Here is a 144179-nt window from a genome sequence, read left to right as displayed (position 1 = left end):
TAATTAATTCGACATCTACTCTATGCCGCCAAGGCATACATCCCTTTATGCTGGAAATCCACACAACCTCCATCCATAGGCCTGTGGTTCAAAAAAGTGGAAGAAATAAACAAAATGGAGGATCTTATCCTCACGGCCTACCATCAACGCGAACGTTACACTAAGATGTGGACAATCTGGTACATGTTTGTCTTCTCAGATGAGGGACGGGCCCTCTTTGAAAGCGACACAGCGGATTAGAACAACCCTAGTAGAGCCATGGTAAATGTCGGTGACCTACTGGCGCTATCCACCAACCATTCCTGCTTTTACTGCAATGGCATTCATTGCCCCCCCTCCTACCCCTGTCCCCCCACTACCCTCCATTCCCTTTCTCTCCATCCACCACCCCCCCTCTCCCCTATTTCTCCCCCCCCCCTTTTTTTTCTTTCCTTCCTCTTCTTTTGCCTTTTTTCTCTTCTCTGTTCCTATTTTTATTGTGTTGTTTCTATAGATCTATATCTTACTACCGGCTTATAATATTTGAAAAAGTTGGGGCAGAGTCCACAAAACCATCCATTGCAACACATTGAATCCCGGTGAAGTAGATATTTAACGATCCAGGTGTAGAGGTTTACGACCACGATCCCTCCAACGGGATGATGCTATCTGTGAAGATCAATAGACGTGATTGACATGCTATGCTTAATTGTAATTGGAAACTCTGTTTATGACACAATATGTTGATTAAGCTCATCCTATACCACTGTACCACCTCTTTTATGTAACTGAGGATGCTGTGTTTCGTATTTCTTTGCCTCTTTAAATAAATAGAAGACTTGAAAAAAAATGCTTTTAAGGGCAGAGGAGACATCTGAGGTCTAATAGACCCCTGATCTCTCCATAAAGAGTACCTGTCACTGCCTACTGCTGTCACAAGGGATGTTTACATTCCTTGTGAGAGCAATAAAAGTGATAAAATGTAAAGAAACAGTTTAAAAAAATAAAATAAAATTAGTAAATATACTAAAAAAAGTTTTAAAGTGCCCCTGTGCTTGCGAACGCATTTGTAGGTCACGCATGTATATGACCTTTTTACAAATGGAGCATGCACAATTTTAATGACATGTTAGGTATCTATTTACTCAGTGTAACATCATCTTTTATATTTTACCAAAAAGTGGGTTACATATTTTATTTTTTTGTATTGAAAATCATTAAAGTGGGTTTTTTGCGTTTGAAAAACTGCTGCACAAATACCATGTGACATAAAAAACAACCGCCATTTTATTCTCTAAGGCATCTGCTAAAAAAAATATATAATGTTCTGAGTAACTTTACCAGAAGATCTTTACCATCTCCCTGCCTGCACACAGAGCGATAATGTAAATGGGCACATCCTGTGCACACACACCTATCGACTTGCAGCTGCCACTGAAGTGTATGCCTGAAGGCAGGAAGTGGCTGCAAAGAGACTGCAAAAGGTCAGCAGCACCAAGATGCAAAGAAAAGAATAAAAAAACACGTGAAACCTGTATTTTCTAAAAGAAAAAAGGCGCGGCGATTTTTTATAATGCACAGCGATTTAACAAAGCCAATGTAATTTAGCTAAGGGTTACATCTACTTTAAAACTAGCTTCGCATTTATGCGATGCGTCACATCGCATGTGATTCGCACAGGAATCGCACCATATTTCTGCGAAAATCGCATGCCAGCCTGTGCGGTGCTGTTTAGAGCTCATTCTTTTATATGGCTCAATCGCGCCACATCTACACGAAAAAGGTTCAGGCACCTTTTTTTTTTGCCACACTGGAATCGGTTAGTGTGGGTGTTCATACCCATGCAAACCATTTCTAGCAAACGCACCGCGACCTGCTTTTGAGGTGTCAATTCTTAATTGACACTCGCAGCAGATCGCAATTGAACACAGTGCGATTGCGGTGCGATGCGGCAAACGCAGCGATTCCTGCGTGTTTCCCGCATCACATCAGTGTGAACCGGCTCTCCAGGCCATCTCCACAAAAGAAAAAAGCTCCCTTGCAGCGGGTTGCCCCTACACTACAAGGGTTACATGCTCCTCTAGGTCGAGGGGGGGGGGGGGGGGGACACAGAAAAAGTACTTTTAGTTATCCGATCCTCTGCACCCCTGGCAGCAGTGCCGGGATAAGGTCATCCGGTGCCCCAGGCAAAGATGCCTAAATGTGCCCCCACCCCATTCATGATGTGCAAGCTTAGGGGGTTCTACGCCTAACAGTCACTTGCTTGTCAAAATCACTTTTAATAATGGGCACATGCTTGTGCTGTCTCTTTAAATTTAAAAAGTTTGCTACTTACAACAATTTGTGAGGGTTGGTTCATTCCAGGTGCAGTAGGACTATAGGACAGCCCACACCGCCTCCCGACTCTCTCCTTGCCACTCCCAGCACTGGGCTGACAGGAGTAGTGATGTCGCTGTCACTACTCTGGTCAGCCTTGTAAGAGAAAGAAGGCGCCCCCATGCCTACAGTAATCCATTGCGCCCAAGGCAGCTGACCCTCCTGCCCACCCCTTGTCCTGGCCCTGCCTGGCACCCTCCTCTACTTCCCTCTGCTCCGGCACTGCACTGTCCCTTGGCATCTTCACTTTAATTGCAGGGCATTGTACTTGATAATGTCAGAGAACCTGCGACCGCCGGAGCTTGGTAACCTTTTTTTAAAGATCTTTTTTTAACCTGCTTCTACGACCTGCCTAGATGGCAGGGTGTCTGGCAGTTAGATGCACGGCCCCAGCACCTCACCTTAAAAAACGAAGGCAGTTTGCCTATCCACGCATGCGCAGTGTGCTCTCTCTCACAAAACCAGCTGAGCTCAGCACTCTACGATTGAGAGAGAACTGCGTATGCGTGGTTCGGCAAATCGGATACTCATAGCTGAAGGCTCACTTGTGAGGTGTTGGGGCCACACATCCAGCGGTCAGATGTCCTGCCATCTGGAGGGGGGGGGGGGGGGGGGGGGAGCCCATTGTAAAAGCAGCTTAAAATGTAAGGATGGGAGGAGAGTACACTTAAAGTATAACTAAAGGCAAAACTTTTTTTTTTAGTATTGAATAGAGTGGAGAGGGAGTAGGACTGTCAGTTTTATTGCTGTCTGTGTCCCTGTAAAGGAGATCCCCCCTCTCTATTTGTCCTGTTTACCATTATCATCGAAAGTGAAAGTAAAAGAAAATCCCAAATTTTGGATTGTCCCCAGAAGAGTAATAGAGGTGAAATCTTCCAATGGGGACCCTAGTTCTGGTGACTGGGGGGTCCCCAAGGAATTCCCTTAATTTGTAGTTTTCCTCTCACTTCCTGTTTGGCTATGGGACAGGAAGTGAAGGAAATCTCCCCAATGGGTCAAAGATGGCGAAAAAAATCTGCCAGGGGTTCCAACCCTCCCTTACTTTATCCAAAATAAAAAAAGTTTTGCCTATAGTTCTAATTTAAAACTGTCATGCACAGAAAATTTTGATTTAAAAAATGTCATTAAAGGTGAAAAAAACCCTTTAAGGACCTGCGGTGCCGCTCTCCTAGCACCCCTTTGATCAAACAACCACTGAACCTGAACTCTGCCATGTTTTATCCCATCCCCCTTCCAGCCTATGCAATGGTACAAAATAAAATAAAAGAGGAAACACATGTATTCACAAAGAAATCAACAAATCCAATGCAGGGCTCTGGGCTCTGCATTGGACTTTATGACTTCAAAGGACCTGCCCCCACCAGAGCCTAGGGGAGAAGCGGCATGCTAGGACCTGGAAGATCAGGTAAGTAAAACTGCTTTTTGCGTTAGTCCTAAACGGGCATCTAATCCTTTCTGCATTAGGCACCCCCACCTTGCCAGGGAGCATTTGTCCCTCCTGGAGTTCAGCTTTATGGACCTGTTGTGCCGCTCTCCTAGGCTCCTTATTGATCAGAAGACCATTGAACCTGTACACAGCCATGGTGTATCTCATCCCTTCCAGCCTAGGCAAGGATACAAAATAACGGATACAAAAAACACATACACTAATCAATAAATCCAATGCAGGGCTCTGGGTTCTGCATTGGACCTGATGATGTCAAAGAACCTGCCATCACCAGAAAATTATGGAGCAAAGGATGCCAGGACTGGTCTTACAACCTGGAAGATTGAGTAAATAATACGGCTTTTATTGACCCCTAGACCTACATGGACATTTAACTCTTTCCGCAAGGGGAACCCCCACACATACACACATCTGCAAATCCAATGCAGGGTTTTGAGCTCTGCATTGGACCTGATGATTTCAAATGTCTTGTGCCTGCCAGAGCCTAGGAGAGAGTCTTACTACCTGGAGGATCCATCAGGAATGAGCATTTAACCCTTTCCGCATCAGGCACCCCCCACTGGCAACCTGTAGGATTAGGTAAGTAAAACTGCCTTTTCTGCCCCCCCAACACCTACCTTAACATTCATTTAACCCTTTCTGTACGGGGCACCCCCCACTGGCCAGGGAAGGTTTTTTCCTTTCTTTGGATTTCAGCCTTAAGTACCTGCCATGCCCCTCTCCTAGGCTCCCTAGTAATCCGGTACCCACTGAACCTGAACGGAACCATAACCAGTCTTACATCCTGGAGGATCCAGTAAGTAAAACTGCTTTTTCTGCCCCCCAAGACCTTAACCCTTTCAACACAGGAAACCCTCACTGGCCAGGGAGCATGTATCTACTCCTTGGATTTTAGCCTCAAGTACACGCCATGCCGCTCTCCTAGGCTCCCTATTGATCCGCCACCAACTGAACCTGTACGCAGCCATGACCGGTCTAACAACTGAAGGATCAGGTAGGTAAAACTGCTTTTTATGCCCCACAAGACCTAAACATGCATTTACTCCTTTCCACATGGGGAACTCCGACTGAACAGGGAGGGTTTTTTCTTCCCTGGAGCTCCGCTTTAAGTACCCACTATGCTGCTCCTTTTTGATCAGGCATCCATTCAACCTGTATGGAGTCAGCACCGGTCTTACAACCTGGAGGATCAGGTAACTAAAACGGCTTTTTCTGCCCTCCAAGACCTAAATGGGAAACTAACCATTTTCACACTGGAAACTCCCACTGGCCAGCGAACATTTTTCCTTTCCTTGGAGTTCAGCTTTAAATACCCGCCATGCTGCTCTCCTAGGCTCCCTATTGATCCGGCAACCACTGAACCTGTACGCATCCATGATGTATCTCCCCCCTCACCCCCCTTCCTTGCAGCCTAGGCAAAGACACAAAATAACAGCAGAGAGGAAACACATGTATCCAGACAGCTCAACAAATCCATAAGCGCTCCCAGAGCCCCCCACACCAAAACTGAGGACCAGGAAGGAGAAGACATCTAGACACGGCTCCAGATAAAGACCAGCACAGCAGCTGGGGACTGTCAGGCCTTTTGTATTGATCAGTGGATGGAGGTAGGGGAAAGGAGGAGGAGGGGATGGAGGAAGATGTGGGGATGTGGGGGGGTTCTTCCAGGTCCAATCTATCCTTCCAGGTCTGGTTGGAGAGGACCCTTCATGGTTGGTAAAGACCCTCAATGCTTGGAGAAGACCCTCCATGGTTGTAGAGGACCCTGCATTGTTGGAGAGGACACCCCCTGATTGGAGAAGACCCTGCATGGTTGGAGAGGACCCCCTTGGTTGGAGAGGACCCTGCATAGTTGGAAAGGTCCCCCCCGGTTGGATAAAACCCTGCATAGTTGGAGAGGACCTCCCCCCCCAGGTTGGAGAGGACCCCCCTGGTTGGAGAAGACCCTTCATGGTTGGAGAAGACCCCCCTGGTTGGAGAGGATATCCATGGTTGGAGAAGACCCTGCATGGTTGGAGAGGACCCCCCCTGGTTGGAGAAGACCCCCCTGGTTGATGAGGACCCCCCTGGTTGGAGAGGATCTCCATGGTTGGAGATGACCCTGCATGGTTAGAGAGGACCCCCCCTGGTTGGAGAAGACCCCCCTGGTTGATGAGGACCCCCCTGGTTGGAGAAGACCCTGCATGGTTGGAGAAGACCCCCCTGGTTGGAGAGGATCTCCATGGTTGGAGAAGACCCTGCATGGTTGGAGAAGACCCCCCTGGTTGGAGAGGATCTCCATGGTTGGAGAAGACCCCCCTGGTTGGAGAGGACCCCCCTGGTTGGAGAGGATCATCATGGTGAGGGTTGGGGGGGGAAGCCAGGCTTACTTGAGTACAGACTGCTCCTTCTCCTCTTCCTTCTTCTGCCGGTCCATGACGGCCAGGATGGTCCTCCTCTCGTCCTCGGTCAGGTGGCTGAGGTCCGGCATCTCCGGTAAGAGCGGCTGTGCGGGAGGCGGAGGGCCGCCCCTGGGCCCGACAGGAGCAGACATGTTGGTGGATGAGCGAGGAGGACTGAACGTCAGGCGGCTGAGGACATAAATCACACCGATCCTTCCTCCGATCACCGGGCGGGCGGGGAGGGATGTCACTCCATGGAACAATCGCAGGCGATCGGAGACAGAATGCTACAAATAATAACACACCGATCCGTCCAATGGGGGCCGCCTGCTCCTGGGGGGGACATTCCACATCTCTGCTATTGGGGGAGCACAACACCCCCCAACCACCCCCCCAAAAAAAAAACAAAAAAAAACTCCCCACTGTCCCCCCTCCCCCCTACACCCCACAAGGTGTCCCTGATGGTGAATGGAGGGGCCCGGAGAGAGGCGATGGGTGACAGGCAGCAGCAGCAGCTGGAGAGAGATGGGGGAGGAGGAGGAGGAGGAGGAGGATGGCAGGGCAGGCTGCTGAGCATGCGTTGGTCCCAGCTAGGTGGAAGAGGAGGAGGTGGATGGATAGAGATCTTCTTCCGGAGGCTCCATCAGCACCAGATGGCTCCTACTAGACATGGGCACCCAGGGGGGCCACAGCCTCCGATCACCCAAGGGGGGGGGGCACAGCATTTCATTGCCCTCCAGGGGGCCACAGCCTCCGATCTCCCCCCCCCCGGGGGGCCACAGCCTCTCATCACCCTCCGGGGGGCCACAGCCTCTCATCACCCTTCGGGGGGCCACAGCCTCTCATCACCCTTCGGGGGGCCACAGCCTCTCATCACCCTTCAGGGGGGCCACAGCCTCTCATCACCCTTCGGGGGGCACAGCTTCTCATCACCCTCCGGGGGGGGCCACAGCATCCCATCGCCCTCCGAGGGGACACAGCCTCTCATCAACCTTAAGGGGGGGCAAAGCTTCTCATCGCCCTCCGGGGGGGCACAGCCTCCGATCACCTCTCCAAGGGGGGTTACAGCCTCCGATCTCCCCCCCGGGAGGCCACAGCCTCTCATCGCCCTCCGGGGGGACACAGCATCTCATCACCCTTAAGGGGGGCCACAGCCTCTCATCGCCCTCCGGGGGGGCCACAGCCTCTCATCGCCCTCCGGGCGAACACAGCATCTCATCACCCTTAAGGGGGGCCACAGCCTCTCATCGCCCTCCGGGGGGGCACAGCCTCCGATCACCCCACCCGTCGGGGCCACAGCCTCTCATCACCCTCCGGGGGGCCACAGTCTCCCATCGCCCTCCGAGGGGACACAGCCTCTCATCACCCTTAAGGGGGGCCAAAGCCTCTCATCGCCCTTCCAGAGGGGCACAGCCTCTGATCACCTCCCCGGGGGGCCACTGCCTCTCATCACCCTTCCGGGGGGCCACAGCCTCTCATTGCCCTTCGGGGGGGCCACAGCCTCCGATCACCTCCCCAGGGGGGGTTACAGCCTCCAACCACCCCTCCAGGGGGCACAGCCTCTTATCACCCTCCGGGGGGGGCCACAGCCTCTGATCGCCCTCCGGGGGCACAGCCTCCGATCACCCCCCCCAGGGGGGCACAGCCTCCGACCACCTCCCCGGGGACAGTTGCAGCCTCCAATCACCCCCCCCTCGGGGGGGCACAGCCTCTCATCACCCTCCGGGGGCCACAGCTTCTCATCACCCTTAAGGGGGGCCAAAGCCTCCCATCGCCCTCCGAGGGGACACAGCCTCTCATCACCCTTAAGGGGGGCCAAAGCCTCTCATCGCCCTTCCAGAGGGGCACAGCCTCTCATCGCCCTCCGGGGGGGGGGGCACAGCCTCTGATCACCTCCCCGGGGGGCCACAGCCTCTCATCACCCTCCGGGGGCCACAGCCTCTCATTGCCCTTCGGGGGGCCACAGCTTCCGATCACCTCCCCAGGGGGGGTTACAGCCTCCGACCACCCCTCCAGGGGGCACAGCCTCTTATCACCCTCCGGGGGGGCCACAGCCTCTGATCGCCCTCCGGGGGCACAGCCTCCGATCACCCCCCCCCAGGGGGGCACAGCCTCCGACCACCTCCCCGGGGACAGTTGCAGCCTCCAATCACCCCCCCCTCGGGGGGGGCACAGCCTCTCATCACCCTCCGGGGGCCACAGCTTCTCATCACCCTTAAGGGGGGCCAAAGCCTCCCATCGCCCTCCGAGGGGACACAGCCTCTCATCACCCTTAAGGGGGGCCAAAGCCTCTCATCGCCCTTCCAGAGGGGCACAGCCTCTCATCGCCCTCCGGGGGGGGGGGGGCACAGCCTCTGATCACCTCCCCGGGGGGCCACAGCCTCTCATCACCCTCCGGGGGCCACAGCCTCTCATTGCCCTTCGGGGGGCCACAGCTTCCGATCACCTCCCCAGGGGGGGGTTACAGCCTCCGATCACCCCTCCGGGGGCACAGCCTCTCATCACCCTCCGGGGGGGGCCACAGCCTCTGATCGCCCTCCGTGGGTGCAGCCTCCGACCACCTCCCCGGGGGCGGTTACAGCCTCCAGTCACCCCCCCGGGGGGGGGCACAGCCTCCAGTCACCCCCCCGGGGTGCCACAGCCTTTCATTGCCCTCTGGGGGGCCACAGCCTCTCATCGCCCTCCAGGGGGGGGCACGGCCTCTGATCACCCCCCGAGGGGCCACAGCCTCTCATCACCCTCCGTGGGGGCCACAGCCTCTCATCACCCTCTGGGGGGCCACAGCCTTTCATTGCCCTTTGGGGGGGCACAGCCTCCGATCACCCATCCGGGGGGGCACAGCCTTTCATCACCCTCCAGGGGGCCCTGACTGCGTGCAGCCAAAGGTGGTGCTGGCTTCGTTCGCGCTACGGCGTGTAGCTGCAAAAATGCTCAACGTTAAGGCGCCGTTTACATTGGCAGAAACGTTCAACGTTCCAAGCGAGTTCACTTTTCGAAGGAATCCTAATGTCTAGTACATGTGATGAGAAAATCAGAGGGGGAAAAATAACGCTTTTGGATCGATCGTACGATAATCTGATCGTTAGTGCACAGCTTTTGAGAGCCCATCACGCCACACAAATCTATCCAAAGAAACAAGCATGAAAAATTTTCTTGTACAATACCAGAACTAGCGATTTTAGTGTAATTAGTATAGTATTTGTATGAAAAAAAATCATTTTTATTTACCAAAAACCTGTTAGCAGAATACACATTGGCCTAAATTTATGAAGAAATTAGATTTTTTACATTTTTTATTGGATATGTTTTATAGCAGAAAGTATAGCGCAAAAAATAAAAATGACAGAGCAGATCAAATACCACCAAAACAAAGCTGTATTTGTGGGGAAAAAATGACATCAATTTTATTTGGGTACAGCATCGCACGACCGCGCAATTGTCAGTAAGACCCCTTTCAAACTGAGGCGGTTTTCTGGCGTTTTAGCGCCTGAAAACCGCCTCCCATTCTTTACAGTGTGACTTTTCTCACTGGGGCGGTGCTCTTGTGGAACGTTAGGAAAAGTCCTGCAAGCCGCATCTTTTGGGCGGTTTGGGAGCGCTGTATTTAGCGTTCCCAAAACACCCCTGCACATTGAAATTAATGGGCAGCACTTTGGAAGTGCGCAACAACACAGGCGCTTTTAACCCCTTCTTTGTGGTTAAAAACGCCCCGCTAGCGGCTGAAAAGCACCACTTAAACAGCGCTTAAGCGCTGTTAAAACGAGCGGCGCCTTAGCGCTAACGCAGCCGTGGCCCCAGTGTGAAAGGTCTTAAAATAACGCAGAGCTGTATCGCCTAGTCATAAAGGGGGGTAAATCTTCCAGCGCTAAATTGGTTAATATCATGAATTTTAATGAATATGAATTCATTGTTGGCCATTATCGGCACCTTTAGCGCAAGAAAAGCTCAAGAAAACTGCATCCCTTTTAAATATCCCTATGTATGTCTTTACACTGGCCTGTTGCGCTTCCGTTGTGTCTTGCTTGCTACACTTTTGGTCAGTTAAAAAAAAACCCGCACCAAAAATGCACCTCCTCATTGAAACACATTAAAAACGCATAAGAACATAGAATTAATGCTCAAGTGCCAAACCCACCTAGCATTGAGGCGCGTTCAGATACGTTTACACGCAGAAAAAACACTTGACGCTTGTAGACGCGTGAAATCCCTTTGGAAGTGTTCAGGCGCATCAAGCGCTTGGGCGTTAATTCTTTTCATCGGGCAGAATAATCATTTATTCTGGCTATTCAAGTACTAAACGCGCCTAGTGTTAATCGCATTTAGATGCGCTTACACATGTCAAGCATTTCTTCTGCCAAAACGCAGCTGCCCATAGACGTACTCGCTGGCAGTGGTGGGTTTTTTTTCTGCCTCTAAATGCCTATGTGTGCATGGACACAGCAGCTAACATGGAGGGGTGTTAAGGCTCTATTCTCATTAACGTGTCTCCAAAGTCGCACGATTTCCAGTGTTGCTGCGACTCTGATCTGACTTTTCATTCTCTGGACCAAAGTCACATCAAAACTCTCACCAAAGTAGCGCAGGCACCTTTTCTAAGTCGCACCAATCTGAATGGGTGCCATTGAAAAGAATGGGCTACGACTTGTCATGCGACTTTAATGTCCATAGTCGCATGACAAGTTGAACATGTGTGAATGGAGCCTTAGTGGTAGTAAAAAAAAACCCCACTAGATGCACCTAACAGTCCGGTTAAAAACGTCCAGTGATGCCTAAACGCAGCCAGCATAGGTTTGTTTTTGCATGCAGCAAAATGCAGGACAAACAAGCTAAAATGGGCTGCAAACACTCAAAGCAATTGAATGAGCTGCTCTATGCCATTACCTGAAAAACACACATTAACACAACAAGCAGGTGTTAGGCTAGGTTCACATCTATGCATGTGCCGTTGATGCGTTTTTGATGTGTTTGGGAAGTGTTGATGTTGCTAAGAGGAGGTATTTGTTGTCATGCAGGAAAATGCAGCAAAATGCAGGGGTCAGTAGGATGTAGGACAGTGTACAGGGGGGATCAGGAGGGTATACACTGGAGGGATCAGTTAATTGACAATATACAGTAATGTCTCCACCCAAAAAAACAACCTTTCTTGATGTGTTTCACCACTTCTATCTTGCTCACAAGGATAGGGGAAGTCCATGCATTTTTTATGCAATTCCATTGACGTTCATGGACCCAAAAAGGCACCATGTAAAAAAAAGTCCCTGCACCTTTCCAAAAAAACACGTTGCAGGAACCTGTGTAGATGTGAATGGGACCCATAGGAAATTTGGTTAAGTGGATTGTAGTGTGTTTCTGTAGATTTGCAAACACACTAATAAAAGGCATAGATGTGAAGCTAGCCTTAGGGCAGGGCCGGAGCAAGGATTTTTGTCTACTTAGGTGAAGGTGCATTTTTCCGACCCCCTCCTCCCGCCTCGTGTTTCGTCATCTGCTTTCCTCAGCACTGATCCCAGAGAATGACTGCTCCAGTACAGGAAGTGATGTCATACACGTCACTTCCTAGTCTGTGTACGGGGGGGAGGCTGAGTGGATAGAGATCCGCTGAGCTCTCGCCGCCCTTCCCAGGGACACACCTACCATGATAGCCCTGGGTCTGCAGGTGGGACAGCAGAGTCCAGTGAACATGGCTGGGGTGGGGCGGAGGTGGCACATGGCGGTGGAAGTGATAGGCGCAGTGGCGGTCGGTGGTTTTATTTTGAGGAGGCGGCAAACAGCCACCCCACTTGGCCCCTGGCAACCCCACCCACTCTAGGTTAGTCAGACGCATGGACTGCGCCCCTAATGGACAATGGAAATCACGTTATTCTCGGTGGTGCCCGTTCACTTCGATGCAGTGAAAGGTTCAGCTGCTTCTTTTGGTGCAGTGCAGTGCGTTCTGGCCCATAAAGTTCAATGGGAGCGCATGGAAAACGCATGTATTTACATTTTTAGGGTGTTTTAGGCAGAGATTTGTATATAAAATCCAGGCCTCTCCTCTTACAAAAAAGCACATGAAGCATGGCATCAGAAATGCATGTAAAAAAGTGCAAAAGCATGATACAAAAACATGCTGAAAAATGCATGATTATTCAGCAGCACTAGTGAAAAAAGTGCATACTTCCATATTAATGTGTATAGACACTTGTATAATTTGGACGCTGCCTTCTATTCTTAAATAAAAATATTGAAAAAAAAACACAGTAAAATGTGCAGAAAAAACACTCAATAAAGCTCCATGAGCTACTATACCACATTTGTCATATGTAGGGCAGTCCATTGAAATCAATGGGCTGCTCTAAGCGCGTCACAAGAAAAACATACAAAAGAAGCACAAAAATGTGCACGTTTCAAATGTGCTGGGTGTGAATGCAGCTTTTCACATTGTAGTGTTTCATCAACAAGAACGAAAAGTGCATGCCACAATCGCAGTGCTGTTTATTGTTATCCACTTCCCCTCTTGAGCAATTTGTTTTTATTTTTCGGACTCATGTTAAAATCTGCATTTTTCGCTATAAAATGACTTAAAGTGATGGCAAAGGTCATTTTTTTTTTTAATAACAAACATATCATACTTACCTCCACTGTGCAGCTCATTTTGCACGGAGTGGCCCCGAACCTGCTCTTCTGGGGTCCTCCAGCGGCTCTCACGGCTCCTCCCCACATCTGACAACCCCCTCGGAGAAGCGCTTCCCTGAGGGGGTCACCTTGCGGGCGCGCTCCCGAGTCCAGCATTCGGCGTCCATAGAGGCCGAATACAGGACTCGGCCCCGCCCCCCGGCACTTGCGTCATTGGATTTGATTGACAGCAGCGGAAGCCAATGGCTGCGCTGCTATCTATCCAATCAAGAGCTGAGAACTGGCAGAGAGACAGCACGTCCCTGCTGATCAAGCTCAATGGCTCGGGTAAGTAAAACAGGGGGGGGCTGGGGGGCCGGTCACTGACAGGTGTTTTTTCACCTTAATGCAATTGTTTATGTCACACAATATTTGCTCAACTATTTATCGTCTTAAGGACCGCCCCACGCAGATATACTGCTTCAGGGCGGCCTTCCTGTACGTGATTTCGTGCACAGGGTCTGGGGCGTGTGATTGGACACAGCCGGAGCCAATCAGCCGGTCCAGCGGATGCGATGTCCGCTGGGGACCCACCGATCGTTCTGAAGAAAGGCAGAACGGTGGTCTGCCTATGTAAACAAGGCAGATGGCCGTCCTGTGAGAGGGGAAAATGGAGATCTTGTGTTTCTGCTAAGCACCCCCCCCCCCCACAGTTAAAGGGCACCACCTAGGGACAAACTTCACCCTTTGATCGCCCCTGATGTTAACCCCTTCCCTGCCAGTGTCTTTAGTGCAATTGTCAGCTAAATAACGCAGTGCCGTATCGTAAAAAATGGCCTGGTCATGAAGGGGGGTAAACCTTCCAGGGCTGAAGTGGTTAACAAACACATAAATAATGAAAAAAAGATGAATTTTAGTAATAACAAACACAATATAATGCCCAATGTTTTGGTAAAATATAAAAGATGGGGTTGTGTTGAGCAATTAGATACCAAACAAGTCAAGTCTTCAAATTGTGCAGTATCACAAAAAATATGGTACCTAAAATTGTCCATAGGTCACGTTTTAAAAGCCTCATTAGTTAATCGTGAATGATGGCCCTGGATTTATTGCTCTTACTCTGACATTCGCAGAGATTCCTCACAAGTGCTGCGATGAGGTTACATTTAAAGTGGAACGTTAGGCCAAAATTAAAAAGGGGCGAACAGGCAGGGGTTTTAATGCAGAAGAAACGTGCCTGGGGATCTCATCTGATAGGCCAGCAAACAGCGTGTAAATACCTTTTTTTGATCTCCTTTGGTGCAAACACCCAGCTCCTCTGTGTCAGTGAGCAACTTGACAATAGAGCTAAAATCACAGACCCGTGATGTCACCCGCTGGGTTCCATTACTCCTTGTTGTTGGACTCTCTCCCATTAGCTGCAGCAGCTGATCAACAGCAATGTAGAGCCTGAGCTTAGCAATCATGTGACTGCCCCAAAGGAGATTTAAAAAAAATATTATTTACACTGAACTACTTTACAAACAGTGTGCAGCATGTGTTTGAGCAGGGTTTTGTCAACATTTTAAAACTTTCAGCTTCAGACTCACACATATTTATTTCTTATTAGACTGTTTATGACTTGACCATTTATGACAGGGCCTCATTAGTCCTTTGAAGACTCTGTCGTGAGATTTAGGATGCATTCCTTCTAATTCTGTCTGCTATTCATCAAATGTGTCGTAGGCTGGCTTAAAGTGACACTAAAGGTTTGTTTTTAGAAAAATAAATAAATAACAAACATGTCATACTTAATTCCACTGTGCAGCTTGTTTTGCACAGAGTGGCCCCGAACCTGGTCTTCTGGGGTCCCTCGGCGGCTCTCTGGGCTCCTCCCCACATCAGATAACCCCCTTGGAGAATCGCTCTCCGGGGGGTTACACATGGTGTTTAGTATTACTCCCCCATCTTGGGGTTTGTCAGACCTGTGACTGGACATTGAAGAGGCAACTGTTCAAATCTCTGTGCAATGTGTTAAAGCCTAATAGTCTACAACAGTAATCTCCAAACTTTTTAAACAAAGGGCCAGTTTATTGTCCTCCAGACTTTAGGGGGTCCAGACTGTGGCCAGTGAGAGTAGAAATTTTTCTTGGCATCAGTGGGAGTAAACATCACCACATTTAGTATAAGGGGGAGGAATAGTGCCCCATCTTTTGTATCATTGGTAAGAATAGTGCCCTGTTGTTGGTGTAAGTAGGAAAAATGGCACCCCATTATTGATGTCAGTTAGCAAAATAGTGTCTAGTATCAATGGAAGGAATAGTGCCCCAAGGGCCAGATAAAGGCTAGCAACGGGCTGCATCCGGCTCCCGGACCACAGTTTGGAGACCACTGGTCTACAGCACTGGCCCTTTTGACTACCGTAATCCCGAATGCTGATGTGAAAGGGATTACAGGAGGTTAGTACAAAGTAGTAAAGTAAAAAATCCCCCAAAATAACCTTTTTTTTTTTTTTTCCTTAGCACTGGCCACCTTTACTCAATATAAAGTGTATGTATGGTTGTTCTATTTTGGTGGCACTGCTCAAAATACAGTATGTTGTATGTATGGTTGTTTCTTTTTTGCTACCTTTGCTAAATATGTAATGTATGTATAGTTGTTTCTTCTGGTTCGATATTACTTACCAATTCTCCTGATCCTGAGTATATACTGATTTTTTTATTCTTATGTTTTGCCAACACTTTTTAGTTCTGCTGAGAAACTGCCCTATTACCTTGAATGTAAGAAAGATCACATGACACCTTGTAAAATGTTAAAAGGCAGAAAGCCTAGGTTTCTGTTCTTTCGTTACTATAATTTTAATTACAAATCAGCAACTTGAACTCTGTAGACCTATTTGGGTTAATTGCATTCACATTACATATGTTAAATTTGCATCACGGTGTACGTCACCAGCAGCTGAAAAATAGCAAATGCCAGCTATGAGTTTTGCAGTAGCTTAAAGGGAAAATAAAAGGTCAGAAGGCAGCGACATGATTGTCCTCGGTGTTAAAGAAAATCACACAGGATGAGCTAACGAATTCTAAACTCAAATGTAAATCATACATAGAATATATCATGTATATCATGCTAAAAGTTAAATCTGAAGGTGCCCTTACTCTACTTATCTATCTCTTCTCCATTTTACATTTTCCTGTTCTAGGTTCGAATTTCTAGTGTTTTATATACTTGTGTTGTTGTTAAAGCCCCTGTACATTCTTACAATAAATTAGATGCTATAAGGAGTATACAAACCAATAGCATTAGTACTACTAATAATAACTAAATAATGTGATCCATCTTCATATTCTTCATATTCTTTGGTCAAGTCTTTAAAAATGCAAGATCTCAAAGGAGATTCTGGCTCTGGGACTTTGGCACCAGTAAAAAATAGTCCTTAGGACAGAGGATTGCTGGTCAGGGGAGGTAAGTAATCAAGGAAGGGTAAGTTTACATAAAGGAAAATTAGAATGAGAGTTAGGGCTACAGAGAGTGTTAGTGTTATGGTTACAGTGGGAATTAATGTGATGCTAGAGTTACAGAGAGGATAAGTGTCAAGTTTAGTGTTGGGGTTACATAAAGGTTAGTGAGAGGGTTGGGGCCACAGGAAGTTTTTGTATTAGGGTTATAGAGTGACTTATGCCGCGTACACACAATTGGAAATGTCGCCAGCAAAACACCGATGAGAGCTTTTGGTCAGAAAAGCCAGAAAAAGATTGAGAGCATGTTCTCTATTTTTTGGTTGGGAAAAGTTCCTATCCGAAAATGCGATTGTCTGTATGCAATTTGGACGCGCAAAAAATCACGCATGCTCGGAAACAATTTGACGCATGCTCGGAAGCATTGAACTTCATTTTCCCGTCTCGTCGTAGTGTTGTACGTCACCGCTTTCTTGACGGTCGAAAGTTCAGAGAACTTTTGTGTGACCGTGTGTATGCAAGGCAAGCTTGAGCGGAATTCCGTCGGAAAACCATCCAGGATTTTTCCAACGGAAATTCTGCTCGTGTGTACGGTGCGTTAGTGTCATAGTTAAAGTGTTTTTTTATCCCAGCAATTCATATTCCTGATATGTGGCTGCTGTTCCATGTACTTGTATGAAAAAGTATCCTGTTCTCTTTGTATTGCTTCCTTTATCTGAAATCCTTGGTGTTCCTGCCGATTCCTCTGCTTTCCTATTAAAAACTGACCACACTAAGCAGGAGAGCACACCGTTGTCAGTTCTCTAGCTATGCCTGCTCTCCTCTAATGATCAGACTTTTCCTGACATGCCCCCTCTGCACAGCCATTCACAACCCCCCCCCCCTTTCCCTGTGGAAACAACTAGTTAACAACACCTTACCCCTATACAAAGACAGTTATGCTAATAGAGGATGCCCTCAAAAATACGACAAGGTCTGGTCCAAATGGCTGGCGGACCCTTCCACAGCTTCAGAAGCACACTAGATTTAACCCAGTACCCAGGACACTCCTTGCCAAATGCTAGCCATACACTGCTGTAAATTTGATGTCTTATCTTGGTGTGCACATTCTAGCCCTAAACTGTCCTACAACCCCAGGAGCCAGCCTGTTGCGATTATTATGGTGACCCATGATACCTGCTATGTTACATGTAACCGATTACTAAATGACATATTTCTTGTAAGGGCAACATCTGATACCCTTCATAACCAATGTATGTTGTTTTGTATTTGATGTTCTGAAAACCAATAAACAGTTTAAAAAAAAAAAATAATAATAATAATAATATTCCGTCTTGTATAGCGCATGTCCTTGACATATCGGTGAACCAGAACAAGAATCTGTGAATGAAATAATGTGCGTTTGTGAATTATGCTTGTTCCTGCACACCATCATGAAATTTATGGCTGAAAACAAGCAAATTGTGATGTGTGTGTGTATAAATATCTATATATACAGTTGCAATAAAAAGTATGTGAACCCTTTTGGAATGATATGGATTTCTGCACAAATTGCTCATAAAATGTGATCTGATCTTCATCTAAGTCACAACAATAGACAATCACAGTCTGCTTAAACTAATAACACACAAAAAATTAAATGTTACCATGTTTTTATTAAACACACCATGTAAACATTCACAGTGCGGCTGGAAAAATTATGTGAACCCTTGAATTTAATAACTGGTTGAACCTCCTTTAGCAGCAAAAACTTCAACCAGACGTTCCCTGTAGTTGCAAGTCAGACGTGCACAACGGTCAGGAGTAATTCTTGACATTTCTCTTTACAGAACTGTTTCAGTTCAGCAATATTCTTGGGATGTCTGGTGTGAATCCCTTTCTTAAGGTCATGCCACAGCATCTCAGTCGGGTTGAGGTCAGGGCTCTGACCGTGCCACTCCAGAAGGCATATTTTCTTTTGTTTAAGCCATTCTGTTGTTGTTTTACTTCTATGCTTTGGGTCGGCGTCCTGTTGCAACACCCATCTTCAGTTGAGCTTCAGCTGGTGGACAGGTGGCCTTAAGTTCTCCTGCAAAATGTTTTGATAAACTTGGGAATTAATTTTTCCTTTGATGATAGCAATCCGTCCAGGCCCCAATGCAACAAAGCAGCCCCAAACCATGATGCCCCCACCACCATACTTCACAGTTGGGATGAGGTTTTGATGTTGGTGCGCTGTGCCTCTTTTTCTCCACATATAGTGTTGTGTGTTTCTTCCAAACAACTCAACTTTGGTTTCATCTGTCCACAGAATATTTTGCCAGTACTGCTGTGGAACATCCAGGTGCTCTTGTGCAAACTATAAATGTGCAGCAATGTTTTTTTTGGACAGCAGTGGCTTCCTCTGTGGTATCCTCCCATGAAATCCATTCTTGTTTAGTGTTTTACGTATCGTAGATTCGCTAACAGAGACTTTTGTAAGTCTTTAGTTGACACTCTAGGATTCTTCTTCACCTCATTGAGCAGTCTGCGCTGTGCTCTTGCAGTCATCTTTACAGGACGCCCACTCCTAGGGAGAGTAGCAGCAGTGCTGAACTTTCTCCATTTATAAACAATTTGTCTTACCATGGACTGATGAACAGCAAGGCTTTTGGAGATACTTTTATAACCCTTTCCAGCTTTATGCAAGTCAACCATTCTTAATCGTAGGTCTTCTGAGAGCTCTTTTGTGCCAGGCATCATTCACATCAGGCAATGCTTCTTGTGAAAAGCAAACCCAGAACTGGTGAGTGTTTTTTACAGGGCAGGGCAGCTGTAACCAACACCTCCAATCTCATCTCATTGATTGGACTCCAGTTGGCTGACACCTCACTCCAATTAGCTCTTAGAGATCTCATTAGTCTAGGGGTTCACATACTTTTTCCACCTGCACTGTGAATGTTTACATGGTGTGTTCAATAAAAACATGGTAACATTTAATTCTTTGTGTGTTATTAGTTTAAGCAGACTGTAATTGTCTATTGTTGTGACTTAGATGAAGATCAGATCACATTTTATGACCAATTTGTGCAGAAATACATATCATTCCAAAAGGGTTCACATACTTTATATTATATATATATATATATATATATATATATATATATATATATATATATATATATATATATATAGTATCTCACAAAAGTGAGTACACCCCCCACATTTTTGTAAATATTTTATTATATCTTTTCATGTGACAACACTGAAGAAATTACACTTTGCTACAATGTAAAGCAGTGAGTGTACAGCTTGTATAACAGTGTAAATTTGCTGTCCCCTCAAAATAACTCAACACACAGCCATTAATGTCTAAACCGCTGGCAGCAAAAGTGAGTACACCCCTAAGTCTAAATGTCCAAATTGGGCCCAATTAGCCATTTTCCCTCCCAGTGTCATGTGACTCATTAGTGTTACAAGATTGCAGGTGAATGAGGAGCAGATGTGTTAAATTTGGTGTTATCGCTCTCACTCTCTCATACTGGTCACTGGAAGTTCAACATGGCACCTCATGGCAAGAACTCTCTGAGGATCTGAAAAAAATAATTGTTGCCGTACATAAAGATGGTCTAGGCTATAAGAAGATTGCCAAGACCCTGAAACTGTGCTGCAGCACAGTGGTCAAGACCATACAGCAGTTTAACAGGATAGGTTTCACTCAGAACAGGCCTTGTCATGGTCGACCAAAGAAGTTGAGTGCAAGTACTCAGCGTCATATCCAGAGGTTGTCTTTGAGAAATAGACGTATGAGTGCTGCCAGAATTGCTGCAGAGGTTGAAGGGGTGGGGGGTCAGCCTGTCAGTGTGCAGACCATACGCCGCACACTGCATCAAATTGGTCTGCATGGCTGTTGTCCCAGAAGGAAGCCTCTTCTAAAGATGTTGCACAAGAAAGCATGCAGTTTGCTGAGGACAAGCAGACTAAGGACATGGATTACTAGAACTATGTCTTGTGGTCTGATGAGACCAAGATAAACTTATCTGGTTCAGATGGTGTCAAGCGTGTGTGGCGACAACCAGGTCAGGAGTACAAAGATGTCTGGTGGTGGCACTGTCGGACCTTTGGCTTGCAGTACTGAGGTCCACCAGCGGGTGTCTCCTGGCAGTCTTGAACTGTCAGGAAAGGTTTCACCTGCTGGTGGCACTATCTGATCCTTGGGCCGCAGTACTCGTGTCCACCAGCGGGTGTTTCTCGGCAGTGTGGAGCCGACATTATCTCCTGCGATCAGGCGTCACCTGAGACTGATTGCAGGAGATGTGTATTGATATCCGGCAAACACACACACACTTGCCTTGGTATCGCCCTTGCGCCCTGACCTGAACCTGTGATCCCTGACCCTGTTACCTGAACCCTATCCCTCCTGTGACCCTGTTATCTTTACCTTTGCATTGCAGCCTGATCTGTCCATCCTCTCCCTGTCCTGTTTGCTCCCTGTCCCCATCTGCTGATCTCCCATTGATGACCTTGGCCTGGCTACGTTTACGATTCTGGTATTCCCTATTTATTTTTTATACCTGTCTGACTGTTGTTTTTTGTGGGTCTCTGTCTGGTAGTTGGTTTGTTGTACACTGTGTTGTATTGGAGGTGTGTGTGTATTTATATTTCACTTATGCCCCATGCACACGATCAGAAATTCTGCCAGCAAAAGTCAGATGTGAGCTTTTGGTCAGAAACCGTGTGTATGCTCCATTGGACTTTTGATGGCATAATTCCAGCCAGCAAAAGATTGAGAGCAGGTTGTCTATTTTTCGGTCGGAAAAAGTTCCTATCCGAAAATGCGTTAGTCCATATGCAATTCGGACGCGCAAAAAATCACGCATGCTCGGAAACAATTCGATGCATGCTCTGAATCATTGAACTTCAGTTTCTCGGCTCGTCATAGTGTTGTACATCACCGTGTTCTTGACGTTCGAAAGTTCAGAGAACTTTTGTGCGATCGTGTGTATGCAAGGCAAGCTTGAGCGGAATTCCATCAGAAAAACCATCCAAGTTTTTTCTGACGGAAATTCCGCTTGTGTGTATGCAGCAGAATTTTAATAAGTTACTCTATTTTCACTTTACAAGCGTTTGGTTTCCTCTGTTGCTGTCCACGCAGTTCTGGTCACACCCAATTCATGACAGTATACCAAGGCCATCCCTGACCAGAAGTGGCTGCACAGAGGAACCACCTTGGTTCTCTTTTGCGGAAAATTAATCCTGATGAGATTGTTTATTATTCTCTGCTGGCGTCAGAGAGTGGTGAATATTGCCGTCAGACACTGAAAGAGTGGACCAGTGACCAGTTGCTAGAGAGCATTCAATTAGCTCACTCCTTGGTTGATTAGGGCTATATGCTGTTTGGGGATGTTCAGCCTTTAATTCAAATGTGTGCAGAGCTGGCCCTACCCTGTACTCCAAGGGGCCGTGGTTTTTCTGCCCCTTTCAGTGTTACTCAGGTCGTGTCTCTGGTGTGGCTTTTGGAGGATGACTTTACATACCTTTTCGAACATTGGAACGTTACCAGACATCCCAACCTGCAAAAAACTCATTTTAGGGAGGTGGCAAACTCATATCAGGGAGGTGGCGCTTCGCGCCCGCAAACGCCCCCCCCCCCCTGCAAACTATTATTTAAATCACTTTCTCAATATTTTTTCGCAGTGCTTCTGGGGAATGTGGCGGGGGGTGGGTGGCAGTGGACGGTGCCAGTAGTTTTTTTACTTTTAATAATTGATTTTATTTTACATTTTAATTTGTTTTTAATTTTTTTTTTCACAATGCTTTTTTTACTTTTTCATTTTTTTAAAAATTTTTTTACAATATTTTATTTTTTATTTTTGGGGGGGCTTTGGTGAGATGTCAGGGGTCTAAACAGACCCCTGACATCTCCCCTGGAGACAGATAAAGGGACTGAGGACACAGGTTCCCCAGTCCCTTTCTCAGCACTAAAGATGAACAAACAGGAGACAGAGGCTTGTGTCCATTTGTAAACTGAGCAGAGTAAACACAGTTTACTCTGCTCAGTAATCACAGGACACAGAAGCGATCTCGCTCACTGTGTCCTATTACTCGTTCCCATCACAGCTGGCAGGAGAGGAGGGGAGCCGGTTGCGGGGGACGAGGGGGGGTGGAGAAGGACATGGTAGGGGATGGGGAGGAGTACACAGAGAAGCTGGGGATGATCGGTGCGCAGCAGGAGGGACAGCCGCCACACTGATCATTCCCGGGAGATTGGGAGGAGCTTGCAGCTGTTCGGGAGCCACCGCAGAAATGTGGGAGTCTCCCGCACCTTCCGGGAGACTTGAGATCTCTGCTAGCACCATGCTATGTGCGTGTCTTTGCACATCAGGGGTTGGGGTTGCTTGCATGGGCACAGCAGGGAATGAGGGATCTGTACTTTTACAAGGGGTCTCCAGCATCCCGGGGGTCCTGTGCTGTCCACTCTGAATCCTCCTGTGAGATATGGAGTGACACTGCAGGATCGGCACACACAGACAGGTACAAACAGTGCCAGGACTCCCTGCTGGATTCTACGGTATAGCTACAGTTGGAGAGGTTTTGCCAGAGGCATAACTAGAACCTTCAGGGCCCCGGTGCAAGAAACCATGACGGACCCCCCTTCCATCCGAGCCCTGGGCTTCCAATTTTGGGAGGGTGTCCATGGACATCCTCCCAAAACCGTGCTTCCCGCATGTCCCCTGGGACATGCATCCAGCACAATCACAGCGGCCCTTTACCATGTGATCAGCTGATCACATGTAAACAGACTTGCCGGTTATCCACAGCCCTTTCCTCCCACGCTCTGTCTGTGTTAGGAAAGGACTGCAATTAACTGTCAAGAATGTCAGTAAATGGTTTACACTGATAATCAGTGCCCCAATCATCAGTGCCATCTATCAGTGCTCATCAATGCCACCTATTAGTGCCCATCAATGCTGCCTATCAGTGCTCATCAATGCCGCCTATTAGTGCCCATCAATTCCGCCTACAAGTGTTACCTATCGGCGCTCATTAATGGGCCTGTTAGTGCCCATCAATTCTGCTTATCAGCACCACCTATCAGTGCTCATTAATGCCGCCTAACATCGTCCATCAGTGCCACCTATCAGTACTCTTCAATGCTGCCCATCTGTGCCCATCAATACTGCCTAAGTTCTGCCTATCAGTGTTCCTCCATGCCACCTATCAGTGCCCATCAATGCCACCTATCAATGCAGCTTACCAGTGCACATTATAGCCCCCTATCAGTGCTCATCAATGCCTCTTATCAGTGCTCATCAGTGCCTCCTATCAGTGCCCACCAGTGTCTCCTATCAGTGCCCATCCGTGCCTCCTATCAGTGCCGATTAGTGCCTCCTATCAGTGCCCATCAATGCCTCTTATCAGTGCTCATCAGTGCCTCCTATCAGTGCCCACCAGTGCCTCCTATCAGTGTCCATCGGTGCCTCTATCAGTGCACCTTATCAGTGCCCATCAGTGTCTTGTATCAGTGCCCATAAATGCCTTCTATCAGTGCCCATTAGTGCCTTCTATCAGTTCCAATTAGTGCCTTCTATGAGTGCTCATTGGTGCCTCCTATCAGTGCCCATCAGTGCCTTCTATTAGTGCCCATAATTTGCCTCCTATCAGTGCCCATCAGTGCCTTCTATCAGTGCCCATTAGTGCCTTCTATCAGTGCCCATCAGTGCCAATTAGTGCCTTCTATGAGTGCTCATTGGTGCCTCCTATCAGTGCCCATCAGTGCCTTCTATTAGTGCCCATAATTTGCCTCCTATCAGTGCCCATCAGTGCCTTCTATCAGTGCCCATTAGTGCCTTCTATCAGTGCCCATCAGTGCCAGTTAGTGCCTTCTATGAGTGCTCATTGGTGCCTCCTATCAGTGCCTTCTATTAGTGCCCATTAGGGCCTTCTATCAATGCCCATCAGTGACTTCTATCAGTGCCCATCAGTGCTGTCTGCCTTCTCAGGACAGCATGGCTCTGAGCGGAGAGCGCGTCTCTCATGGAGACACCGGCATTGTCCTCTCTCACACGGGATGAGAGAGGACACAGCTGATCTGCTCCCCCTTCTCCCCATCCTCTCTTCTCTGTGTGCTCCGCGGGAAATGTGAGCTTGTTAGCTTCACACTTGACTGCCCGCGGAGCACACAGGAGAGAGGAGGGGGAGAAGGGGCAGCAGATCATCTGTGTCCTCTCTCATCCCGTGAGAGAGAGGACAGGACAGACGGAGAGGGAAATATAACTGTCAATGCCGGTATCTTCATGAGAGACACACTCTCCGCTCAGAGCCCTGTGAATAGTGACCCCGCTGGGGCCCCCCCACAGTGACGGAATGCCAGGGCCCCGTCGCAAGTGCGACTGTTGCGACCCTGGTAATTCCGCCACTGGGTTTTGCTTACATTCACTATAAAGATTTTTGTCCCATTCACACAAGCACACTCATTTGATGCATGCGTGCTGGTTTGTGCTAGGACAGTGCAATGCATTGTTAACATGCATCATATTGTTTAGTTATTTTAAGATGTAGTCAAAATTAAAGACAAGTTATTCTAATGTATATGATGAGGTGACGTGTGTTATGCTGCAATATAAATACAGACATGCCGCTATTTTACACACCAACACTCTGAAAATTCACCTAAAAGTCCTTCTTCCTAAATGTAATAATTACGTACACAGCTTCCTAAATACAGTAAAAGATGAATGCATTAAAATTTGCTGGAAAATGTTTAGACACCGTGATTGTTTTCTAATATCTTTCCAATAGTGCTCTTGCTGATGTCTGCACAAAACACATTTACTTTGCAGTAGGAAAGTAACAACATACAGCAACTGTGGTGGCTCGACATCTGGTAGTATGTCACTCTGTGCTGATAGAACAAGTGTACCTGGGATAACACAATGATAGAGTTCAGGACTCTAGATGCCCTCTCCCATCATTTGGGGGAGTGTTGCTTTATTTCTGCCGGCCGTTCTTCTCCACATAGAAAGCCGAGCTGCAGGGGGCGGGGCCAGTGTAGTTGATGGATGGAACCCTCGGCCAATCAAAGTGTACAGTTCTCTCTTCACACTCCCTCCACCTGAGGCTGTCACTGAATGGGTGGAAGTTCGGGGAATATGCTCTATCATGTGAACGCTGTAGAATAGCCTGAGCCAGGACGCTGTCTGTTTTTTACACTGTCTGGGACTTATCCAAGCTTGCGCCCCTCTCCTGCATGGTAACACTTTGGCCAGCCCTGGCCAATCCCATGCGTTCCCGCGGGACTTCTTCTCTGAGCTGACAGCCGGGATATTGCAGAGTTACAGCCGAAATGCGGGAGACTCCCGAAATTCACGGGAGACTTGAGATGTCTGCATTACTCAACTTGTTCCCAACAGGTGATAATGGAGTGTGTTGATTTTGTACAGTCCCTTGTCAGACAGGTGGCATGTAAACCACAGTTTGTCCAACCATTACTCCTAGCATGGTCTGATATATTGCAATCAACCTCAGCCAGCCCACAACAAACCATTTCTGCTACCAGACACCTGCCTGCCAAAATGTCTTTTCTTCCATCACCCATGGCAACCTCAGTCTCAGCCCAATATACTCTGGTTCCCACCAAATATTAATACCTGTTTCTACTCGCTGCACCTATCCTGCCTTTAATCCACCTGCGTCTTCTCTGCTGCCTACAAAAACCCCACAAGAACTTCCTCTAGCCACTGTTCCCTCTTCCTTACCATATTCCAGCCCTTCTCTTCAGTTTGCTTCACCCCTTACCTACAGTCCTGCAGTCACCTACAGAACTTCAGTGGCTAAGCCAAACAAGAAACAGAAGTTTTTTCCGACACATACAATCACCCATGGCAACCTCAGTCTCAGCCCAATATACTCTGCTTCCCACCAAATATTAATACCTGTTTCTACTCGCTGCACCTATCCTGCCTTTAATCCACCTGCCTCTTCTCTGCTGCCTACAAAAACCCCACAAGAACTTCCTCTAGCCACTGTTCCCTCTTCCTTACCATATTCCAACCTTCTCTTCAGTTTGCTTCACCCCTTACCTACAGTCCTGCAGTCACCTACAGAACTTTAGTGGCTAAGCCAAAGAAGAAACAGAAGTTTTTTCCGACGCATACAATCCTGCCATTAACTCAACCTGCCTCCACACCAGCCAATCTGCTCCAGCCTGCTCCTGCACCAGCCGATCCTGCTCCAGTCTACCTCCATGATTACCAATTGGGGCAAATTAGTCTCTGATGGTGCTGAACCTAAACACCCACCTAACCCTGCCAACTTCCTGCCTCCTGTCCAGCCTGAAGTTCCGGTGTCTGTGTTCCAGCCGGAAGTTCCGGTGCCCCTGTTCCAGCCTGATGTTCCGGTGCCCGTGTTCCAGCCTGAAGTTCCGGTGCCTGTGTTCCAGCCTGAAGTTACGGTGCCCGTGTTCCAGCCTGAAGTTCCGGTGTCTGTGTTCCAGCCTGATGCTCCGGTACCCATGTTCCAGCCTGATGTTCCGGTGCCCGTTTTCCAGCCTGACGTTCCAGTGCCTGTTTCCCAGCCTGAAGTTCCAGTGCCCGTTTCCCAGCCTGAAGTTCCGGTGCCAGTTTCCCAGCCTGAAGTTCCATTGCTCGTTTTCTGGCCTGAGGTTCCGGTGCCTGTTCCCCGGCCTGAAGTTCTGGTGCCCATATCCCAGCCTGCTGGGCTGGTGCCTGTTACCCAGCCCATGGAGCCGGCACCCGTTACCCAGTCTACTGGGCCGGTGCCGTTACCCAGCTTGTTGATCCGGTGCCCGTTACCCAGCCTGCTGATATGGTGCCCGTTACCCAGCCTGCTGATATGATGCTCGCTACCCAGCCAGATGACCCGGATCCTGCTACACAGCCAAAGGACCCAGAACCTGCAACCCAGTCAGACGACCCAGAACCTGTTGCCCAGCCAGATGACAGAAAGCCTGCTGCCCAGCCAGATGACCCGGAGCCTGCTGCCCAGCCAGATGACCCGGAGCCTGCTGCCTAGCCAGATGACCCAGAGCCTGCTGCCCAGCTTGATGTGCCTCTGTCTGCTGCCCAGCTTGATGTGCCTCTGTCTGCTGCCCAGCCTGATGTGCCTCTGTCTGCTGCCCAGCCTGATGTGCCTCTGTCCGCTGCCCAGCCTGATGTGCCACTGTCTGCTGCCCAGCATGATGTGCATGCTGCCCAGTTTGATGTGCTTACTGCCCAGCTTGATGTGCCCATTGCCCAGCTCGGTGTGTCTGTACTTGCTGCCCAGCTTGATGTGCCTTTGCCTACTGCCCAGCTTGATGTGCCTGCTGCCCAGGTGAACCTGACCCTGACTCTGAACCTGTTACCTGAACCCTGTGCCCTGTACCTGAACCTGTCCCTCCTGTGACCCTGTTACCTTTACCTTTGCCTTGCAGCCTGATCCGTCCATCCTCTCCCTGTCCTGTTTGCTCCCTGTCCACATCTGCTAATCTCCCGTTGATGACCCTGGCCTGGCTACGTTTACGATTCTGGTATTCCCCATTTATTGTATATACCTGTCAGACTGTTGTTTTTTGTGGGTCTCTGTCTGGTAGTTGGTTTGTTGTGCACTGTGTTGTATTGGAGGTGTTTATATTTATATTTCACTTACTTTAATAAATGACTCTATTTTCACTTTACATATGTTTGGTTTCCTCTGTTGCTGTCCACGCAGTTCTGGACACGCCTGATTCATGACAAAAGACAGTCAAGCATGGTGGTGGGAGTGCCATGGTCTGGGGCTGCATGAGTGTTTCCGGCACTGGGGAGCTACAGTCCATTAAGGGAACCATGAATGCCAACATGTACCCTGACATACTAAAGCAGAGCATGATCAGCTCCCTTCGTCTTTGCCGCAGGGCAGTATTCCAACATGATAACGACCCCAAACACACCTCCAAGACGACCACTGGCTTGCTAAAGAAGCTAAGGAGAAAGGTGATGGGCTGGCCAAGCATGCCTCCAGACCTAAACCCTATTGAGCATCTGTGGGGCATGCTCAAATGGAAGGTGGAGGCGCACAAGGCCTCTAACATCTACCAGCTCCGTGATGTCGTCATGGAGGAGTGGAAGAGGACTCCAGTGGCAACCTGTGAAGCTCTGTTGAACTCCATGCCCAAGAGGGTTAAGGCAGTGCTGGAAAATAATGGTGGCCACACAAAATATTGACACTTTGGTCCCAATTTGGACATTTTCACTTAGGGGTGTACTCACTTTTGTTGCCAGCTGTTTAGATATTAATGGCTGTGTGTTGAGTTATTTTGAGGAGACAGCAAATTTACACTGTTATACAAGATATACACTCACTACTTTATATTGTAGCAAAATGTCATTTCTTCAGTGTTGTCACCTGAAAATATATAATAAAATATTTACAAAAATGTGAGAGGTGTACTCACTTTTGTGAGATACTGTGTGTGTGTGTATATATATATATATATATATATATATATATATATATATATACACACACACACACATACATGTATGTATATAAAAAAAAAGGAATTATACAATTATATGATATATAATATAACTATATAAAAATAATCATTTTTTGTTTTATTTATTTCCGAAGTTGACCAACACCAGCAGACGACATTGGACCTCACGCAACTTGTATTCTGTGCCTCTCTACTCGTCCACCAGACTCTGGAACTTTGATTTCCAAATAAGATGCAACATTATACACATGATTTGGGGAGCCATGTCATCTACAGGTGTTGGTCCACTGTGTTTTAACAAGTCCAAAGTCAGCGCAGCCCTCTACCAGGAAATTCTAGCGCACTTCGTGCTTCCCTCTGCTGACCAGATGGAAGATGGAGATGCTGATTTCATTTTCCAGCAGGACTTGGCACCTGACCACACTGACAAAAGTATCAATACTTGGTTTAGCCCTCGTTCACCTTGAGCACAGCCTTGAAATCATGCGAGTTCATCTGAAATTAAATTAGTTCGTTTCGAAGCCGCATTTCAGTCCAACTTTGTGTGCGACTTCAAAGACATCTGTGCGGGTTCATGCACAGATGTCTATGGAAAATTACCCCAAAGTCGCCAAAAGTAGTGCAGGAACTACTTTTGGAAGTCGGTGTGGCTCCTCAAAGTCGCTTACATCTGCCACTCTTTAGAGGTGAAAGGAGGGTCAGATTGGGTCCGCATTAAAAAAACGGACAGGTGGACCCGATCAGACCGATTGTGTGAAAGGAGCCTAAGGCTCCTTTCACACTTATGCGCTGCGGTTCACCTGTACCTCAACTGACCTCAATCGTCACTTCTTCTTTACACGCCTGGGGGATAGCAGCAGCCACCAGACATACCCACCTGGGGGATAGCAGAAGCCGACATCAACACCTCTCCGGGGGACAGGCAGCAGCAGCCGACAGCCATACCCACTAGTGTGCGTCAGACTGGCAATATGGGAAGGTTGGAAATAGGTAGTCCTTTTTTCCCTGCAGGTGTGTATTGGACCAGCTATGAGGGGAGGATGGAGGCCAGTACTTTTTTTCAGGTGGGTGTTGGACCGGCTATGAGGGGAGGTTGGAGGCTGGTATTTTTTTCAGGTGTGCGCTGGGCCGTCTATGAGGGGAGGTTGGAGGCCGGTATTTTTTTCAGACGTGCATTGGACCGGCTATGAGGGGAGGTTAGAGGCCAGTATGTTTTTCAGGCATGTGTTGGTCTGGCTATGAGGGATGGTTGGACGGTGGTATGTTTTTCAGGCATGTGTTGGACCGACTACAAGGGGCGGTTGGAGGCCGGTACTTTTTTTCAGGTGTGTGTTGAACTAGCTATAGGGGGAGGATGGAGGTCGGTGCTTTTCTTCAGGTTTGCATTTGACCAGCTATGAGAGGAGGTTAGAGGCCGGTACTTTTGTTTTAGGCGTGAGTTGGACCGGCTATGAGGAGATGTTGGAAGACGGTGCATCAGTCCAACTATGAGGGGTGGTTGGAGGTAGGAAGTTCTTTTTTCCCCACAGGTGTGCATTAAGCCAAATATGAAAAGAGGTTGGAGGCTGGAATTTTTTTTAGATGTGTGTTGGACCTGCTATGAGGGAAGGTTGGAGGCCAGTATGTTTTTTCAGGCGTGTGTTGGTTCGGCTATGAGGTTGGAGGGGGTACATTTTTTCAGGTGTGTTGGACCGGCTATGAGGGGAGGTTTGAGGCTGATACTTTTTTCAGGCATGTGTTGGACCAGCTATAAGGAGACATTGGAGGACAGTAAGTTTTTTTTTTGCAGGTGTGTATTGAACCAACTATGTAGGGTGGTTGGAGGTAGGAAGTTCTTTTTTTCTCCACAGGCCTGCGTTGGACCACATATGAGGAGAGGTTGAAGGTCCAGTATTCTTTTCAAGCGTGTGTTGTACCTACTTTGGGAGAGATAGAGGCCAGGAGTCTTTTCTGCAGGCGTGTGTTGGCCCAGATATGAGGTGAGGTTGGAGGCTTTTATTTTTTTCAGATATGTGTGGGACCAACTATGAGAGGAGGTTGCAGGGTGGTAGTTTTTTCAGGCGTGCGTTTGACCGGCTATGAGAGGAGGCTGGAGGCTGGTATGTTTTGCAGGCATGGGTTTAAACAGATATGAGGGGAGATTGAAGGCCGGTATGTTTTTTAGTGTGTGTTGGTTCGGCTATGAGGGGTGGTTGGAGGTAGGAAGTTCTTTTTTCCCCACAGGTATGCGTTTGACCAGCTATGAGGAGAGGTTAGAGGTCCAGTATTCTTTTCAGGCATGCGTTGGATCGACCACTGGGTGAGATGGAGGCCAGTAGTCTTTTCTGCAGGCATGTATTGGACTGGCTATGAGGAGAGGTTGGAGGCCGGTACTATTTTTTTAGGCGCGTGTTGGACTTGTTATGAGGGGAGGTTGGAGGCCAGTATTTTTTTTCAGGCGTGTGTTGGACCGGCTACGATGGGTGGTTGGAGGCCAGTACTTTTTTTCAGGTGTGTGTTGGACTAGCTATAGGGGGAGGTTGGAGGTCGGTGCTTTTCTTCAGGTTTGCATTTGACCAGCTATGAGAGGAGGTTGGAGGCCGGTACTATTTTTTAGGCGCATGTTGGACTTGTTATGAGGGGAGGTTGGAGGCCAGTATGTTTTTCAGGCTGGTGTTGGTCCGGCTATGAGGGGAGGTTGGAGTCCGGTACTTTTTTCAGGCATGTGTTGGACCAGCAATGAGGAGAGGTTGGAGGCTGGTACTTTTTTCAGGTGTTCGTTTGACTGGCTATGAGGGGCGGCTGGAGGATGGAGGCTGGAATGCTTTGCAGGCATGCGTTGAACTGAATATGAGGGGAAGATGGAGGCCGGTATGTTTTTGCGTTGGACCGGCTATAAAGGGTGGTTAAAGGCGGGATGTTTTTTAGGCATGCGTTGGTCCGGCTATGAGGAGTGGTTGGAGGTAGGAAGTTCTCTTTTCCCCACAGGTGTGCGTTGGACCGGCAATAAGGAGAGGTTGGAGGTCCAGTATTCTTTTCAGTCTTTTCTGCAGGCGTGTATTGGACTGGCTATGAGTGGAGGTTGGAGGCTGGTAATTTTTTTTTCAGGTGTGCATTGGACCAGCTATGAAAGAAGCTTAGAGGCTGGTACTTTTTTCAGGCGTGTGTTGTTTCAGCTATGAGGGGAGGTTGCAACATGTTTTTTTACTAATATAAGATGTTTCTGAACTATGAAATCTGATTACATCTAGCCTCTACACTGTTGGGGGCAGCCTGGAATGCCGTTACAGCAGGTTACAGTTCAGTGGTAATAAGAGGGTAGGGCACTGATTTAATAGTGTGCTTATCCTTGTGGAACTGCAAGTCCATATTAGCTTGGGAACAGCTGTATCTGTGTGTTTGTCTCTGTGTGTGTATGCTGGTAACAGCTGCTGCTGCGTAGACTGGTTCAGTGTGAACTGAATTAACATATCAATGGAGGTCATAGAAAAGTATGCCTCTGCTAATTTTAACACTTCAGCAGAAAACGCTTTGACCCAACAATTTATTGATTTATTAAAACAATGTGATGTTCTAAACGAAAATATGAAAAATAAACCGTCATCTAAGAAAGGCAAAAAAGTAAGAATAGCAAATGTGGTATGCATGCTATTAAGAATGAAGAAGATTGCTCAACAAAAATGCACTGGTATACGAGAGAAAGCAGTTAGTGGATCAGATATAAAGTGTAAGTAAAAATATATTAGTAATAGAGAAAGTTGTATTGCCTCTTTTAATCAAAGAGAGGCTGAGAATGAGCGTATTATAATACTGCTTAGGAAGGAGTTACTTGGTGCCCAGGCATCCATAACCGAGTTATCCTCCAAACATGCAAAGGTTGAGCAGTCTCAGTGGTCAGCACAGATAGAGGCTCTAGAACAACAGTTAGGGAAACCTGATGCTCATGTTGCTGCAAGAGATGTTTCTTTGGTTGGAAACAATGTTGGTAATGTGGAGGAGGAGTACTTAAACAATAGTGCTGTAACTGCTTAATTTAAATTGATTCTGGAGTTGAAATAGAAAACGGGCCTGATCTTTTCAAGAATAGTAACACAGTGACAGTGGAGACTTCTGATGAGTCCATTGCTAGTGATTACTCCTCAGACAATGAAAGTGTAAAGTCTGTTGATTCCAATTATAGTAATGTTATGCAGCAATGTAAAACAACAATGATAAGTCTGGCGCCAGGGGACTGGGACATGAATTTCACTGGGACCAGTATAGGATATCCTGGGAGGGACCAAAAAGCAGCTGTGTGGATAAGCACACCAGGAGTGGTGTGAAACAAGGCACAAACATTCAGAAACAACCACAACTAAAAGCGCTGATCGGGACCACCTCATATGGAGAAAATCTCGGATGAAGTCTGTGGGATAAAATCATAAGTCAGTTATTTGATGTGAAGTGAATAATTTCCAACAGATAAAAACTCCTCGCATAGAGGGAATGGCTGTGTAACATGGATAACACTGTGACAGTTCCTTGTGAAGCTGTGAAGTATGGACCAGCTGTATGGAGCAATGCTGCCGTGGTAAACTCATTTGCCAGGCACACTTCCCTGTGCGGGGAAAGCGGATGTATGCAGAGCCAAATAAAGGGTCAGTTGCGTTAAACAAAGCTCCAGTGGTGAGTGGCAAAAGATAGCCCTGATGGGAAGAGGAGCAGATAGACATCTATAGACGCTGCTGGATGGAAACTCCCAAGCGTAACGTTATATGTTCAGGGAGCACGGATCCAAAGCGAAGGTTGGAACACAGAGTGGTAGATGAAGCGCAAAGCCGAGGAAAGAGGGGAAGGTCGATGGCTGTTGTCGTGACACCGCATTTCGGGGCATGGCCCTTCAAGACTTGACTAGAAGAAGGGCCACACCCCGAAATGCATTGTCACGACAACAGCCATTGACCTTCCCCTCTCCCCTCGGCTTGCGCTTCATCTTCCACTTTTTTTAGTTGTAGTTGTTTCTGAATGTTTATGCAGCAATGTCTCCATCACCATATGCTCAGAGAAGGGCCTATGCAGGGAGACCAGCTCTCAAATGCTTTGTTTGTAAAAAGGGGGTCACATTGCTATTGGGGTATTGTTTGGTGGCTAATAATAATAATATGCAAAGGAAATCGCACTACCCTAAAACTACACCAAGACATTATGAAGTTTATTCTGCAAGATGGGGTAGCAATCCAAGGCATAGAGGCCATAGTAATCAAACCCATGTCCCTTTTAAGGCCCAAATGATGAGACTACAAATAGTTAGTTAAGGCAGGAAAGGCATCAGAGTGTAGAAAAGTTGAATAAACTCAAAATGGAGGTAAGCCGCATGTTCATTAACCACTTCAGCCCCGGAAGATTTAGCTGCTCAATGACCAGGCCATTTTTTGCGATACTGACAATTGCGCGGTCGTGCGATGCTGTACCCAAAAAAAATTGATGTCCTTTTTTCCCACAAATAGAACTTTCTTTTAGTGGTATTTGATCATCTCTGCAGTTTTTATTTCTTGCGCTATAAACAAAAAACACAATATTTTGTACTTTTTGCTATAATAAATATCTCCCAATTTTTTTTAAAAAAAGCTATTTTTTTCTCAGTTTAGGCTGATATGTATTCTTCTACATATTTTTGGTAATAAAAATCACAATAAATATTGATTGGTTTGCACAAATGTTATAGAGTCTACAAAATAGGGGATAGATTTATGGCATTTTTATTTTTTTATTTTTTTTTCACTGTAGAAAGGACTTTATTTTGCATAATGTATTTTATGTTTACGAACAAATGAAAAAACAAATTAAAGTTTGGTGAACACAATATGAAGTGGCTGCAAAAGCATGAGCATTCTGGGACTTCCTGAGGGCATTGTGGGTACAACGAAGGACCAGGCACCAGCAATGGAGGTGAAAAGCACTACAAATAAACACAATGGACAGCCCTTATACCAGGACTTTACATACTGGCCGTGGGAAGAACATTCCAGCAGCTTATGAATCCAGTCATGTGGGAATACAGGCCATGCCAGGCAGAGGTGCCACACATCCGGCAACAAATTGGGGTGTACAGAGGGGAGCACAGGGTTAAATTACAGCCCCCCAACCCACAGGGGGCATGCTGCAGTGCAAAATGACCAGGGGGCAGAGAAGGTTTAGCAGCCACTGTCCCTTTACACTCCCAGTAATGGGTATCATTTTCAGGCCAGAGTCCGAGTAGTAAGCTACCTGGGAACAACATACAGATAGAGGGGGCTGGGGGGGAGGGTAAAGAGGGGGCCAAGCGTATTAATCTACTTCTATGCGAGATGCATCTTCCTCAACCGCCAGAGGGGGGATCTCCTCTGGGACAGCTGCAGTAGTTTCCTCAATTGCGGGTTAATCGTCGTCGATGCCCAAGCCTAGTTTGAACACTCTGTAGATTCTGTTGGAATGTGTCTGGGGGTCCTCCAGGGAGAAGCCGGATGAGAGAAGTGCAGTCTCAAAAAGCAGCACCACTAAATCCTTCACAACCTTGTCATTTTTGTCAGCCTCTGCTTTCTGTCTCAGGGTCTCAACGATGGGGTGTTCAGGGTTGATCTCCAGGTGTTTCTTGGCCATCATGTAGCCCATGGTGGAATTATCCAGAGGAGCCTGGGCCTTCATGATAGGCTCCATGTTAGCTGTCCAACCATATGTGCTGGTGACAATGCAGCAAGGAGAGGACACGAGGCGGTTTGAAACAGTTACCTTTTCTACTTTTTTGTCCAAGATTTCTTTCATTAGTTTGCATAGACCCTCAAACTTGGTCTTGTTCTCCTCCATCTTTTTCTTCTCATTGTCATCTTCAGGAAGCTCCAGACCCTCCTTGGTTACAGACACCAGGGTCTTTCCATCGAACTCCTTTAGCTGCTGGACACAGTACTCGTCGATTGGTTCTCTCATGTACACATATATACACCTCAAAGCCATGTTTCCTCACCTGCTCCGCAAAGGCGGAGTTGGTCACTTGTTCCTTGCTCTCCCCAGTGATGTAGTGGATGCTCTTCTGAGTCTCCTTCATGCGAGAGACGTATTCTGAAAGTGAAGCCATCTCGTCTCCAGTCTGAGAGGTGTGATATCTCAGGAGTTCAGACAACTTCTTCCTGTTTGTAGAGTCTTCATGGATTTCCAAGTTTCAGGTTCTTGGAGAAAACCTCATAGAACTTCTTGTAGTTCTCCTTGTCATCTGCCAGCTCAGAGAAGAGCTCCAGACATTTCTTCACAATGTTCTTAGGAATGACCTTCAGGATTTTACTCTGTTGCAGCATCTCTCGGGAGATGTTCAGAGGAAGGTCTTCGTCCACTACACCATGGACGAAGTTCAGGTACTCTGGGGTCAGCTCTTCACAACTGTCCATGATGAACACTCTGCGCACGTACAGCTTGATGTTGTTCTTTTTCTTCTTGTTCTCAAACAGGTCAAAGGGAGCGCGGCGAGAGATGAAGAGAAGAGCGCGGAATTCCAACTGACCCTCCACAGAAAAGTGCTTAACAGCCAGATGGTCCTCCCAGTCGTTGGTCAGACTCTTGCAGAATTCTCCATACTCTTCCTGGCTGATGTCATCGGGATTGCGAGTCCAGATTGCTTTGGTCTTGTTCAGTTTCTCCTGGTCATTGTATTTCTCTTTAATCTTCTTGGTCTTTTTCTTTTTGTCCTTTGCCTCCTCTTCCTCATCTGAGCCCACATCCTCTATCTTGGGTTTGTCTTCACCAGCTTCTTCATCTTTTTTCTCTTCTTCCTTCTCCTCCTCAGGCTCAGCTTCATCATCACTTATCTCCTTGTCCCTTTCCTTTTCCAGATATAGTGTGAAGGGATAGCCGATGAATTGAGAGTGTTTCTTCACCACCTCCTTTACTCTCTTCTCCTCCAGGTACTCCAACTGGTCCTACTTCATGTGCAGGATGACTTTGGTGCCGCGGCCCATGGGTTCACCGTGGTCGACCTTAACAGTGAAGGATCCGCCGGAAGAGGATTCCCAGGCATACTGCTCATCGTCATTATGTTCAGTGATCACCACAACCTTCTCTGCCACCAGGTATGCAGAGTAGAAACCAACACCATACTGGCCAATCATGGAGATGTCTGCTCCAGCCTGCAGGGCCTCCATAAAGGCTATGGTGCCAGACTTAGCGATGGTTCCCAGGTCATTTATGAGGTCGGCCTTTGTCATTCCAATGCCTGTATCCATCAAGGTCAGGGTACGCTCAAGACGGTTGGGGGTGATGTCGATTTTGAGCTCCTTTCCGATGTCCAGCTTGGAGGGGTCTGTAAGGGTCTCATAGCGGATTTTGTCCAGGGCATCAGAGGCATTGGAGATCAGCTCTCGTAGGAAGATTTCTTTGTTGGAGTAGAAGGTGTTGATGATTAAGGACATAAGCTGAGCAATCTCAGCCTGGAATGCAAAGGTCTCCACATCCTCCTTGCCATGATGGACTTCTTCTGGCATCTTGATGACTGGAAACTGCGAGTCACTGACTGACAGAGCGACCGAATTAATATTTTTCTTTCTTTCTTTCTTTTTTTTAATAGTAATGGTGGCGAGCTGCGATTTTTATTGAGACTGCGACATTATGGGGGGGACATCGGACAGTTTTGACACATTTTTGGGACGATTGACAATTATACAGCGATCAGTGCTATAAAAATGCACTGATTACTGTATAAATGTCACTGGCAGGGAAGGGGTTAACACTAGGGGGCGATCAAGGGGTTAACTGTGTTCCCTCTGTGTGTGTTCTAACTGTGGGGGATGGGACTGACTATAGGAGATGACAGATCGTGGTTTTTAGCTATTAGGAACTCACGATTTGCATCTCCTCTCCTCACAGAACAGGAATTTGTGTGTTTGCCCACACATGTCCCTGTTTTGCCTCTCGTGCCCGCGATCATGCGTGGCCAGCGGTCATCGCAACCGACGGTCATGAGCATCGGCACCCCCACAGTGCAGCTTGTGCCTGCTATCCCGCTTAAAGGAGCCGACGTACAGCTACGACGGTTCGCGGGTTCGTGCCGACCTACCGCACTATAATGACGGTGGCTGGTCGGCAAGTGGTTAAAGTATAGCACTGGGAGAAACAAATCTTTTGTTAGCAGCCCTTAGTGAGTTGCATGGAGGGTAAGAATTTTCTGGTTAATGTTTCTTTGCTATGAATAAGGTTTAGATGTGAGCTTCAGAGATTTGGCTTTAATTTTTGGAATATTATAGAGGACCTTGATGTATTTTTAGTATTGGATTTTTTTTTTTTTTTTTTTTTTTTATTATTTTTTTTTTCTCTTGTTTTGTTTTTTTTTATTATTGTTATTTTGTTTATTTGTTTATTTAATTTTTTGTTTTGTTCAGGTGGCAAAATTCCAAATTGTTAGGTTTAGTCCACCTGAAAGGGGGGTCTTTGGCTATGCTCTCAATTAGCAGCTGAATACATTTTGTTTAAGACAAGAGTTGGTAAAAAGGTTTTGTCCACCTGAAAGGGAAGTTAGTGCATAGGTCTTAAGGAATAGATGAATGCATTGGGGGGGGGGGGTTTGGCTTTTAAAATGAGAATTTGGATAAGCAACATTCACTTTAAAGGGGTTGTAAAGGTAATTTTTTTTTTTTTTTAAATAACAAACATATCATACTTACCTTCACTGTGCAGCTCGTTCTGCACAGAGTGGCCCCGAACCTGGTCTTCTGGGGTCCCTCGGCGGCTGTTTCAGCTCCTCCCCGCAAGCATTTACCACCTTCATGCGAGCTCCCTCGCATGGTGGTGAGTGCTTGCGGGCGTGCTCCCGTGATACAGCTGGCGGCTATAGCCGCTCGCTGTATCACTCGGCCCCGCCCCCCGGCGCGCCGCGTCATCGGATGTGATTGACAGCAGCGCGAGCCAATGGCTGCGCTGCTTTCAATCCATCCACTGCAGCCAATCAGCGACCAGGCTGAGCTGCAATGAGGACGAGCAGCGAAGATTCGAGGCGTCAGGTAAGTAAAACGGGGGGGCTGGGGGCGGTGGTACTGTCAAAAGTTTTTTCACCTTAATGCATAGAATGCATTAAGGTGAAAAAATTTTTAACTTTACAACCCCTTTAATTTTTTTTGCTCTTATCATGGGGATCCATTTTAGAGTGGGTTCATCCTAAAGAAAATATGGTTGTTTTGATAATTTGTTCAGAGTTGCAGAAGCCAGGAATACTAAGTTTCTGGGTTCCAAGGGAGGAACTATAAGTAAACATAGCAAAGGAGTAGATATTGTGGATAAGAATTTGATTCTGCTCGTTTTTTCATTTCCAGAGTCCTGGTGGAGCGAGAGTTTGGAGAGGTCTCTGGAACATGGATGAAGGATGTTCATCTGGTTGGCAGTTTGTCTGTGCCATGCAACATCACAAATTTGTTCTAACAAACATTCAGGGGAGAAGGGACAAACTAAAAGATTCAGATTAATACTTGCAATATAAGGTTTATTTTCCTTATGGACAATTTAGTGCTAATGCTGCATCTGAAAGACTTTTGCCATCAACAAGGCTTGTGAAACATCTTGCTGAAGTCTCTCCTGTCATTTATGAATGTAAACATACTGTAAATACAAGTGCAATGGGTTATAGGTTAGGGAAGGAATATAACCTATCCAATCCTTCAGAACAAGAAATGGAATTTATGTTTTATTTTTTTGGGGGAGAAATTGAAAGAAGGAAATGTTTTTAATGTGTGACATGTATTGGCATAACTGAATTAATAATGGTGCAGATACTCAGGAGGCTGACATTTATGCATAGTAATGCCGCGTACACACGATTGGACATTCTGACAACAAAATCCATGTTTTGTTTTTTTTTGACGGATGTTGGCTCAAACTTGTCTTGCATACACACGGTCATACAAAACTTGTCGGAAATTCCAAACGTCAAGAACGCGGTGACGTACAACACGCACGACGAGCCGAGAAAATGAAGTTCAATAGCCAATGTGGCTCTTCCGCTTGATTCCGAACATGCGTGAAACTTTGTGCATCGGAATTGTGTACACACGATCGGAATTTCCGACAACGGATTTTGTTGTCGGAAAATTTGAGATCCATATCTCAAATTTTGTGTGACGGAAATTCCGATGGAAAATGTCCGATGGAGCCTACACACGGTCGGAATTTCTGACAACAAGCTCTCATCGAACATTTTCTGTCGGTGAATCCGACCATGTGTATGGGGCATTAGTTGTCTGTTGGCCAGACTAGAGAGCTCCAGATGACACATCAACGGGGTGAAAATTTGTCTTAAAGTGGGTGTAAACCCGCACATATACCCAGTGAAGTGTACAGCCTCAGGTGATACACATGGATGAAACACATCATCCTACATAAGTTTTATATGTAAGTTTTACATGTATGTCTGCTGTCTTCAGCTTTATATATTCTTTAGAAAGTGCAAGATTTTCTCTTCCTGTTCAGCACTGAGTGTGAAGTCTGGGCATACAGCCAAGACAGCTGATTGGAGTAAAGGCACACACCCCCACTCCACATACGCAGGGACATCCAGACACTTGCAGAGCTGTTTTGTGAATAGTTCAGTTCTCTGCTAATCTATTTATAGGAACCTCCCATGACACAAATTTCAGGCTGGTTTTATCTCATATGTCAGAGAACTTGTCAGAAGTTATCATGCTGATAACAGAAGAACGAAGCAGAGAAAGCCATGGGACTTAGTGCTTTGAAGAGAGATAAGAAAACACTGCAGATATATGTGCCCAGCTCAAATTTCATGAATCGGGTTAACATCCACTTTAATCTTAACAGTCCTACAGAGAGGTTATCGGTTACTGGACATACGGGACACCAAAACTGGACATGGGGGATATATGCCTAGTTGATGTCTCACCTGAGAGGTTGGAACCTTCCACAGGTAATGCCAGTGACTACACACAAAAGCATGCTCCCTTAGAGAAAGGGAAACCACTACAAATAGATCTAAGCTCTTCCCTCTCAGCCATAGCTTCAGACAGTAAGCCGGGTTTTGTTACTCATAGAGATATTATTGACATCCTTAACCACTTGCCGACCGCTGCACACTGATATACGTCGGCACAATGGCAGGGGTGGGCAAATGGGCGTACCTGTACGTCCCCTTTGGGAGGCGGGGATAGCAGATGCGCGTGCACTGCCAGAGGACCCGCCGCGTACAGCGTGACTGTGCCCACGGAACCAGCGGACTCGATGTCCGCTGGTCTCCCAGCGATCGTGTCACAGAGCCACAGAACAGGGAAGTGCCTATGTAAACAAGGCATTTCCTCATTCTGCCTTGTGTCATGACAGAGATCACTGCTCCCTGTCATGTGAGTTGAAGCCCATCCCCCCACAGTTAGAATCACTCCCTAGGACACACTTAACCCCTTCATCGCCCCTAGTGGTTAACCCCTTCCCTGCCAGTGTCATTTACACAGTAATCAGTGCATTTTTATAGCACTGAGTGCTGTATAAATGACAATGGTCCCAAAATAGTGTCAAAAGTGACCGATGTGTCCGCCATAATGTCGCAGTCCCGGTAAAAATCGCAGATCACCGCCATTACTAATAAAAAAAATAATAATAATAAAAATGCCATAAAACTATCCCCTTTTTTATAGATGCTTTAACTTTTGCACAAACCAATCAATATACACTTATTGCGATTTTTTTACCAAAAATATGTAGAAGAATACACACTGGCCTAAACTGAGGAAAAAAATATTTTTTTATATATTTTTGTGGGATATTTATTATAGCAAAAAGTAAAAAATATTGCCTTTTTTTCAAAATTGATCTTTTTTTGTTTATAGTGCAAAAAATAAAAACCGCAGAGGTGATCAAATACCATCAAAAAGAAAGTTCTAAAAGCTCTATTTGTGGTAAAAAAGAGACACCAATTTTGTTTGGGTGCAACAATGCACGACCGCGCAATTGTCACTTAAAGAGACGCAGTGCCGAATCGCAAAAAGTGCTCTGGTCAGGAAGGGGGTGAAATCTTCTGGGGCTGAAGCGGTTAATTACATTCAACAAAGTCACATAAATACCCAGGTTAAAGTGGCTCAAGATTTTATCCACCAATTTAAGAGGTTGGTAGAGAGTGTGGTAGTACAGGGCAAAAATGTGTCATGGGCTCTGATGTGCACGCAAGGGCAGGCAGAGTTATCAACCAACATCAAGCTGATTGTACAGTCTCTGTATGAGGGGCAGTGGCCTTATGAGTTAGCATCACAGCTCAGTAAGATTTTGCCAAAACACATCGCTTACACTAATCCAAAGTGGTGGAATGGATGAGCTGTGCTAGTTTGGATTATGAAAGGTGTTATGCTTCCTCATTGATCCCATATACAGAAGTACATACTCGGTCTGTATATTCGGTGGTATCAATGGGCTCACTGACTGGGGATTCTACCTAGTTGAATCTGAGGCTAAATTACCCACATGTGATCAGAGAGGATGAAAGCTGGAGGCAGGTTAATATTTCCCTCTGTCAGAGACATGACCATGATGTCCTTGGTATGCCAGGTCAGTACGCAGTGGTGAATGAGAAATGTTGGGAAGATGTTTTACTCTGTGTTCTGGATGGAGAGATCATTGTTGGGAGGGAAGCACCTAGCACCTGGTATTATTTGGGACATAGACAAGTGTGTTTCTTTGTCCTAAAGTATACCAATGTAATGTTAGTCATGGAACTAGGATGTTCCTTGAGCCTAACGATAGATAGAGGTGCATGGTATACCCTGGGCATGGACTCCGAAAACCAGGCACAAGGATAGAATTTTGTAGTTTTGTTATTTTTTCAAGTTGGTATGTGTTGTTGGACCCGACATTTATATAGGAAGGTCTCACGTTTATCTATGCAAGTTGAGGGACTAATTGACAGTAAGATCTTTTCATACAAGTTAGAGGCTTTGCTGCCAATTTAGAGTCCCCAAGGCATGCCAATATTGAGGTACAAAAGGCCATATTGAGCAAGCTTTCCTGATCTCGACCCATATATATACTGAGAAGGGTTATAGGAGGTTGGGAGTGGGTTGCTTAATTTGGTGGGTCACATATATATGTATATATTATGGTAATGTGTTGATTAGTGTGCTATGATAGTTTGACCTACATGTATTAGGTTAGTAATATGGGTGAGTAAGGCCCTCCTCGAGGTTCTGTATCTGAAAGCTGGTTAATATGTGGCTCTGAGTGTGTGTTGGTAAATGGAGAGTGAATGGGCACGCCTTGCCTGTATTGCACCCCATCGTGAAGATATCGGAAAAGTGAAGACACGGAATGGTGCCATGGAAGCTGTCACCGAAGAATGGTGTTGGTGTGTCACTCAGGGGCAAAGCGACACATGTTGGGAAGCACAACATGTTAAAGTGGAGGGCCACCCTAAAAAAAAATGCATGAAAAATCCTAAAAAAAAAAAAAATTTGAAAAAAACTTTTTTTTAAACTTACCTAAACCCTTGTTGCTAGGCAGTCTTCCTAATCTGCCTCTTCCTATTCGCAGCGTGTTCTGCTCCTCGATGAACGGCCCCGTTGCCTTCTGGGAACTGTGTGTGCTCCCAGAACACCACGGGGCCATTCACAGAGTGCCGCGCCGCTCGCGCGTGTGCAGTAGGAAACTGGCAGTGAAGCAGCAAGGCTCCACTGCCTGTTTCCCTTACTTAGGATGGCGGTGCCGGGACCCGAGAGCCGACATCGCGGGCACCCAGGACAGGTAAGTACTTATTTAAAGTCAGCAGCTACATTGTTTGTAGCTGCTGACTTTTAATTTTTTTTTTCAGGGACAGAATCCCGCTTTAAGGCAGTTAGGGACTGTTCCTTAGGAGCTGTTTCTGAGGAAGTAAGATGTAAGACATTGGTCTTTTTTTTTTGCAGATGTGTATTGAACCGGCTATGAGGGGAGGTTGGAGGCTGGTATTTTTCCCACAGGTGTGCATCGGACCAACTATGAGGGGTGGTTGGAGGTAGGAAGTTCTTTTACCCCCACAGGTGTGCATTGGACTGGCTATGAGAGGAGGTTGGAGGCAGGTATTTTTTTCAGACAAGCGTTGGACCGGCTATGACGGAGGTTGGTTCTTTTTTTCAGGTGTGCATTGGACCAACTATGAGGGTAGGTTAGATTCCGGTACTTTTTTCAGGCGTGTGTCGGACTGGCTAGGAGGGGAGGTTGGAGGCTGGTATTTTACCCAAAGGTGTGCGTAGGACCAACTATGAAGGGTGGTTGAAGTTAGGAAGTTCTTTTTTCCCCACAGGTGTGCCTTGGACTGGCTATGAGGAGAGGTTAGAGGTCCAGGATTCTTTTCAGGTATGCATTGAACCTGCTTTGGGTGAGATGGAGGCCAGTAGTCTTTTTTGCAGGCGAGTGTTGGACCGGCTATGGGATGAGGTTGGAGGCCGGTATTTTTTTCAGACATGCATTGGACCGGCTATGAGAGGAGGTTGGAGGCCTGTATTTTTTTTCAGACGTGCGTTGTACCGGCTATGAGGGGAGGTTGGAGGCTGGTACTTTTTCAGGATTGCATTGGACAAGCTATGAGGGGAGGTTAGAGGCCAGTACTTTTTTTCAGGCATGCATTGGACTGGCTATGACAGGAGGTTGAAGGCAGTACTTTTTTTCAGGCGTGTTTTGCACCGGCTATGAGAGGAGATTGGAGGCTGGTACATTTTTGTAGGTGTGGATTGGGCCAACTATGAGGGTAGGTTAGATTCCAGTACTTTTTTTCAGGAGTGTGTTGGACCGGCTATGAGGGGAGTTTGGAGGCCGGTATTTTACCCAAAGGTGTGCGTAAGACCAACTATGAGGGGTGGTTGAAGTTAGGAAGTCCTTTTTTCCCCACAGACATGCCTTGGACTGGCTATGAGGAGAGGTTAGAGGTACAGGATTCTTTTCAGGCATGCATTGGACCTGCTTTGGGTGAGATGGAGACCAGTAGTGTTGCATGCTGCAGGTGTGTGTTGGACCAGCTATGAGGTGAGGTTGGAGACCGGTATTTTTTTCAGGCGTGCTTAGACTGGCTATGAGAGGAGGTTGGAGGACCATATTTTTTTCAGACGTGCGTTGTACTGGCTATGAGGGGAGGTTGGAGGCTGGTACTTTTTTTCAGTATTGCATTGGACCAGCTATGAGGGGAGGTTAGAGGCCGGTACTTTTTTCAGGCATGCGTTGGACTGGCTATGAGGAAACGTTGGAGGATGGTAGTCTTTTTTTTTTGCAGCTGTGTATTGAACCGGGTATGAGGGAAGGTTGGAGGCTGGTACTTTTTTTCAAGTGTGCATTTGACTGGCTATGAGAGGAGGTTAGAGGCCAGTTTGTTTTGCATGCATGTATTGGATTGGATATGAAGGGAAGATGGAGGCCAGTATGTTTTTTTAGACGTGCGTTGGACTGGCTATGAGGGGAGGTTGGAGGCTGGTATGTTTTTCAGGCATATGTTGGTCTGGCTATGAGGGGAGGTTGGAGACCAGTATGTTTTTAGGCGTGTATTTGTCTATGAGGGATGGTTGAAGTTAGGAAGTTATCCCCACAGGTGTGTGTTGGATTGGCTATGAGTAGAGGTTAGAGGTCCAGGCGTGCATTGCACCTGCTTTGGGTGAGATGGAGGCCAGTAGTCTTTTCTGCAGGTGTGTGTTGGACTGGCTATGAGGTGAAGTTGGAGGCCGGTATTTTTTTTCAGACATGCGTTGGACCGGCTATGAGAAGAGGTTGGAGGCCCGTATTTTTTTTCAGACGTGTGTTGTACTGGCTATGAGGGGAAGTTGGAGGCTGGTACTTTTTCAGGATTGCATTGGACAAACTATGAGGGGAGGTTAGAGGCCGGTACTTTTTTCAGGCATGCGTTGGACCGGCTATGAGGAGACATTGGTCTTTTTTTTTGCAGATGTGTATTGAACCGGCTATGAGGGGAGGTTGGAGGCTGATATTTTTCCCACAGGTGTGCATTGGACCAACTATGAGGGGTGGTTGGAGGTAGTAAGTTCTTTTTTCCCCACAGGTGTGCATTGGACTGGCTATGAGAGGAGGTTGGAGGCTGGTATTTTTTTCAGACAAGCATTGGACCGGCTATGACGGGAGGTTGAATGCAGTACTTTTTTTCAGGTGTGCATTAGACCAACTATGAGGGTAGGTTAGATTTCGGTACTTTTTTTCAGGCGTGTTTTGGACTGGCTAGGAGGGGAGGTTAGAGGCTGGTATTTTACCCAAAGGTGTGCGTAGGACCAACTATGAGGGGTGGTTGAAGTTAGGAAGGTCTTTTTTCCTCACAGGTGTGCCTTGGAATGGCTATGAGTAGAGGTTAGAGGTCCAGGATTCTTTTCAGGTATGCGTTGGACTTTCTTTGGGTGAGATGGAGGCCAGTAGTCTTTTTTGCAGGCGAGTGTTGGACCGGCTATGGGATGAGGTTGGAGGCCGGTATTTTTTTCAGATATGCATTGGACCGGCTATGAGAGGAGGTTGGAGGTCTGTATTTTTTTTCAGACATGCGTTGTACCGGCTATGAGGGGAGGTTGGAGACTGGTACATTTTTTTTCAGGATTGCATTGGACAAGCTATGAGGGGAGGTTAGAGGCCAGTACCTTTTTTCAGGCATGCATTGGACCGGCTATGACGGGAGGTTGAAGGCAGTACTTTTTTCAGGCGTGTTTTGTACCGGCTATGAGAGGAGATTGGAGGCCGGTACGTTTTTGCAGGTGTGCATTGGACCAACTATGAGGGTAGGTTAGAGGCCGGTACTTTTTTTCAGGAGTGTATTGGACCGGCTATGAGGGGAGGTTGGAGGCCGGTATTTTACCCAAAGGTGTGCGTAGGACCAACTATGAGAGGTGGTTGAAGATAGGAAGTTCTTTTTTCCCCACAGGTGTGCCTTGGACTGGCTATGAGGAGAGGTTAGAGGTACAGGATTCTTTTCAGGCGTGCGTTGGACCTGCTTTGGGTGAGATGGAGGCCAGTAGTGTTGCACGCTGCAGGCGTGTGTTGGACTGGCTATGAGGTGAGGTTGGAGGCCAGTATTTTTTTCAGGTGTGCGTTGGACTGGCTACGAGAGGAGGTTGGAGGCCCATATTTTTTTTCAGACGTGCGTTGTACTGGCTATGAAGGGAGGTTGGAGGCTGGTACTTTTTTTCAGGATTGCATTGGACCAGCTATGAGGGGAGGTTAGAGGCCGGTACTTTTTTTCAGGTATGCGTTGGACCGGCTATGAGGAGGCGTTGGAGGATGGTAGTCTTTTTTTTTTTGCAGCTGTGTATTGAACCGGGCATGAGGGGAGGTTGGAGGCTGGTATTTTTCCCACAGGTATGTGTCAGACCAACTATGAGGGGTGGTTGGAGGTAGGTAGTTCTTTTTTCCCCACGAGTGTGCATTGGACCAGCTATGAGAGGAGGTTGGAGGCTGGTATTTTTCTCATAAATAATGAATAAACTAGTGCGCAAACCAAAAATTATAAACAAGCTAAAAAGCTAAAAGAGGGGACAGGCTAAAAAAGAGAGCTGCCAGCATAAAAAAAGTGTCCTCACGTGAACTAAACCAGACAAATAGAATACAAAGCATATGCAGCGCTCCTTATGCCCAAAACGTATGAATCAAAACCAACAATAAAGGAAAGAAAATAAAATGCCAAAATCCAAAAAGCTTATAAATAGTGCACTGCGACTCCAAAAAGCTTATAAATAGTGCAATGCGACTCCACTAAAACACATGAAAAATGCAAATAATTAAATACACTCGTAACGTCCCATAACATATGAATCAAAGCAAACACAAAAATAAAATATAAGATACCAAGATCCACAAGCTATTAAAGTGCAATGCGACTCCACTCAAACGCATGAAAGATGCAGATAATTATAAGGGCCCGTGACTCACATGGAAATATAGGCAAGTGATTCACACATAATAGTAGATATATAAAACATACGATTGTGCATAAATAACAAAATATGAAATAAATAAAATATTAGAATGAATTAATAAATGGTGAAGTGTCATATAATAAAATACATATATGTGCAAAACGTACAAATTGTTCATATACCAATCAAAATCAATTCATAGACGGTGGAGTGCAATAGGCTAAAGTCCATTAAATGTGCAAAAAGTCCACGCGAATCCGTGAATCAAAAATAAATAAATGTAAATAATAATAATATAAATAAATACATAAAATGTCCCAATAAGTGAAAAATTGTGATCCCAACTTCATGCAATACAGCTCTTCATAACAGCAGGAACAAATCTTCAAATCATACAAAAAAGTGCAAGTGCAGTGGACGTTAATTGTAGCAAAAAAGTGACCAAAGTGGATGTGCGCTTCCAAAACAGATTTTTCTGCTGTTATTACAGAGTTTACATGTAAGTTATTTCTTGTTTTTATATAATAAACTCCAATACTACACTATGGAGCCCTCTTCTTTCTTTTACTGCCCATCTGCCTACATCTACTGAACAGGGGGGAGTGTGACTACCAGCTGGATAATATATGACCCCATAAGCTGTGACTACCACCGGAAGCTGCTGTGCCTGTGGAGATCTGTACCGCTTGTCGGCTCACGCTTTACTTGGCCCATTGGGGCTGCTGTTACAGGTGAGAGGCTGGGGGAAACAGGGGTCGCACCCTGGAGCCTGTTTTGAAAGCGCACATCCACTTTGGTCACTTTTTTGCTACAATTAACGTCCACTGCACTTGCACTTTTTTTGTATGATTTGAAGATTTGTTCCTGCTGTTATGAAGAACTGTATTGCATGAAGTTGGGATCACAATTTTTCACTTATTGGGACATCTTATGTATTTATTTATATTATTATTATTTACATTTATTTATTTATTTTTGATTCATGGATTCGCATGGACTTTTTGCACATTTAATGGACTTTAGCCTATTGCACTTCACCTTCTATGAATTGATTTTGATTGGTATATGAACAATTTGTACATTTTACACATATATGTATTTTATTATATGACACTTCACCATTTATTAATTCATTCTAATATTTTATTTATTTCATATTTTGTTATTTATGCACAATCGTATGTTTTATATATCTACTATTATGTGTGAATCACTTGCCTATATTTCCATGTGAGTCACGGGCCCTTATAATTATCTGCATCTTTCATGCGTTTGAGTGGAGTCACATTGCACTTTAATAGCTTGTGGATCTTGGTATCTTATATTTTATTTTTGTGTTTGCTTTGATTCATATGTTATGGGATGTTACGGGTGTATTTAATTATTTGCATTTTTCATGCGTTTTAGTGGAGTTGCATTGCACTATTTATAAGCTTTTTGGAGTTGCACTGCACTATTTATAAGCTTTTTGGATTTTGGCATTTTATTTTCTTTCCTTTATTGTTGGTTTTGATTCATACGTTGTGGGCATAAGGAGCGCTGCGTATGCTTTGTATTCTATTTGTCTGGTATTTGTTTCAGATGTGCATTGGACCAGCTATGATGAGAGGTTCAAAGCAGTACTTTTTTTTAAGGCGTATTTTGGACCGGCTATGAGAGGAGGTTGGAGGCCGGTACTTTTTTGCAGGTGTGCATTGGAGCAACTATGAGGGTAGGTTACAGGCCGGTACTTTTTTCAGGCGTGTGTTGGACCGTCTATGAGGGGAGGTTGGAGGCTGGTATGTTTTGCAGACATGCGCTGGACCGGATATGATAGGAAGTTGGAGGTCGGTATGTTTTATAGACATGCATTGGACTGGCTACGACGGGAGGTTGGAGGCCGGTATTTTTCGGACCAACTGAAAAGGGTGGTTGGAGGTAGGAAGTTCTTTCCCCACAGTTGTGTGCTGGATCGGCTGTGAGGAGAGGTTAGAGGTCCTGGAGGCCAGTAGTCTTTTCTGCAGGAATGGGTTCGACTATGAGGTGAGGTTGAAGGCTGGTATTTTTTTCAGACATGCGTTGGACCAGCTATGAGAGAAAGTTGGAGGCCGGTATCTTTTTCAGTCATGCATTGGACCGGCTATGAGGAGAGTTTTGAGGCCAGTATGTTTTTCAGGCTGGTGTTGGTCCGACTATGAAGGGAGGTTGGTGGCTGGTAATTTTTTTCAGGTGTGTGTTTGACCAGCTATAGGGGGAGGTTGGAGGTCAATCTGTTTTGCAGGCATGTGTTGGACCGAATATGAGGGGAAGTTGGAGACCGGTATGTTTTTTAGACTTACATTGGAACGGCTATGAGGGGAGGTTGAAGGCCAGTACTTTTTTTCAGGATTGCATTGGATCAGCTATGAGGGGAGGTTAGAGGCTGGTACTTTTTTTCAGGCATGCGTTGGACCGGCTATGAGGAAACGTTGGAGGGTGGTAGTCTTTTTTTTGCAGGTGTGTATTGAACTGGCTATGAGGGGAGGTTGGAGGCTGGTATTTTTCCCACAGGTGTGCGTCGGATCAATTATGAGGGGTGGTTGGAGGTAGGAAGTTATTTTTTCCCCACAGATGTGCATTGGACCAGCTATGAGAGGTGGTTGGAGGCTGGTATTTTTTTCAGACGTGCGTTGGACCAGCTATGACGGGAGGTTGAAGGCAATACTTTTTTTCAGGTGTGCATTGGACCAAATATGAGGGTAGGTTAGAGGCCGGTACTTTTTTCAGGCGTATGTTGGACCGGCTATGAGGGGAAGTTGGAGGCTGGTATCTTTTTCAGGATTGCATTGGACCAGCTGTGAGGGGAGGTTAGAGGCTGGTACTTTTTTCAGGCATGCGTTGGACTGGCTATGAGGAGACGTTGGAGGGTGGTAGTCTTTTTTTTGCAGGTGTGTATTGAACCGGCTATGAGGGTAGGTTGGAGGCTGGTATTTTTCCCACAGGTGTGCGTCGGACCAATTATAAGGGGTGGTTGGAGGTAGAAAGTTCTTTTTTCCCCACAGATGTGCATTGAACCAGCTATGAGAGGTGGTTGGAGGCTGGTATTTTTTTCAGACGTGCATTGGACCGGCTATGATGGGAGGTTGAAGGCAGTGCATTGGACCAAATATGAGGGTAGGTTAGAGGCCGGTACTTTTTTTCAGGCGTGTGTTGGACCGGCTATGAGGGGAAGTTGGAAGCTGGTATCTTTTTCAGGCGTGTGTTGGTCTGGCTATGAGGGGGGGTTGGAGGCCGGTATGTTTTTTTTTTTTTTTTTTTTAACAATCAGGATTGCTTTATTGAAGAAATAGCAATACAGTGTATTTGAAAAACAAATAACGGTAACTGTATGACATGGTGTAATACAATTAAAGAGCAGAAGAAAAAAAAGACAAAATCCAAACAATAAACAAGCATTTGCTGCATTAAAGTGATTGTAAAGTCTTGTTTAAAAAAAAGAAATAAATAACAAATATGTTATACTTACCTCTTATGTGCAGTTGGTTTTGCACAGGGCAGCCTGGATCCTCCTCTTCTCGGGTCCCTCTTCGCTGTTCCTGGCCCCTCCCTCCTGTTGAGTGCCCCTACAAAAAGCAGCTTGCTATGGGGGCACCCGAGCTGAGCTGCAGCTTTGTGTGTCCATTCAGATACAAAGCTGTTGTTTGGGTCCGCCCCCTCTCTCTCTCCCGATTGGCTAACTGACTTTGATTGACAGCTGTGGGAGAGGCGGGAAGCACCGCTGCTGTGTCTCAGCCTATCGGGAGGCAGAGGGACAGCTGAGGGACTTGTGGACATCGCTGGACAGAAATGGGTCTCATGTTAGTATTAGGGGGTGCTGGGGTGGCTGCTGCACACAGAAGGTTTGTTATCTTAATGCATAGAATGCATTAAGATAACAAACCTTCTGCATTTACAACTCCTTTAACGCAAAACCTACTGTACACAGGATCCCCCCTTTATACTTACCTGAGCCAGACCTTGATCCAGCACTGGGCCGAGGGCAGCGTCTCTCCCCTCTCACTCCTTACTGGACATGGAGGCTTAGCAGGAACCATTGGCTCCTGTAAGAAGCTTGCTATGGGGGCACTTGGCAGGGGGGAGGAGCCAGGAGCGCCAGTGGGAGACCCCAGAAGAGGAGAATCAGGGCTGCTCAAAGTAACAATACGTGAATCTCCCACTTGCACTCCCTGGATCCACGCTCTGCGCTACAAGGTAAGCTCTAAGCCCATTCGCCTGACTCTTTCCACCGCCGCCGAGCGGGAGTGCAGCTGTGCGCCGGTGTGTGGACATGTCGTAACTGGTCAGGAGCACGCTGAACACCGCTGCCTATCTTCCTGGAGCCCGAGAATCACAGAGCAGCACACTCAGTCAGCGTGTCTGTTCATGCCACGCCTCCACACCCCCACAAAAGAAAACGTTAAGTAGTGTAGCTGCATCGCATGTGGCACATACACATCACACACATAACTAAAGATGTCCAACAGAACAGCTGATATTGGAGTTAAAGTGTATTACGAAACCAGGTGGCTATAAATGAACTCTGATTTCCAAATCCGGCTATTGGAATGACTGTAATTACACAGCAGATGGATTAGTAAACTTTTACTTGCTGCAGAATAAGAAGTCCCATTCAAGTAGCATAGGTAATATGACCAAATGGATATGTTGAATAAGGGACTCAATAACCATCAAAAGACATTATACATTGCAGGCTTGGTGCGGGAGATGGTGCTAACTGCGAGATACAAGGTACGTTCCTGTCCTATTGTCCTTCTTTGTTCCCTATGCTTTTCTTTCATTTCTATACTTCTCTTCTCATGGTCTCTTGGCTGCTGTTTTTACTATTTGTTCATACATAAAGAGTTAAGCCTTAGTTACAGATGATGTGCTGGCCAACTGGACAGATTGAGTAGTCAGTAGCCGTGGGGTGGACCGACTCATCTGGGGTTGGTGCTGTTTTGTACCCACAGTGTTCAGGCTCTCCCCTAAGGCGGTCCCTGCATGATTGGCATGCAGGGAGGGGCTAGTTGGAGGCCTTTAAAGCCCTCCCCCCATCATGCCGGTTGGTTGGCTTTCATCTACATGGCACTTTGGTAATATTGACTGTCCTATGGGCTGTTACTAAATTCTTCTATTGCAATTTTTCCTCTTATTGCGTATACCAGCAGCGGAAGGAATAGTAGAGGTTTCCCCTCTTCTGGTAAGGGGGAGGCCCTACATCCAACCTATTACAAGCCTGTCGACCCTTCTGGGTCTCTCCGTCAAATGTTTACCTTTTATATGTGTTATACTTTTGTATACATGGCTCTAAAAGCATTTGTTTTTATGCAAACTGTCCAAATGCCTGAGTTGTGTATACCATGTTTTCAATAAAAAAAGATTATACAAAAAAAAAAAAAAAAAAAAAAAAAAAAAAAGGGGGTATTATACAGGCAACAAGTGAATCTGACGTCTTCACTTACTGTAAGACAGAAAAGTTCCTCTAGTGTGTAGAAAGTGAGATAGTTGGCAAAGTGTATACCAGTTTAGGGCTCAAAAAGTCAACAATTCGAGTCTCAAAAATTATGCACCTTAGTGTCACCAGAGGCTTGCCATATGTTACTTATATTAAACAAGGAAAGCTGGTAAATAAGAGTATTCACAGTTCCTATAATGGGTATAAAGTGCGCAGATGCTGAAAGCAGATGAGAGAACCGGCAGGTCCGCTCACCCGACCGTTAGCTGTGAAGTGATCCGTGTCCTTGATTGCCTGGGAGAGACAGTTCCCTTATACATGCAGCGTACAAGGATGAAGCTGGAACAGCATCGATTCCTCGGGTCTCACTTGGGAGATCTAGCGATAGCCACTCTTCCGGTCTAGTCACTATTGGAGTCAGCTCTTAGTGCCTTTTCCAAAATGGAACCCGCTGGCCTCGTAAGGTGCATGAATCATGTGCAAACGTGCTGGGCTGCATCATCTGTGACACCGAAGCGTCAATCACATGGTGCCATGACCACCGATATGTTTCACCCAGGGGCGGAACTACCACCATAGCGACCCATGCGGGTGCTATGGGGCCCGCAGCCGAGTGGGGCCCAGTGAGGATGAGAGCACCGCCGGCACAGTCTCCCAGCCAGGGGAAGAGAGAGGAGAATAAGAGGCGAGCTGTCCGTATCAGCAGAGAGCTGAATTGCCCGATGTAATAGCTTTCATTAGAACTTCCAGTGTTCCCGGGGCTCACATCACATAGCTCCACCTCTTGGCCTGGCGCCTTTGATAGACAGAACAACGATCCAATGCGGGACATGTGACGTCATCAAAGGCGTCGGGCCAAGAGGTGGGGCTATGTGACGATGAGCCCCGGGAAGACGGGAAATTCAAATGAAAGCTATTACAGCGGGCAATCCTGCTCTCTGCTGATCCGGGTGGCTTGCCTCTTCCTCTGCATAGGTGAGGCTGTATGGGGCACAGGTCATGCTGTATGGGGCACAGGTCACGCTGCATTGGGCACAGGTCACGCTGTATGGCGCACAGGTCACGCTGCATTGGGCACAGGTCACGCTGCATTGGGCACAGGTCACGCTGCATTGGGCACAGGTCATGCTTCATTGGGCACAGTTACCGCTGTATGGGGCACAGGTCACGCTGCATGGGGCACAGATCACGCTGCATGGGGCACCGGTCACGCTGCATGGGGCACCGGTCACGCTGTATTGGGCACAGGTCACGCTGCATTGTGCACAGGTCATGCTGCATTGTGCACAGGTCACGCTGTATGTGGCACACCTCACGCTGCATTGACAATAGGGCAGCTGTGGGGGGGGGGCTGTTTGCAGGGGGGCCCCATACAACATTTTGCTATGGGGCCCTGCTATTTCTAGTTACGCCCCTGGTTTCACCCAATCAGCATGAGCTTCTTCAGGGATGGGGAGGGGGGCTGTTGTAATCCTCTATTTATACCTTTTAATAGTGCAGTTTCTCTCACCACAAGTATGTTATATACATACAGTATATATGGGTCCAAGCCGCACCAATGTATAAAATATCTATACCTGGAATACTTTAATTTAATCGCTTCCCGCCCGCGCTTTAGCCGAATGATGGCTACAGCGCGGACCTTAATTGCCAGAAGGATGTCTATTGATGGGGCGAGCTCTGTGATCACCAAGTCAGTGAGGCTCGGCTGATCACAGATCGGAGTAAGGGGCCGATCCTAGCCCTTACCACGTGATCAGCTGTCAGCCAATGACAGCTGACCACATGATGTAAACAAAAGATCGGTAAAAAGCCTTTTTTTCTTCTCGTGCTGACAGCAGAAGGACATCACCCAAGTATCTGTGCCCACCAGTGCCGCCTGCCAATGCCACCTACCAGTGCCCACCTATCAATGCCCATGAGTGCTGCCAATCAGTGCCCAATCACCAGTGTCACCTAGCAGTGCCCATAAGTGCCACCTATCAATGCCCCTCAGTGCCACCCATCAGTGCCCATCAGTGCAGCCTCATCAGTGCACATCAATGAAGAAGAAAAATTACCTGTTTGCAAAATTTTATAACAAACTATAAAACTGTTTTGTTAGTTTTTTCAAAATTTCTGGTCTTTTTTCTTTTTTTTAGCAAAAAATAAAAAACCCAGCAGTGATTAAATACCAAAAGAAAGCTCTATTTGTGGAAAAAACTGCCAAAAATGTAATTTGTGTACAGTGTTGCATGTCCTTCAAGGAGTGACAGCTCTGAAAGCTGAAAATTGGCCTGGGCAGGAAGGGGGTTTAAGTGCCCAGTAAGCAAGTGGTTAAGATATGTTCTGGAATGCCCCCTCCATTTCCCCTCAGTCATATGGCATTCTAATATAAAAGCTTCAAAATGTTTTGGTAACTTCAACTCCTTCCCACACCCTCCTTTGGGACCATGACTGTGAAGAATGGCAGTGCTAGCCAACAGTCCAGTAGGGGTAGGCCCCAGTATTCAGGGTACCAGGACACTCATGCAGACACATCTAACAGATATGAAAAGGGACCACTGGGCGCCTGTATTGTAGTGCTGCAGCCTGTTTTGTATCATTATGGTGCTGATAGGTTTACTTTAGTCTCAAATCTGAGCCACTGCAATGTTGAATAATGCACTTTGTACTTTTGTTCAGAGCAGTTTTGGATACAAAGCGGCAGTCACTTCTGCTGATTCAAAGACCTCTGTATTTTTTCTTTATTTCTTTGTCCTAATTAATAGAACTGCCCCCTGTTGTCAGGTTCCCTTTCTTCCTACTGATTCCACGCAGCCTATACTGTGAACGCTTTCCCAGAAGCCTTTGCTGCCACTTCTTATTCATTACTCCGATTAAAGGAGAAATGTAGGGAATCAAATTAATTGCATAGAGCAGTAAAATATGAAAACTTACGTGTACAATGCCTTGCTGGGGAATAAAGCCATATTGCTTTAGTAACAAACTGTTTTAATCAAAGACCTAATTATGTTTATATTAACATGGTTTTATCTGTATAGCCTATATGACCGTTTTGTTTGTTTTATGAATGGCCTTATGTCAGAGTTCCAGGGGGTCTCCCTTAACTCTTGAAAGTAGAGTAGTTTCACATCAGCAGGTTAAAGTGACACTAAAGATTCAGTTTTTTTTTTTTTTTAAATAACAAACATGTCATACCTCTACTGTGCAGCTCGTTTTACACAGAGTGGCCCTGAACCTGCTCTTCTGGGGTCCCTTGGCGGCTCTTGGGGCTTCTCCCCACATCTGATAACCCCCTGGGCGAAGCACTCTCCTGGGGGTTACCTTGCGGGCGCGCTCCTGAGTCCAGCATTCGGTGTCCATAGAGGCCGAATGCAAGACTCGGCCCTGCCCCCCGACAACCGCGTCATTGGATTTGATTGACAGCAGCGGGAGCCAATGGCTGCACTGCTATCAATCAAGAGCCGGGAACCCCAGGCAGAAAAAGAGCGTGTCCCTGTGGGACAAGTTAGAGTGTTCAGGTAAATAAAATGGGGGGGCTGGGAGGCCGGTCACTGGCAGGTATTGTTTCACGCTAATGCATAGGATGCATTAAGGTGAAATAAACATAAACCTTTACAACCCGTTTAAGGAAAAATCATGAAGTACGATATTCTCAAACACTGATATTTATGCATCCAAGCTGAACTCGGGTGGGGGATTAACAAAAATGCTGCCTTACAGTGGGGCTGCCCCTGCAGCTGCAAGGTTTAAAGACTCATTTAGGTCTAGGGGTCCACAAAAAGCACCCCCATAGGCTCCTTGGGTTTTTAAGACTGGTCCACAGAGCCCTTTCCCCAATATGCTCCGGCACCCACAGCCCTACACTAGATGTAAGGATGCCAGGGGATAGTCTGTAGAGGAGAGTGCGTGCCCCTTGAACAAGCATTTAACTTTATACTTTCTTGTGGGGTAGAGCAGGAGGGTCATAAACCTTGTGTAAGCTCCAAGACAGACTATCACAGAACTTACACAGGGATTAGACCCAGAGCCTAGTGAGAACAGAGGGACAGGAAAGAGGAAGGAAGAGAATCATCAGCGGGTGTGGAGGGGTATTTAATCAAGAGAACATGTCAATATAACCTTAATGGTACAACATCATACAAGAAGTCAAGGGCAGCTGGAGACTCTGAGCGTGTGTCTGCGCCAAGAACAGCTAAAACCAGCAATTGGTAATCACTCAAATCAATGTATTACTAATAGAAGAAAAGTGCACCTGGATGGGGTCATTTGCAATACTGAACAATGGAAAAAAAAAAACAAAAAACACCAAGAACCTCCAAATGCCTTGAGAGCACCTAGATTTCAAAATGCAGAAACACCACACTTCACTGGCCATTAGTTTGTATTTATTTATGTATTTTAATTCATAAAAAAAATAAAAAATGATTGAAACCAAAATACAGATATGACTAGCATGTAATTAACTTCAACGCAAAGGGCAGTTGTTGCCCACAGTACCCTGTTTTCTGCAGAAAATAAACGCCGTAACTGCATACGAAAACAGAATCCAGTTGAGCACATATTCCTAGCATGTAAGCTGACCACATAAAATGACCCTAATGAAGATCAAGAATACTTTCTGTGAAAAAACACTCACTGTCCAGGGGTTAGCATGCCATGTCATACACTGACGGAGAATTCAAAAACCAGGATGTGGGTTTCCTCTTTCTTAGCATTTTATATTTCGGTGGGGCTGAATCAGGAATTATGACATCACCATGGGGTGGGGGGAAACCCACTGAACCACAATCTTCTACTACTAATACTGGTGGTATAAATGGAAAGCAGGCATCTAGAAATACTTGTTTCAGCAGATTTCTTCCTGGGGGCACTGAAAGCTGGAGTGTTCATCTGTACAAAGTTCATCTTCATCTGGGCACATTTCAGGCTCATCCGGCAAGATAACAATCCCAATGATGTACCAACAAGGAGGCGGATTGAGACCGTTGTAGCCCAAGTCAGAATTTGCATAAGTGAGCCTCAAGGTCTCTCAAGAAGCAGCAAATTTATTCATACCACTATTGTATGCAATATAAGATAAATGATGGGGTTTTTGTTAAAGCAAGGCAGACATATGCGAGGAAAAGAATCCAAAGTGTTTGCCAATCTCCATATTGGAGAACTCTCCCACTTCAGAAGCTAAACAAAATTTTAAAAATCTTATTGGTTGCAGTAACTCTAAAAATCTTATTTTTCACCCCAATAAATGTTGTTGTCCTCCCCTGTCTTATTTCTCAACCTTACCCTAGCATGTCTACAGCTAGGTAAAATGAATCCATCCTTGTCACAGTTCAGACATGCACTCTCATTTTTCTCTTGGATGGCCAAAGGTCAAACCAGACAGGCCACTTGTACTCTGCATTATTGTGAAGTTGCAAGTAACGTTCTGTGTTGCACCCTGGGATGCCAACATGTGGCAGCTTGAAGTACAGACCACAACTGTAAAAGTCCCACACCCTACTATCTAGCATGTGTTCGTGTGCTATGCTATATTCCTAATGAAGTCATGCTGTGAATATATAAAACTAAAACTTTTATTCTGTAAAAAAAATAATAATTAATTTTATTGCCAGTGATAATGTTCTGTAGATCAGGACAGATGTTTTCTATAACTCTATTAGCTTGGAGGGCATAGAATACCTTGCACACTGGGTGGCGAGTAGTCATGCTCCAAAATCAAAACGAAGTCACAGAAAAGGCATCTAGTACAATGTTTGTTAAACGAAATAACAGACCTTATTTTCATAGTCTTGCTTCAACTTTCCTGTTCTAACAGCTGTGCAAGGACAAATATAAATGCAGTCCAACAGGCACCAGAGTTCGACCATTGTACCCAGTACATTAAAATTTAAAGCGGAGGATTGTAAATACCTCTCTTCCAGTGATGCAATATACACTAGCTCCCTCGACAGCACCTACATCTTCTCAGGGTTTCAGATCTTCTGCTATTTTATAGATACAGTAAAACCTTGGTTTGAGAGCGTTTTGCAAGACAAGCAAAATTTTTAACTAAATTTTGACTTGATATACAAGCGATGTCTTGATATACAAGTAGCGTCATGTCACAACTGAGTATAAAAGAGAAGAGAGGCGCCTCTAAGTGTAGCAATATGGTTACATTTATTGAAGGTACAACATTTAGCGAGTCACATGGTTGATGATTAAAACAGGCACATCTAAGTATGCGGGCATCCGGGGTTTAGCTGTCCACATAGACCATCCTCCTCACCAACATCGACATCATCCCTTCCATGCTGCACGTCTCGCTTTCAAATCGCTCTACTGCAGGGTAGTATTCCTGGTCATGATTGCAGACTGACAGCAGCGAGAGCCGGTGGTGCGGGGGATGGTCTATATGGACAGCTTTACTCCGGATGCCTGCATACATAGATGTGCCTCTTTTAATCATCAATCATGTGAGTTGCTAAATGTTGTACCTTCATTAACCACTTCAGCCCCGGAAGATTTGGCTGCTGAATGACCAGGTCATTTTTTGCGATTCGGCACTGCGTCGCTTTAACTGACAATTGCAAGGTCCTGCGACGCTGAACCCAAACAAAATTGATGTCCTTTTTTTTCCACAAATAGAGCTTTCTTTTATTGGTATTTGATCGCCTCTGCGGTTTTTATTTTTTGTGCTATAAACAAAAAGAAGAGTGACAATTTTGAAAAAAAAAAAAAACACAATATTTTTTACTTTTTGCTATTTTTTTTTTTTTAAAGCAATTTTTTTCTCAGTTTAGGCCGATATGTATTCTTCTACATATTTTTGGTAAAAAAAAAAAAAATCGCAATAAGCGCAAAAGTTATAGCGTCTACAAAATAGGGGATAGATTTATAGCATTTTTATTATTTTTTTTTTACTAGTAATGGCTGTGATCTGCGATTTTTATCGGGACTGCGACATTATGGCGGACACATCGGACACTTTTGACAAGTTTCGACACATTGGCATTTATACAGCGATCAGTGCTATAAAAATGCACCGATTACTGTAAAAATGTCACTGGTAGGGAAGGGGTTAACACTAGGGGGCGATCAAGGGGTTAATTGTGTTCTCTGTGTGTGTTTCGAACTATAGATGATGGGGACTGACCTAGAGGAAATTATAGCTATTAGGAACACACGATCTGTCTCTCCTCACAGAGCAGAACAGGGATTTGTGTGTTTACACACACACACACACTTCTGTGTTCTGCCTCTCGTGCCCGCAATCACTCGTGGCCGGCAGTCACCGCGACCGTCAGCACTCCCGAAGTGCAGGAACAGACGTATAGCTACGACGGCTCGTGGGATTGTGCCGACCTGCCGCTGTAAAATGACGGCGGCTGGTTGGCAACTGGTTAAATGTAACCATGTTGCTACACTTAGGCCCCTTTCACACTGTGGCGGTTTGCAGGCCTTATTGCGCTAAAAATACTGCCTGCAAACCGCCCCAAAACAGCCTCCGCTGTTTGTTAAGTGTGAAAGCCCGAGGGCTTTCACACTAAGCGGTGCGCTGGCAGGAGAAGAAAAAATCTCCTGTCAGCCGCATCTTTGGAGTGGCTGACAGGTATTCACCGCTCCTAAACCGCTCCTGCCCATTGAAATCAATGGGACAGCCGCGCTATACGAGTGGATTTAACCCTTTTCCGGCCACCAGCGGGGGGTTAAAACCGCACCGCTAGTGGCCGAATACCGTGGTAAAACAGCGCTAAAAATAGCGCTGTTTTATTGCCGACGCCCCCTACCGCCCCAGTGTGAAAGGGGCCTTAGAGGCGCCTCTCTTCTCTTTTATACTCTGTAGATCCTGCTGGATTTTGCTTCTAATCCTCTTGTGGAGGCTGCCATCACATTGCTATAATCTTTTTATATGGACTATAAACTGAAGGACTCATGAATAAATGGTTGTGGAACGAAGTATCGGAGTTTCCATTATTTCTTTTGGGGAAATTCGCTTTGATATACAAGTGCTTTGGATTTGTGCTACCTCTGACCTTAACTCATGCAAAACCCATAATAGTGAATACTGATAATAATAATAATATTGGGAAGCTGCTGCTAATAGGTTGTGATAACACAAACCAGAAACAGTAAGTGAAAATAGCTGCACTACCCCTCCCCTATAGTGATTTTATATTTATAAATAAAAAGTGTATATTAATGCAACCATCAAAGGGCAAACAATGCTGTAAATAAAGTGCTAACAGTCCATTAAAGTGCAAATAGTGCTTAAGTGCTCCAATTTATGACCAAAAGTACTCACCACAAGTTGTTGACCTCCTGAGTTTACACTGAGGTAGGTAAAAATGTGCTCAGTATCTCTGGTCAGCCTCTCATGGTAGGTCCCCATACACAAAGCTCCATATATGTTTGCTGAAGATACTAGGCTCATGGTTTTCCTTTTATTTAGCACTTACCCCCAAAGGAGTACCCCTGTTTACCTGGCCGGTGAGGAATATTTATTGGAGATGTCCGGATAAACAACCCAATGGCTTTCCACACTGCAGGGCTGCTCTCTCCTCTTTGCTGAAGCCTGGTCCCTTTCCAGGGTTAATTACTCCCAGTTTGCACTTTATTTACAGCATTATTTGCACTTTGATGATTGCATTTATATATATATATAAATAAATACTCACTATAGGGGAGGGGTAGCGCAGCTATTTTCACCTACTCTTCTACTTTTTTGGATTGGCTGGTCTGGGATTATTATTATTTCAGGTACTTAAATAGCGCCGTCAATTTACGCAGCGCTTTACATATACATTGTACATTCACATCGGTTTCTACCCTCAAGGAGCTTACAATCTAAGGTCCTTAAACTCACATTCATATACTAGGGCCAATTTATACAGAAGCCAATTAACCTACCTACATGTCTTTGGAGTGTGGGAGGAAACCGGCGTACCTGGAGGAAACCCACGCAGGTACAGGGAGAACATGCAAACTCCAGGCAGGTAGTGTCATGGTTGGGATTCGATGATGCAAATCCTGCCTCAAATTGGTAATAACAGTACTGATGTTACTCCAGCCTATGCGCACAGCAGTTAATTCATCTCTGCACGCATTGAATGTACACTGAGCTAAGCATGCCAGATCATTGTACATTATACAGAGGTTTGTAAACAGGAAGGTAATAAGCTTTTATTGCAAGGGAGACCTCTGGGGACTATTATAAAAAAAAAAAAAAAAATCTTCATCCAGAAAAACATCATGCGCATTTGTTCTGTGTCAATTAACCAATGTATAAAGCTGTGGCTGTTGTACGAATTGGACAACATTGGATGTTGTTAGTGTATTTTCTTTTTTGATTGAATGTTCTTGGGGTATTTTCACCAGAGAAATGCATATACTAACATCTTTAACAGTTAACACATTCTAATATGATTGAATTTGACAACATTGGAATAAGCAGGATATGACAAAAAATGTTCCATTTGCCTTGTAAAAGATAACTTTAAAGGGATAGTTCACCTTAATCACAGATAAGGGGCATCTATAGATAAAGCAAACTGTGCAGCTCTGACTACAGTTGAATAATACCCTTGTTATAGGTGTAGGCCATTTACATACCTTATGAAGCCTGACTGGAATACTCCCAGGACGTTGCTAAGTGAGGCCTAGTCATCACTGCTCACCTCCATCATCACAGGAGAGAACTCTCAAACCCTGAGCTCAGAACTACTGAATCGGGGGAGAGAAAGAGAAAGAGAATGTGAGGGGGTTTGAATCAGAGAAAGAGCTCACTCACTGTGATGGTGGAGGTGAGCAGTGTTGACTAGGCCTCCCATAGCAACATCCTGGGAGTATTCCAGTCTTCATAAGGTATGTAAAAGGCCTATACCTATAACAAGGGTATTATTCATCTTTAGTCAGAGCTGCACAGTTTGTTTTAACCACTTCAGCCCCAGAAGAATTTACCCCCTTCCTGACCAGAGCACTTTTTGCGATTGGGCACTGCGACGCTTTAACTGACAATTGCGCAGTCGTGCGACGTTGTACCCAAACAAAATTGACGTCCTTTTTTCCCCACAAATAGAGCTTTCTTTTGGTGATATTTGATCGCCTCTGCGTTTTTTATTTTTTGCACAATAAACAGAAAAAGAGCGACAATTTTGAAACAAACGCATTATTTTTTACTTTTTGCTATAATAAATATACCCCAAAAATATCTAAAAAATTTTTTTTTCCTCAGTTTAGGCCGATATGCATTATTCTACATATTTTTGGTAAAAAAAAAAAAAAATAAGCGTATGTTGATTGGTTTGCGCAAAAGTTATAGCGTCTACAAAATAGGGTACAGATTTATAGCATTTTTATTATTATTATTTTTTTTTTACTAGTAATGGCGGCGATCTGCAATTTTTATCTGCGACATTATGGCGGACTGCGACAGTATGGCAGACACATCGGACAATTTTAACACATTTTTGGGACTATTGGCATTAATACAGTGATCAATGCTATAAAATTGCATTGATTACTGTAAAAATGTCACTGGCAGGGGCGATCAAGGGGTAAACTGTGTTCCCTGGGAGGTGATTCTAACTGAAGGGGGAGGGGACTGACTAGAGGAAGTGACGGATCGTGGTTTCTAGCTAATAGGAACTCACGATCTGTTACTCTTGTCAGAACAGAACAGGGAAGTGTGTGTTTACACACACTCGTCCCTGTTCTGTCTCTCCTGCTTACGACCGTCGGCCACGAGCACCGGCACCCCCGCTGTGCAGCAGGCGCACGCGCGCTTGCTATCCCAACCCCACAAGCCGACGTACAGCTACGACAGCTCGTGCAGGGAAGCCAACCTGTCGCAGTATAACTGCGGCAGTTGGTCAGGAAGCGGTTAATCTACAAACATCCCTTACCTGCATAGGCAGTTTTTTTTTGTAAAGAAGAACTATTCTTTTAACAACATAAAACACCATTTCACATATATTAACCTCTTCAGCTCTGGAAGGTTTACCCCCCCCTTCCTGACCAGGACATTTTTTTGCGATACGGCACTGTGTTACTTTACCTGACAGTTGCAAGGTCGTGCGACGCTGTACCCAAATTATATTTCTATAATTTTTTTTTTACACAAATAGAGCTTTCTTTTGGTGGTATTTGATCACCTCTGCGGTTTTTATTTTTTGTGCTATAAACAAAAAAAAGACCAACAGTTTTGAAAAAAAAGATATTATTTTTTACTTTCTGCTATAAAACACATCCAATATTTAAAAAACAAAAAAACAAATCAAATTATTTCATCAATTTAGGCCAATATGTATTCTGCTACATGTTTTTGGTAAAAAAAAAAAATCCCAATAAGCTTATAGATTGGTTTGTGCAAAAGTTATAGCGTCTACAAACTATGGGATATATTTATGGAATTTTTATTTTTGGCGGCGGTCAGTGTATCGAGACTGCGACATTGCGGCAGACAAATCTGACACTAAGTGATAATTTTGGGCACCTATGACACCAATACAGTGATCAGTGCTTAAAAAAAAAAAAAAAAAGCACTGTCACTGTACTAATGACACTGGCAGGGAAGGAGTTAACATCAGGGGCGATCAAAGGGTTACATGTATTCCCTGGGAGTGTTTGCTAACTGTGGGGGATGTGCTTTGACTGAGGGAAGACATAGGTGTTTCTGCTTAGGATCTCCATCTTCCCCTGACAGAACGACGAACTGCCTTGTTTACATGGGCAGATCACCGTTCTGCCTCTCTCGATAGCGATCGCAGGGTGCCGGACCCGCTGATTGGCTCCCGCTGTGTCCAGTCACAGCAGGAGCGGGTCACCGGCGCGTGCACCCCAGACCCGGAAATCGAAATCACGTACAGGTATGTGATTTCACGCTTAAGGGCTGCCTTACTGCAGTAAATGTATGTGGGGCGGTCAGGAAGCTTAACCAGTTCCCGATCGGCTCACGCAGATATACTACGGCAGAATGGCTCCCCTGGGTGAAATCCCATACGGGTACGTCCAACTCTTTTTCAGCCACCAGAGGGCGCGCGCGTGCCTGCTGCACGGTGGGGGACCCGATGCACTTGGCCGGTGGGCACGATCGCCAGCACGGGGATTTGTGTGTGTGAACACACAAATCCCTGTGCTGGCAGGGAAGAGGAAACATATTGTTTGTTCCTACTAAGTAGGAAAAACAATATGTCTCCTCTCCTAGTCACTCCCATCCCCAAATAGTTAGAACATAGTGAGGGAACACAATTAACCCCTTGATTTTTTTTGTTTATAGCGTAAAATATAAAAACCGCAGAGGTGATCAGATACCACCAAAAGAAAGCTCTATTTGTGGGAAAAAAAGAATGCAAATTTATTTTGGGTACAGGGTATCATTTGTGACTCTTGCATGAGGAGCTTTTTATAAATAGACCCCGGGGTATGTATGCAATAAAAGAAACCTTCCCGTTCCCAAGCTTTTTGTTTTTTTAAACTTCCATTTTAACAACCCTGCTCTGACACACACACACCTCTCTCTCTTTTTTACACTACAAGTCTGTGTGAAGATACTTGTGCTGATGGGTGTGTGTGGCTATTACTCAGCTCTGCCAGCACAGAACACTACAGTGTGAGAGAGCAGGAACAGCACTTCCATGGAGGAAAAAAAGTTACTTTTTTCTCCATTGAACTTTTAATCTACAAAAATGTGTGTATACATTAGTCCTAATGAATTGTGTTAGTGTGAAGAAAACACAATTGCAAATTCACTTAAAGGGGAATTTGTCACAATAGAAATAAAGGTTCATTTTAACCACTATCTGCCAAAGCCAATTCTGATAATTCTGCATTTGCTAGAAAATTACTTAGAACCCCAAACAATAAATATGTTTTTAGGCACAGGCCCTAGAGAATAAAATGGTGGGTGTTGTAATCCCTATTTTGCACAGCGATTTTTCAAACACAAGTTTTTTGGAAAATATACACTTTAATGAATTTTGGTGAACACAAACACAATACAATACCCAATTTTTTGGTAAAAATTATGTTACGCCAAGTAAATAGATGCCAAACATGTCATGCTTTAAAATTGTAGTACAAAGTGATGTCTGAGTGGAGAAGACCTTCTCCCCCAATCCCGCAGCACTCACATCCCCCGTTACTTTTTAACAATGAGGTGTCTTTTAAGTCACATGTTCATATAGGTTTTTGAAAATAAAACCAACATTTTACAAGGGATATTCCAAACAACCCAAACAGACATGTTTCTGGATGACTCTGCCCAGATATGAAAAATAGATTTTTGGGTTTGCTGTCCCAGTCCCAAAAGCATTGAAAGAAATACTGTGCCCCTATATCCACAAACTGACACGGCAAAGGACAGCCTTAGTCCACCACGGCCACCACAGGCTTCTGCTTCTCTGATAAAATTGGCACTGTGCCCGCTTTGCTGTGTTTGCGACGATTCACATCCCTGTAAAGGAGATTACAGTTCATAAATTGTGAATAATATTTTGGAACACTCTTCTTGCTAATACAGATGCTAAAAATAAACTTCACAGCATATTTATGAATTATAATGATCGCATCAACATTCCTAGCAGTTTCTAATCACCGTTTTCCTATGGACAACTGTTAAGTTAAAAAAATAAGGCTTGGTTCACAATGCTATTGTTTGAAAATCACATGACTTGCGGTGCGACTGTCAGGCGACTTCCTGGCGACTGGAGTACCACTTTGATAGAAGTATAGAATAGAAGTCGCCTTGAAGTAGTACAGGAACCTTTTCTGAAGTCGGAGTGTGCTAATTAAAGACAGCTCTCATTGACTAACATGGGATTTCACATGTCACATGACTTGGGGTCTCACAAGTCGCGGTAATGTGAACAGAGCCTTAGAACCAAATGAGAGGTTTTATGGGAGAACAAGATCAGCATTAGAGTAGTTCTGTATCTGAAACTAAGAGTCCATCTTCCATCATCCATAAATATTCTATGACATCAGGATTGTGCTGGACACAGGCTGGAAGGTAATGTTGCAAGCCACATAAAATGATATACCTTATAACACATTGGGGTTGATTTACTAAGGGCAAATATACTGTGCACTGCAAGCGCACTTGCTCCAGAGCTTTGTAAACAAGGTAAAGCTTCACCTTGCAAAGAATACTCAATTACATACAAGGAAATAAAAAAAAACCAAAAAAACCCACACAATAGCATTTTTGCTTGTACATGATTGGATGATAGAAACCAAAAGAGCTCCCCCTCAGATCTAGAGCAAATGCACTTGAAGTGCACATGCAGTGCACAGTATATTTGTCATGAACAAGACATGGATGAGGAGTTTTGGGTGGAGGAACATGACTGGCCCTGCCTCAACCCGACAGAACACCTTTGGGATGAATTAGAGTGGGGACTGTGAGCCAGGCCTTCTCAGTGCTTGACCTCACAAATGCTCTTCTGGAAGAATGGTCAAACATTCCCATAGACCAGTGTTTCTCAACTCCAGTCCTCAAGGCGCCCCAACAGGTCATGTTTTCAGGATTTCCCTCAGATGAAACAGCTGTGGTAATTACTAAGGCAGTGAAACTGATCAAATTACCTGTGCGAAATAATGGAAATCCTGAAAACATGACCTGTTGGGGCGCCTTGAGGACTGGAGTTGAGAAACCCTGCCATAGACACACTCCTAAACCTTGTGGACGGCCTTCCCAGAAGAGTTGAAGCTGTTATAGCTGCAAAGGGAGGGCCAACTCAATATTGAACCCTACAGACTAAGACTGGGATGCCATTAAAGTTCATGTGCGTGTAAAGGCAGGGAGGACACCTCGGCTTGGACACCCTGACTGCAAACTTCCAAAGTCTTTGAAAGACTTTGTTTTCCTCTGTTCTGAGCCATACAAACCTTTGCTCAAATCACTTTTGACAATATAGTTATATATAGTTATAGCAGTAACAGTTCACACACGGACACAAATGAGGGGATAAATGCCAATGCAATGAAGCATTGACATTTATAAGGGTACGGTCATGTACAACCATTCACTGGTAGAGCAGCCTGTACACTGCTCCCCAGCATGGGAAAGCACCAGAAGATTAACGCTAGGCCAAAAAAAAATTCCAATTTTAGTCTGTGCACATGAACCTCAAAAGGAAGGAATCTGTATTGAAGTTTTGTAAAACCCTTCCAAATATAAAATTAGACTTTTCAACCAAAACTGACACATTTTATGTTCGTTTTGTACACAAGTACAATACTTCAGGTGACAACCAAAAATGTTTACATACTTCTTGCGACGGGCTTCCTTCATAATGCGCTGCTCCTTTATCTGGCTGTATATAGATTTGGGGAGGTGTCTGTGTCTTGAAATTCTCTTGATTTGTGGGTGATGCTGGAATTTTTCCTTCAGCTTCTGGTTGTAGTTCTGAGCGGCCTTCTCGCGTGGCGTCAGCTAAAATAAACAAAATATAAAAGGCTTACATGGACAGATTCTACGATAGACTGTGACAAACCACAAAGCCTTTTTGATTTTATTTTGCTACCAAAAGGGAATGCCTCTGCCTCCTATGATTCTGTCAGCTTTGACAGTTTTCAGTCAGAATAGCTTGGGCGGGTTCGAGCTCTTGTCCAACAAACCTGAGCTTAGTGCACTGATCTCCACCACCTCACCTCACCCCCCCCCCCCCCCCCCCCACACACACATATTACCACCAAGGAGCTGTTATGTGGGCATCATCAACTGGGATGGAAAAGAGGACAGCCAGGTGGAGGACCAGTGCACCACAACAAGTAGATCTGCTACAGCAGTTTCCCTGTGCCTCTTTGCATCAGGAAACTGCTTTTGTGCCCTCCTAACCCCACTGCAGTGTGCCCTCTTAAACCCATTGTACCATCTCCTCCTGACCCCCTGTCCTGCTCAACCCAGTTCTCTGCGCACTACCCTACATTCTACTGACTTCTGTACACCGCCCTACATTCTACCGACCTCTGTACACCGCCCTACATTCTACCGACCTCTGTACACCGCCCTACATTCTACCGACCTCTGTACACCGCCCTACATTCTACCGACCTCTGTACACCGCCCTACATTCTACCGACCTCTGTACACCGCCCTACATTCTACCGACCTCTGTACACCGCCCTACATTCTACCGACCTCTGTACACCGCCCTACATTCTACCGACCTCTGTACACCGCCCTACATTCTACCGACCTCTGTACACCGCCCTACATTCTACCGACCTCTGTACACCGCCCTACATTCTACCGACCTGTGTACACCGCCCTACATTCTACCGACCTGTGTACACCGCCCTACATTCTACCGACCTGTGTACACCGCCCTACATTCTACCGACCTGTGTACACCGCCCTACATTCTACCGACCTGTGTACACCGCCCTACATTCTACCGACCTGTGTACACCGCCCTACATTCTACCGACCTGTGTACACCGCCCTACATTCTACCGACCTCTGTACACCGCCCTACATTCTACCGACCTCTGTACACCGCCCTACATTCTACCGACCTCTGTACACCGCCCTACATTCTACCGACCTCTGTACACCGCCCTACATTCTACCGACCTGTGTACACCGCCCTACATTCTACCGACCTGTGTACACCGCCCTACATTCTACCGACCTGTGTACACCGCCCTACATTCTACCGACCTGTGTACACCGCCCTACATTCTACCGACCTGTGCACACCGCCCTACATTCTACCGACCTGTGTACACCGCCCTACATTCTACCGACCTGTGTACACCGCCCTACATACCACCGACCTGTGTACACCGCCCTACATACCACCGACCTGTGTACACCGCCCTACATTCTACCGACCTCTGTACACCGCCCTACATTCCACCGACCTCTGTACACCGCCCTACATACCACCGACCTGTGTACACTGCCCTACATACCACCGACCTGTGTACACTGCCCTACATACCACCGACCTGTGTACACTGCCCTACATACCACCGACCTGTGTACACTGCCCTACATACCACCGACCTGTGTACACTGCCCTACATTCCACTGACCTGTGTACACTGTCCTACATTCTACCGACCTCTGTACACTGCCCTACATACTACTGACTCCTGGATACTACCCTACCTACTACTGACGTCTGTACACTGCCCTACCTACTATTGGCCTCAATAGAAGCACCTGAAAAATGCATGTTTACACACGGGATGATGTCACTGCTATTTTTACAAAGTAATAACTGGATATGAAAATGCATTTGATGCACACAACGTGGATTTATATTGCTTGTGGCTTTTGTGGAATTTACTGAAATTAAAGTTTTTCTGCTCAGAGTTTCCCAGAAAATGTGGAAAACCTCTACACCTCTAACCCACAGATCAGTAGAGTTGTCATACCTTGAAAGACCGACCCATTATTAAAAGCAAGTAATAGCCTTATTGCTGCCAGTCACTTCTGATAATAAAGTGGACAAGAGAGGGTTCCATCCTGTGATTTAGCAGAAGGGGAAGTGGCAATCTTCATTAAAAGTAGATATAATCTCAATCACTAAAATCTCATAAAATTTTAACTCTCAGTCTCTTTAAAGCAGAAATTTGGGGTAAAAAAAAAAAAAGAAAAAAAACACACAAACAAAAAACCCATCAATACTCACCTCTATGCTCCCATGTTGGTTCTAAGACTGAGAATTGAGTGATGACATGATGGCAGTCACTGCTCTCCATTCTGCCCCTCTAGAGCTCCCTAAGGGGCCAACTGGGGAGGGGGCTCCGGCTCCCACCCTTCACACCAAGAGGAGGAGCCAGCTGTCAATCAGGCCGCAAAGTGGATCCTGACAACATTGTCGGGACCCTTCCAGAGCCTGCAGTGGCTATGCCACATCAGCTGATTGCTGGCAATAGTGACTTTGGGTCACAGAAGGGCAAAAGTTAAGTGTACTCCCGTGACCTACAGGAGAAATTTCGCAAAAAAAAGCTTTCACTATCAAGAAGCCTGCCCTGAACAACGACAAGAACTGGGGTGCATGTATGGAGACAGGAAGTTGCTGCAGACAGGCTGGAGAAGAAGATCAGCAGCACTGAGATTCCACAAAGAATGAAAATAAATAAATAAAAGAAAAAAAAATGTAGAAAAACAAACAAAAAAAAAAAACAAACATACTTTAAAAGGAAAGAAATAACAATGGCTTATGATACAAAGTACCATAGCAAGCTAAGATGTCATTGTGTTAGGGTTTAAATCTACTTTAAAGTTACCCTGTGAGTACAAGTTACTTTTGATATATTTATGATTGCATACCTGCTGATAATAATAATAAAAAAAAGCAATTAAATGTATCTTTCTGGTGTCCTGTTTGTTTAAATGATGCCTCTTTGCCAGCCGCTACAGGTATTTAACTGGGCAGATGGATTAAAAACAGTTTCCCCACCATATGATGTGGTTCCTCCCACCAGGATGGGCAACCTATAGTTATGTATGAACTGGTGGGAGCAACCACAGAGTGCAGTTGGTAAGTGAGTATTGCACATACCCGAAGCGTGGAATACACACAGCGGCCAACATGCAGCGAAGAGGCTGCGTTATAGCAAACAGGCACGCTTTAAGATGAAACCCCCTTTAAGTGACATAATTATTTTGACATCCCTTAAAAAAATACTAGGTAATTTGCCAACTATACTTAACAGCCCCCAAATACACCATAATCCCGGGCATCTTCCTGAGCCAGCCTAAACAGAGCCAACATTTTTTTCCCTATTGTGCAGCAAGTTGTCAACAGCTTCCGAGTGAGAGGGCTTTTATTCTAATTAAAAGCAATGATTTTCTTTAATTTAATTGAGGAAGAGCAAAGTGCTGTTGCTGATTTAGTACAACCTAAACAGTTTTGTAGACGAGAACCTGTATGTATGCATACAATGCATTACATGGTGAGCAAAGAGGCTCTGATTAACTGTTTCATCACACATATCTGATCGGCGTATACTGCACTGGCAGAGGAAGAGCAATCGAATGCTGTACAGGCAGTCCCCGGATTACAAACAAGATGGGGTCTGTAGGTTTGTTCCTAAGTTGAATTTGTATGTCGGAACAGGTACATTTTTTAAGTATAAACAAGTGGGGTACTTGTGCGCTACTCAAGGTGTTAAATAAGAATAAATAAAAAGTGTAATAAATACTGTATATAGCCGCTAGACTTCTATAGTGTCACCAGCACCAAAATTATAGAATAGCAAATCAAGTGAAGCAGCGCTATACATGTACATTCATAAATATCCAATAAAGTGCAATCTTCGAAAAATGTCACAATACAACATGCAAAAAAAATGCATTTTTTTTGCACATTGTATTGTGACATTTTTTGAAGATCTAGGAGTGTACATATACAGCGCTGCTTCACTTGATTGCTATTATACATTTTTAAAGTGTAGCTCCAACCAAAAAATAATTTTTACGTTTTTTGATTGGCATAGGGAAGGGATAACACCCCTGTAATGTTTGTTTTGCTGTCTGCTCCCCTGTTCAGAAGATTTCACCTCACGTTCTGCCCCTGTGACAATCGGATTTTGAAAATTTTGGGTTGTTGTGGAAACAAGGATTGGTGATAAAGCTTCAGTGAAGACACCTTTTTCCCATTATAACTCTTACAGGAGTGAGTTTCCCTTCCTAGGGGTAGATTTCCACTCACTTCCTGTCGTCTCCTTCCATTTGTAAGTCGGATGTTTGTAACCCGGGGACGGCCTGAAAACAAACAGAGCCAGCCTGCCCAAGTCTTTTCTATGCAGGTAGAGCTGTAGTACCATTTCACAGCTTGAAATCCCCTATTAGCAGGTACTGTTCAGCTGGAGTTGAGCTAGAATTAGTTTTTTTTTCTTAGTCCAAAACTCCATTTAAAGTGGTATTAAAGTCTTAGTTTAAAAAAATAAATAAAATAAAAATAACAAACATGTCATACTTATCTGCTCTGTGCAGTGGTTTTGCACAGAGCAGCCCCAATCTTCCTCTTCTCGGGTCCCACACTGGCATTCCTGCCCCCTTCCTCCTGCCCCAGAGCAAGCAGCTTGCAATAGGGGCACCCAAGTAGGCTCTCTCCCGAGCCACAGCTTCCCATGTCCATTCACAGACGGTATAGCTGTTCAGCTCCACTCCCTCCCTCTGACTGGCTGTGATTGAAAGCCTCGGTCAGAGGCTCCTTACCTAGATCGGAGTTGCGGTGAGTTAGACTGACACAGGCACGCGCCGGCTTGTTATCTTGAAAGAGTTAGGATAACGGAACCACCGCCTGGCCGTCATTCTGCTATAGGCCGGGCGGCAAGTGGTTAAAGAAGAATTGCAAGTATGGCTATATTATACATAGTACATTGATCCAGCTTGGACCAATGTAACCATGTATATACCATACGGATACCCCCGGAAGCTAAAAATCACTACAGTAGACACCGCTATTTCAATGATCTCCACTTACTTCTGTTGGTCCGTGTGAAGTGGCTGGCCTGACTTATTGTGAACAAAGGAATGATCACCTGTTTTTTTTGCATGCTAGTCTCATATTGAAAATAAAGGAGTTACTAAAGTTACAAAAAAATCTCGAACAAAATAAATATTCGGAAGTGACATAATGTGTCGTAGTGTATTTCTATTGTATTTTAAGACGACTACTGTACTGATTAAACACATTTTGTATGATCTGGTATTGTACCAGAAGCATTTTCGTGCATATGCCATTGGATAATTTTGCAGCAATTGTTGTGATCAGCTTTAGAAAAGCTTCGTACTAACGATTAGAATGATTATCGTATGATCGATTCTAAAGCAGTATTTTTCATACGATTTTCTGATCGTGTGTACGGGCCCTTAAGTAAGGCTAATAGGTGTGTTTTTTGAAGTACATGTCATAAAAGAAACACAGGGGCTGCCATTACCTCCTTTTAAAACAATGTCTGTTGCCTGGCAGTTACCCTAGTCTTTTGGCTTCAATACTTTTTGAATTCAGAAGTCCTTATATGCATATCTATTCTGGGTCATCATTTTAGAATATTCAATCAAGATAGTCAACATGTTAGCCAGGCAATTAGCATTTCCAGAAGGAGTGGTCATATTATAGGATGGTCACAGCATACACTTTCATTTGATATCATCAGCATTGTAATTACAATAAAAACAATACTTATATTTGACAATCAAATATAAACTTACTTTAAAAATCTCCTGTTAGGTTGTGAGTTCTGCCTGTCTGCTGGCAGTCTCTTTCCAGAACTTTCCCTGCATGCTTTGCAGCTTCTACTCTTTTTACGATAAGGACTACATATCCCATGGTACCTTGCTGCCTGAAAGCAGCAATTCCTGTACCGACACCTCTATGACTAAGACCTGCTGGGCAAGGCGAAATGCGTCATAGGGTGTGGTCAGTGGAGCAGCGCTGGCTGAGGCCATCATTTACACCTAACATGGATCGAGTTGTTTGAGCGGTGTCTTATACCTTTCTTACTGACACCCTGGATTTATGAAACTGGATGCCAGCACCCTCTTTCTTGATCACCTGCGGGGGACCACACCATATTATGCTCTTGCATGGAGCAGCGCTGAAAGTTTTGACAGGTCCTGTAACTCCTCCACCTCCATAATGTAGAAGGTAGGCTCTGTCAAATGAGTGACACCGCAGTGCCTACTTACGAGGCACAGTGACTACATGTTACAGAATTCAAAATAGAAAATGTGTGGGGATCTTCACAAAGTAAGTTTACAAAACTTTAAGATCATCCAGATTAACCTCGTAGCGTCAACGCCTCCTGCCCCTCTAAGAGGTCACATGCCTGATAAAGGGGTCCTGCGTGGCTTCCCAAACCTTGCGCTACACTGCTTTGTGATCTTTCTCGAATAAAAAAAAACTCTTGGGTGAAATTGATGATCCTTCGTGTGCTGGCGAATATCTACATATCATATACAGTATCTCACAAAAGTTAGTACACCCCTCACATTTTTGTAAATATTTTATTCTATCTTTTCATGTGACAACACTGAAGAAATTACACTTTGCTAAAATGTAAAGTAGTGAGTGTAAAGCTGGTATAACAGTGTAAATTTGCTGTCCCCTCAAAATAACTCAACACACAGCCATTAATGTCTAAACCGCTGGCAACAAAAGTAAGTACAACCCTAAGTAAAAAATATCCAAACTGGGCACAATTAGCCATTTTCCCTCCCTGGTGTCATGTGACTCGTTAGTGTTGCAAGGTCTCAGGTGTGAATAGGGAGCAGGTGTGTTAAATTTGGTGTTATCACTCTCACTCTCTCATACTGGTCAATGCAAGTTCAACATGGCTCCTCATGGCTAAGAACTCTTTGAGGATCTGAAACAAAAATTGTTGCTCTCCTTAAAGATGGCCTAGGCTATAAGAAGATTGCAAAGACCCTGAAACTGAGCTGCAACATGGTGGCCAAGACCATACAGGGGTTTAACAGGACAGATTCCATTCATAACAGGCCTCGTCATGGTCAAGAGGTTGAGTGCGCATGCTCAGCGTTATATGCAGAGGTTGTCTTTGGGAAATAGACGTATGAGTGCTGCCAGCACTGCTGCAGAGGTTGAAGGGATGGGGGGTCAGCCTGTCAGTGATCACACCATACGCCGCACACTGCATCAAATTTGTCTGCATGGCTGTTGTCCCAAAAGGAAGCCTCTTCTAAAGATGAAAGCCCACAAACAGTTTGGACATGGATTCTGATGAGACCAAGATAAACCTATTTGGGTCAGATGGTGTCAAGCGTGTGTGGCTGCAACCAGGTGAGGAGTACAAAGACAAGTGTATCTTGTCTACAGTCAAGCATGGTGGTGGGAGTGTCATGGTCTGGGGCTGCATGAGTGCTGCCGGCACTGGGGAGCTACAGTTCATTGAGGGAACCATGAATGCCAACATGTACTGTGACATACTGAAGCAGAGCATGATCCCTCTCCCTTCAGAGACTGGGCCGCAGGGCAGTATTCAAACATGATAACGACCCCAAACAAACCTCCAAGACTAACACTGCATTGCTAAAGAAGCTGAGGGTAAAGGTGATGGAGTGGCCAAGCATGTCTCCAGACCTAAACCCTATTGAGCATCTGTGGGGCATCCTCAAACGGAAGGTGGAGGAGCGCAAGGTCTCTAACATCCACCAGCTCTGTGATGTCGTCATGGAGGAGTGGAAGAGGACTCCAGTGGCAACCTGTGAAGCTCTGGTGAACTCCACACCCAAGAGGGTTAAGGCAGTGCTGGAAAATAATGGTGGCCACACAAAATATTGACACTTTGTGCCCAATTTGGACATTTTCACTTAGGGGTGTACTCACTTTTGTTGCCAGCGGTTTAGACATTAATGGCTGTGTGTTAAGTTATTTTGAGGGGACAGCAAATTTACACTGTTATACAAGCTGTACACTCACTACTTTACATTGTAACAAAGTGTCATTTCTTCAGTGTTGTCACATGAAAAGATAGAATAAAATATTTACAAAAATGTGAGGGGTGTACTCACTTTTGTGAGATACTGTAGGTTCCAGTATACAGCTGGTGATCACTAAAGCACCTAGCAGCCTAAAGAGCTTATTTCAGGAATGTATGCGATGGGAATATGGACTGTGGTTTAAGAGGTTTAGGATGCCAGGAGGCGGGCCGCGGCTTAAGATCACGTGACCACCGTGATTGGCTTGGCGATGGTGACTCAGCAGGTGACTCACTTGGGGGCAATTCATGCAACTGTGCAGTCCCATCGGCGCTAAAGACCAGGCGCTGAGAGGCCACATATTTGCGGATGACCGGCGCCAAGGGGTTAGCTTAGAAATAATTTAAATACAATGCAGAAATTAATATAGGTTTTTACATTGTGATCATACACTTTAAAGTGGCTGCAAACCCTAAAATGAAAAATGAGCAAAGCATATCCTTATATAGCGTGTACTTGCCTCAGTCCATAGCATTTAGTGTGGATCTTGTCTGCTCTGTTATGAGCCACTACCAACAGTTTTTCCTGACACCAGGCAATCCTAGGAGACAGTCCTGCTCCCATCCAGCACACAGCAGGTGATTGACAGCCTCGGCTTCACATTTCTTCCAATGAGACTGTGTAGAGGGGAAGAGGGGGTGTGCCCATTCCCTCCACTCAGGTATCAGATTACGCTCAGATCTGTGCAGTGTGTGACACTAGATCCCCACCCTTTGCCTCCTGGAAGCGGAGAAATATCCTTTGATAAGTGTATTAAGGAAGGCTGTGGAGGAGAGAGTGCTGCAGATAACTCCTACATAAGTTGTACCTTTTTTTTTTGCTTCATCACTGCGTAGCAATATGATGCTTTAATTGGATGGAATGGGATAAGGAAGTGGGGGGGGGGGGGGGGGGATAGACAGGATTTAGTCTTTGTAATAGCGTAAAACCAGAATCAAGTGCCTTGAAGCCCATCAGATAGAATGTAAAGACATCACACAAAAAAAAGGAAGATGATTTGACTTGTATGGGGTATAAATATAAAGTAGTGAATCTGACATCAATTATTCACTGCAGGTGAATCTTCCTTTATTGTTGTTTTTATTATTTAATTTTAAAATATTTGTTTTATTATTGTTTTTATAAAAGTCACATTCACTGCTACTGGATACTAAGTGTAATATCCAGCCCCCCACCCTTAGATACCCTGCAGAACCCCCCTAGTCTTTAAACAGCTAGAAGAGAACTGCGCTCTTGGCTATTTACATTGGCCTCCTGCTAGGAGAAAAACTAATTAGGATTCAATTAATTGTGCTTTCTTGTTAAAGTGTTGAGCAATGACCTGTACACTGAAAAACAGTGCTATTTACAGGAGACTTAAGTCTCCCGCAGTGGTGAAAAGCTGGATAGCGCCTCCATGTGGCCAGAAAATGAACACATTAACCTAGAAGACTCCTGTAAGTAATTAGTACAAAACTGAACAACACAATAAATTATTCACATTGTTTTGAAGCTTTTCTTGTTGTTGTGGTTTATCAAACTGCACCCAAACATCAGGATACCGATTTGTGGGATTTTTAGTTTTTGGCAAACTAACATGGTGTAGAGAAATCTATAAGAGAAATAATAACCAATGCAAGTGTGTCAAGCTACAACTCGAGTTAAAGGGCTGCCAGCTTTTTTTTTTGAAGGCTGCACACTATAGCATTTTGTGAACGTGTACAGAACCACGCAATTTTGCATGCCTTAATGAAATTTGCAAAAAAAACAGAGAGAGATATGCATGATGTCATAAGCCTAGGCTAATGACTATACAAGAAACTGGAAGTGGGATGTATTAGGTATTTACTGTCAGAAACAAAATATGGAAAGATGGAAAGATGAAAAAATGACTGAAGGTCCACTTTAATGCATTCCCTGCATTAAGGAAAAAAACATTTTATTACTTGCTGTGCGACCTTCCCCCACCCCTGAACACTTACCTGACACCACTCTTGATCCAACGATGTCTTAACTGGCAGTCCCGCTGTCCTCTCTTCCTACATTCACAGGCTTCACTGAGAGCAGCAGGAGCCATTGGCGGGGGGGCGGGGGATAAGGTGTTGTGGGACCAAGCAGCGCCGTGTGTACACAATACACAGTACAAGGGTATATGCTGGTACTTTACACACATATTTTCCATATTTGTGTAAATTGCAAGTACTGGAGTTTACATGTGTATACCTGTGTACAGCGTATTTAGTAATTCATTCATATGGGCAGAATTATACCGCAGCGGGAGCTCCCTGAAGCTGCGAATACTGGCATGTTTTACACCATAGGCCATACACCTGCAAATACGCCTGTGTGCATGGGCCCTAAAAAAAAATCCTTCCAAGAGATGGGCAGTACCTTTTTGCCTTTTTGCTGGTGTCATCAGGACAGGAAGTGAGGGAAAAAAAAAAAAAAAGGCAAAACATGCACACAGTCAAAATGATTTAAACAAACCATAGACAGATTTTTCCACAAGCGTTTGCCTCGGTTTACACTTACTGCTTCTTTCCTTTAGCACTGCTACTTGGCATGGGCACTCTACATTGTTAGGTGAACTCCAGGCATAAATCAATAAAAAAAATGTTAAAATATTATTCAATAGCCACAAATGATATAAATCCACTTTGAGTGCACCAAATCCCTGTGCAAATCCAGTTAATACCATATAAAAGTAGAAGTAACATCACAATGCTGTACTTAGCTTGTACAGAGAGCAGCCCCACCCACTGCAGGCTGTCTGCAAAAAAACTACAGGAGGGGGTGGATACCAGACCAGTCCCCCTGCACAAGGAGAGCGAGCAATAGAGACTGGTCTCAAAGGGCAGACATCCTTTCACGCTGGACTATTTCATAGATCCGGAATAAGTACACAAAGATTAAAGCACCTTCAGGATTCTTGTAATTTGACGACGTTTGTTTTATCATGGTGTTCAGCTTTATGAAATGAGGCATTGCATGGGAATGAATAGTGGAAAAATAGGATTTTTAAAAACAGCTTACCTGTAAAATCCTTTTCTTTCGAAGGACATCACGGGACACAGAGCCACAGTAATTACTGATGGGTTATATAGGTATCACTGGTGATTGGACACTGGCACACCCTATCAGGAAGTTCAACCCCCTATATAATCCCTCCCCCTTGCAGGGATACCTCAGTTTTGTAGCCAAGCAATATAGTGTATTAGAAGAGGGGTGGGACCTCTGTGTCCCGTGATGTCCTTCGAAAGAAAAGGATTTTACAGGTAAGCCGTTTTAAAAAATCCTATTTTCTTTCTCGAACATCACGGGACACAGAGCCACAGTAATTACTGATGGGATGTCCCAGAGCAATGCTACCTGAGGGGGGGGAACCACGACCAAGTAGGGTGCAATCAGACCTGAGGACCCTGTACTGCTGCCTGCAGCACACTACGCCCAAAGGCGATATCCTCATGCCTTCTCACATCCACCTGATAGAATCTGGTGAATGTATGAACTGAAGACCAGGTTGCGTCCTTGCAGATTTGAGCCATAGAGGCCCGGTGATGCACTGCCCAAGAAGCACCAATAGCCCTTGTGGAATGTGCCCTGATCTGAAACGGAGGAATCTTCTGTTTCAAACCGTAAGCTTGAATGATCAACTGTCGAATCCATTTAGAAATGGTAGCTTTTGACGCTGCCTGTCCTCTATTGGGACCCTCTGGCAGCACAAACAAAACATCCGTCTTGTGGATCTGAGTAGTTGCCCCTAGATAGGCCTTAACTGCTCTTACTACATCCAACGAATGTAGAGATCACTCTTCCGGAGAACAGGGATCTGGAAAAAAGGAAGGTAGAACAATGTCTTGGTTTAAATGAAAATCAGAAACCACCTTCGGTAAAAAACTAGGATGAGGGCGTAGTACCACTCTATCCTTGTGTATAATCAAATAAGGCTCCTTACAGGAAAGAGCTGCTAATTCTGATACTCTTCTAGCAGAAGAGATGGCCACCAGAAAAATTAATTTCCTTGTCAACAAGACCAAAGGAATCTGACTTATTGGTTCAAAAGGCCGTTTCTGTAACACAGCCAGGACCAAATTCAAGTCCCAGGGGTTTAGGGGCGCTTTAACCGGAGGATTAAGACGCATCACCCCCTGCATAAAGTTTCGGACCAAAGAATGCGAAGCAAGTGGCCGCTGAAATAATACTGATAAAGCAGAGACCTGGCCCTTGATGGTACTCAAGGCCAGCTTCATCTCTAATCCCATCTGTAGAAAATCAAGGATTCTACCTATGACATATTTCCTGGGATGCCAACCTCTGGATTCACACCAGGTTATATAAGCTTTCCAGACTCTATGATAAATCATCCTGGAAGCTGGCTTCCTTGCATTAATCAAGGTAGATATGACAGGACCTGAGAGCCCACGACTCTTCAGAACGTGGGTCTCAATAGCCAAACCGTCAAATTTATCGTTTGTAAGGCAGGATGGAACACTGGACCTTGAGATAACAGGTCTGGGCGTTCTGGTAGTGTCCACGGGGAACCTACTGTCATCCTTACTATTTCTGCATACCAAGTCCTTCTGGGCCAAGCGGGGGCCACCAGAAGTACCGACTTCCTTTCCTGCCTGATCCTGCGAAGGAGTCGTGGTAGTAGCAGAATAGGCGGGAATGCGTAAATCAGTGAGAACCGATGCCACGGAATCACCAACGCATCCGTCCCGCATGCAAGAGGATCTTTTGTCCTTGCCACAAATCTGTCTATCTTTTTGTTGAATCGGGATGCAAAGAGATCTACATCTGGAACCCCCCATCTTTGGCATATGGCCCAAAAGACGTCGGGATGCAGAGACCATTCCCCTGGAAGTAACTGCTGGCGACTTAGATAGTCCGCCTGCCAATTCTCTATTCCCGGGATGAAAACTGCCGATATGCATGGCACATGCATCTCTGCCCAGACTAAGATCTGGTTCACCTCTTTTTGAGCAGCTCGGCTCCGGGTGCCTCCCTGATGATTGACATAAGCCACTGCTGTGGCATTGTCGGACTGGATCCTGACCGGACAACCCTGTAGCCTGATAGTCCAGGCTTTTAGAGCTAGATGTATCGCCCGGATCTCCAGAATGTTGATGGGTAAGGTCCTCTCTGTCTTGGACCATACTCCTTGGACCGCAGCCTGTTCCAGAACTGCTCCCAAACCTGACAGACTGGCATCTGTTGTTACCACCGTCCAGGTAACCGGTAGAAAGGATTTCCCCTTCTGCAGGTTTTCGGGTATGAGCCACCAATTGAGGCTCTGACGCACCGCATGCGACAGGTGCATTGGAAAGTCTAATGCCTGAACCTTCTTGTTCCAGGTCGACAGAATACTGTGTTGCAGCATTCTTGAGTGAAACTGAGCATAGGGAACTGCTTTGAATGAAGACACCATCTTCCCTAGTAGCCTCATACAAAGGCGGACTGAGGGACCCTTCTTGGTCCTTACTGTCAGAATCAGCTCTCTCAAAGCAGTGATCTTTGCCTGGGGTAGAAATATTTTCTCCTGGCTTGTATGTATAATCAGACCTAAATATTCCAGTCTTCTTACTGGTTTTAGGAAAGACTTTTCTAAGTTGAGGATCCAACCCAGGTGTTCTAGATACCTGACCGTGGTCCTCAAGTTTCCATTCAAAGAGGCTACCGACCGGTCTATCAAGAGCAGGTCGTCTAGGTATGCTATGACAGCTATACCCTGAGCCCTTAATCTGGCCAGAGGAGGAGCCAAGATCTTTGTGAACACTCGAGGTGCAGTGGCTATCCCAAAGGGCAGAGCCATAAACTGGAAATGGCGCCCTCCTACCTCGAAGCGCAGAAACTTCTGATGAGCAGGAAAAATGGGCACATGCAGATATGCATCTCTGATGTCTATTGATGCCAGAAATTCTCCTCCCTGCAGGGTGGGAACTACTGTTCGAATTGATTCCATGCGGAAGGATTGAATCCTTAGGAATCAGTTCAGATCCCTTAAGTCCAAAATGGGCCTGACATCCCCATTTGGCTTTTGGACCGTAAAAAGGTTGGAATAGAAGCCCAATCCCTGGTCCTTTGCGGGAACTATCATAATGACCTCCTGCGACAAAAGTCGCTCTAACGCTAGAAGGAGCGACTGCTTCTTCTCTGGGAACATTTGATCTGAGGAACCGAGGAGAAGGGAATTCCTGAAACTCCAGCTTGTACCCTAAGGTTACCGTGGAGACTACCCATCTGTCCTGGAAGTCCTCCTGCCAGAGCTCTGAGAATTGTCGCAGTCTTCCCCCCACTCGAGTGAGCGGGGGCGCCCCCTCATGCAGAGGTCTTAGTGTTTTGCCTAGTAGGCTTCTTTCCCCAGGACTTCTTTTGTCCCTGGGGTTGACTCTTGTCTCTGGACCCCGATGGAGGCGGCCGTCGAGACTGCCTGGAGGCTGAAGCCCCCGGCGCTGGGGAAAGAGTCCGTTTGAAAGAGGGACGCTTACTCTTCTTCTTGACAGGTAAGAGAGTGCTTTTCCCACAAGAGATTCTCTTGATATAGTTATCCAAGTCCTCTCCAAACAACCTTGCACCACGAAATGGAAACCCAGCCAGTAGCTTCTTACATGGTGCTTCGGCTGACCAATTTTTCAACCATAGGATTCTACGTATATGCACCAACCCCAGTGAAAGACGGGAGGTTTGCACGATAGAATCTCTAATGGCGTCAACCACAAAGCATAAGGCCGCTGGAAGGTTAGCAAACCCCTGGGCCTGCTGTTCAGGTAATACTTTGATGACCTGCTTAACATGGTCTCTTAAGTATTGACAGACTCCAATCGCTGCTATTGCAGGTTGGGCCACTGATCCTGCTAAGGAGAAAACATCCTTCAATAGGGATTCCATCCTTTTATCTACAGGATCCCTGAGCATCTGAGCATTGTCTACAGGACAAGTCAGGCTATTATTTATTGAGGAAATGGCGGCATCAATAGCCGGAATTCCCCACATTTTAATAAACTTTTCTTCCATCGGATAAAGTGTTGAAAACTTTCTCGGCGGAAAAAAACGTTTGTCTGGGTGATCCCACTCAGAATAAATAAGCTTTTCAAGTAAAGTATGAACAGGAAAAGCATGTGCTGCTTGGAAAGGTTTCAGTGACCCCAAAGCAGAAGAGGATTCTTTAGCAGTTTCAGGTATGGGCAACTTAAATGTGGAGCGGACCAATCCAGTGAGGATCTGCACTAAGACTTTCTCCTCTTGGGAAGTCGCAGAGGGTCCCTCTCCACCTGAATCCTCCGAAGAGGAATCATCCATCCCATCCCGATCCTCTGAAAGGGATTCATCTCCTTTATCCCAGAGCTCCTGTCTGAGGGTCTTGGGGAACAGAGGAAAGCCTAGTGCGTTTTCTTCCACTGAGTGAAGACGTAATCACGGCCATTAATCTTTCCTCTAGACCATTAATGGTTGAGGAAAAAACCTCTTGTGTAATATATACAGGGGCTGAAGTGCCAGAAGCAGGTGTAGCCCCTGACCCCGATGGCTCTCCCTGGCTAGCCGTCCCTGGCCCATCTTTAGGGGGGAAGGATGCTGCCGACAGGGGGCCCTCAGAACCTGAACGAGATCCCCTAGTGTCTCTGGTTCCTGGGGTGCTTGAACCTCTTCTACCCATAGTGCAAAGCAACAAGGTGTGAGGTATACAAATGAACACTGTCCGCTGAGCGATGTAGTCTGGCTAAAAGCCTTGCTACCCAATGCTCAGTCTGGTGTTACTTCAGTAAATGCTGCCTAGGAGAATGCCTGTGTCCCACCTTACATGCGACCGTCAGCTCTGTGTCTCTCAGAAGGCTGAGTGCACCTGTACAGAGTGCCTTTAATAGCCTGCAGCTGGCCTGAGTGGGAGTCTAAACACTCTGTGCTGACATCCCGCCCCCTCCTCTACCGCCCCCCCCCCCTCGAGTTTTGAAAAAAACGAGCGCTTCCCGCACTGCCGACTCTCCTGTCATGCTCTGGAGAAAAGGCTGGGGATGGGGGGGGGGGAAGGAGGGAGACTGGTAACAAGATTTGCCTGAACGGCTATCTTCAGAGATGGTGGCCATTAGGCCACAGAGCCCGGGTGGTATAACCACTTTCTAGACCCCTGTGGCCCCTCTCTAGCCTGGGGGGGAACATTCAAACATGAGAAATCCCCCCATCCACCTTACCTGCTTGCAGCCTGCTTGATACGCTGGGACATACACAGCGATTACAACACCTGAGACAGACATTCAGCATGTGTAGGTTTGTGCTCTTGGCAGCCCCCGGTGGTCACAATAGGCATAGCATGCATTTACCTTAAAGGAGAAAAGCCACTAGAACTCAAAAATTCTGTGGAATCTCCTCTTACCTTATCCAGCCGCAGGGTGCTGTTTACACAGACCCAATCTTCACCTCTCACGGTGGGCTCCGTTTGAAAAAACCGTCAGAGACTGGGGCCCCCATCAGTAGGGGGATCCAACAGTTCTGGGACCGTAAAGCACCTCGCCAGAAATTAGGAAGTTTAAAGCCATTTTCTGATCTGCGGGGTCCAGCTCTCTAAAAAGAGAAGCATTACGGGTAAAACCTCGTTTCTTCGGACACGAGGCCCGGGTACCATTCAATTCGGCCATGAAAAGACACTTTGAATGGATCCGGTTCGCCTGGCTTGCCCCAGTATAGGATCTTAGGATATTCCCTTTGGAGCTCAGCACAGGACATCTTTACACGTCCATCACCTAAGACACTGGCGTAAAAACTGAGGTATCCCTGCAAGGGGGAGGGATTATATAGGGGGTTGAACTTCCTGATAGGGTGTGCCAGTGTCCAATCACCAGTGATACCTATATAACCCATCAGTAATTACTGTGGCTCTGTGTCCCGTGATGTTCGAGAAAGAAAGCGGCGCACTTATATTTGATATTAGCGCAAATTAAACAGGCAGTGTAACGTGCAGCGATCAGACTTTACCACGGTCTGTCTTCTGCATCTACCACACTATCCTGTTTAGCCCACCCACTCTACTGCATGATACATAGACAGCAGAGGGGTGTGGATCCTCCGAAAACACCACATCACAAACCTTTTCCCTTTCCAAGCCAAGCACTAGACATGTGGGACAACCATGAGCTGCTGTGTTCACTAAGCGATAAAGATGTTGCAGACTGGCAGATTGCAAAACTTCCTCTAGTAGACATGATGCTTTGCAATCATTTATAGAACACAAAGCTTCCTCTGAATGCTCCGATTGGCTAAGCTGCATTCAGCCCAACTTGGTTTTGTTTTGGGAGCCGGATGGGAAATTCCCATCCCACTGTTGGAACACAGTGCTGTATACCAGGGGTTCCCAACCCCCAGGCCGTGGACCGCTATCAGTCCGTGGCCTGTTGATGACCGGGTCCCGGTGTCCATGACAGACCGTGGTCACCACTCAACTCCCGCTGTGCCTGTGTCCTCTCCCATCTCTCCCTCCCCACCAACCATGTCATCCTATCAGCAGGGCAGGGGATGGAAGCAGCTGGAGATCTTTGCAGAGAGCAGGAGTCTTTTCATATTAACTAGCGGGTGTAACCTGCTTGTTAACATGAAAAGTTGGACAGCTTCCACCCTCCATCCAGATCTGCAGCTCCTACTGCATCCTACCCTGCAGATAGGATGACATAGTCGGCAGGGGGGGAGAGGACACAGGCTAAATCCTGCCCCTGCACTGTGACGTTAGAGAGAAGGGGGGGGGGGGAATGATTGCTGGGGGCACTGTAAAAGGGCACTGTGATGTAGAGGGGACTGCACTGTAATCATTACAGTGCACCTTTAAAGTACAGTCCCCTTTATATCACAATGCCCTTTTACATTGCAGTTCCCTTCACATCACAGCGCCCCAGTCCTTGGTACATTAATGTAAAGGGGACTGCACTGCACAGGGGCACTATAATCTAAAGGGGGGCTGTGATGTGAAGGGGAACTGAGGACATCGTGGGACTGCTATAAAAGGGGAACTGTGATATAAAGGGGGACTGTGCTGTAAATGGGGGTTATGGTGTGAAGAGGGGCTGAGGAACGACTCTGAACACCCCGCCGGCTGCCACAAAACCGGTTCTGGTACCATAAAGTTTGGGGGCCGCTCCTTTACATGGTACCTAGCTCAGGCTACATACAGTTCCTACAGAGCACCTACCTGCTGCATCTATTAGTGAAGGAAATAGTTTGTTTGGACCTTCTTGGTGCAAATTAACTATTTAAACTTCATTAAAACCTGGAGTTCTATTCCAAGGCAATAACTCAAAGTAGTGAAACAAGGATGAGGATAACATCCCAGTCTGTTATCCCAGAAATAAGCATGCACTGGCAGTTTCAGATTTTTATCTTTGCAGGTTCCCTTAAAAGGAAATGATTCTCTCTATAAATGAAGAAAATACAATGACCTTGCATCTTAATTAAAGGAACAGTACTGGAAGTGCTAATGACTCATGTCAAGATCTGAGGTTGTATAGAATGAGTCAGAGGAGAAGCTCACATCCTCGAGCTGTGCGCTGCACCCTGGCTATGCAGTCCCTCTGCAGCCACAATTAACAGATTACTTTATTGGACAAGACGAGCGTTCTTACCAGGCCAAGTTTTTCTGAAGCATTGGCTTTCCATATACGAATGTTCATTTCATCTGAACCGCACAGAATGTATTTGTTGTCCGCTGACCATCTGACACAGGTTACATGCTGCATCCTCTTTGTGTGATACACTTCCCTGGGACCAAGAAGACAGCTCACAGTTAAGGTACCTACTGTAAACACTTTTCATGTCCCTAACCTCATCATAATGCTTTTAGATACAGAAAAATACTATACAGGGAGGGAAAAAGATCCTCTGCTGATTTTGTACGTTTGCCCACTGACAAAAAAATGATCAGTCTATAAGTTTAATGGTAGGTTTACTTTAACAGTGAGAGACAGAATAACAAAAATATCCGGGAAAAAAAAGCATTTAAAAAAAAAAAAAAAAGTTTTAAATTGATTTGCATTTTAATGAGTGAAAACAGTATTTGATCCCCTATCAGTCAGCAAAATTTCTGGCTCCCAGGTGTCCTCTATACAGGCAACAGGCTGAGATTAGGAGCACTCTCAAAAGGAGGGCCCCTAATCTCAGCTTGTTACCTGTATAAAAAACACCTGTCCACAGAAGCAATCAATCAGATTCCAATCTCTCCACCATGGCCAAGACCAAAGAGCTGCCCAAGGAAGTCAGGGACAAGATTATAGACCTACACAAGGCTGGAATGGGTTACAAGACCATCGCCAAGCAGTTTGGTGAGAGGGTGACAACAGTTGGTGCGATTATTGGCAAATGTAAGAAACACAAAATAACTGTCATTCTCCCTTGGTCTGGGGCTCCATGCAAGATCTCGCCTTGTAGAGGTTCAATGATCATGAGAACGGTGAGGAATCAGCCCAGAACTACACGGGAGAATCTTGTCAATGATCTCAAGGCAGCTGGGAGCATAGTCAGAAACAACTGGTAACACTATGCCATGAAGGACTGAAGCACCCAAAAGGTCACCCTGCTCAAGAAAGCACGTGTACAGGCCTGTCTGAAGTTTGCAAATGTGCATCTAAATGATTCAGAGGAGAACTGGGTGAAAGTGCTGTGGTCAGATGAGACCAAAATCAAACTCTTTAGCATCAACTCAACCCTGCCGTGTTTGGAAGAATGCTGCCTATGACCCCATGAACACCATCCCCACCGTCAAACATTGAGATGGAAACATTATGCTTTGGGGGCGTTTTTCTGCTAAGGGGACAGGACAACTTCACCAGATCAAAGGGACGATGGACGGGGCCATGTACTGTCAAATCTTGGGTAAGAACATCCTTCCCTCAGCCAGGGCATTGAAAAGGGTCAGGAATGGGTATTCCAGCATGACAATGACCCAAAACACACAGCCAAGGCAACAAAAGTGTGGCTCAAGAAGAAACACATTAAGGTCCTGGAGTGGCCTAGCCAGTCTCCAGACCCTAATACCATATAAAATATGTGGAGGGACCTGAAGGTTCAAGTTACCAAACATCAGCCTTGAAACCTTAATGACTTAGAGAGGATCTGCAAAGAGGAGTGGGACAAAATCCCTCCTGAGATGTGTGCAAACCTGGGGGACAACTACAAGAAATGTCTGATTGCCAACAAGGGTTTTGCCACCAAGTACTTTCATGTTTTGCGAAGGGGTCAAATACTTGTTTCACTCATTAAAATGCAAATCAATTTAGAACTTTTTTTGAAATGCGTTTTTCTGGATTGTTGTTATTCTGTCTCTCACTGTAGAAATAAACCTACCATTAAAATTATAGACTCATCATTTCTTTGTCAGTGGACAAACGTACAAAATCAGCAGGGGATCAAATACTTTTATCCCCCTCACTGTAGGTTCCCTATACTGTCTGGTTTGTTCACAATAAAGAAGAATTCCAGGTATGGCTTTTTGTTACAGTTACATTGGTCAAGCTTGGTCCAATGTAACCATGCATATACCCATACACGGGGGATTCCTTTAGAACAGTGGTTGTTAATGTATGAGATAAAGGGAACTCAGATACAGTCCCTGACATTACCAAAACTGGAGAGTGCAAAATCTGGTGCAGCTGTGCATGGTAGCCAATCAGCTTCTAACTTCAACTTGTTCAATTAAGCTCTGACAAAAAACATGGAAACTGATTGGTTTCATGCAGAGCTTCACCAGATTTTGCACTCCCTAGGTTTAGTAAATTAACCCCATATTGTTCAAAATATGTAATGCTTAGGAGGACAGTCAGAAACTGCAGAAATGAGGAAATGAGGGTCAGAGATTGTGGACATGCTGCATTGTTGGCTGGGGATATTCTGCAGAAGACAATATGAAATTGGGAACATGTTCAATGAGGCTAGCAAAGGCCAGTGCTATTACCCTAATCCATGTTCCCACTACAGGGCCCCACATTATATACCAAAGGCTGCATGTGACCCTCAGGCCACAGGTTGGGCACTAGGGCTCTAGAAGATGTAAATAATTGTAGTAGACACCGCTACTCCAGTAATCTACATTTATTTCTGGGCTGGGTCCCTTGCCAATCCAATCAGCTGTCCTGCTGCATTCTTACCATTAACAAATTGAGTACTTTACCATATATACTCCTTCATTACTAGGCCATTTTTCAGCACTGTGATAGCTAGACTGACGATTATCTGGTCACGCAACACTGTAATCATATTTTTTTTAAGACAGATAGCACTTTATTTTGGTAGTCTTTAATAACCACTGGGTTTCATATTTTTACTACATAAAAAAGGAAAAAACTAAAATTGTAGGTTTGCTTACAATTACCTTTCATTCCATTACCTTTAAAAATATGATCCCAAAACACTGGTGGCCAGCGGCACTTTAAAAACATTTCCACAATAAATGGAGGTCACCGTGCCAGCAATTGGTGGCACAGACAATGGGACAGGTAAGTATTTATTCTCCTCCGCAGGTAGAACTTTTCAGCCATTTTTCCCACTAACAGAATTGCTTTAAAGCAAATCAGTCACAAGACAAGCTTGAAAGAGGATACTGTGCTCTTTTTCTGAAAAAGACCAGTCATGGTGACATTGGTGGCTTTGATTTGATTTTGAGTCAATGACCCAGAGAAAGTTTGCAGCCAAGGATGCCCAACATTCTCTGACCTTTTGCATACTTGTTCTGGGTCAGGACCTAGAAAGCATTAGAGCCAGAGGGTTCATAAAACAGCCAAGTGGCTAGCATTTTCAGAAGGGGCCAGCAATGACACCACTCATTTATTCCGAGACTCATGGTTTACTTGGAAGGAAAACCTGTACTGAGAAAAATATTGAGGATATTATGGCTGACCCTTCCTTCTGCCTATGCTAGTTACTGGCTACCACTTTGATTCAATGTGTTTAAGGTTGCCTGGGAACAGTTAAGCTTACTGTGTCTGGGAACACTTGGAAGAGATGGTCCCGGGCACAGTTCACTTGTGGTTTGGTAAAGTTTGCTTCAGTGCGAGTACCAACCATGCCTGAGCACAGAACTCTCCATAGATCTCTGAGCACAGAAGCAGGGATTACTGTTATCTGGTTGGCAGAGGTGATGATGTAAGTGTGCCTGGGAATACATTCTTTATAGCCCAGTGTGGGTGCAGACCAGAGGGGGAGTGTGGAAGTGAAACATTCAAACTCAGCCACTGTTCCAGTGTGAGTGCACCCTTAATCTCTTGCCGACCAGCCGCCGTAGTTTTACTGCAGCAGAATGGTACAGCTGGGTGAAACGTTGTTACCTCATGACGCTTTGCCTTTTGGCCACTAGGGGCGCACAGCGTGTGCCCGGAGCCAATGCGAGTGCCCGGTGGGCGAGATGACCGTTGGGCTTGCTCGCTTGTGACAGAGCGAGAACCGGGATCTGTGTGTGTAAACACACAGATCCCGGTTCTCTCAGAGGAGTAGAGACAGATTGTGTGTTCATACTAAGTATGAACACTGATCTCTCTCTCCTTCCACCCCTCCTACAGTTAGAACACAGTGAGGGAACACAGTTAACCCCTTGATCGCCCCTACTGTTAACCCCTTCCCTGCCAGTGACATTTATACAGTAATCGGTGCATTTTTATAGCACTGATCCCTGTATAATTGTCAATGGGCAGCACAGTGGTGTAGTGGTAGCACTCTCGCCTAGCAGTAAGAAGGGTCACTGGTTCGAATCCCAACCATGACACTACCTGCTTGGAGTTTGCATGTTCTCCCTGTGCCTGCGTGGGTTTCCTCCGGGTACTCCGGTTTCCTCCCACACTCCAAAGACATGCCGGTAGGTTAATTGGATCCTGTCTAAATTGTCCCTAGTATGTATGAATGTGAGTTAGGGACCTTAGATTGTAAGCTCCTTGAGGGTAGGGACTGATGTGAATGTACAATGTATATGTAAAGCGCTGCGTAAATTGACGGCGCTATATAAGTACCTGAAATAAATAAAATAAATAAAATAAATGGTCCCAAGCTCGATTGCTTTACGGCGATAGTGGGAATCACCGTATCCCGCGGACACGGCGCAACCCCGATTTCGGCAAAGAGCCGCGTCTAATCACAGCCGGTCGCATGTAAACAAGGAGATGCCATTTAGCGGTTCTCCTCGCCTCACACTAAGAGTGTGAGGTGAGGAGAGCCGATCAGTGGGATCTCCTCACGGGGGGGGTATAGGTTAATCAGGGCACTGATCATCAGTGCCCTGATTACAATGCAGCGCTAAAAGTCCCATCAGTGCTGCATATTAGTGCCTCCTCATCAGTGCCCTTCATTGAAGGAGAAAAAATTCCTTATTTACAAAATTTTCTGACAAACTAAAAAAAACTTTTTTTTTTCCTAAAGCAAAACAATAAAAAACCCAGCGGTGATTAAAGACCACCAAAAGAAAGCTTTGTGGGAAGAAAATTATAAATTCATTTGGGTACAGTGTTGCATGACCGCGCAATTGTCATTCAAAGCGCGACAGCGCTGAAAGCTGAAAATTGGCCTGGGCAGGAGGGGGGCGAAAGTGCCCGGTATTGAGGTGGATAATAGCACATAATACAGCCTGAGTTTTTCGTCACATACTGGTGTGAAAAAGACCTTAGTACCTTATTTTCTACAGTAAGGCTGATAATATTCTCACCTGCTGTGGCCGCTTTCAACCGAAAACATGCGAATGGATTTATCAAAGCTGGCGGATACGAATTCCTTTCCAGTAGGGGAATAATCAACATCCAGGACAGCAGACACATGGTCCATGTGCACCTTTACTGGACTGTCCATGTAGCGTATGTCATAGGTGTACAGTCTGTATAGAGACACATTAGCATTAACATTAGCAAGCAAAACAGATGATCATTTTTATATAAAACTATTTTTTTTAAATATTAAGGCCTCTGAAGAGACGTGGGCATATCAAACTGGACAAAAAATAAATGAAAATTTTTGATCTATAGCGCTGTACAGTCAGCCAGTACAAAAAAATATCTTTCCAATTCCTGAGGGCTATGTACAGCAAAGGTTTTACAAAGCATTTAAAATGCATTAATGAAGCTTCGAGCAGCTTTGTAGAAAACTTAAAGTTGTTTTTAACCCACTTTATATAAGCTCCTCTGTGTTCTAATAACAAGTGCTCCTGTCTGTGCGTTTTATTCTTTTTAAAAAACCTTCCTTTACCTTGTTTCGCAGCGGTTCCCCACGATCACGTTAACGGCTGTGTCTCCCCTCTGCCCGGCTGACAGATGCAGTGGGGGGGGCCGAGGTCCCCCCCGCTGACTACCAACCAAGACGAGAGAGCGAGAGAGAGAGAGCGAGAGAGAAAGAGAGAGAGTGAGAGAGCGAGCGAGAGAGCGAGAGAGAAAGAGAGCGAGAGAGAGAGAGCGCGAAAGAGAAAGTGAGAGAGAGAGAGAGAGAGAGAAAGGGCTATGAGGGTTATGTATAGCAAAGGTTTTACAAAGCATTTAAAATGCATTAACGAAGCTTCGAGCAGCTGTGTAGAAAACTTAAAGTTGTTTTTAACCCACTTCCATAACTTTATATAAGCCCCTCTGTGTTCTAATAACAAGTGCTCCTGTCTGTGTGTTTTATTCTTTTTAAAAAAACCTTCCTTTACCTTGTTTCACAGCGGTTCCCCACGATCACGTTACCGAGAGAGAGAGAGAGGGGAGGGTATAGCCACGTATTACAGGGGGCCAAATGACAGCACAAGCACTGTGCTGTATAACATGCTTTAAAGGGACAATATCACATTTTTTTTTTTTTTTTGGGTTAACAAACACTTTAACCACTTATGGACCGCCCACTGGCCTTTTATTTCGCTACTTTGAAGAGGAATATCATTATGGCAGCAGCTAGCTGCCATAATCGTGGTATCCTCTTCTTCAGCGGGCGGTCCGCTTTCAAATAAAAGTGGTCTCTGCGGCGGATTCACTTTTATCGGCGGCAGGAGAGGACCCCCCCTCCCGCCGCACTCCGGTGCCCTCAGCCGCTTACCGGAGCAGTCAGTAGAGACGGAGGTGATCGGGTTCTTCTTCCAGTTAGGCATGGAAAAGAGCAAAGGGAAGATGGCCCCCACCCATCTCCATCTCACCATATCATACCATAGCTCCTAAAGGGACATTTTTTAATTTTTTCAAATGAAAATTTAATTATTATTATTTTTTATTGCGTTTTAGTGTAAATATGACAGCTGAGGTCTTTTTGACCCCAGATCTCATATTTAAGAGGTCCTGTCATGCTTTTTTTTCTATTAAGGGATGTTTACATTCCTTGTAATAGGAATAAAAGTGATATTTTTTTTTAAAAGAACAGTGTAAAAATAAAAAATAAAAGGTAAAACAAATAAGAAAAAAAACATTTTTTTAAACGTTCCCCATTCAGCCGAGCTTGCGTGCAGAAGCGAACGCATATGTGGAGGTATCGCCGCGATCGTTGGAGCGAGAGCAATAATTCTAGCCATAGACCTCCTCTGTAACACAAAACATGCAACCTGTAGAATTTTGTAAACGTCGCCTAAGGAAATTTTTAAGGGTAAAAGTTTGTCGCCATTCCACGTGCGGGCGCAATTTTGAAGCATGACATGTTGGGTATCAATTTACTCTGTATAACATTATCTTTCACAATATAAAATAAATTGGGCTAACTTTACTATTGTCTTATTTTTTAATTCAAAAAAGTGTATTCTTTAAAAAAAAAAAAATTTGCTTGTAAGACCGGTAAGCAAATACGGTGTAACAGAAAGTATTGCAACGACCGTCGTTTTATTCTCTAGGACAGTGATGGCGAACCCTGGCACTCCAGATGTTTTGGAACTACATTTCCCACAATGCTCAATCTCTCTGCAGTGTAGTTGAACATCATTCTGGGGAGTTTAGTTCCAAAACATCTGGGGTGCCAAGGTTCGCCATCACTGCTCTAGGGTGTTAAAAAAAAAAAAAAATATATATATATATACACATATATATATACATATATATATATATATATATATATATATATATATATATATATATATAATGTTTGGGGGTTCTAAGTCATTTTCTAGCAAAAAAACTGTTTTTAACTTGTAAAAACCAAAATCTCAGGAAAAGGCTCGGTCCTTAAGTGGTTAAATGCAACCTACAGCTTCAGTTTAGAAGCGTTATATGCAGACTTCAATGGGAAAAAGGCTGACATTTTAAACATGCTGCTAGAAGTTTTCAGGTAGCTTTTAGCACTGCTGGAAATTTAATGAAACAAATGTCACAAACTTAAATTGCAGGCAAAAGCACAGAAAAAATTAAGTCTATTAAGGCCCCTTTCAGACATACGGACCATTCGTCTGTTTTTCATCCATCCGTTAACGGATGAAAAACGAACATTAATGCATTCCTATGGAAAAACAAATGACAACGGATGATCATTCATTTGCATCCGTTTTCATCCACTTTCATCAACATTCGTTTTTTTGAATGGATGAAAGCCCTATTTTTTCATCAGTCAAGAAAACGGAAATGTAGAGTAATGCCTCAATTTAGGTGGTTAAGAAGGTAAGCGTGGGTACCATCATCCTTAAAGCGGAGTTCCACACAAAAAATGGAACTTCCGCTTTTCGGAACCCTCCCCCCCTCCGGTGTCACATTTGGCACCTTTCAGGGGGGAGGGGGGTGCAGATACCTGTCTAAGACAGGTATTTGCACCCACTTCCGGCATAGACTCCCATGGGAGTCTACGCCTCTTCCCGTCCCCACCGCGCTGTCTCCTGGGAACACACAGCTCCCAGGAGAGAGCGAGGAACAATTGGGACGCGCAGCGCGACTCGCGCATGCGCAGTAGGGAACCAGGAAGTGAAGCCGCAACGCTTCACTTCCTGATTCCCTCACCTAGGATGGCGGCGGCAGCTGCCGAGAACCGAGCGGGTTCTCGGCGTCCCCTGCCGACATCGCTGACCCTGGGACAGGTAAGTGGCCATGTATTAAAAGTCAGCAGCTGCAGTATTTGTAGCTGCTGGCTTTTAATATTTTTTTTTTTTGGCGGTGTGGGTGAACCCCCGCTTTAAAGTTAGGATAGTGGAAAGGGGTGTGTCTTCCTATTGGGGAAATTTTCTTCTCCCCTCAACATGCCAACTGTGGCACGAGGGGGGTTGTCCATCTAATGGTCTGTGCCTGCAATGCATTCTATGTAGGCAAGACCATTATAGAACTAAGGCAGATAATGGGAGACCATTTATACTACTCGTCCAATGGCAAGCTCACCACAGTGGCCCGCCATATGGGTTTACATCAAAGATTTCAACCTGAAGTTGTTACATTCTTGGTGCTGGAAGTCATTCCAGAAGACCCCGGGGGGTCTTCTGGAATGACTTCCAGCACCAAGAATGTAACAACTTCAGGTTGAAATCTTTGCTTTATTTATTTATTTCAGGTACTTATATAGCGCCGTCGATTTATGCAGCGCTTTACATATACATTGTACATTCACATCAGTCCCTCCCCTCAAGGAGCTTACAATCTAAGGTCCCTAACTCACATTCATACATACTAGGGACAATTTAGACAGGATCCAATTAACCTACCAGCATGTCCTTGGAATGTGGGAGGAAACCGGAATACCTGGAGGAAACCCACGCAGGCACAGGGAGAGCATGCAAACTCCAGGCAGGTAGTGTCGTGGTTGGGATTCGAACCAGCGACCCTTCTTACTGCTAGGCGAGAGTGCTATCCACTACACCTATTTGGTGGCCCACTGTGGTGAGCTTGCCCTTGGACGTTTACGACTTTTGATTGTGTTTGGGTTTAACGACGTATTCCATAAATACTTTTCATTTAATTTTAGGATCCATATGAAATCATTTGCGATCCTCTGTGGTGAGATTATGACTGTAGATTAACTGGTTTTATTATCAAAAACACATGTTTAACTGTTGGCATATGTGTGTGCAGTGTCCTCGACTGGGATGTAATTAACACTGTGGTCGCTGTACTGACAAACACACTGCCCTAATATTTGTCTGTTTAAACTGCTTTCTCTTGTTGCATATCATATTGTCAGGCATGAATTGCCATGGGATCAACAGCGGCCTGAGGTGTTACACTCCCCCCAGTGGCGGACATGCGTCTCTCCTTTAGGAGGAGGGCCCCCAATCTGTGGTTGCCCTCCCCTTCTTCCTTTGATGACGGCCTTCAGACGTTTTGTATGCAAGGGTCACTCGCGTACGCAATTTGCGCAATGGGTGAGATGGATCCGGTTCACCCCATACCCTCCCCCTTTGTTCCCGTTCCATAGACTATATAGACCCACATTAGAATATCTTTTATATTCTTTGATTTCAGTTATTGCCCCTTCTAGTGCCTCCCGTGTTCGCCGCAGGGGGGGATTACCTTATAGGGTGACTCCAATTGTGCTGTTTTGTGCCCAACCTGGGCTTCCACTGGTAAGCTATGCCTGACACGAGCACTCCAAAATTACTTTATTTACTGTATTTTTGCTGTTTCTATTGTTTCCAATATTTGTGATGAGACTGTATTTTTCTATAGCTGTTTATGGTCGATTCCTCCTAAAGAAGCGACTTGTGTCGCGAAACATGTAGAGGATTACGTCTGGACCTACATCTTTACTCCCCATTTACCAGTGGAGTTCACCTGTTCCTCTTTAAACCACCTGTAACTGTGTGTAATAATCATTCTATGTACTGTTGTACTTAATTGGTTTTTAACGTTGTTTTTTCTTTAAATTTATAAATTTTGGATCTACCTTGTCTAAATCCCTGGGTACCGAGATAGTCCACAACATTTTGCTTTTGTGGGGCAATATTTTTTGGAGTAGCCCCTGGCACGTCAAAAAAAAAAAAAGGAACGGACAAAAAAAACGAATGTTAGGGGATGACATCCGCTTACATCCGATCACATCCGTTTTTAAATCCTTTTTTTCCCCCCTCACTGTATATTAGCTGGTTGCTAAGGAGGGGGCCAGGAAGCCAGCCGCCCCATCCTTAACAACCAATGAGTCATCAACTGTCAGCTGAATGTAAAATTTAAAAAACAAAAAAAAAAAAAAAACAAAAACTGCATGGGGGTCCCCCCTAGGTCTGGTATAGACATACCATACCAGACTCTTATCCAAGCATGCAGCCTGGCAGATCAGGAAAGGGAGTGGACAAGAGCCGGTTTTTGACAAGTCCTTTATTAAAAAAATAACTCTGAGCCGTCTTCTCCCCGAGCAATCTCTCCCACCGCCGTCTTCTCCCTCGCCGCTGGTTACCTGTGGAAAACAAAAGCCGCTCTTCTCCTGAGGCTGTCTTCCTCTGTTGTGTTGTCCCCTGCTGTCTGACATCTCTTATATAGCCATGGGGAATGTCCATCTGATGACGTCACAAGGGGCGGGCTCTCTGGGTGAAGTGATTGGAAGGCCACGACCTATGGTTATATTAGAGGAGATGTTGGACAGCGGGGGACAACACAATGGAGGAAGACAGCCTCAGGAGAAGAGCGGCTTTTTGTTTTTAGCGGGTAACCTGCGAGGAAGAAGACGGCTCAGAGCTATTTTTTTAATAAAGAACTTGCCAAAAACCGGCTCTTGTTTTTTTTTACATTACATTGCTTTTTGGTTGCTTACCCTCAGAAACCATACTAGACCCGAAAGGCCTGATATGGACCTGAGGGGGGGACCCCACGCCGTTTTTTTTCATTATTTTTTTTTTGTCAGCAATTTTTTATTTTTTTTTTTGCATTCAGCTGTCAGCGAGAAACCCTGCTGACAGGTAATGACTCATCGGTTGTTAAGGATACCCATACCCCTCCTTAGCAACCAGCGATATACAGTGTTTGAAGTTCAGTTCAGTCACTGTTTTTTTTTTTTTTTGTGAAAAACGGATGAATAGTTCATCCATTTTGACATGACTGAACTGATGAAATGAACGGTCCATATATGTGAAAGGGGCCTTAATGTTTACTTGCAGTGCAGTGTTTTCTTTTCCATAAATGATGCCTTTGAACTTTCTAGACAAACTGAAAAATTAAATCCCTAGTACAGCCCCCTCCCTCCTTGCATATCATAACCTTCTCCTCCTCTGAGAGGGTTTAATCAGTGTTTATGCTGACCCAGCTCCTCTGCCCCATCCTTTAACTCCTTACATAATATTTTATGTAGAAGGGGGGGGGGGGGGGAGCGGCAAAGGATGATTACTATAAGGTCAATGAGAGAGGGCTGTTATTTTATACAAGCTTTTGGAAAGTCTTCAAATAAAGAGACTCTGTCATCTGACCATTAATTTCAAAAACTATCTTCCTATAAAATTATATGTGCATTTACCATATTTTAAGCATGATATTGACCTGTAAGAGCCTCCCTTGTGTAGAGTTTCCAAGGCCTCGAGACTGATGCTGGGGCTGCTGAGATCACATCTACAATGGTGGCGTCCAGCAGCAGACTCGGGGGTTTTGGAACCCTACACAAGGAAGGCTTTTACAGGTAAATATAATGCTTAAAATATGTCAAATGTACATATAATCTTATGGGAGGATTGTTGTTGAAAAGAATTGTAAAGGGGTCTCTTTTTTTGAAGCCTGCTACCAGCTTAAAGTGAAAGCCAGTACTTCCATATAAATCTGCTTTTAACATCCTCAAAATGAACCTGAAGGTAGCTTAAACAGAACTGACTGAAGCCTGCTGAAAGCTTTGCAAATGCTTTTAAAAAGATATGAGATTCAGATGTAGCTCATTATGTATCACTAAGTTCCTTGATCCTTGTTGATAATATTAAATAGTTGGTCAACCCCGGGGTCTGACTAACAATTAGATATCAATACTTTGTTATTCTTTCTTCTGTTGTACAGTGTTTTGTTCTCTCTCACAATATGTGTCGAAGAAAGTATTATGATCAATTCTTTAAAGTGATGTCTAATATTGTTAATATCTGTAATGATCCCTTTCATGAAAAATAAAAATTTTAATGTTAAAAAAAAAAAAAAAAAAAAAAAGCTTGCTGTACATATTGTTCCGTTACAAGCTGAAGTTCATGTGAACCATATTTAACAAATAAGTCCTCCTCTACTTACTTGTAGTTTTCATTAGCAGCTGTAAAAATGAAAGCTTCCATGGGATTCCAGCAGATTGCATTTGTTCTCATCTCTAGAATAATCTGTGAGAAGAAAAAAACTGCTAAATTTTAACTTACAATTTAATAGAAGTATATAATAAACATTTATACTCCGCTAGGTGGATGCAGCATCTGTCCCTCACTGGCTCTGCAGTGAGAACTGAGAGATCAAACACTACTGATCGTTCAGTTCTCCCCCTCTGCTCTGAGCAGAGAGCTGGGACTATCAGTCTCTGGCTCTCTACTCTGCCACTCCAGCACTCACTGGAAGTGCTGGGCAATGGAGGGGGAAGGGGGAGCTGGCTCAAGCTCTCTGAAGAATGCTGAGAGGCTGAGCCAGGTGCCCATCCAGGCTTCCAGGTGGATCCAGAGCATATGGTGGGGATCTTTGCAGAGCCTGGACCAGCTCTGTGACATCAGCTGACAGCGGGCTTTAGCTGTCCACTGAAAACAGGTCACAGGAGTGCTTTGGCCAAATGTCTCCTTTAAAGAAAAAAAAAGTTTTAGTTCCAAAGTCATGATCAAGGAATCTGCAACAATAATCTTTTAACAATGCTCAAACCTTCCTTCAACCTGAGATTCCACGCTAGAAGTATTGCTGTAGAGATGACACACTTGCTACTCTATTTCACAAGCCAAAACCATTTTGCCCAGGCTGACCAACATATTTGGATCCTACCAAGTATTAGCCTTACATGTACTCATGTCCTGCTCAGTAGAGCAGGTAATAGTTCAGCTTGGAGGTATGGACTGGAGAAACAAAGATAGCATCACCCAGGTAGGGGAAAGCGTTATGCATGCATTAGGATTGCTTCAGTGATCTCTATTATAAAGACAGGAGCAGAATTTAGCCCATCGGATCCTCACTACACTAGAGATCACATGACCAGATGCCTAGGCATTTGATAGGAACAGCAGCCATGGAATCTTGGAGCAAAGAAATATATTGACTTTAAAAGAGCGAGAGGAGCAAGAGTACAGTTCATCTTTTAGAAACCCAAAGCAGGACCTGCAAATCTAAGCCCTACTCCCTAAAAATATACACCAACAAATATACTGCAAGTTACATGCTTTGCTTTTTTTCTGGTTCAAAAAGTTTTATTGCAAAAGTAGTATTAAACATACAACAATGTCAAAGGCACCTAGATTGCCCACACAGGGGCTGGAACTGGCGCATAAGAGACAAAAACAACAAAAGGGAATACAACATAAACCGAGGAGGGCAGCCTCCTAATTAACAGTCATGGAAATCCTGAGTGCAGCTTACGTAATTTGGGGTGACAAAATGCATTGACTGCATTAAGATCGTCTTGGGCCTCTGTTAGTAATCAAAAAAGGGCTAGGAGCCCTGGTAAGAGAAGAGGAACAGAGAGAAATAGGAAAGAGAAGGGGAGAATAAGAGAAAGTGGGAAGGGGGGAAAGGGAAAAGGAGAGGGGGGCCGGGACCATCCAGGAAATCAGTCAGAGTCAATCCATACTAGCCAGAGGAAGTTCAGGGAAGGCATACGCCAGCCAAGGCTCCTAAACTTTAAGGAAATTGACATGCGTGTCTTTGCGTACACTAGACATTTGTTCATTGACCATCATGGACGTCAAGCGGTTTTTCACCTCCTGAAAGGGGACCGAGGTTTTTTCCATGCCTGAGCAAGTGTCTGTTTGGTCGCTATGAACAGATAGGTTGCCAATTTCTGTTGACAAGCAAACAAACCCAGTATGGGGCCAAGTTACATGCTTTGCTTTTAATCCAGATTAAGGCCATTTGTTCAGATATAATGGAACTTCCAAAACGCCACAACACCTTGCTTTATGCCCTGGTCCAAATCATTTGCTGGAGGAGGGATTATGGTGTGGAATTGTTTTTCAGGGGTTGGGCTTGGCCCCTTAGTTCCAGTGAAGGGACATTTTAAGGCGTCAGCATACCAAGACATTTTGGACAATGTCATGCTCCCAACTTTGTGGGAAGAGTTTGGGGATGGCCCCTTCCTGTTCCAACATGACTGCACACCAGTGCCCAAAGCAAGGTCCATAAAGACATGGATGAGCGAGTTTGGGGTGGAGGAACTTAACTGGCCTGCACAGAGTCCTGACCTCAACCTGATAGAACACCTTAGGGATGAATTAGAACAGGGACTGAGAGCCCTGACTTCTCGTTCAACATCAGTGCCTGACCTCACAAATGCACTTCTGGAAGAATGGTCAAACATTCCAATAGACACTCCTAAATCTTGTGGACAGTCTTCTCAGAAGAGTTGAAGCTGTTATAGCTGCAAAGGGTGGGCCAACTCAATATTGAACCCTACGGACTAAGACTGGGATGCCATTAAAGTTCATGTGTGTGTAAAGGCAGGTGTCCCAATACTTTTGGTATTATAGTGCATATATACAAGGACGGAACATGACTTGCCTTTTTCAGTGGTGTAGGCTTCCGCATATCATAAAGGACAATACTTCTGTCAACTGCGCAGCTTCCCAAAATGTGTGTCTGAAGACAATCAACAAGATCAATTTATTCATCACATCAAATCAATTCAACTAACATGCATTACAATATCAATGAAATACAGCTGAAAATAAATGTACAGTATGGAAATAAGCATTCCTTAAATTGATTGCAAATGATCACCTTGTTAAACGACCGATTCAGTTTAAAATAGAAATGAAAGGCAAAACATTTTTGGATAGATAAAAAAACAAAACAAAAAACACATTATAAATACAATTTTTCCCTTTTTTCTAAGTGATCACAATCCCTCGGTTCTCAGCTGCCTAAAGGGGGGGGGGAGAAGAAACAGCACACCGATCTTCCCAGTGAATGGCTGTGCAGTGGGGGGGTGTCAGGACAAGTCTGATCATTGGAGGAGAGCAGGCTGAGTTCCTAGCATAGCTAGAGAACTGACCACAGTGTGTTTTCTTGCTTAGTGTGGTCAGTTTTTAATAAGAAAGCAGAGGGGCTGGCAAAAACACCAGGGATTTCACACAAAGGAAGCAATACGAAGAGAACAGGATACTTTCTCATACAAGTACATGGTACAGCAGGCACATATCAGAAATATGAAGTGTAAGTGTTGGGGTAACAAACGCTTTAATGCATAAAAAAAAAAAAAAAAAAAAAGTTAGTGCCCTGAACATGTTTATTGGATCTGTAAGTTGAAGTAAAGACTCTGCTAAGCAAAGATGTTTACAATCTAATCAACTACCATTGCCAAGGGGCAATATCTGAACCAAGCAAAGGAGTTGAAACTGAAATCTGAAATAAACAACTCCACACATGCTGGACACCAATTTTGAGTGGAACTTGGCAGGTTTTGCTTGGCTGGTGCTCAATATTTTGAGGAAGGGGGGGGGGGGGGGCGCCCCTCACTTGCACTACCATACCCCCTCCCGACCCCTGCGGGATCAACGGAAAGGAAGCGATCAGTGCCCGTACCTTATGAGGCTGATGACGAGGTGGTGCTGGATCCGGGTTAGGGCTCCTGGAAGCTTAAAGAGGCTGATGCTGCCCGTCCGCCCCTCCATCTGCTGCTCCTTGCTCCAGCTTGCCAAGGGAAGAGCCGGGTCTGCTGCTTCTCCCGGCCAATCAGGAAGGACCTACTTCCCGATTGGCCGGGTAGAGAAGCAGGAAGACATAAGCAAATGTTATTTCGCTTATGTCACACAACTGGTGGGCTCGGGGCGCAGAGCCTTGAGCCCACCCAGTTGTGTGACATTAGCAAAATAATATTTGCTTATAACCCCTTATTCGAAAAAAAAAACTTTTTTTGAAGACAATTAAAAAAAACAAAACAACAACATTGAAATCCATGCGTCCGGCGCCCTGTATGTAGATTAGGGGGGGCTGCGCCCCTGTGCCCTGTATGAGCGGTCGCCACTGCTCAGCAGGTCATCTCTGTGTGGGACCCTAATGCGATGTTCTACCTCTGGTCTGACAGAGACAGACGGCACAATCTTAGTTTTTAGCCAAAAGACCCACATCACAGTGTTTCAGGGAAGCTCTGCTAATCATTATTATATCTACAGCTCACTTTACATTAGTGTGATGGTCCCTGGGAAGAATGTGGTCATTAGGAAGAATCCACCCCCCACCCAGGCCTCATTCAAAGGCCAGTGAGTAGTAGAAACAAGTGGTTGATCTGCATTTACCTCCCCTGCAACTGCCCACCTTAACTGTGTAATAGCAGCCATAGGGGGCAGTACATATTGCCATGTCCGTGATGCTGTGCAGCAAAAATGAGATGGCATATTGGGTTTCGTCAGAAAAATGAGACAGGATATTGGGTTTTGTCAGGAACCCTAGGGTTTCACATAACCCTGGCTGAGAAAGGCTGATCTAGTGGATTCTCTATTAGAATATATAGAGCCGTATTAGGCAGGAGGGAGAGCTCAAAAGACTCACAAACTGGGATGTATACTGTATATATGCACAACATTCTCAAAATGCCCCTACAGAAAGAGACAATTACCAAGCTCTAATGTCCTCTGTAGAAAGTGTTTGTCTTTTTTCCCATAAATAGCTTCTACAGAACAAGGGAGCAAAAATAAGAACCATAACTCTTAAGCCGGCCATATATGGTTCGAATCTTGGCTGGTTCAGCAGGGACTGACCAAGATTTGAGCCGTGTATGGGCAGGCTAAATCTACCAAAGTTGATCGATCAATGTGGGTACAATCAGCCTGTCAGATTTTACATGCAATGATTGGTAGCGGCTATTAGAACCGCTACCAGTAATTACTGTGCCCCCACCCCCCTCTAATGTCTCTGAACCCAGCACACATACTATATGCTGCTTAAACAAACATATTACCTCAATGGGGTTAAATCGCACGCTTGAAATGCTGTCCACCCCCCAGGAGTAAGATCTCATAGGACTCGTCCTTTGCTCATCCCAGATGTCCACTTGCTGCCCACATGTGACAAACACAGCATCCCTCCAATGATGGTCCACCCCTGTAAAGACAGTCTGCAGACAGAGAACACAGAAATGCATTATTATCTGAACACTAGTAAGAGTCCTTACACTGACAGCTTGCCTTGGCAAACCAAGATATTACTTTGTAAAAACAGCAGTGGCATCATCTCTGTGCTATACAAAGCCTGTGCAAGGAATAGACCTGTCAGAAGGGCCCCAACAGGTTCCACCTACTACAGGAGGCGGTGGAGACCAGACCAGACACCAGCACAATGCACAGATTCCTGCAGGCTATTCACTGGTCCTAGGTTCTTACCTACAGTAGGTATTGACCTTCAGAGGGAAGGAAGTATCAGTGGATTATTACAAGTGTGGTGATGTCGCCACACTTGTGCTGTATTGACATCTATGGGTCCTTCTACCACGGTGTCAGATGGGGTTTGTAGTCTTCCATTCACAGATCTGTGTAATAGATAACACGGCTGTGTGGACAGGGCCATACACAGGTTCACCCATTTAAAAAGCTAACAAAAGCCTGTGGGCAGAAGAGCCCCACGATCTGGGTAAGTGAGAGGGTTGTTTGAGGGTGGGGAGCAGGGGAATGGCACCACGTTTCAGGTTACATGCTGAACAGGGATGTAACATTAACCAATATTAGAAGGGTAGAATTAAGCCCTGTATACATGAGCCGAATGACGGGCAACATCGGCCGGTTCAATAAAAACCACTCGACCTTTGGCCCGTGTGTTTGGCTGGCTTCTGTTGGACAGGCATGCTGGAAAACCAGCGACCGACCGACTCCAGATCGCTGACTGGAGTAATCTGGCAGGGGGCCAGAACACAACACCTCAGGGGGGAGAATCGCTGTACTAACGTAGAATCGTTAGTACATCGGCTCCGACTGGAGCTGTCAGTTGTTTTTTCGTTCAAACCCGCTGGGTTAAATGAAAAAAAATAAACTGATAGTGTGTACCAGGCTTTAGTCTTGCAATCCATGATCTAGAATATTCACCATATTAAAGTTCCATTGTTTCTTCTACTCTTTGATTGGATTATCTTAGCTGTCTGTTCAATGCATCAGCCCCAATAACATGTAAAAGGAATTCTCCAGGAGACAATACATTTCAGTGGCTGGTACACTACACAAAACAGCTATGGGGCAACTTTTTGCATCTCAATTTTTTTTTGCAATATTTCATTTCTGTTGTCCTTTTTACTCACAAAAAGCATAATTTTTGGGTGTGCTTTTTCTTTAAATTTTAGTGCTATCAATCAGAAGCGGACCTGCCTTTGACTTTACTGTCCATCATTGTCCAAAAAAAAAAAATAGTGTGTGTGTGTGTAAATTTAATATATATATATATATATATATATATATATATATATATATATATATATATACACATATACACACACACATACATACATACATACTATATAAAGAAATATTAAATCACTAAATTGGGACTTGTAGGTTATCACAGGGTCATAGCATAAACGTGATAGAACTTGGAGTCTGTTTGCTTAATTTATGACCCTTTGACACAAAGTCCCGATATAGTGATTTTTTTTTTTTTTTTACAAAGCTATTGGATATTTTTCCTTTCTTACAGGATGCTGAACAACAATTTTTCTTCTCCCCTTGGGCAAGTGACACAGGGAGGTGAAAGGTCAAAACAAGAATTAGGAAACAATGGTGTCACAATGTTAGCAATGCAGTATGTCAGGGGTCTGCAAAGAATGGCAAAATAAATCATTTGTAAGGTAAAAACAGTCACATTTATGCATACAATCACTATGGGTAGCCAATTTCCTTTATTTTCCTCAATTAATGCTATGAATCTATATAGCTTGCTGTTGTCATGTAAAGTGTGCCGCACATGATAGAAGAAAAGTTTAACTAGAAAAAAAAAAAAAGGGAGGACATAATTGGCAGTCTACCTTTCCCAGTATTGTATGTATAGGTTCCTCCTTCTCTCCGTATCCTGGATTTTCCATCTTCCACTGTTTTACTGTCTTATCATCACCCACCTAAAAAAAAAAAAACACACACAAAAACACCAGAAGTAAATGAGGCAGTTTTCAACTATTAAAGATGAGCTCCGGTCAATTTTGTGTTTATGAAAGGTCAACAGCTGCAAAAACTGTAGCTGCTGACTTTTAAAGCAGAGTTCCACCCAAAAATGGAACGCTTTTCCGGTTCCTCCCCCCTCCGGTGTCACATTTGGCACCTTTCAGGGGGGAGCAGATACCTGTCTAATACAGGTATTTTTCTCCCACTTCTGGGCATAGATACCCATGCCACCCACAGGTATCTACGCCACTTCCCGCCCCCCGCTGTATTCTGGGAGACACACGGGTCCTAGAAAACAGCAGGGACCAGTGGGAAAGCGCAGTGCGAATTGCACATGCGCAATAGGGAACCAGGAAGTGAAGCCGCAAGGCTTCACTTCCTGATTCCCTTACCGAGGATGTCGGTGGCAGCACCCGACAGCCGAGGGACAGATCGGCTTCGAGTGCCGACATCGCGGGCACCCTGGACAGGTAAGTGTCCATATTTTAAAAGTATTTGTAGCTGCTGACTTTAAAAAAAAAAAAAAACGGAACTCCACTTTAATAAGCAGACCCTCCCCTGTCCTAGGATCCAGTGATGTGCCCACCCCAGCCATCCTTTCCCTCGCTGCTCTTCCCCTGGCCTTGACATCTCAACTGTGAGCGCCCGGCTGTCACAGCTTTGTGAATGGTGACGTGTCCCAGAAGACTGCAGGGAGGGGGAAAGGAGAACTTCCGCAAAACTTCTGTCAAAATCAGGTACCCGCTCATATCATCCCTCCACCCCCCCAAATAAAGTGCCATTTAGTGAAGAGGGGGGGGGGGGGCTTAAAACTGAACTTTCCATTTCGGGTGGGGCTTCGCTTTAAGCCAGGGGTGAAATGTGTTAGCCAGGCATTTTTTTAAGGCAGGGAGTTGCAGCATGGAACGTTCTATGAAATAGTTTTTTTGAATAGACAATGACATTGTTAGAGTGCGACCTGTTTGTGTAGAATTTAAAGGGAAGCTCCAGGCTCCATCTGAAAAAAGGAAAAATCAGCAGCTACTAATACTTTTAGAATTAGAACACTTACTTGTCCCTGGATCCAGCGGCATCTTCACCCCGGACAATTTTTCACTTGGCTCTTGGGTGCTGCTGCTGCCGCCATTTTTTGTAAGGGAAACTGGCAGAGAGGCCTTGTGGCTTCTCAGCCGGTTACCTAATGCCCATGCGTAAAGCACTTTGTTAATGGGCCGGCAGCAAGGGAAAGGAGGAAGAGAGGGGTTAGGAGGGCTTCTTAGTTTGGCACCTGGTGGGTCCACAGCCAAAGGGAAGCTACAAGATGCTTGTTTACTTGGGCAGGGAATGCCTCAGCTGCTTATGATTGGCGGTGCACAGTGCAAGCTTTCTGGTGCGATAGATCAGGAGGGTTCAGACTAGAAACCAAACATGCCTGGGCCCTTCCCTAATGTTCATAATTAAAAGGGTGGCTGTTGGAATACTATTACATGTTCATTGTATCCAGGACTATTGGGCATTTCTCTTTGCTGTAGGCAGCTGAGCAGAACAATTCAGAAACAAAAAGGAAAGGCAAGTGTGTGCTGCTGGTGGGACCATCATTAAAGCATATTTGCACCCTTACCTTGTAAAACAACCCACTAAGATACAAATAGAAATTAAATGCAAAACATTTGTGTATAAATAGAAAAAAACATTATAAAATACATTAAACATTTTTTCCTTTTTAAGTGATCATATAACCTCTGTTCTCAGCTGCATAACAGCGTCGGGGAGAGAGGGAGAAAAAACAGCAGGACACCGGTCTTCCCAGTAAATGGCTGTGCAGGGGGTGTGTGTCAGGACAAGTCTAATCATTGGAGAACAGGCTGGGTTCCCAGCACAGCCAGAACACTAGCCGTGCTGTGCTTTTGTGCTTAGTGTGGTCGGTTTTTTATGGGAAAGCAGAGGGACTGACAAGAACACCAGGGATTTCACACAAAGGAAGCAATACAAAGGAGAACAGGATATTTTCTCACACAAGTACATGGTGTGTAAGGAAATATGATCCTTACTGACACACATTATTGATAATATGAGTTATTATTACTAATAGTTATAAATATAAATAATGAGGCGTTAGTATAATGTATGCTAGTAACATCCATTTTGTGTTAATGAAGCTAAGATGGCGTTTATAGCTTGTGTGGAAAAACAAGTCTTTTGGCTAATATGCTTAGCAGGATAAAAACCAAAAGCAAATTGCCAGACGCCTGAAAAACAAATGATGTAAACCTAGTATGTATACCAATGACATGTTGCTGTGTGACAAAAAAACCCTATAAAAGGGGCCAGTGTGATACATATGACAGCCGTGTATGTGTCGGCCAGTAACATAATGGGGTTAAAAAAAAAAAAAAAAAAAAACCTAAAATGAGCCCTTTATAGTACAAAAAGAGCAAAATAATCACTACTGTAAATATTACTCTCACAGTAAAAAAAATGAACCCCTTAAAGTAGTGATTATCTGCTTATTTTGTACTATAAAGGGCTAATTTTAGTTTTTTTTAACCCCCATTATGTTACTAAACATCTTAGACCTGGTTCACAATTATGTGTTTTTTGGTGCTTTTTGCAGAAACGCACTACAGTTCATTTACCTCGTTTCCTATGGGACACGTTCACATCTATGCTCTTTTCAGCCACTGCGTATTTGGAAAGGGTCAGGGACTTTTTTTTTTTAAAAACGCAAAACTGTGCTTTTTTTGGTTCAATATACTTCAATGGACAAGCTGCAGAAAAGCATGTAATGCGTTTTTGCAGCAATTTGTGTTTTTTAATCTGCCCAACAAATTGGCCAAAAAAAAATATGCTAAAACGCAAATTGCAGCAAAATCACCTGCGCAAAAATCAAAACGCACAGCAAAAAGCACTTCAGGAGCAGATCAAAAGCAAACTGCATAGGTGTGTACCGAGCCTTACGCTGGCCACACGGATCAATTTTCAGATGAGAATATTCATACAAAAAATCTTTGTACATTTGTTGAATGAAAGAATGTTGTCTGAAATTTTCACTTGTTTTTAACATTCTTTTTTTAAAATGATAGTAATTTCTGAACAAAAACCACATACACTGTCTGAAAATTCCTTTTACCAAGAAGTTTTCTATTATTTCCAAATTTTCCTGTCACCATGGTTGAAAATGAACGTCAAATTTGACCCCACTAACGATTAGAAAATCGAACCAACCTTCTTAAAATGACATTTTTTTTTGAAGGAAGACATTGTTTGTTTTTTGTTTTTTTTAATAAAAAAAAAATTCTCCGAGTCTGATATTTACCAGATTCACCCTTTAATAGTATATATACACAGTATATATCTCCTCTAATAGTATATACAGTATATATCTCCTCTAATAGTATATACAGTATGTTTGTTATTCTCAGAGTGGATTAAATATTTTGCTCCCTAACCATATAGTTGGCTATTTATATGTATCCCTGCATAGAAATATATAAGAATAAATTGCCTTTTTTTAAAAATTTACATATCAACTAAATTATACACCATACTTTTTTTTAAGGTTATTTACCGATTAATCAAAACAATAAAATCGGCCAACTAATCGATTATGAATATAATCATTAGCTGCAGCCCTAATCTCTATACAATGGTAGAGCAGGCACATATCAGGAATATGAAGTGTTGGGGTGACATATTCTTTAATGTAAACTCATAGGCTTGCTTTACTGTCCCTATAACTAGGCTCAGTGAATCAGGGAGGGGCAGAAATATCAGAACTGCCACAGCTGGCATAGTTTAAAGAAACTGTATAAGACAGAAAACATATCATGCTAAAAGCACAGCTCAGAGACAGAACTGAAAGAAATGTTCATTGCCGAGCAGCTGCTCTGTGTTTTCATTCAGACATGGAGCTGACTTGGCTCTGCCCCCTATCTCCTGATTGGCTCACTGGCTGTGATTGGCAGCAGAGGGCGCCAATGGACATCGCTGGATCTAGAGGGGGCTCAGGTAAGTGTTAGGGGGGGCTGCTGCACACAGAAGGTTTTTTACCTTCATGCATAGAATGCATGAAGGTAAAAAACCTTATGCCTTTACAACCACTTTAAAGTGGTTAACACAGGACACAAGATCACAAAAACTTGACTTGCCTAAAAATAAGTTTGTTTTTGCAAGTACTAAAACATGAAGTCAAGTAGAAAAAAACACAGTTGAAGCATCAAATCGGCTGTAAAATGTACTCACTGTAAAAAATGATGTTCCACAAAAGCGAACACAGAGCCCTCGGACGAATCCTTCATGTGCCTGTATGGTCCTGGTACACTTCTGAGTGGCCAAATTCCAAATCTTCACCTGAGAAAAACCAACATCAGGGTGGTCAGTTTTATACTACACACTATTAAAAGGAACCCACAGTTTTTTTCTGAATTGGAAAACATCTGTTTTTTTTTTCTAAAATGTCCTAATATATTTATTGGGTTTTTCTAATATTATGTAGACAGAGAGCAGCCATATATGCTGCACTGTTCCTCTCCCTCCAGTCATGTCTATGAGTAATCATACGCAAGCAAACGCCCCACCAAGAACAATGGGCTATGAGACCCCACCAATCAATGACTGTCCTTGGCAAAGGGACCTTCCAAATTTGACCAATGGATCCAAGTGCTGCAAATGCCAAAAAAGCAAAATTTTCTTTTCATTTAATGGATTTTTCACCGTGTTGACTCATTATATACAGTGCATCCGGAAAGTATTCATAGTGCTTCGCTTTTTCCACATTTTGTTATGTTACAGCCGTATTCCAAAATGGATTAAATTGATTATTTTCCTCAAAACTCTACAAACAATACCCCATAATGACAACGTGAAAGAAGTTTATTTTTAATAAATTTGCAAAAATTTCAAACAAAAAAACATATCATGTACTTAAGTATTCACAGCCTTTGCTCAATACTTTGTTGAAGCACCTTTGGCACCAATTACAGCCTCAAGTCTTTTTGAATATGATGCTACAACAGGGGTCTCAAACTGGTGGCCCTCCAGCTTGGCACATCTATTTTTATGCAGTTTCTACCATCAGGTTGGATTGGGAGTGTCGGTGCACAGCCATTTTCAGGTCTCTTTATAGATGTTCAATCGGGTTCAAGTCTGGGCCACTCAAGGACATTCCCAGAGTTGTCCCGTAGCCACTCCATTGTTATCTTGGCTGTGTACTTAGTGTCTTTGTCCTGTTGGAAGATGACCCTTTGCCCCAGTCTGAGGTCCAGAGCGCTCTGGAGCAGGCTTTCATCAAAGATCTCTCTGTACATTGCTGCATTTATCTTTGCCTTGATTCTGACTAGTCTCCCAGTTCCTTCCGCTGAAAAACATCCCCACAACATGATGCTGCCACCACCATGCTTCACTGTAAGGATGGTATTGGCCAGGTGATGAGCGGTGCCTGGTTTCCTCCAGACATCACGCTTGCCACTCAGGCCAAAGAGTTCAATCTTTGATTCATCAGACCAGAGAAATTTTGTTTCTCATGGTCTGAGAGTCCTTCAGGTGCCTTTTGGCAAACTCCAGGCTGGCTGTCATGTGCCTTTTACTGAGGAGTGACTTCTGTCTGGCCACTCTACCATACAGGCCTGATTGGTGGAGTGCTGCAGAGATGGTTGTTCTTCTGAAAAGTTCTGCTCTCTTGTAGGGCTGCGCATCTTCACTGGCCTCACGATTCGATTCGATTACGATTATCAAGTCAACGATTCGATTCGATTCGATTCCGCGATGCATCACGATGCATCACGATTACAGCGCAAGTCCGCAAGTTCTCATGGTTTTCATCAAAAAAAATTCAAGTAGTCAGGAGGACTCCATTTTTTATATTCTATCTGTTCTTAAGAAAAAAAGAGACAGCAGAGGAGCTCCAGGCTCTCTTCCACAATACTAAAGGAGATGGTCAGAGCCTGCGGACATGCTACAGGAGATGGTCAGAGCCTGCGGACATGCTACAGGAGATGGTCAGAGACTGCGGACATGCTACAGGAGATGGTCAGAGACTGCGGACATGCTACAGGAGATGGTCAGAGACTGCGGACATGCTACAGGAGATGGTCAGAGACTGCGGACATGCTACAGGAGATGGTCAGAGACTGCGGACATGCTACAGGAGATGGTCAGAGACTGCGGACATGCTACAGGAGATGGTCAGAGACTGCGGACATGCTACAGGAGATGGTCAGAGACTGCGGACATGCTACAGGAGATGGTCAGAGACTGCGGACATGCTACAGGAGATGGTCAGAGACTGCGGACATGCTACAGGAGATGGTCAGAGACTGCGGACATGCTACAGGAGATGGTCAGAGACTGCGGACATGCTACAGGAGATGGTCAGAGACTGCGGACATGCTACAGGAGATGGTCAGAGACTGCGGACATGCTACAGGAGATGGTCAGACTGCGGACATGCTACAGGAGATGGTCAGAGACTGCGGACATGCTACAGGAGATGGTCAGAGACTGCGGACATGCTACAGGAGATGGTCAGAGACTGCGGACATGCTACAGGAGATGGTCAGAGACTGCGGACATGCTACAGGAGATGGTCAGAGACTGCGGACATGCTACAGGAGATGGTCAGAGACTGCGGACATGCTACAGGAGATGGTCAGAGACTGCGGACATGCTACAGGAGATGGTCAGAGACTGCGGACATGCTACAGGAGATGGTCAGAGACTGCGGACATGCTACAGGAGATGGTCAGAGACTGCGGACATGCTACAGGAGATGGTCAGAGACTGCGGACATGCTACAGGAGATGGTCAGAGACTGCGGACATGCTACAGGAGATGGTCAGAGACTGCGGACATGCTACAGGAGATGGTCAGAGACTGCGGACATGCTACAGGAGATGGTCAGAGACTGCGGACATGCTACAGGAGATGGTCAGAGACTGCGGACATGCTACAGGAGATGGTCAGAGACTGCGGACATGCTACAGGAGATGGTCAGAGACTGCGGACATGCTACAGGAGATGGTCAGAGACTGGGGACATGGTACAGGAGATGGTCAGAGACTGGGGACATGGTACAGGAGATGGGCACAGACTGCGGCGGACATGGCACAGGAGATGGGCACAGACTGCGGCGGACATGGCACAGGAGATGGGCACAGACTGCGGCGGACATGGCACAGGAGATGGGCACAGACTGCGGCGGACATGGCACAGGAGATGGGCACAGACTGCGGCGGACATGCCACAGGAGATGGGCACAGACTGCGGCGGACATGCCACAGGAGATGGGCACAGACTGCGGCGGACATGGCACAGGAGATGGGCACAGACTGCGGCGGACATGGCACAGGAGATGGGCACAGACTGCGGCGGACATGGCACAGGAGATGGGCACAGACTGCGGCGGACATGGCACAGGAGATGGGCACAGACTGCGGCGGACATGGCACAGGAGATGGGCACAGACTGCGGACAATAATGCAGAGTTGTGGTGTGATGAAGGCACATAGACAATTTATGATATGGACTTGTGTCACAGCGCCCCCCCCTCCCCCTCCCCCTCTGTACTCACATGCTGCTCTGCCGGTGGCAGCCTGTAATGAGCAGGGCGATCTGCCTGCTCACCATCTCCCCCCGATCTCCATTTGTGCGGCCGGTGTTCCGCCGGTTGTCACATCTGAGGTGGGCAGTGAATTCTCCCGGGAGAGCGCTCCGTGCGTAAAGCTGTTATTAGTGTGTATATTGCGGTCATGTGACACTCGGCCGCGCCTCCCTCCTCTCACGTCTCTCCTGATGTCAGCCCCGCCCGCCTCTCTTCTGACCTGATAGCTCCAGTCAGTGGGCGGAGCTGACATCAGGAGAGACTGAGAGGAGGGAGGCGCGGCCGAGTGTCACATGACCGCAATATACACACTAATAACAGCTTTACGCACGGAGTGCTCTCCCGGGAGGGGGCGGGGCCAGAAATCGATTATTCGGGTCGCATGCATCGATTCCGCATCGGGGACACCCGAATCGCGATGCATCGATGCTGCGATTAATTTCAGCAGCCCTACTCTCTTGACAGAGAAATGCTGGTGCTCTGTCAGAATGACCATCGGCTTTTCGGTTACCTCCCTGAAGGCCCTTCTCCCCCGATCGCTCAGTTTGGCAAAGTGGCCAGCTCTAGGAAGAGTGCTGGTGGTTCCAAATGTCTTCCATTTATGAATGATGGAGGCCATTGTGCTCATTGGGACTTTCAATGCTGCAGAAATGTTTCTGTACCCTTACCCAAACCTGTGTCTCGATACAATCCTGTCTTGGAGAACTACTGACAATTCCTTGGACTTCATGGCTTGATTTGTGCTCTGACATGCACTGTTAACTGTGGGACCATATATAGACAGGTGTGTGCCTTTTCAAATCAAGTCCAATCAACTAAATTTACCACAAGTGGACTCCAATTAAGTTGTAGAAACATCTCAGGCCGAGCGGAGGACAACCGGCAGAGGAAGAAGATATCGCCAGAAGACCGAGAGGAGCGAAGAAATCAGAGGAGATGCCGGAGCCGATTTATTAAAATTATTTTGTCAAAAACCTGTGTACTGTTTTTATTTTTGACACTTTTTTTTTGGTGAATGGGTAGGGGTACAAGGAGACCCCCTTGTTAAAGGGGGCTTCCAGATTCTGATAAGCCCCCCGCCCGCAGACCCCGACAACCACCGGCCAGGGTTGTCAGGAAGAGGCCCTTGTCCTCAACATGGGGGCAAGGTGCTTTGCGGTGGGGGGAGGGCATGGTATGGTTTGGGGGGGGGGGGGGCGCGCTCGCTGGTCCCCACCCCCTTTCCTGACCTGCAAGGCGGTGTGCTCAGATAAGGGTCTGGTATGGATTTTGGGGGGGGACGCCACAGCATTTTTTGGGCGTGGGGGTTCCCCGAAGCCTCCCTGGCGGTTTTCCCGAGTGTGGCTCGGGGTTAAAATTTCAGTCCCATTAGCTGTAACCCCGAGCCACACTCAGGATTACATCGCAGGATCCTGGTGTGGCTTTACTTACCTTGTCCCCGGGATCCTGCGATGTCCCCCGCTGTGTCCATGGGCTCTGTCCTCCTCCGAAGCCTCTCCTTGCCAGGCTCCGTTCCCTGCGAGCGCCGCGACACACGGGGGCAGAGCCTGGCGGCAAATTCAAAAAATTGTAAATATCATAACACATACAGTACTGTAATCTTACAGATTACAGTACTGTATGAAATGATTTCACATCCCTTTTGTCCCCAGTGCTTTGGCCCATGCCCTGCATGCAGTTTTATATTGCATATACTGTTCTTTCTGCCTGGAAACTGGAGATTGTCCATAGCAACCAAAAAGTGTCCCTTTACGTCAAAAGTGGCTTTAGACCAGATAGAAAACAGCGATAGTAAATTAGAACACTTGCAGAATTGAGCGATAGTGAATCGTGGGGAAAATTTTATTATTATTTTTAAAATTTTTTTTTTTATTATTTATTTTTATTTATTATATTATAATTTATGTTTTTGTGTTTCAAACTTTATCATACCCGGGATATCTACTAGACTCTTGTTTGGACAGATTTAAGTGTGTTATTGTTAAGAATTACAGACCTACAATATAAAACGCCAAATTTCCATGCAAAATAATTGTACCGCTTTCAGCACCTAAAATCCGAAAGAATCATACCGCCAGGGAGGTTAAGACCCATACCAGGCCGGAGGGCCTGGTATGCTCTTAGAGGGGGAACCCCATGCCCCTTTTTTTTTTTTTTTTTTTTTTTTTGTGGAGTTACCCCTAAAGAGTCATACCAGACACAAAGTGCCTGGTACTGTCGGGATCAAAGTCGGATCCCCGTTCATTGAAGTCGGACGGATGTCGGACTTCAAGTCGCAGGGCAAAGTCGGATCCACAGTCGTACGACGTCATGTCATACCAGTGTGAACACGACCTCAAGGATGATCAGTGGAAACAGGAGGCACCTGAGCTCAATTTTGAATGTCATGGCAAAGGCTGTGAATACTTATGTACATGGGATTTTTTAATACATTTGCAAAGATTGGGGTAGTGTTTGTAGAATTTTGAGGAAAATAATGAATGCAATCTACTTTAGAATAAGGCTGTAACATAACAAAATGTGGAAAAAATGAAGTGCTGTGAATACTTTCTGGATGCACTGTACCAATTCTCATGTCTGGACAGGAGAGGTACGGTGCTACACAGCCTGGACTGCTCTAAACTACAGATAACTGTTACCAAAATGAAAGGACCTTCAAGGCCGTAAATTGTTGATTTTTGTCCTTGTGACAAAAATAAATGTCTTCTATTTGATTTATCATTGATGTGCTGCTGACTCTTGGATATTCCTGACACTTAAGGATAAGAAACCCATCTGTCGGCTTGGCATTTCAACATGTTCACTGTATAGAGTTTGCAGAATCACAGGATTTCCCATTTTGAAGATTTTTCACTTCCTGTCCTTGGTTTACAAAAAGAAGTCAAAGGAAATTTCCTTAACAAGAAGGGAAATCCCACTTTTGTCATCCGTCACCAGAACAGACATCCCCCATTCCACCCCCTTTTCCCAGTGACAACTTCCCCCTCTGCCCCAACAGAAATAATAATGGCACAAAGTCAAAGTAATTCATCCAAATGGGACACAGACAGCAATAAATAAAAAAGGACAGATGTACCAATATCTATGTAACCCCTTAAGTCCTGTCCACACCTGAGTGATTTTCTGCTTGAAGTCTGTAGCTCTAAAATGCTCAACAAGCCAAATCCCATTCATTTCAATGGCCCCTGTACATATCTGAGCGTTCTGTAACCTGCATCAAAACGTCTGTCGCTCAAAAAAGTACATGAGCTTCTTTTTGGCAGATTACAAGTGTTTTTGGCCCCATAGACTTCAATAGAAACGCCTGAGTTGAGTGTTTATGTTGCTCATTTTCTGCTCAAACAGCAGCTCTCCACCCCTAGTGCTTTCTATTGGCTAAACAAAAACGCCTGAAGTTGTAAAACGCTTGCAATACACTTATAAAAAAACAAAACAAAAACAAAACACCACCACACGCTTTAAAAAAAAAAGCCAGGAAAACACCAAACTGAGCATGTGCAGAATGCCTCCAAGGCTCTGTTCTATCAGCGGATGGATTGGGGAGAGTAAAAGAAGGAGAGGATCAGAGAAAACAGGATCAAAAAAATGTGGAGTATTAACCCTTCAGGATCCACAGTGAGTATAACAATCATGCTTTACCGCAAATACAGACTGATTTTACTGTTGTGACTTTAGTAACACTTTAAAGTGAAATTAAAGGCAAAACTTTTTCTTTTGTTTTGTATACGGTGCAGATGGATTAGAACACCTCTCAGTTTTTCTGTTTCAATCTTTTATTCAGTTTTTTAAATGACAAATAAAAAAAAACATGTTATGATGTAACCAAAGAAATTGCATAATGACACTGTCATCAAAATCAGTTGACAAGAAAATAGTAACAATAGCAGATTTAAAGGATAGGGAGGGAGTTTGGGCAAAAACCACTGTGACACCTCTCAGGTTTTTATTGCCGTCTGTGCCCTTGTTACAGAAATGAACGTTCTCTATTTGTCCTGTTTACTGTTATCATTGAAAGTAAAAGAAAATCCCAAATTTTGGGTTGTTCCCAGAAAGCCAATAGTAGGGAAATCTTCCAATGGGGACAAAAGATCTGGTGACCTGGAGGTACCCAAGGAATTCCTTTAATTTGCAGGGATTTCCTCTCACTTCCTGTTTTGGCTATAGGACAGGAAGTGAAGGGAAATCTCCACAATGGGACACAGATGGCAGAAAAAAAAAAAAATATGACAGGGGTTATAACCCTCCCCTTCTTCTATCCAAGATGAAAAAAAAAAAAAAAAAAAGATTTTGCCTATAGTTCTACTTTAATTCCCTATACACCTGCCTATTTTTTTTAAAAGTGCTAGAATTCCTGGAGTACTGCTTTAACCACTTGCCGGTCGACCGCTCGCCGTCATTATACATCAACTGTTTGAAGTGGAATATATCCTTTTCTTGAGCGGGCGGTCCGCTTTCCGATAAAAGTGGTCTCAGTGGCGGATTCGCTGTTAGTACACTTTTATCGGTGGTGGGAGAGGGGGGCACTTACCGGAGCCGCCAACAGCGGCGGAAGCGATCACGTCTGCTCCCCTCTGTGGTATGGAGCTGAGTGAGAGGAAGATGGCCCCCAAACGACTCCATACCATTTTTTATACATTGTTCTTTTAAAATGGTATGGGTTCTAAGTAATTTTCTAGCAAAAAAAAAAAAAAAATGATTTTAACTTGTAAACACCAAATCTCAAAACGAGGCTCAGTCCTTAAGCGGTTAAAGTGACATTTTATTATTGAGGGTATAGTTCTACTTTAAGACATAAAAAGTTTTGGGTGGAGTCCCACTTTCAATGTTTGGGGTAAAGCCTTGATACCAGGTTGTGGTGAAGCCCCTACCTCTCCGTCGCAGGCTCCGGAAAACACAGTTGACAAGCTCTTGGGATGTTTCGCCATACAGTTGATGCCATCTCTGTGACCATCTAATGAAGCAATGAAAGGCTTGGCAAAGACACGCTCAAGCTTGGTGGCGTTGAGGGCTCTGGTGTACTCCCGAGGAACTTCAAATGGGTGCAGAGAAGGATCATAGTTCCGAGGAACTAAATAAAACACAAACGTGCAAAAGAAAGAAGATTAAAATATAGGTCACACTAACAATGTCAGCAATCAAGGCCCAGAGCTTCTGCTACTTTGCCCATTAAAGTGATTCTAAAGGTTTAATATCAACCCCCCACCAGCGGTCCCCATCCTCCTCTTCTTGCCCCCCCCCTTCTTGGGTCCCCATCCACCTCCTCTTGGGTCCCCCCCGCCAACAGTCTCCATTCTCCTCTTCTTGGGTCCCCCTCGCCAACAGTCCCCATTGTCCTCTTCTTGGGTCCCCCCCGCCAACGATCCCCATTGTCCTCTTCTTGGGTCCCCCCCGCCAACGATCCCCATTGTCCTCTTCTTGGGTCCCCCCCGCCAACGATCCCCATTGTCCTCTTCTTGGGTCCCCCCCGCCAACGATCCCCATTGTCCTCTTCTTGGGTCCCCCCCGCCAACGATCCCCATTGTCCTCTTCTTGGGTCCCCCTGCCAGCGGTCCCCATTCTCCTCTTCTTGGGTCCCCCTCGCCAACAGTCCCCATTGTCCTCTTCTTGGGTCCCCCCCTCCACCAGCGGTCCCCATTCTCCTCTTCTTGGGTCCCCCCCTCCACCAGCGGTCCCCATTCTCCTCTTCTTGGGTCCCCCCCTCCACCAGCGGTCCCCATTCTCCTCTTCTTGGGTAACCCCCTCCACCAGCGGTCCCCATTCTCCTCTTCTTGGGTCCCCCCCAGCCAGCGGTCCCCATTCTCCTCTTCTTGGGTCCCCCCCAGCCAGCGGTCCCCATTCTCCTCTTCTTGGGTCCCCCCCAGCCAGCGGTCCCCATTCTCCTCTTCTTGGGTCCCCCCCAGCCAGCGGTCCCCATTCTCCTCTTCTTGGGTCCCCCCCAGCCAGCGGTCCCCATTCTCCTCTTCTTGGGTCCCCCCCAGCCAGCGGTCCCCATTCTCCTCTTCTTGGGTCCCCCCCAGCCAGCGGTCCCCAATCTCCTCTTCTTGGGTCCCCCCCAGCCAGCGGTCCCCATTCTCCTCTTCTTGGGTCCCCCCCAGCCAGCGGTCCCCATTCTCCTCTTCTTGGGTCCCCCCCCCACCAGCGGTCCCCATCCTCCTCTTCTTGCCCCCCCCCTTCTTGGGTCCCCATCCACCTCCTCTTGGGTCCCCCCCGCCAACAGTCTCCATTCTCCTCTTCTTGGGTCCCCCTCGCCAACAGTCCCCATTGTCCTCTTCTTGGGTCCCCCCCGCCAACGATCCCCATTGTCCTCTTCTTGGGTCCCCCCCGCCAACGATCCCCATTGTCCTCTTCTTGGGTCCCCCCCGCCAACGATCCCCATTGTCCTCTTCTTGGGTCCCCCTGCCAGCGGTCCCCATTCTCCTCTTCTTGGGTCCCCCTCGCCAACAGTCCCCATTGTCCTCTTCTTGGGTCCCCCCCAGCCAGCGGTCCCCATTCTCCTCTTCTTGGGTCCCCCCCTCCACCAGCGGTCCCCATTCTCCTCTTCTTGGGTCCCCCCCTCCACCAGCGGTCCCCATTCTCCTCTTCTTGGGTCCCCCCCTCCACCAGCGGTCCCCATTCTCCTCTTCTTGGGTCCCCCCCTCCACCAGTGGTCCCCATTCTCCTCTTCTTGGGTCCCCCCCCCCCAGCCAGCGGTCCCCATTCTCCTCTTCTTGGGTCCCCCCCAGCCAGCGGTCCCCATTCTCCTCTTCTTGGGTCCCCCCCTCCACCAGCGGTCCCCATTCTCCTCTTCTTGGGTCCCCCCCTCCACCAGCGGTCCCCATTCTCCTCTTCTTGGGTCCCCCCCTCCACCAGCGGTCCCCATTCTCCTCTTCTTGGGTCCCCCCCTCCACCAGCGGTCCCCATTCTCCTCTTCTTGGGTCCCCCCCTCCACCAGCGGTCCCCATTCTCCTCTTCTTGGGTCCCCCCCTCCACCAGCGGTCCCCATTCTCCTCTTCTTGGGTCCCCCCCAGCCAGCGGTCCCCATTCTCCTCTTCTTGGGTCCCCCCCAGCCAGCGGTCCCCATTCTCCTCTTCTTGGGTCCCCCCCCAGCCAGCGGTCCCCATTCTCCTCTTCTTGGGTCCCCCCCCTCCACCAGCGGACCCCATCCTCCTTTTCTTGCCCCCCCTTTTTGGGTCCCTATCCACCTCCTCTTGGGTCCCCCCGCCAACGGTCCCCATTCTCCTCTTCTTGGGTCCCCCTCCCTGCCAACGGTCCCCATTCTCCTCTTCTTGGGTCCCCCCCCAGCCAGCGGTCCCCATTCTCCTCTTCTTGGGTCCCCCCCCAGCCAGCGGTCCCCATCCTCCTCTTCTTGGGTCCCCCCCCCTCCACCAGCGGACCCCATCCTCCTTTTCTTGCCCCCCCTTTTTGGGTCCCTATCCACCTCCTCTTGGGTCCCCCCGCCAACGGTCCCCATTCTCCTCTTCTTGGGTCCCCCTCCCTGCCAACGGTACCCATTCTCCTTTTCTTGGGTCCCCCTCCCCGCCAACGGTCCCCATTCTTCTCTTCTTGCCCCCCCCGCCAGTGATCTCCATCCTCCTATTCTTGGGTCGCCCCACCAGCGGACCCCATCCTCCTCTTCTTGGTTTCCCCCCGCCAGCAGTCCCCATTCTCCTCTTCTTGGGTCCCCACCAGCGCTCCTGATCCTCCTCTTCTTGGGTCGCCCCACCAGCTGTCCTGGCTCCTCCTCTTCTCTGAGCAAGCCACTTGCTAGCGGGACCACTAGTGCGGCTCGATTACAAGTAACACACTGTGCGTTTATAGGCACACACAGCGCAGCTCAGCCCTGCCCCCTTATCTCTGCTCACAGGCATTCCCTACTGCCGCATGTATACATTGAACTGCAGGGCGGCCATTGCCATCTATGATTGGTTGATGACTTTGACAGCTTCCTGGGGGCATAGCTCAGGTGGGTTTGGAATAAAGCTGGCCATACACCATACAATTAGATTGTACAATCTCTTTTAGTTTTACCAATACTATGTAATAGGAGGACTAGTGATGAGCTTGGGTGTGTTCGGACCAAGATCTAAACCCACGAAGGAGCTGACAACCGTATGGGCCAATCATCTGTCTGGATCGAACCCCACCCCACATACATACATGGGGGGGGGGGGGGGGGGGAGTACCAGTCACAGATGATTGTCTCATGCAGGCTTCCCACCCATCTGGGCTTAGATCCCAGTCTATACAAGCAAACTCATCACTGGAGAGGACAAAAACCCGTTTCCTTGAATCAGTAAACAAGCAGGCAGGCCCTTGTACTGCATAGCTGAAGGCAGATCTGGAGGAGATCGTACAGTGTATGGCCAGATCTAGAAAGTGTTCCCCCGGGTGTGTAGCGCACTCACCCCTCTGTAGATCCTTCTTGGTCTCCCGTACATAGTCGTCCGGATTCCTGCACAGCACCTTCACCTTCATGGTAAACACTGGCAGCACCACGTGTGGCCGGAACCGGGACCTCGGCTCACAGAGATGACATCACTGCCAACGCGGCGGCCATGTTTACTCCGGTACTCTGCCCATGCTGCCCTCATCTGGGTTGGTCAGGACCGCTGTACTAAAGGGTCACGTGGGGAAGTCAGCGTACTCAGCCGCCATGTTTAGGAAGGGCAAGGTGTGTGTAGTGGGCGGGGCCCAGGCTGGAGGTCACAGGCGACTGATGCAACTTGTGTAGCCGTCCGGTGCTGTCAGTGTGATCTCTGTACACATGGCCGCCCCACCGGCGACACGGCCTGCCCCCACTGGATCGGAGCTCACCCGGCTCTTCCGACATGTCAAATACGAGGACCTGGCGGCCGGCCTGAGCGGAGGGGTCATCTCCACCCTGGTACTACACCCGCTGGACCTGGTCAAGATCCGATTCGCAGGTACCGACCATACACGATACGATCTGATTGTACGATACAATGCAGCCTGCCTGGTTTAACCCCTTTGCTGCCAGAGACGGTTTTCATCACACCGTTATTTAACCCCTGCTTACCAGGTTGTGGGTCCTGGAGAATTAACCACTTAAGGACTTACTTGAAGGATTTACCCTCCTTAATGACCAGGCCATTTTTTTACGATACGGCACTGCGTTACTTTAACTGACAATTGCGTGTGACACTGTACACAAATAACGATTATTTTTTTCCCACAAATAGAACTTTCTTTTGGTGGTATTTGATCACCTCTGCAGGTTTTATTTTTTGAGCCATAAACAAAAAAAGAGCGACAATTTTGAAAATAAAAACTATCTTTTGCTATGATAAATACCCCCCCAAAAATGTAAAAAAAGAAATTACTTCATCAGTTTAGGCCGATATGTATTCTTCTACATGTTTTTGGTAAAAAGCGTATATTACTTGATTTGCGCAAAAGTTATAGTGGCTACAAAATAGGGGAAAGATTTATAGGATATATATATATATATATATATATATATATATATATATATATATATATATATATATATATATATATATATATATATACTAATGACGGTGATCAGTGATTTTTAGTGGGACTGCAACAATGTGGCGGACAGATCGGACACTTTTTTGGGGGCCAGTGACATTTATACAGCGATCAGAGCTAAAAATAGCCACTGATTACTATATAAATGTCACTGGTAAGGAAGGGGTTAACACTAGGGGGCGATCAAGGGGTTCAATGTTCCCTAGGGAGTGATTCTAACTGTGGGGGGAGGGGACTGACTGGGAGTAAAGAGAGAGATCGCTGTTCCTGATCACTAGGAACAAACGATCTCTCTACTCCCCTGACAGAACGAGGATCTGCTTTGTTTACACTGGCAGATCCCCATTCTGCCGCTCTTAGGAGCGATCTCAGGTGGACGGTGAACATCGCGGCCACTGGGCCCACGCATCGGCACCCCCCGCTGTGCAGCGGACACGCCCACAGGCACGCGCCCACAGTGACTTGTGCACAAACGACGTACGGAAACGTTGTTTTGCGCAATAGGGACGCCCAGTCGCAGTATATATGAGGTGGGCGGTCCTTAAGTGGTGAAAGTTTATCTTAAGGCAAACTTGGCAAAGCTTCTCCCCTTTTTTTTTTTTTTTTTTTTTTTTAATTTTTTTAGTATTGGATAGAGTGGATATGGGTTAGGACTTCTGTCAGTTTTTATTGCTGTCTGCGTCCCCGTTAAGGAGATTCCTCCTCTCCATTTGTCCTGTTTTCCATTATCAGTGAAAGTAAAAGAAAATCCCAAATGTTGGGTTGTCCCCAGAAAAGTCCTAGAGGGAAAAGCCTTCAAATGGGGACACTAGTTCTGGTGACCTGGGAGTCTCCAAAACATTCCCTCAAAGGGGTTGTAAGCCCTCGCCGTTTTTCAGTTTAATGCATTAAGGTGAAAAACATTTTTTTTAATGCAGCAACGCCCCCGAGCCCCCCTTATACTTACCTGAGCCCCAAAATTTGTGCGACAGCAACAAGCACACCAGCTCCGGCCGGTGTCTTGTGTCCTGGTTGGATAGATTCATAGCAGCGCAGCCATTGGCTCCCGCTGCTGTCAATCAAATCCAATGACCCGGGGACGGGGCCGAGTCATACATTCAGCGGCTATGGATGCCGAATGCTGGACTCAGGAGCGCACCTGCAAGGTAACCCCTCGGGAGAGCGCTTCTCCTAGGGGGGTTATCTGATGCGGGGAGGATCCTCCGGGGGACCCTAGAAGAGGACCTTACATGGGGGTTCTAACTCTCCCTAAGGGTCCTTTCACACTGGGGCGGTTTGCAGGCGCTATTGCGCTAATAATAGCGCCTGCAAACCGACCCGAAAGTGCCGCTGCTTTAATTCCAGTGTGAAAGTCCCGAGGGCTTTCACACTGGAGCGATGCACTGGCAGGACGGGAAAAAAAGTCCTGCCAGCAGCATCTTCGGAGCGGTGAAGGAGCGGAGTGTATACCGCTCCTTCACCGCTCCTGCCCATTGAAATCAATGGGACGGCGCGGTTATACTGCCGGCAAAACGCCTTTGCAGAGGCACTTTGCGGTGGTTTTAACCCTTTCTCGGCCGCTAGCAGGGGGATAAAACCGCCCCGCTATCGGCCGAATACCGACGGTACAGCGCCGCTTACAATAGCGGCGCTTTACCGCCGACAATGCCCCCACCCCAGTGTGAAAGGGCCCTTACTCTATCCAAAATGGTTCTACTTTATAGTGGAACTTTACCAATAACAACTTGATACAAAATAATGTTCTTTAGCAAGGAAAATCCATTCCACATTTAATTATTATTCTACCAAAATTAGTGTGTGCTGTAAATTGCCTCCAGCGTCTTTCCAGCCCGTCTCTTCTTGCCCGAGGCTGCCGTTTTGTTAAAGCCCAGCGCCCCTGAACAGCAGTAAATCATAAAGTGGAACTAAACTCCTCCATTTAACGGTTTAAAAAAACAGTTACATTCCTGGAATGTCAGGATTGCTAACTGTCACATTTGCTTGTGTACTAAAACTGTCAAACCACCAAATGACTAGTGTCATAACTGATCACATGTGCAGCACCATGGCAGTTGCAGATCAAACAGAAGCAGCTTCCTTGGCTGTAAAGCAGGGGTCTCAAACTGGTGGCCCTGCAGCTGTTGCAGAACTACAATTCCCATGAGGCATTGCAAGGTTGACAATTACAAGACTTCCATAGGCAGAGGCATGATGGGACTTGTAGTTGCGTAACAGCTGGAGGGCCACCAGTTTGAGACCCCTGCTGTAAAGGTTAGGAGGGTTTAATTCTGCTTTAAGGCTGTCAGCAGATCGACCTCTATAAACTCGGCAATGCCTACAAATGGAGAGCAACTGAGCATGTGCAGAGCAGGGTGAGGCAGTGTATTCCTGGATTTAAAACAGTGTAGGCACTTATTTTAATGGTTTATATAGCTATACCTGCAAAAGGGGCCAGCATGAAGTCATCTAGCAGGACTTCATTTTCTGACCAAAGTTCCACTTTAACCTTTGACAAAAAAAAAAAAAAAATCTGATTGGCTACCATGCACAGCTTCACCAGATTTTGCACTCTCCAGTTTTAGTAAATCATCCCCATTGACTCTCTAAAGTCTGCATATCCTGGATAGGATTAGGCATTAACCTGACCCTGAGCATTCCTGGTTCATGTAATCAATGGACAGTGACAGCTGGCCAACCACACAGTCTGTGCCGACAATGCCGGATCACGAGGAAATCCACCGCTTTCACCAAGGTGGTACATTGACCGAGATTCAACTAAAGTCACAGAAATAGGTATTTAGTTATATTATTAGTGTGGGGAAAAAAAAACTGAGCTGCGCTAAAATCCCTCTTGTCAATAAGTGCAAAATTCATAAATGCCAATACATATACTCATGAAGTGTTCACACTTTGTGGAATTTATATCAATAGTAAAGTACAAGAAGTCCAAATGTCACGTGCCAAAAGAAAATCAAGAGTGCATCTGATTTTAAAGTTGTGCTTCTGAAATAAAGTGGTAAACAAAGTTCATCAAAAAAAAAAAAAAAAAGTCCCACGCGTTTCTACAAATTGGTCACACCATGTGCTTCAACTCTCCCCCACCAGGGTTCACACTCACCCGCAGGAGTAGACCACTTGTAACAAATGGGTCTCCAGCACAAGATCCATTTCCTCTCGGTTCCGATCACTACCTCCTGGGACACCATCGGGTTAAAGTCCTTCATTTCCATGTATTCTAAAAAGCAGACCAGGGGAAATGTCATAATACAATACACTTGAGCACCGGTTCACATTAGAAGCGGCACGACTTGCAGGTCGCCTCACCGAGGCGACCTGCACACGACTGCCGCGGCGACTTGCAAGACGACTTCTGTATAGAAGTCTATGCAAGTCGCCCCCAAAGTAGTACAGGAACCTTTCTTCTAAGTCGGAGCGACTTGCGTCGCTCCGATTAGAACGGTTCCATTGTACAGAACGGGAGGCGACTTGTCAGGCGGCTAGGTCGCCTGACAAGTCGCCCCCGTGTGAACCGGCTCTTATTAATGTTAAGCCCCAGAAATAATAAACATTTGTACACTTGCATAATAAGGTGCTTCCCCTGGCACCCGGAATGACCCACTGATACTTTGTTCAGGAACCACCGCTACACGATCCGGAGCCAGTGTTTGTTCCAAATAGTGTAAAGGCACGTCGCCACCGGAAGTCCTAACTTACACGTTTCGTCACATCCAAGACGTCCTCAGTAAGGCCCCATGTACACAGCTGCTGGTAAACGAACGTTAAGAGGCAGTTGGATGCTTTTTTCAGCTCCCTTTGAACTCATCCAATGTTATCTTATGTGTACATGTACACAGGGTCGTTTAATGTCGTTTTTAGGCAGTTGAGCTTAGAGGCCTTTTTTGGAAAGCAAAAAAATGAGTTCAGACGCTGAGTTTAGAGGCATTTCAAGCGGTTAAACGCGGTAACATGTTTAGCCGCATTTCGCTTGCAGGCGTTTTTCACTTTTGTGTATTTTGAAGAAACAAAAAATTTTTTTTTTTAAACGCTTCTAAACGCATACGCGGCATGTAAACGCGACAAAACTTTTTAAACGTGGGTTTCTATCTGTCAAGTTAAATCGTTCAGGAGAGGTTGTAAAAACGTCCCGTGTACATTAAGCCTAAGCTTGTATAGTTTTACACCAAGTTGGATATTATTTGGCACATGGTTTTCAGGGGTTAAGGGTAGTAGTTTTCATTCACGCCGTTTGTTTTTGGATTCAAGTAGGGGTTGCAGAGCATGAGTGTTTCTAAACTTGTTGCACATCACATATTTAGTTATATAGACAGTGGGGTTGATTTACTAAAGGCAAATAGACTGAGCACTTTACAAAGTGCAGTTGCTCCAGAGCTTAGTAAATGAGGTAACGTTTCACTTTACAAAAAAATACCCAATCGCATGCAAGGAAAATTTAAAAAACACGTGATTGGATGATGGAAGTCAGCAGAGCTTCTGCTCATTTACTAAGCTCTGGAGCAACTGCACTTTGCAAAGTGCACAGTCTATTTGCCTTTAGTAAATCAACCCCAGTGTATTTACAACCTCCATTGCTGTGCAGGGTGTCTAATGGCTCATGCACAGGGCTGGAAGGGGCCATACAAGCCTTGTACACACGATCAGATTATTGGACGAATTTTCATCAGTTTTTTGTTGTCTGCTAGTCTCAAATCGAAAGTGAAGAGGGTACTCGCCATCAGAAAATTTTCTGACGACTGAATTCAACGTCAGAAGTGATGTAATGTGTAGAATTGTTTTGTGTTCTTTCATTTCTGAGCATGCCTAGTCTTGTTCTTCAGATTTTTCTTTTTGTCAGAAAACCGTATTAATGAAAAGAAAATCTGACTTTGTGGTCACATCAGACAAAAATTTTCAAGCCTGCACATCCAGTTTTTGTCTGCCGAAAATTCGTAATCGTCTGTCAAAAGCAGCATTCTAACAATCAGAAAATCGGCAGATCATTCATCGGACAAAATTTATCTTCAGATTTTCTGACCGTGTGTATGGGCCTTTACTCCGGTGTTTATTGAACTGCAGAGTCATATTTGGGGCTCATGCACATGGCTTTGAGGTGTCCAGAGCCTCTGTAAACGCTTTCCGGGGCCTGCAGCTGCTGCATACAGCCGGCCAGAAATGTCATTTAGAAGATGGAGCTGTATATGGTATATGCACCAGGTTACTCAAAGCACCTGCATAGACATATATGTTCTAAACGCACGCTATCTGCTGTACGCCGTTCTGCTCCAGGGGTCGTATGTATGTCCTGAAAGCAGATGTGTGCGTTCAGAGCATACATCTGTGCAAGTGCTTCATACAACCCCCATCATGTAACCAAGTATGGCCTCATTTATTTATTTTTATCTTATTTATACTTTTGGGCAACTATATGCAGCAGGTCCCAGAAAAGTTTTTTTTTTTTTTTTTTTTTTTTTAAGAGGCTCTGGATGCTGCTTTGGACATGTGCATGAGCCCTAAAAATGACTGTGCAGTCCAATAGACGCCTGGGGCGGGAGGTGCATCGGCGGTAAAGCGCCACTATTATTAGCGGCGCTTTACCGTCGTTTTAGCTGCGGAATTGAGCTGCTAGCGGGGGCGGTTTTACCCCCCGCTAGCGGCCGAGAAAGGGTTAAAAACCACCACAAAGCGCCTCTGCAGAGGCGCTTTGCCGGCGGTATAGCCGCACTGCCCCATTGATTTCAATGGGCAGGAGCAGTGTATACACCGCTCCTTCACCGCTCTGAAGATGCTGCTAGCAGGACTTTTTTTCCCGTCCTGCTAGCGCAACACTGGAGACACAGCAGCGGCTGTTTCGGGTCGGTTTGCAGGCGCTATTTTTAGCGCAATAGCCCCTGCAAACCGCCCCAGTGTGAAGGGGGTCTTACTGCAATTTAAGTGTATATGAGGACACTTGTGCGGAGGGGTGTGACTGTACCTCGGCTATATCGGCACTGAGCACTGAAGTGTGAGGGCAGGAAGCAGCATTTTCACTAAGACAAAAGATATTTTAAGGCAGACGAGTATTTGTCAAAAACCATGAGGTACGGGGTTACAGGATTTTAAAGATACAGAAGGTTTGAAATCGCTGGAATTTAAGGATTACCTTTAACAACTTCAATACTGGGCACTTTTTCCCCCTTCCTGCCCAGGCCAATTTTCAGCTTTCAGCACTGTCACACTTTAAGTGACAATTGCGTAGTCATGCAACGCTGTACCCAAATTTAATGTTTATCATTTTTGAGACAGATAGGACTTTCTTTTGGTGGTATTCAGTCGGCATTGGGTTTTTTGTTTAAAAAAAAAAGAGGAAAAGACTTAAAATTTGGGGGGGAAAAAAAGGTTTTTCTTAGTTTCTGTTAGATAATTTTGTAAATAAGTAATTTTTCTCCTTCACTGAAGGGCATTGATGAGACAGCACTGAAGGGCAATTATGAGGCGACACTAATATGCAGCACTGATTGGCACTACTGATGGGTGGCACTGATGGGCACTAACTGGCATCACTGATGGGCACTGTCGGGGCTGCACTGATGATCAGTGCCCTGATTATCTGTGCAGGTCTCCCCTGTGGGGAAATGGCACTTATCTGCTCTCCTCTTCTCGCACTCTGGCAGTGTGAGGAGAGGAAAGCTGATAACTGGCATTTCCTTGTTTACATGGGATTGGACACAGGTGATCACATGAGTAAAGAGCCGTGGCATTGGCTCTTCATCGGGATCGGGGATGCACCGTGTCCCGGGTACACAGCGAGCCCCCGATTGGGCGCGGCAAGAGTGGGACGACGTCATATGATGTCATCCCAGAACAAGGGGAGGAAGTGGTTAAGCAAAAAGCCCCCTCCCCCGTACCCCCTTCCTTTCCTAAGATGAACCCCCCTAGGTCAGAGATGACGAACCTTGGCACCCCAGATGTTTTGAACTACATTTCCCATGATGCTCAGCTATGCTGCAGAGTGCATGAGTATCATTGGAAATGTAGTTCCAATTTGTGTGTCCAAGGTTTACCATCACTGACTGAGGTGCTGGCTTACCTTGTGTCTGCAACGGCCTTGTTGATCCTTCATGTTAATGTGTTGAGCCAAATTCATGAAGTATCTGCAACACTTCTGGTTCTGACAGCGACTTGTGTGCAAATTCAGGGCGATCTAAATAAAATACTGACAATTTAGTATTTTCTACAAGTGGAGCTAATTAAGACCAATTAGGTGGAGCTAATTAAGATCCCTCTCTGTTGGTGTACAGAGAGATCCTGGTACAGACAGATTTTGTGAAAGTGACGCAGCACAAGCCAAATTCAGGTACACATTCTAGACAGGTATATGAATTTGGTGCATGCCGTGCTGCTTTTAAAACGCAGACTTTTGTAAAATCTGTCTGCACCAATCTTCATGAATTCCAAGGACTTTTATTATACTAAAGATCAAGTCTCTTTATGTTTATAATTTTTTTTTGTCTTTTCCAGTCAGCGATGGATTGGAGCTCCGACCCAAATACAACAGCATACTGCACTGCATGTCCACGGTGTGGAAACAGGAAGGTGTACGTGGCCTCTACCAGGGGGTGACACCCAATATGTGGGGAGCCGGAGCCTCTTGGGGCCTTTACTTTTTCTTGTAAGTGTTTTTATTGGTTCAGAGCAGTATTAGACGTGTTTATAACATACCACCTTCTGCAGGTAGGTCTTCCAGAAATCTGTAAGGCAGCCTCTTGTCATTCATAGTGGTGCCCAGGTGACTTTTGTGTTCACTCTTCAGCTCCCCTGTTTTACAAGGACTAAAGCCTCGTACACACTACTAGTTGTTTTTTTTCCGTGCAACCCAGGGGATTGAACAAAATAAAAACTGACAGCTCAGGTCGGAGCAACTACACTAACATTCCAATGTTAGTACAGCAATCTCCCCTGCTGTGCTATTGTGTTCTGACAGGGGGATGCAGTCTACTCCCGGTCAGCAGACTTTTTTTTTTCGGTCCTGAGCAAACTAAGGGCATGGATTACGGGAACCATGTCCTGTGGTCTAATGAAACCAAGATAAACTTATTTGGTTCAGATGGTGTCAAGCGTGTGTGGCGGCAACCAGGTGAGGAGCACAAAGACAAGTGTGTCTTGCCTACAGTCAAGCCTGGTGGTGGGATTGTCATGGTCTGGGGCTGCATGAGTGCTGCCGGCACTGGGGAGATACAGTTCATTGAGGGAACCATGAATGTCAACATGTACTGTGACATACTGAAGCAGAGCATGATCCCCTCCCTTCGGAGAGTGGGCCGCAGGGTAGTATTCCAACATAACAACCCCAAACACACCTCCAAGACAACCACTGCCTTGCTAAAGAAGCTGAGGGTAAAGGTGATGGACTGGCCAAGTATGTCTCTAAACCCTATTGAGCATCTGTGGGGCATCCTCAAACGGAAGGTGGAGGAGCGAAAGGTTTCTAACATCCACCAGCTCCGTGATGTCATCATGGAGGAGTGGAAGAGGACTCCAGTGGCGACCTGTGAAGCTCTGGTAAACTCCAGGCAGTGCTGGAAAATAATGGTGGCCACACAAAATATTGACACTTTGGGCCCAATTTGGATATTTTCACTTAGGGGTGTACTCAATTTTGTTGCCAGCCGTATGGACATTAATGGCTGTGTGTTGAGTTATTTTGAGGGGACCTATTCAGATCGGTCCATGGTTTTGAGTGAATGCAACAGTATGATCTCCTTGATGTACTCTGATTAATGCGTTATTGATTTGTCTTGCAGCTATGGTGCAATCAAAGCATACAAGAAGGAGGGGCGAGCCGAAAACCTGACTGCCACTGAACATCTCCTGTCAGCAGCTGGAGCAGGTGAGTAACTGTTGGCACTGATGAAATTTGTAGAAGGATTGGGCCCTGACAGAAACCTAAAATCGTGCTGTCAAAGCGAAGTTCCACCCAAAAGTGGAAGTTCCGCTTTAAGGACTCCTAACCCCTCTAACATGCCACATTTGGCATGTCATTTTTTTTGGTGAGGGAGTGGGTACCTAGTTTTGGCAGGTACCCAGCTCCCACTTCTGCTCAGGTCGCCTAGACAACTCAAGCAGAAGTTCCCCTCTCCCTCCCTACAATCTTCTGGGACACGTCACAGGTCCCAGAAGATTGCCAGGCCACTGAGGAGGCGCAGCGCGGCTCCCGCATGCATCCATTGATGTGAAACGCGATAGCTGTTTTCTGTCCTTTGTATCCACTTTGATGTGACCTGTACATTTTTACTACAATAAAGGTGCTTTTTTCACGGAAGTGCAGCCATCCAGACCTTCTCAATTCACATGGTATTATTTAGCAAGCATGATGCATTTTTTTTTTTTTTTCTTTTAAACAGCACAGTGGTGGATGTTTGCCTTCAGACTTAGGCCAGCCATAGAGGGACTGAAACTCTATGGCCAGGCTGCTTGTACTCAAATAGATCTATTGATCGACTTCAGTGCAACCAGCCTGTTGGGTTTTTCTCATTCACTCATTGCTGCCAGCAGTGATCGTTGTATTCTGATTGTGGGGAATCCTCCTGCTGTCAGAATACAATAATGCAGCATGAGAGGGAGGGATACAAAAATGCAGTGGGAGGGATTCCCCCATCAACACTGGCTGTGTTAAATGGGGAAGTGAGCAATTTTTCTTTTCTTCAACCCATATTTGAAGGAAAATAACTTGCATGATCAATGGCTTGCTTTATGCTGCTGGAAACTTTGTAGGAAGCTATCTGAACAGAGCAAGCTGGGAAGGAGATCAGGGAGTAACTTCCCTGACACACACCTTTTTTGTAAATGTAAATTTTTTCTTGAGCTATTGAGTTCTGTGAACAGACTTTTTTCTCTAAAAAAGAGCTCCAATTGCTGGCTGAGTATATGAATATAATCTATTTAATATTTTATATTTAGACAAGTAAAAAATAAATATTGCGCTTACACACATAAGATAGAAGCTGCGACTAAAAAGTAGTAAACCGTAAATCATATAAAATCAAAAAAAGTCGCGCTGGAGTGAGGGTGACATTAAAAAGTGTCAAAAGAAATAAAAAAGTGAGTAATAATTACTGGATGAAATAAAATAAAATAAAATTGTGTGGATCAATGCGATTGAGCGCTAAAAATTAAACAAGCAAAAGTGCAAATGACAATTGATTGATGGTACGCAGATATTGATAACTGTGTTCAAAAAATAATCAACAATATGTAACACAATAACTCACAAATGAAGTCTCAAATGTCAGAAATAATAATAGTGTGACAAATCTATAGAAAGTAAAAAGTAATGTGTAGAAATTTAAAACCAAAAAGAGTCCATAACTTTAAAAAAGAATAATGGTTACAGTCCTTTCATGCCAGATGACATGCATGAAACAGAATTAATCTCCAAGTGCTCTGTGAGTAATGACACAAAAAACTTGTTGTGATGATGTTAGAGTGCGCAGAAAAACCACCACCTCCTGATAAAAATGCTGCCTCTTACCAGATGGAATGGTCTCTTAATTACAGGAGACCTAAAAAGCGAGTGGCTGCAACCCCAGCCAGGGATCTTTAAACAGGCACTTAGCGTCCAATTCCAGGGGCTCTCTCCAGCTCACGTCAATATAGATGCAAATATCCCCATGTAAAAAACAAAGTGCTCCACATAGTGTAAAACCAACGTTTTATTAAATAAAAAAGCAGAAGTTGCACTTACACGACCATTGAAGTTATAAGCATGAATACAAATGCCGGCCGGCTCCAAGGTACCCGTGTCTTCCGGGTATGTGAATAGCGGTGTTTGTCGGGACGTAGCTCCTCCTCCCAAGGGAGGAGGAGCTACGTCCCGACAAACACCGCTATTCACATACCCGGAAGACACGGGTACCTTGGAGCCGGCCGGCATTTGTATTCATGCTTATAACTTCAATGGTCGTGTAAGTGCAACTTCTGCTTTTTTATTTAATAAAACGTTGGTTTTACACTATGTGGAGCACTTTGTTTTTTACATGGGGATATTTGCATCTATATTGACGTGAGCTGGAGAGAGCCCCTGGAATTGGACGCTAAGTGCCTGTTTAAAGATCCCTGGCTGGGGTTGCAGCCACTCGCTTTTTAGGTCTCCTGTAATTAAGAGACCATTCCATCTGGTAAGAGGCAGCATTTTTATCAGGAGGTGGTGGTTTTTCTGCGCACTCTAACATCATCACAACAAGTTTTTTGTGTCATTACTCACAGAGCACTTGGAGATTAATTCTGTTTCATGCATGTCATCTGGCATGAAAGGACTGTAACCATTATTCTTTTTTAAAGTTATGGACTCTTTTTGGTTTTAAATTTCTACACATTACTTTTTACTTTCTATAGATTTGTCACACTATTATTATTTCTGACATTTGAGACTTCATTTGTGAGTTATTGTGTTACATATTGTTGATTATTTTTTGAACACAGTTATCAATATCTGCGTACCATCAATCAATTGTCATTTGCACTTTTGCTTGTTTAATTTTTAGCGCTCAATCGCATTGATCCACACAATTTTATTTTATTTTATTTCATCCAGTAATTATTACTCACTTTTTTATTTCTTTTGACACTTTTTAATGTCACCCTCACTCCAGCGCGACTTTTTTTGATTTTATAATATTTTATATTTACCTGACCAAAAAAAAGTTGTTTTTTTTTAAATACAGTACCAATAATATGTTTGAAAAAAATAAAAAATACACCCCTCTCCAATTTTGGTGAAAGGGAAACTAAACACTCCTATCCCTGACAGGCAGGAAGGCTGCCATCTTGGCCTCTGTTTGATCTGCAGTAGCTACGGTGATCAGTTATGTGATCAGTTATTAGATCAGTCATTTGATGGCTTGACAGTTCAGTTGAGAGCACAAGCAACTGTGAAAATTACCATTAATGGCATGCCTTGAATGTAACTGGTTTGAGAAACGGTTAAAATGAGTTTAGTTCCACTGAGGAGGAATGATGTTACTCGTGGTAAAGCAATATTTCAAAAACCTTTTTATTCGTTTTTTGTCTTGTTTTTTGTTTCTTTTAAATGATAATTCTAGGATAAAGCCGGGTACACGCTATTTTTTTTTTTTTTTTTTTTCTTCTGTTCAACCCAGCGCGATCCAACATTAGCACAGCGATCTCCCCTGCTGAGCTGTTGTGTTCTGATGGGGTGGCCCCTCGCCCGAACACTTAGGTCAATGCTCTCGGCCATTGGCTCAAAGCGCTGACCGGGAGTCGGTCGGTTGCTGTTTTTCCAGCATGCTTGTCCTACAGAAGTCAAACTAGCTGCCAAACATACAAGTCAAATGTCGGCCATTCCTTCTTTTTTTTTTTTTGTACCGGCCGATGTTGCCCAACATATGTGTACTAGGCCTAACTGTCTTGTAATTTACAGTAATTGGTCCTGCCTAATGCACTGACTGGTACAGTAGGATGGCAGCGTTCACAGGGTGATGCAGTCTAGTTACGGAAGACCTTTGCTCATATCCTCTATTGGTAATACTGTTTCTTTCTTTGTTCAGGAGCCTTAACTCTGTCTGTTACAAACCCGATATGGGTGACCAAGACTCGCCTTGTCCTTCAGTACGATGCTGGAGTTGACCCATCAAAACGCCAGTACAGAGGCATGTTCCACGCCCTGGCTAAAATATATAGGCAAGAAGGAATCCGTGGACTTTATAAGGTAATTTAATGTACATAATTATAGACTGGAAAGTATGGAAAATGTAGATGAAAATTATAACTCTCCAGCCTCCTTCAGCACTTTTCAGATCACTGTTCCTTACAGTATTTTCAAATTTCTCATACTTTGAACTAAACACCACAATATACTGAACCCCACCTTCTAGTGATGTAGTGGCCCCATCCCTCGCTGGCCGCTGTCATCTTCTCCCCTGGATACTTCCAGGTCCCAGTTTTTGGCTTCTTGTTCGGTCAGTGGGGAATATTGTGATCTTGCACATTTGCATAGGATTCGGTCATTCCAGCATTGCTACAGTGTGCCAGCATATACGTGTTGAGATGCCCATTTATAAATACCACAACCAGGCAAGTAAGTGTGTCTTATTGCTGAAGAGACATCGCATATCTCCTCTGCAATAAGAAAGTTGCCTGCTCGCAATTTTCTAAATTCTAGTTTGTCAATTTTTTATTATTTTATAGCCAACTTGCATGATGATTTTAAGGCTAGGTTCACACTAGGGAGAGCCACGTGTCCCGTGTTTGCTTGGGCATGGCAGCTTATTCATTTGAATGGACTGCTGTGCCACGTGAAACACATAAAAAATGTGGCTGCAGGGAAACCACATGGTCTTTTTGAAATGGGGGTGGTTCTGGCGCAAACTGTAGTTCAAATTATGCCAGGAAACCAAAGTCTGTGATATGTAAGGGTGTGGGTCAGGAGCAGCACAAACCGTCCAAGGTAGATGATGATATCTAGGGGTAGAAATGAGACCGTCCACAACTCGGGGGAAACCTCTTCAGGGTAGCAGAAGCACGCTCCAAAACATGTAAACAAAGACAGGAAGAGAGGCGCCTTCTAAGTATGAACTGTAAATTTTATGGTACAAATGAATAAAAATGCTCACATTGAGGTTACATGAAATCAGCATGGAGAAGGTGTCCTGTAATGGTGCATCTCCTGGCTCGCTGGTCCAAGGCAGTGTCACTCGTAACCTGTGGGAAACCGTCCACCAGCTTCTGTGTACTCTGTAGAGGATGGTATAACAGAGAGGAGGGCTGGGACGCTCGTGGATCGCAGTGGCGTATGACATCACCGAAAGTGTTGCAATGTTGTTTCTGAGCCTGTACACTGCCGATGGGAAGGCGCGCTCCTTTTTCAAGCTGCTTGCTCCTAAGCGGCCTCTGTGGGTCCATAAGACCCACAGCGTGCAGCTTGGCCCCGCCCCCTGTCCTTCCTCACCCCCTGTGATTGACAGCAGCGGGAGACAATGGCTCCCATTGCTGTGTCTCAGTCATTGAGGATGGAGAGACATGGGAGAGCCACTGCTCTTGTGCTGGATCGAGATAGGACTCGGTTAAACTGAAAATAAACTGAAATAATAGATTTATCCTGTATAAATATAAATGAATCTATTTAGACCCTATAGATGGTATTATTAGGTCCTCCCCCATGTTTGATGGAAAGCCTTCCAAGTAAATAATATAGCCTGATGGTAGATCATGTTTTATGTTTATGGAACACATTTTATTTACATACTGCTGAGGTCTACTCTACTTTTTGTGGTGAATTATTTCCCATATAGATGATGTTGCGTGCATTAATAATGCCTTCTGTCACTGACCTGTCTGCAGGGGTTTGTGCCGGGCCTTTTTGGAACGTCACATGGCGCCCTTCAATTTATGGCATATGAAGAACTGAAACGGGAATATAATAAGCACCTTAATCGCCCAAGTGATACGAAATTGGTAAGCTTCTGCGTGCTTTATAAGTATTGCTTTGTGTTTCCATTAACAAGAGGCTAAGACCAGATAAGTGATAATATACAATATTTAATACATTATATTAACTCCATCCAAAACCTGAAGGCTGCCATTGCTAACCTCTCCTCCTGAAAATGAGTTGCCTATTTGTTATGTGGATGCATTGGGGTTGATTTACTGGAGAGTACTAAATCTGGTGTAGTTATGCATGGTGGCCAATCCGCTTCTAACTTCAGCTTGTTCAGTTAAGCTTTGCCAAAAAAAAAAACCTGGAAGCTGAATAAATGTCAGTAATACTCCTTCTCTATGATATGTCCATTTTCCTGTTTCTATGCAGAGCAGCACCAGATTTTGCACTCTCCAGTTTTAGTAAATCAACCCCATAGTATTTCTAAAGCACCTGGCTTCATATGTTTTTCCAGAGATTAGTAATGATAGGGTCGGTGCGTAGTTACTGGAGCACCACTGATTTTCTGGCGTAGTACAAAAGAATCCCTAATGCCGCGTATACAAGATCGGACTTACCGCCAAAAAAAACGTGGATTTTTGTTTGAAGGATGTTGGCTCAGATTTGTCTTGCATACACACGATCACACAAATGTTGGCCAAGAATTCCGAACGTGGTGACGTACGACGAGCCAAGAAAAAGGAAGTTCAATAGCTAGTGCAGCTCCTTCTGCTTGATTCCGAGCACGCGTGGAATTTTGTGCGTCGGACTTGTGTACACACGATCGGAAATTCCGCCGATAAAGTTTTGTTGGCGGAAAATTTGAGAACCTGCTAGCCAACATTTGTTGGTCGAAAGTCCGACAACAAATGTCCGATGGAGCATACACACGGTCGGACTTTCAGCCAACAAGCTCACATCCAACATTTGTTGTCGGAAAATCCGATCGTGTGTACGGGGCATTAGAGTTGTTTCCGTGTGGTGCTAATATCTAAATCTTCAAAAATACCCAACATACACCACGTGAAATTACAAATGTCAGGTGAACCAAAATTGGAGGAAATGAAGGCAGTGATTTGGGACCAAAAAGGTCTGATTTTATCTCCAGACTACTATACTTTACATGTGGCTCTATATGGCTCTATAAATTTTTGCAGAGTATGAATATTTTCATTGTGATTTATGATGGGGGTACAGCCGGCCTTTAGGAAATCTATGTTGACATGACTAAGCTCTGCTGTGAAACACATCAGCATGGGGAGGCAAGGTAGGTTGTGCATGTGTATACCCTTTAGAAAAAGTTTTACACCCATTTGATACTCTGTGCATCTGCAGGTTTATTGCTGTGCATGCACACATAGCCAAATCTGTTCATTCGTCCTGAGCCATTTCTACAGAAGCTCATACACTTCTTGTTCTTTCAGAATACTATGGAGTATATCGCCATGGCGGCTTTGTCAAAGATTTTTGCAGTGGCAGCTACTTACCCATACCAAGTTGTTCGAGCGCGTCTTCAAGATCAGCACAACCGCTATTCTGGGGTCATAGATGTTGTGAGACGGACATGGAGGTAAGGCCGATAGATGATTCACTTTTCTTTTTCAACTAAGAGGTTGAACGAAAAAGATCTGATTTTCCCCCCATGCAGTGTGGATAAGATAATGACTCCCACTACACTATTGTATTCTGCTAGCAGGGAGCCTTATCCACCTGCAGAATACAATGATCAGTGTTGCCGGCTATAGCTGAAGGCAAGTAGAAGAGAACAAGAAGACCTGGACAGCCGCACACCGGAATGGATAAATCTGTCTTCTTATTCAAAATACAGGATCATGGGGTACACAAAACACGACTGTGGGGCGGTACAAGAATAGCTGACGCGTTTCGTATTCGTATTTTGAATAAAAAGACGGATTTATCCATTCCGGTGTGCGGCTGTCCAGGTCTTCTTATTCTCTTCTACCTGGGGCTCTTCTCTTCCACTCTGGTTTAACCCCCTCTTTGAGCGGAGGATCCCACATCATCTCATTTAATTTCTGGACTATAGCTAAAGGCACTGATCGTTTGGGAAAACTCCAAAACAGTCAATCGATATATCGACTTATGTACAACCAGCTAGCCCATACATGGATTGAAATGTGGCCATTGGCCCTGCTGAATCGGACAAATTGTGATCCATGTGTGGCTGGTTTAAGACAAATGTTAAGAACCGTACAGTATATAGATAGACTTTTGCTGTCTGCTATTGCTGTAGAAAAAATGAAACCACATTGATTAATTGTCCTCATCACATCAACTGTTATAGAAATAGAGACCCACATGGGTCCACCCCAAGAGTCGGGGAATGGATGAGCCTGACTGTCTAGTCTATCTGATGTGTTATGGCATTCAGGGTTAAAACAAGCTCGCATCCATCCTCTGTTACTTCAAAATCCTGAGCTGTGGGGAGGTGAACTGAGGATTAATTATGAGACACAGTCCTGTCTTTTACGTTTGGTGAAATTTCAAGCTTGGAGTGTGTTTCCACACAGATAGCAAGGGGCCTTCTGTGCAGCACACTGGCAGGGCACAGGCTTTCCCACGCTTTAACAAGTAAAACGATTGAGCATAGCACAACTAAGGCTGTTGGCGAAACGCGTCAGTGTTTTGCTTGTCATATTTTTTTGTAACCAACTATTAAAATCACTATATGGACTACAGAGTTGCCGGCTCAATCATTTTACTTGTTTGTGCTGTAGTGTGTAAGGACACACTGAGCCTGAGCCCCTGAAAGAGGCAAATTGGACTGGAAGCTCCCCATTGTGAGCGCTGTCTCTCTTCAAACTTTCCTACGCTTTAGGCTGTGGCTGCTTTCTAAAGAAAATTAACTGTAAAGCTAGGTGCAGGCACTGTTTGGGTATTTTAACGGCTGGCAGGGCTGGTTGCCAAAATATAATAGCAGCAGCAGGAGATTGATCCATCTGTGTAGCGTGGATAGAGGAACCTGTTAGATTTTATATGGATATGGCCAGCCTAACGCCAAACTCCACCAACTAAAAATTATCCCTTGCAGTGGGTTTGTGCCCAAACTACAAGGGTTAATAGCTTGTTTTGTCTAGGGGAGAAAAGAAACTGTGTTACTTACCTGATCCTCCGCTTCCCAGGTAGGCAGCATTCGCCCAAAATCCGGCAGTGGACTTTATCTCTGCATCCTCATGTCCAGAGCAGGACTATTGACCCTGGTCTGGTCATGATGACGTCAGGAGCCTAGACTGCTAGAACGTGGAGGTGCAGAAGCTCCATGGCCTGTTCTAGCTGTGGGGAAGAGTGAAGGATCAGGCGAGTAAATCCATTTTTTTTTTTTTTTTTTTTTTTTTTTTCCCCTAAACCAGTGGTCTCCAAACTGTGGCCCCTTGCCTGCCTTTATACGGCTATTGGAACTAATTCCTTCCACAGACACTAAATGTTGTAGAACCATTTCTCCCACTGGCACCAATGATGGGGCACTATTCCCTCACTGATACCTACCAAGGGGCACTATTCCCCCCACTAAAACCAATGATGGGGCATTGTATACTCTCATTGTCGTTGGGACAGTTACTACTCTACAAAGTCCAGCCCCCCTAAAGCCTGAATGACAGTAAACTGGCCCTGTGTTTGGAAAGTTTGGAGACCCTTTCCCTAGACCAAAACAAGCAACTAACCCTTGAGGTGCATGCACAGCCCCACTATTTTTTCTAGTTGGCTAGAGTTGGGCATTAAGACTTTTCACCCTTTTTGTTTTGATGTACCTGGAATGTATTTAGCTGATTTTATACTGAGATTCAGTTGGACTTTATAGCTTTCAGTTGCTGCTGTAAAATACCAGAGCAGTGCAATTAAAGCTATAGCGTTGTGTGAATGAGGGGTGACATGTCCTCTTTAAAGGTACTGGTTTTACTGTTTGTTTGTGGATGTGTAGCTGGAAAATGTTGGGGGTTATTACAGTGAATACACATGTTGACATCTTTCTTTCTTTTTTTTTTTTTGATTCTTTCCCAAAGGAGAGAAGGCATCCAAGGATTCTACAAAGGCATTGTCCCCAATGTGATTCGAGTCACTCCGGCGTGCTGCATCACTTTTGTAGTCTATGAGAAGGTCTCCCATTTCCTACTAAGTCTGCGGAAAGACAAGAATTAAATGCTGCACCGGACACACTTGGGTCCTTCTGTGTAAAGTTTCCTGGATTTACAAGGAAGACCCAGTAAAATGGACATATAGAGAAGGAATACTGACATTTATTCAGGACTTTGCACTTTCTGTACCCGTGTGTCTATACAGTACTTGAAGTTGGGTTTCTGTGGCTCTCCAGTACTGGGTGGAATCACTGGCTTCCTAAGCAGGGATAGTTGGCCTACTCTTCTTACTGTGTGTGTGTGTGTGTGTGTGTGTGTGTGTGCAATTTAAGAACGGATTTCCTTTTAATTTATTCTATTTTTGTAAACGTTTTTATATATATATATGTATATATATATATATATATATATATATATATATATATATATATATATATATATATATATATATATATATATTATGAGTGAATGGGGATTGTAATTTTTTTTTTTTTTTTTTATACAGATCAGATTGTTTTAATTTTGCTTTTTTTCTACCGTATACAAGGAGAATGTAAGGTGTATATATTTCCTTACCTCTTGGTAAGGGTAAAGGAATATGCATAAAGCCTATTGTTAAAAAGAAGAATGTGTTTACAGTTTGAGCCTGAGGTGCTATAGTTGGTTAGAACAATAAAACATTTTAATTTTTTTTTTTAAGTATTATTTTTTTTATTAACTGAAAAGAGCATACCATTTCTTCCAGACTTGCTGGTATTGCATTTTTGTTGTGCAAGTGCCCGACTCTTATTGTTTTGGCGCCATATACAGAAGTGAGAGATGCAGCACAAATTCATATAACCAAAGGCTCTTCAAATGTAATGCTTACTCTGATTTGAATGCACACTGCTTCTTGCAGTGTGCATTAGAAGCTGGAGCAAGTCAGACAGAATCCGCCTCATTTCCAGTCTGTAGGACACCCAGTATCATCTTTAGCGCTTCCCTCCCCAGTCTTGACTGTTCCCGGTGTTCTGCCGAGAAAGTTCCCCTCGGCGGATAAGGACCCCCCTCTACTGCGCAGGCACAGCGCTTGTGCAGTAGGAGCCGGCGGAAATAGCCAAAGCGGAAAAGAATAGAAATCAGCTGTACACGGCGCCTGTAAGAGGGCCCCTCGAGGGCTCGCTCCGCTCGCCACGCTTCGCTCGCGGCCTTGCTTCGCTTGGCACTTTTTTATTCTCCCTCTAGGTCCACTTGGATGGTGGGGCTTGAACCTGGACCTAGGGCGCAGGCGCCGTGTACAGCTGATTGAAGTTTCTCAGCTTCGGCTATTTTCGGCGGCCCCTAGTCGTTCGTACTGCGCAAGCACTGTGCCTGCGCAGTACAGGGGGGTCCTTATCCGCCGGGTGAACTTTCTCGGCAAGACACCGGCCTATCCCGTTCATTTATCGGATTTCAGTCCTTTCAATCATGGAGGCTCAGATTCACATGTGGGTGTGACCTAGGGTAGTCTACATGCAAATAATGCCTGCCTAGGTATTCCCACTCCTCCAGATCGACGTCTCCTATTAGAGCAGTTTTCATCATTTGCAAAACTCCACATAAGAGCCAGCCCATTGCTTCTATCAGGGCTGGTGATGGTTTCAGGAAGATATGTGCAGCACCCTACCAACCCGCTCCTACCAGTCATGATTTGCATGCATTGCATAGAGAAGCACAGAGACCTAGTAATGATATCAGTGGGTGTAAAATAAGGTATGTAATAAAAAACAGTTTTTATTTTTAAATGTCCTTACCATGTTGATGGAGCATGGAAAAAACTAAGGAAAGCAAATAATTAGCAAATTAAAACCTCAGCTTTTAAGGGAAACAATAGTGAAATTGCAGTAAGTGAGCATTTTGGCAATCATTGTAATAGAACTCCTGCAAACAATTATGTCTTTGCTGTTATATATTTTATATATTGTATAATTTTTATATACAACTTCTTTTTATTTTTATTTTATTTTATTTATGTTATCCTATGTGTCCATGCACTAATGGATGTTTTTTAGCTTTAATGAGCAGTGGAGTTTATGGGCTTTTTTCTGAACGCTAGAAATTCGCGTTCAAAGTGCCGTTTTTCACCGCCAAAAAAAAACGCCAAACGCCGATAAACGCATTGTGGGAGTTTGGAATGCATTTTGTGATTTTTGGAGTGTCCTCTGTGTATTTTTATTAAAAAAACCCATAAACGCTAACGCTAA

General features: G+C 45.3%; 3 protein-coding genes and 1 pseudogene across 50 annotated transcripts in view; 1 reads left to right on the top strand and 3 right to left on the bottom strand.

Annotated features, from left to right (window-relative positions):
- RIMS2 (regulating synaptic membrane exocytosis 2) overlaps positions 1 to 6595 on the bottom strand; it is a 911223-nt gene extending 904628 nt beyond the window's left edge. For 28 of the 48 annotated variants that reach the window (XM_073632100.1, XM_073632110.1, XM_073632087.1 and 25 more), the window contains exon 1: positions 6172 to 6595. In XM_073632100.1, coding sequence (XP_073488201.1) covers positions 6172 to 6335 — 164 coding nt within the window. In that variant the 5' untranslated portion in view covers positions 6336 to 6595. The remainder of the gene's footprint in view (positions 1 to 6171) is intronic. The other 20 variants (XM_073632135.1, XM_073632116.1, XM_073632130.1 and 17 more) reach the window with 2 other exon arrangements.
- Positions 6596 to 34935: 28340 nt separating this feature from the next.
- LOC141145426 (heat shock cognate protein HSP 90-beta-like) lies at positions 34936 to 37196 on the bottom strand (annotated as a pseudogene).
- Positions 37197 to 65843: 28647 nt separating this feature from the next.
- On the bottom strand, positions 65844 to 122526 carry DCAF13 (DDB1 and CUL4 associated factor 13). Its single transcript, XM_073632085.1, has 11 exons — positions 122370 to 122526; positions 118854 to 119053; positions 110631 to 110738; positions 106277 to 106366; positions 104231 to 104386; positions 101833 to 101910; positions 99388 to 99470; positions 91998 to 92162; positions 86941 to 87076; positions 68166 to 68329; positions 65844 to 66349 (listed from the first exon to the last, which is right to left on the bottom strand). Exons 1-11 carry the CDS (start codon positions 122437 to 122439, stop codon positions 66262 to 66264), a joined length of 1338 nt encoding a protein of 445 aa, XP_073488186.1. The 5' UTR covers positions 122440 to 122526; the 3' UTR covers positions 65844 to 66261.
- A 92-nt stretch (positions 122527 to 122618) lies between these two features.
- On the top strand, positions 122619 to 142642 carry SLC25A32 (solute carrier family 25 member 32). The gene is made up of 7 exons (XM_073632086.1): positions 122619 to 122888; positions 130951 to 131101; positions 132234 to 132319; positions 135996 to 136156; positions 137788 to 137901; positions 139288 to 139433; positions 141886 to 142642. The coding sequence occupies exons 1-7, from the start codon at positions 122729 to 122731 to the stop codon at positions 142019 to 142021; spliced, it is 954 nt and encodes a 317-aa protein (XP_073488187.1). The 5' UTR covers positions 122619 to 122728; the 3' UTR covers positions 142022 to 142642.
- The last annotated feature ends 1537 nt before the right edge of the window (positions 142643 to 144179 follow it).

Source organism: Aquarana catesbeiana, linkage group LG05 (assembly GCF_042186555.1).
Source record: "Aquarana catesbeiana isolate 2022-GZ linkage group LG05, ASM4218655v1, whole genome shotgun sequence".
NCBI classification, from domain to species: Eukaryota; Metazoa; Chordata; class Amphibia; order Anura; family Ranidae; genus Aquarana; species Aquarana catesbeiana.
Note: the sequence above shows the minus strand (reverse complement) of the source record. Positions and strands in the feature narration are given on the sequence as shown.

Bases quoted from the DNA above. Each gene is read 5' to 3' on its own strand.
- DCAF13 (XM_073632085.1), bottom strand. From the start codon at position 122,439: ATGAAGGTGAAGGTGCTGTGCAGGAATCCGGACGACTATGTACGGGAG. The intron at 87,077-91,997 runs GTGAGAATATTA...TCTTGGTCCCAG, and splicing joins GTTGAAAGCGGCCACAGCAG to GGAAGTGTATCACACAAAGA. The intron at 68,330-86,940 runs GTAAGAACGCTC...TGTTTATTTTAG, and splicing joins CTTCAGAAAAACTTGGCCTG to CTGACGCCACGCGAGAAGGC.
- SLC25A32 (XM_073632086.1), top strand. From the start codon at position 122,729: ATGGCCGCCCCACCGGCGACACGGCCTGCCCCCACTGGATCGGAGCTC. The intron at 137,902-139,287 runs GTAAGCTTCTGC...TTGTTCTTTCAG, and splicing joins GCCCAAGTGATACGAAATTG to AATACTATGGAGTATATCGC. The intron at 139,434-141,885 runs GTAAGGCCGATA...TCTTTCCCAAAG, and splicing joins GTTGTGAGACGGACATGGAG to GAGAGAAGGCATCCAAGGAT.